The 121,896-nt window shown below is 42.0% G+C and overlaps 1 protein-coding gene across 3 annotated transcripts; it reads left to right on the forward strand.

The window, feature by feature from the left end:
• The first annotated feature begins 13,264 nt into the window (after positions 1-13,264).
• On the forward strand, positions 13,265-121,026 carry RBPMS (RNA binding protein, mRNA processing factor). 3 transcript variants are annotated; one of them, XR_009763988.1, is made up of 8 exons: positions 13,265-13,785; positions 63,810-63,887; positions 67,514-67,552; positions 68,071-68,133; positions 81,512-81,665; positions 106,479-106,548; positions 116,095-116,201; positions 118,193-121,026. XR_009763988.1 is itself a non-coding variant. In XM_061635609.1 (8 exons), exons 1-7 carry the CDS (start codon positions 13,723-13,725, stop codon positions 106,539-106,541), a joined length of 591 nt encoding a protein of 196 aa, XP_061491593.1. In that variant the 5' UTR covers positions 13,270-13,722; the 3' UTR covers positions 106,542-106,548; positions 116,095-116,184. The 3 variants fall into 3 exon arrangements, 2 of the variants coding, with proteins under 2 accessions (XP_061491601.1, XP_061491593.1); XM_061635609.1 differs by lacking the exon at positions 118,193-121,026 and adding an exon at positions 88,865-88,995 and having other exon boundaries at positions 13,270-13,785; positions 116,095-116,184; XM_061635617.1 differs by lacking the exons at positions 106,479-106,548; positions 118,193-121,026 and adding an exon at positions 88,865-88,995 and having other exon boundaries at positions 13,267-13,785; positions 116,095-116,195.
• The last annotated feature ends 870 nt before the right edge of the window (positions 121,027-121,896 follow it).

Raw genomic sequence — 121,896 nt, forward strand, 5'->3', positions numbered from 1 at the left:
CAAGCTGAATATGAGCCAACAGTGTGATGTGGCTGCAAAAAAGGCAAATGCTGTATTAGGCTGCATTAACAGAAGTATAGTTTCCGAATCGTGTGAAGTAATAGTTCCCCTCTATTCAGCACTGGTTAGGCCTCATCTTGAATACTGCACCCAGTTCTGATCTCCGCACTTCAAGAAGGATGCAAGCAAACTGGAACGGGTTCAGAGGAGGGCAACAAAGATGATCAGGGAACTGGAAACAAAGCCCTATGAGGAGAGACTGAAAGAACTGGGCATGTTTAGCCTGGAGAAGAGAAGACTGAAGGGAGATATGGTAGTACTCTTCAAGTACATGAAAGGTTGTCACATAGAGGAGGGCCGGGATCTCTTCTTGATCATCCCAGAGTGCAGGACACGGAATAATGGGCTCAAGTTGCAGGAAGCCAGATTTTGACTGGGCATCAGGAAAAACTTCCAAACTGTTAGAGCCATACGACAATGCAACCAATTACCTAGAGGTAGTGGGCTCTCCAACACTGGAGGCCTTCAAGAGGCAGCTGGACAGCCATCTGTTGGGAATGCTTTGATTTGGATTCCTGCATTGAGCAGGGGGTTGGACTCGATGGCCTTGTAGGCCCCTTCCAACTCTACTATTCTATGATTCTATGAAACCTGAAATGAGACTGTTTGTACAAGAGCTCATCCACCATCACTTATTCATAGGCATAGGAGAAGACTCCCTTTTACATGATAATACCTTGCAAAAAAAAATTTCACTGCAATAGAGACATTGTCCAGATAAATGCACGAAGTCTGACTCTCTGAAAGTACATGTTCACATCGCATGGGAAGCCAGCTACAGTTATTCCAGTTGTATATAAAGGGCCTTAGCTCAATGGCAGAGTGGCAGGTTTGCATGCAGAAAGTCCCAGGTTCACTCCTCAGCATCTACAGATAGAGAAACAGGCTAAGATAGGAACAATACAGTAGGACCCCATTTATACGGCAGGTTACGTTCTGGACCCCCGCTGAAAAGCGAAAACCACTGAAAAGCAGAACTCATTGAATAGAATGGTGCGCAACGCCCGAAAACCACCGTAAAAGTGGAACAAGCGCCGTATGAGTGGGGCTTTAGTCTAATTGCGTCTAATTGAGACTGCTGCATTAGCGAAGCGCCATAAAGTGAAGCACTGTAAAGCGGGGCCCTACTGTAGCAGCAATGTTAACAGTGGTGATTGATGCCCATTGAGACTGGTAGGGCAGAAGGAAAGGAGTCCAACAGAGGTGCAGAAGGAGCCAGTGACAAGGGAAACCAACTAGTGTTGGTTTTGTCCCCAGTCTCTTCCCTATTGAGTTGTTATTGTTGTTGCTGCTGCTATTATACTAAAGAAAACAAGTCTCAAAGTGACTTAAGAAAACAATATAGATAAAATCAATTAAAACCCATAACATTAAAAAAAATACAATACAAAATTCTCCAAAGGCAGCACAGACTAAGGAGGAAGAAGGTGACAGCCAGTGACATCCCCTGGACTGGATGTAAGTAAGAAGGTAGGCAGGATGTGGGAGCTGGCTGAGGGCACAGTGATATTGGTGGGGCAGTGCCCCATTTGCCCAAACCTCTAATACTTGTTCAGACCAGCCTTTGGGGCTCAGGGTAATGTCAGGAAAAAGTAAGACATGTCATCAATATAAAATTCAGATGAACTCTTGTTATCCTTTACTGATGTTTCCTTATGTTATCTGCTCCAAGCCTTAATTATGGAGGCAGGCCAGTGTTTTTCAACCTTGGGTCCCCAGATGTTGCTGGACTACAACTCCCATCATCCCCAGCCATCTTAACCAATGATCAAGGGTGATGGGAGTTGTAGTCCAGCAACTTCAGGGGACCCCATGTTGAAGAACACTGGGCTAGGCTATAAATAGGATGAAAGCGAAGTAGGGATTTCGAGAAATGGCAGTCAATACACAGAAGAGACTCAAGCCTCCGGTGACACAGCTGGATCCAGGAATATCCCCAAACTGTTACTTTTATTCCATGGGGGGTGCAGTCCAATTTAGTACAGGTTAAACATAGAAAGATCACCCACCATCTTGTCTGGACTGACCTTCAATGTATTGTCCCTCATCCAGTGCATTACTTAATCCCAGAAAGTAATTCAGCACACCCTGAATCAGAGGGAAAGAAGAAATAGAGTTGAGTATCATGGCATACTGATAATAGTTCACTTAAAAATCCCAGATGATCTCACTCGGAAGTTTAATGCACATGGAAGACAACATGGAATCCTGTGTGGCCCATAGAACAGATGCCATGTGGATGAGTACTAGTTCCCCATCACCACCTTCTGAAACGAGTCCTTCAAGCAGGAAAGGAACCACTGAAACATTGTGCCTCCAGTCTCCCGAGAGCCTAGTATTATAATAGGTTTTCTATATAACAATATCTATCTAGCCTAGTCCCACTAAAAAATGGTAGTCTGACCCCTTTGTTTCCTTCACAGAACCTAGATTATATCATCCTTAGTTGGGGTGAGGGCAGAAAGCTTAAGGGAAATATTAACAATTAGCTCCCATAGATACACAATACTAGGCTACCAAGAATCTGCCCAGGTATTGCCTCAGGGAAACTCATAGGAAAGTCCTATTAACAGACATATGACAGGAGACCTATACAACAGTATGAAGGTCTGCTAAGAAGTCCAGGAGAATTAGCAGTATTGCACTTCCCTCCTGGCTCTTGCTCTTGAGGATCTAGTGATCAAGGTAGCTTTTGGGCCTGAACAATTGTGGTTTGCCATGGTTTCGTTTTAATCTGAACAATGCTTTTCAGCAACCCCAGATGTTGTTGAACTACATCTCCCATTAGCCCCAGGGAGCCAGCATGGCCAATGGTCAGGAATGATGGGAATGGTAGTCTGGCAACATCTGGGGACCCAAAGCTTGGGAAAGGCTTGAGATGCCATTTTTTAGCAGATAATATGGTTAACAAATGCCTACATTTACTATGTATTTTGAGAAGTTGTTTGTTCGCTATACATTTGGACGCCTCTTTAGATATTGTAACCAAAATTTGCATGATGGTTCTTGAGATCAATAAACAGGTTTTTTTTGCCTCTGTTTGGATAGGGGACTGAACCTTTCAAAACTGCACTGATTTTAACCATTTAGTTAAAAATGCACCTTTTTTTGTTTCTTAGAATTCCTAATTCCCAAGCACCCCCAGGTACAAGGTTGCTAGTACACATATAAAACTGGGATTCGCTGCTGCACCACAAACTAGTCCCAACCCCTGTAAAAAAAAAAACAAATCTGGTGCATGCCTTGGTTCCATTGCTGTTTTCTATACAACTGTGATTTTGGGAGTCAGGGACTGGGTACCATTAGCTCTTAATCATGCAGCTATGTGGGAGGGAGAAGGAAAGTAGATTGTGTGGACATTTGTTCTGACAGAGCCTGGGAAGGATCTGAGCGTTTTAAAGGTAAATACCATAACTTACCAGACAAGTGTTTGGCAATTATATAAATATTGGCAATAGTCAAGAGAAGCTAAAAAGATTGAATGGAGAAGTTGCCTTACAGACACTAAGAAAATCTCCAGTCACTTTCTTGTTCTTGACTGCCTTATATGGGCTACTCAAAGACATTTCTGTATGCTTTCCAGTGCGGCACATTTCATCCCTGAAGAGAAAAACGATGTGTGTGTTGACAGAGATCTCCCTAATGAAGGGTAGAACCAGATGCTTTCCCCCACATCGTGCACCACATACCAAGAGGCACCTTGTCCTAATGCAATGTGCTTCTAATATAGTCAGAAAAAGGAACAGGGGGCCAATCAAACCATCAGGCAGAAACCTCTAGGCAGAATCCTTCTGTCTCAGCAAGTCAGGTGAGCAAGAGGAACAAATCATCTCCCACTTCCACTTGTATTATCCTCTGGGTCTGCTGTTGTTTTTCAGTCTGAGTAAAATGTTACTTAGGGAAGCTGCTTGGGTGCTCTTGAATGCTAGAAAGGGTCCCTCGGCTCACTTGAACACTCTCTGCTGCTGTGCCTTGTACTGGGGCTACAGCACTGAGCACCTAACAGGTGCAGTGATGCTTGGTATGTTTGCTGTGGAGTTTTATGTGAAACTGGTTTGTCCGAAGGAGCTCCCTCCTAATGGTTTTTACAATCTTGAGAAATCTTGCTGAAATTCATTTCACATGTTTGGCCTACTCAGTTTCAAGTTAATATATTTTCAAGTGAGTCTTTGGCCTATCCCTTAATCATAAGAAGAGCCCTACTGGATCAGGCCAGTGGCCCATCTAGTCCAGCATCCTGTTCTCACAGTGGCTAACCGGATGCTTATAAGAAGGTCTGAAGCCGGACCTGAGTGCAACAGCACTCTTCCTATCTGTGCATCTCAGCAACTGGTATTCAGAGCATAATACTGCCTCCCAACAGTGGAGTCCACATATTCAGCTGAATTGAAAGGTAAAAGCAGCTGATCCTTTTCCTTTCTTCTCTTCCCTTATTCCATAGTAAATATTTAGATTTCAAGGTCCTTGAGAGAGGGATCTATCTTTTTTTTTGCTTATGTTACTCTGCAAAGTTCCATATAGACTGAGGGTACTGTACAAATAATATTTATTTATTCATTTATCATTACATTTATTTCTCATCTTTCCTTCAAGGAGCTCAAGGCAGCATACATTACTACCACTACTACTAATTTCACTTATCAGTCTTTTTTTTACAAACAAAACGTGTCAAAGCAACTTGTCAAAAAATAAAACACAACACAAAAATTTAAAACATAAGATTAAAAAAAACCCTGATAGCACAAAATGCATAAAATGCTCATCCAATAATATTTTTTAATAAAGAGCAAGTCCTATCCACCCCACTAAAAGATGAGCACCACCTTCTTATAAGCACCATAGGAGGCAACATTAATTAACTGAAGGCATGGGTAAACAAAAAGGTCTTAGCCTGGATCCTAACAACTGAAGACATGATGCTAGGTGTGTCTCCCAGGGGAGAGCATTCCACATATGGGGGCCCACCACTGAAAAGGCCTGTTCTCATGTGGCCACCCTCCATACTTCCCTCTGGTGGCACACATTGACAAGGACATCTGATGAAGATAGCAAGGTCCCAGCTGGTTCATACAGGGAGAGGCGCTTCTTCAGGTATTATGGTCCTGAGCCATATAGGGCTTTAAAAGTCAAAAACAGCACTTTGAATTGAACCCAGAAACTAATCGGTAGCCAGTGCAGGTGGGCCAGAATCGGTGTAATATGTTAAAAACCTTCTGGTCCCAGTCAACAATCTGCCTGTTGAATTCTGCACTAGCTATAGTTTCTTAACTGTCTTCAGAGGCAGCCCCCATATATAACATATTGCAGTAATCTAATATAGAGGTTAGATACATAGTTCTCTCTCACCACATTTAGTTCTCACAACAACCCTGTGAGGTTAGGCAGAAAGATTGCGACTGACCTTCATGGCTGAGTGGAAATTTTAACCCTGGTCTCTCAGGTCCTAGTCCAGTACTCTAACTGCTATACCATATTGGCTCTCAAGCCTTCAGCTGCCTCTTAAGCATTTTCCCCATAATATCAACAATGAAGTGGTGCCTGTAAAGTTTTAGTTTGAATAAACACTTTCTGTGAACCCCTGAGCATCCACTGTGGATTTTGTGCACACTGCCTATGGTTCAGGGTTATGTTTAGAGCTGGGATGAGCAAATTTTGCCCCACAGGGCCATATGCAAAAGTGGGTGGACAATTGAGTGCCACATGTCCTTGGGTATGGCTAGGAGTGGATATGGATGACACTGGTGATGTGTGGGGCAATGAACACACACACACACACAACATAATCCCTTTTACTCTTTCTCTCACACACGCAGACTCTCTCTCTCTCTCTCTTTTTACCCTGCTGTCCACCTGATCAGCTATCAGCTGGAAGTCGGGAAAAGATAACTGTCCCTGTGGTACCATTAGGAGTGTAGCGTGACAGAGTTTTTGGCTGTGTTGGGAGCATCAGGGAGGAGGTTAAAGGCTCTTCCCAGTGCTCTACTCTGTTCAAAGATGACTGTCTCCATCGAATTATGAATATGTTTAGGTTGTTTCCCTGTTTCTAAGCCTTGACTTGGATTTTTATGAATTGCTGCTTCTTTCTTGATTTGGGAAGGTTTTGATTCTTATCATGTTGGTATTTTTTGGTGATTTAATGTATTTTGTGGATTTGGATTTATTGTATGTATATTTGGTTGATGTAAGTAGCTTTGAGGTTTTTTTTCTTGGAAAACATGGGATGTAAGTTTTAAAAATAAAACAAATAAAAATCAAATCTGCACAGTCAAGGAAAGAGGTGTGGTGGTGGACAAGCTGCCTTTCAGGGAAATGTATCTGCCAGAAGTTACCTATGTGAGGAAGCCCTTATGAAGTTCCAAGGAACCTCAGGAACAGTCTGAAAACCACTACCTAGGACAGGGGTGGGCAACCTATGGCAATGGACTGCATGAGGCTTTCGGCTTAATTTCAAAAGTCTTCGCAAGCTGTTTAGTTCAGGCCTCATCTGAGGCAATCTGTCCCTCCCCTGGCAGCCTACGAGGGAGGGACGGGGGAGGGGGAGAAGGAGTTTCAGAAAGTTATATAGAAAAAGAGGGTGGCAGGAAGAGAGAACAGAAAGGGGGTGGCTCTGCCCTCTTTTCACTCCGGCCGTTGACGGATAAAAGGTTGCCCACCTCTGTCCTAAGGTAGTTGCATGTACCGTATCTTCTGACTTGATGGTTCTAGAAAAAGAAGCAGAGAGGTGATAGACACTGAGTGCTTCACTAGTACCTCAGAATCCTACATTACCACAACCAGCCTCCCCCACAAAATAGCCTAAGGGTCAAACTAGATGTGACTTGGGAGTTTTGTGATTGGAAATCCCACATCATTTTCCTTTATAGAAAGCAGACATAGGGGGACCCTGATCTAGAATGTGGGCATGACACAGGAGGGCAGGATTTTAAGCTTTCCCCCCATGCATCATTTCCCTGCTGAAAATCCCAACCCCCTCTGCAATGCTATTTACCCTCACTGAAAAAACTTGCAAGCTCAATCCTGTGTGCCCATACGTCTTTCAAATCAGGGCAAATAACAGCTTTGGGTTTCAGTGGGAAAACTGTGGAGGGAAAGGGTTAAAAACTCCCCACTTCAGAAGTCCAGATCTGGATTGTGTCCCTCCCTCCTGGGGCTGTTTTTTGTAAAAGAAAAAGACATTGGAAATTCCTATCACAGAACTCCCACATTGCATCTAGTTTGACCCTAAAAGAGCTTACTTTAGCACTCTTTTGAGTCCATAATGTCAAAATATTGTGGGATGTTTGTGTGTGTGTTTAAAATTAACATAGATATCCCAATGATTACATCTGGAATGTGATTCTTTTAACTGCTGTTATAAAAAGAAAAGTCAAATAATATTAAGACACAGCCTTCACACAGACACACTGAATCAACAGACTGCAGCAGCAGCGTCTTCAAAGGGGCCACTTGTGCGCTGTGCTGTCAGCAGTGAGCCATGCTTTAGGGGAGTCCCAAAGAAATGAAGAACCAAGATAAATCCTTTCTGATCTTCTGACTTATTTTTTGTGATGAGAGGCATGTATCACGTTGATCAACCTCAGCATGAAAACTACCTAGATCTTTTTGATTTGATGCAAGCTGATGGGGTAATTTATTTGTGTTTTTATAAATTATAATGCTAATAACTGATATGGAAAATCCTATACATAAACAAATAAGACACGGTTAGATCAGTGTTTTCCAAACTTCAAAACACACTTTTCCTCTGAATTGAATTGGAAGGTACACTTCATTCTTACATCTGAAACGTTTACATTCAGAACATGTTTGAGTAAAGACTTACCCATTCTTGGAGGAGCCTACCCCTCTGCTTCTGCATGAGCCATTGACTTGGGCATGCCTGCTTATTGGACGGGGGCATGCTCAAAGCAGGGGCTCATGCAGAGATTCAGTGGGCAGCCAGCTCTGAGAATGGCCAATTATGCTACATGTTATAATCACACCTAACCTCAGAAAAATTACATCACTTCTCACCTCAAAGCTGATTAGAAGGAGGCATGGTCAGAGCAGTGAATTATGTAGAGATGCAGTAGGCAGCCTCAGCTGTGGTTATGGATAATAAATAACTGCAGTGTCATGAAGATGTCACAGATCATGATATTGTTATGCCAGTATGTGAGACAGATATCAGCCATGCTGTTTAGGAAATAATTAATTTTTCTGTCAGACTTGAAATTAAGTCCACAAAAGTTATTAACCCATACAAATTTTACTAGCCCATTTATCTATGTATACCTGTCTTAGGCTGCCATCCTATGCACACATCAAGGTACACATTAGCATAGTCTACCCTACATACTGGCATATTCTCACAAGAGAACACACAGTGATTAATACTAGAAGTATTTCTGAGTCAAGCAAGTCTCAGATAAGGAGGGAGTACTAACAGTGGCAGTCAAGAAAGGTGCCCCTCAATCTCATCAATCAACTTTGAGGAATGACCAACACATAGGTAAATACCTTAAACAGAGGGCAACATAGTAGAACAAGATTCAGGAATAGAAATGTGCATCAATGAGTGCAGAATGCGAGTTGGATGTACTAGTAGTAAATACATGAACCTACTAATGTGTCATAAGAACACCCCCCCTTTAGGATGCACACCTTAACGTGGTGAGGGGGTTTGACAGTGTTGAAGAAGCTGAGAGCAATGCCGTCAGGAGTCTAGAGCAAGAGGCTAGACTCCTAGCAGGGGCACACAAGGCGGAATGGTCAAAGCTGAGACACCAGACTAAGATGCATCCAAACTCAGAGGAAGGCAATGGTAAACCACCTCTGAATACCTCTTACCACAAAAACCCTATGAACAGAGTATCCAAAATGCAACACAAGATAGTGCTGGAAGATGAGACCCCCAGGTTAGAAGGCACTCACTGAGCTACTAGGGAACAACAAAGGACAAGTACGAGTAGCGCTGTGACTAATGACGCAACTGGGTAAAAGCTGAAAGGAAGCCCAGAGGCTGATGTGCACAGATGCGAAAGGAGAGTCCGGAGTTGTATGATGCACACAATAGGAACATGGAATGTGAGAAGCATGAACCAGCGAAAGTTAAAATTGTCAAGCAAGAAATGGAACGCATCAACATTACAATTACAATACTTGGCATGAGTGAATTAAAATGCACGGGAAAGGGACGTTTTAAATCACGCAACTACAAAATATTTTATGCAAGAAATGAGAAATTAAGAAGAAATGGCATTGCTTTAATAGCGAGAAGTGATGTAGCAAAAGCAATTAGGAGCTACAACACAAGGTCTGAGCAAGCAATATCAATGAGATTAAATGGGAAACCTAATAACATAACAATCATCCAAGTCTATGCTCCAAAGGCAAACGCTGAAGAAGAGGAATTGGAGAGATTTTACACAGAAATACAGGAAGACATTGATCACACACCAAAACAAGATGTGCTGATAATCATGGGAGGCTGGAATGCAAAAGTAGGGAACAGAGAAGAACCAGGAATTGTGGGGAAATGGGGCTTAAGACACAGAAATGAAGGAGAAAGACTTATTGAATTCTGTGAAGCCAATAATTTGTTTCCAGCAAACATATTTTTTTGAGTAACTGAAAAGACAACTGTACATGTGGACATCACCATATGGTCAATATAGGAATCATACTGATTATATAATTGGTAGCAGAAGATGGAGAAGTTCCATACTTTCTGTGAAAACAAGACCACTGCAGTACAGATCATGAACTGGTCGTATCGAAAATCAGAGTAAAGCTAAAGAAGAACAACAAAGCAATCATAATGCCAAAATACAATTTAAATAACATTCCAGAAGAATATAAAGATCAAATAAGGAACAGATTTGAGGCTTTAAACTTAGTTGACAGAGAATCAGAAGAACTATGGATTGAAGTCAGAGACATTATCAGGAAAAAATGCAAAAAGACAATACCTCTAGTTAAAAAGACAGAAAGCCCTCAGTAGATGACTGAAGAAACTCTTAAAATGGTTAAAGAGAGAAGGAAAGCAAAAGCAAAAGGAGATAGAAACACAGTCAGAACCCTAAATGCAACTATACAATGACTAATATGTAGGGACAAAGAAAACTATCACAATAGTATTGTATAGAAATAGAAGAGGACAACAGAAAGGGAAGAACAAGAGCCCTATTCCAAAAGATCAGAGAAATGAAAGGGAAATTTAAACCAACAGTAGGGATGTTGAATAATCAACAGGAGAACACACTGACTGACTGAGATGAAATAAAAGGAAGATGGAAGCAATACACTGAAGAACTCTATAAAAGAAATGCAAGGATGACAGATTCATTCATGGAGGAACCATATGATGAAGAATCAGAAATTTTAGAATGTGAGGTGAAAGCTGCTCTTAAAATACGTGGAAGAAACAAATCACCAGGAATAGATGGCATACCAATAGAATTACTACAAGCTACTGAGACTGAATCAGTCCAAATTTTGACAAACATTTGTCAAGAAATATGGAAAACTAAACAATGGCCCACAGACTGGAAGCATTCAATATACATCCCGAACCAGAGCCAAAGCTGAACATATACCTCTGGAGGAGGATGGTGTAATTTCCTTGCCTTACTCAAAGCCAACGATTGCCGTTAAACCAATGATGATAAACGTGGATGTTGCTGACGTGTGGGCAGATGAGAACCTGAGTACAGATATCCCACAGGTAATGATCAACAAGGGGTGTGGTGTATTCTATAAGGTTACTTCTGTTCTAAAATTTGCATTTGCCTCAGAGCAGTCCTGGTATTTGTTATTGCAGGATTCCTGTAAAAAAAATTCTGTTAGTTTTGTGAAGGAGCAACGGGAGGTTCTGTAGTGTAGTCAACAGCTCAGGATTCTACTGCTTGTCAGTAACAAAGGAAACACTTGCACTGGCTGGGTCTTGATGGGAGATATCCAGCAACATCTGGAGGACCACAGATTAGCCATCCCTGCTGGCTTACTTCCACGATCATTTTTTTGTAAACCGCCCAGAGAGCTTTGGCTATGGGGCAGTATAGAAATGATTGATTGATTGATTGATTGGATGTAGGTGATCCCCAGTGCTGCTCACTGACATGAGCGAGCTTTCATTTGCCGCCTTCCTGGCATCAGAACTTTCTGACCTCAGCTGCTCTGAGATTCATACAAGCTCCTCCCAGGTGACTTCACCTGGGCTTGAGGAAACACAGGGCTTATCCAAACAGAGCGAAATAATCCACGGTTTCCATATTCAGTTTGTCATCTGATAGTCCTCACTTTGCCTTTTAGTTCGCTCTTTCCCAATTAAAAAAAACGCTTTTTTGCACCCACACACGCAGTGGTAAGACCCCTACATTCTTTTTGCTTTTTCCAAGCTCCGCCTCTAAAACCTCCCCCTATCAACCAATTGGTCAGCAAAAAAATTACGTATGCTCCTCTCCCCCTTTGCAACGAAGCACAATATGGCTGTAAAGGAGTTCTCACCTGGGAAGGAAAGGCTGCTGGTCAGTTTCATGCCTGCCTTCACAGGGAGAATGAAATTGACATAGCTGAAGTCAAAAAGACTAAAGTAATAACAACAGAAGATTTATGTAACTTTAAAGTTGACAATGAGGACATTGAACTTGTCAAGGATTATCAATACCTTGGCACAATCATTAACCAAAATGGAGACAATAGTCAAGAAATTAGAAGAAGGCTAGGACTGGGGAGGGCAGCTGTGAGAGAACTAGAAAAGGTCCTCAGATGTAAAGATGTATAACTGAACAGTAAAGTCGGGATCATTCAGACCATGGTATTCCCGATCTCTGTATGGATGTGAAAGTTTTATTTATTTATTGTTTAATTTATATCCGGCCCTTCCTCCCAGCAGGAGCCCAGTTGGACAGTGATTCATTAGAAAAGATAATAATGCTTGGAAAAACAGAAGGAAGTAGAAAAAGAGGAAGGCCAAACAAGAGATGGATTGATTCCATCGAGGAAGCCACAGACCTGAACTTACAAGATCGGAACAGGGTGGTTCATGACAGATGCTCTTGGAGGTCACTGATTCATAGGGTCGCCATAAGTCGTAATCGACTTGAAGGCACATAACAACAACAATATAACAAAAGAACAGTTTGAAGCTAATGGGCTTCAAGGGCTCTCAAACCTGCCCATGATTTTTAAAAATGTTTCATTGGGAAAGGGTTAAGTATCTTCTCTCTCCCTCTCTCTCTCTCTTCTTCATTGCAAAAATGGCCCTTCCCAAAATTGCATTTATTTACAACTGGCCATCAGGGTTAACTACACTTGTTTGCATATAGCTTGTTCTTAAGACAACTGGTTTACCAAGTTGTACTTTAATGATAAAGATTACCTAAAGAAATGATAAAGATTACCTAAAGATAACACCCTAGACCAGCTTTCCCCAACCTGGGGGGTCTCCAGATATCTTATACTACAACTTCCATAATCTCTGACTATTGACCCTGCTGGCTGGGGCTAATGAAAGTTGTAGTCCAAAACATCTGGATGGCACCAGTCTGGTGAAGTCTATCCTAGATTAAAAATAATTGATCAGAAAGCAACTACAGCCTATAACTAGAATGTTGGGGTCACAGACAGCAGCTACTGAAACTCAACCGATTTACACTAGGGTAAACTGAATGGTACAAAAAGGTAAGATATGGAGAATGGCCGTAGCTCAGTGGTAGCACATCTGCCTTGCATGCAGAAGGCCCCAAGTTCAACCCTGGTGTTTCCAGGTAGGAGAGACTCCTGCCTGAAATCCTGGAGAGCCACTGCCAGTCAGAGTGGACAGCACTGAGCTAATGGACCACTTGCATGATTCAGTATAAAGCAGTTTTCTGTGTTCCTTGCCTGGCCGAAGAAAGGTTGCCACTTTCCCCCCATGACAGAATGAAGATGTAGTAAGAATGGATTACACCAAATATCCATCTGCTCCAGCGCTCGGTGTCCAAACATTGTCTGATTGAGGAAGCCTTTCAGAGATACACTGCCTTTATACATGGAAGATCCCTTAGCAATCGTTGGTGTTGAAAGACTTGTTAAAGGCACATACTGCCTGTAAGGGAAACATAAGGGCAGGTGGCAAAACAAGATACACCACAACCACTTGTACTGTACTGTGGCATTAGGCTTCAGAGTTCTCACCCTTTCAAGCTCCTCCTCCCTTTCTTTTCAGAGCCTTGATGCTTGCTTTCTGTCCCGCCTCTATTCACGTGCTCTGGCTAGCGGGTTTCGGAGGGGCGTCCTTTCCTCTCCCTCACGATTACTCGTCTCTCTCCCCCCACCCCGCTCCCTCCTACGTCGTCCCAGGGAGTGGGCGCCGGACGAGAGAGTCGCCTTCCCCGCCAACCAGAGCAAGGCGCGCAGGCAAGGCTTTGGACTCTCCCTCACTTCCTTCCACGGCAAGAAGGCGCCGCCGTTGCTCTCCGTCCCTCGGCTTGTTCGGGGTCTCGCTCCGCCACTCCGAGAGAAGCCCCTGCATGCTGCAGAAGTAGGTGGTGGCGGCCAGGGCGACTGCCCCGCTGCTTTCCCTTCGTCTCCTTGCCTCGCCGCACACCTCCTTGGCGCGCTTGCCTGCCGGCAACCACAGCCCAGACGCGCAGCGGAGGGGAGAGGCGAGGCGCGCACCCCGGACCCTCGGAGGAAACAATGAACAGCGCGAAAAACGAGCAGGAGCACAGCCCGCCCGAGCCAAACCTGCAGGAGGAAGAGGTACCTGCCTGAGGGGAGGAGGCGGAGAGACGACTTAGCTGCCTCCCGGGCTTTCCCTTCTGAGCGCAGTGCCGTGCGTCATAGACTTATTGGGGAGCCCATGAAAAAGTTTTTGGGGAGGGGGAGAGCAGCCCCAAGCAAGGCAGCCTTAGAGCTACAGGTTTTTGGACCTCCCCGTCCACCCGTCTCTTAAGATGCATTGACACTTGGCTCCGTCCGCTTTGGGGGCTGGAGAGTTTGCGCAACGCGTGGAAAACGAAAGCAGTGTCGAGTGTTCCAAACAGCATCGCTTAAGTTTGACCTTAGTTTGAATTGTAAAAGAGAGAGGTGGGGATGGTGGGAACTCTTGAAGGCAAAACTGAACACGGGGTTTTCTTTCTTTCTTTTCTCTTGTTGCCGTACACTTCTTCCCCAAACTATTTGGTGTCCCCTAGTGAAACCACGCATTAAAAGCTACGTACTCCTTTAAAAAGCCAGGCGTTCAGATTAATAGATAAATGTATCGAGCGCATTCTTTCGCGATGAGTCAAGATCCAGAGAACTTATACAATAAAACTTGGGTAAATCTTAATTCAGAGCCACCTTGGAGAAAAGTCGTAGTGAAAAAAAGATCGTAGCAAATTAAGTTGTCGATGCGGTTTAGCAAAATCTTTAAAGGTTTAAGACAGTAATAATTTCCAGCGTTCGAGATTACTTTATTAAGTTCCCCTCTTAAAATACTACCCTGTATATTCCTACTCAGAAGTAAATTCATATAATACAGTGGTAGTTGTATGTAGGACTGTATAAATAATGTCGTTGAGGTACTTGAGAGTTCTTGTAACTTTGAGATGCTAAGGAATGCTGTATGGCTTTCACACACCCCTTTAAAACTGTCTAGTTTAAAGCTTCCCTCTGTGTGTGAATTTTGGATGCCACAACCCAGGGTACAATAGTGTCTAAAGTATTTCTGTTCAAGAAATAGTGCTTTTTTATTTTGCAGGGTGATAAATGTTCAAAACTCAGTGTAGTAGGACTGAAGACAGTTTGTGAGAGAAACTTGTTTTTTTCCTGAAGCAGACACAAGTCCACAAAAGCTTATTGCCATAGTAGAATTGTGAGTTTTTAAGGTGCCACAAGACTCTTCGTTGCCTTTGCTGTGCAGCTACTCCTTTGAAAAAAGAACTATATGGTTAATCTTGGTGTTGGGAATGCATCTGGGAAATCGTTAAGGCTGTAATAACTACCCAGATTAACACTATGAGCACATTATGAAGTGCTGCTGATTTACAGATCCTACCAGGATGAAAGGTAGTTGAATGGAACAAAAAATCATTCTGCCTGGCTGTGGGAATGATATTCTTGGGTGCTTTTTTAGAAAAAATGATCTGTAGGCTCCCTCCATAAAAATAAATGACCTTTCATCAGCCTGTTTAAAGTGATAGCTAACAAGTTTAGGTAAAAATGAAGCATTAATGTTTGCATTTTTTTCAGATTGCTGTAAGTACTAACCAGATTGTACTTGCAATCCATGATATAAATCACTATAAAATATTCAGGCGTATAAAAAAATTTAACCTCCAGCTAAAAAAAAAAAGATTTTAGCCATAAGTTGGAAATTTTTGTATTAGTAGCAAATAAGAGCGTTGGGCACAACAGAGAATTACATTAACTTCAGACCCCTTTCCAGCCTATAATTTATGGTTCATTTACATAAGCTTGACTTGAATCTTGGCAACTTCATGTCTCCGTTAACAGAGCTGTATGTACTACCACAGATCCCAATGGAAGGAGGAAGTCGAATCTCTGGTAAAAGGGGTCGAGGTCCACTCAGCCTTCCATCCATCCGTGGTTAGTAAGATGAGTACCCGGCATATGCTGGGGGGTAAAGAAAGGCCGGGGACGGAACTGGCAATCCCACCCCATATATAAGGTCTGCCTAGCAAATGTCGCAAGACATCACCCTAAGAGTTGGAAACGACTCACACTACAAGTGCAGGGACACCTTTACCTTTTACTTCCACAGATCAGTGCAATAGCGATAGTAACATCTGTGTGCATGGCTGTTCACAGCAGAAGTCTAAAAAACAAACACACAACTCATTGTTTCAGGGCGCTTCCAATCTAATGTTTAATGGCGACAATGCAGAAATTTAGCAGCGCTTCTGAAGCAGGTAACTATTGTTCAGTGCCCTGTATCAGCTCTTTCATGAGTTTTAAACTCTAATGTTTTGAATTTATTTGTAAAATGAAGCATCACTTAATATTTTAACTTTACAGACGAATCTGTTGTTAGTTCATGGTAAATGGGGAGTATGGAAATGTAGTTAATGAAAATGAAAATTGGGTGTAGAGTGAATGAAGGACTGTATTCCCAGTAACACATTATTGAGTTGTACAAGCCAGCTTGTTTCATTTATATACTTTCATCCATGCTCCCACTGATCTGTACAGCAACGTCCATACATTTAGTACTTTTAATCTATTGATGCTTATTTTATTCACAGTTTAATCAGTTTATTGCCTGGGGCTAGGGAAATGTGAAAGTATGTGAGCTGGATCACTACTCCCATTTAATGGATGGGGAATGGAATTTGAGGACCAAAGTCCGTGTGATCAGATATCCCAATATCTTTTTCTTTATCTAGCTAGGGTGTGTGTGTTTCCAGTTTGATCAGGGGAATTCGTACTGGGAGTGTTTTAACTATTTCTCCAGTACCATTTTGTCAAGCTAACTCCTTCCTCAAGGCTATTAGCCATATGGGAATGGGGGAAGACACATACTCTGTCTGCCTGTTTTTCCCCAGTAGGGTAATAACTTTTGTGTTGTTGTTATGTGCCTTTAAGTCGATTACTACTTATGGTGACCCTATGAACCAGTGACCTCCAATAGCATCTGTCATGAACTACCCTGTTCCGATCTTGTAAGTTCAGGTCTGTGGTTTCCTTTATGGAATCAATCCATCTCTTGTTTGGCCTTCCTCTTTTTCTACTCCCTTCTGTTTTCCCCAGCATTATTGCCTTTTCTAGTGAATCATGTCATCTCGTTATATGTCCAAAGTATGATAAACTCAGTTTCATCATTTTAGCTTCCAGTGATAGTTCTGGTTTAATTTGTTCTAACTCCCAATGATTTGTCTTTTTCGCAGTCCATGGTATGTACAAAGCTCTCCTCCAACACAACATTTCAAATGAGTTGGTTTTTTTCTTACCCGCTTATTTCACTGTCCAGCTTTCATATCCATACACGGAGATCGGGAATACCATGGTCTGAATGATCCAGACTTTAGTGTTCAATGATACATCTTTGCATTTGAGGACCTTTTCTAGTTCTCTTATAGGTGCCCACCCCCAGTCCTAGCCTTCCTCTGATTTCTTGACTATTGTCTCCATTTTGGTTAATGACTGTGCCGAGGTATTGATAATCCTTGACAGGTACAATGTCCTCACTGTCAATTTTAGAGTTACATAGATCTTCTGTTGTCATTACTTTAGTCTTCTTGACATTCAGCTGTAGTCCTGGTTTTGTGCTTTCTTCTTTAACTTTCATCAGCATTCGTTTGAAATCATTGCTGATTTCTGCTAGTAGTATGGTATCGTCTGCATATCTTAAATTATTTATATTTCTCCCTCCAGTTTTCACACCTCCTTCATCTTGGTCCAATCCTGCTTTCCGTATGATATGTTCTGCATATAGATTAAACAGATAGGATGATAAAACACACCCCTGTCTCATACCCTTTCCTATTGGGAACCAATCGGTTTCTCCATATTCTGTCCTTACAGTAGCCTTTTGTGCAGAGTATAGGTTGCGCATCAGGACAATCGGATGCTGTGGCACCCCCATTTCTTTTAAAGCATGCCATAGTTTTTCATCATCTATTGATATTTATTATATTCACAGTTTAATCAGTTTATTTTTTCATGAGCTTTTGTGTATGTGAGATTAAATTTAAGAGCTTAAATTGAATCACATCTTTCCCTAGAACCATTGCCCTGATCAAATGAAGAGCCCTTCCAAATAAGGAACAGCTACTTTGAAGTACAGAAAAATATAGCAAATCTTCCTAATCTCTTCTAGTTTCGTTTTGAGGTGCAGTAGCTGAGCATGTTCGCGGCTAAGATGTAAATCCAGGTTTCCAACTCCACATCCTGTCTCTTTGTTCAGCAAAACATCCCCCGTAACCTCCAGCATCATTTACAAACTGAGGAGCTTTCAAGGTGGTTATTGGCATCTCTCTTGGTCATGTCTTGTAGCTGATCTAATAAATTGTATGCAGAATTGTCAGAAGAGATGTGCAATCAGAACAGCACACATTGAGGAGAAAAGGGGGCTGGTGTTACGAGAATGGTTCATGAAACCTTCTAAATTAGAATAGATGCACTTCAGATATTGTGTTCTAAATATCTGTGGCTATTCCAACATCTTAAAAAGAGACTTCTCATTTCTAGTAACTGTGCTAAGAAATGGAGAGTTTGCCTGAAACAAATGTGTAATCTGGTTACTGTCTGGATTAACATTGTGATGGACTGTCTCATTCAGTGCAAACTGAACTCCTAGTAGAACAACCGGGTCTCAGTGTGATAAAACTGGTTCCTTTGATACCCTCTTTTTCTAATATGACTCAGCCAGTATAGATGACCATCTTTACCACATCAATTCTTTTAATTGCTTGGTTATCTGAATTACCATACTTGTGGTATAAATGTTTACTACCACATTTTGTCCTCTGCACTGACTCTAAGGTGGTCTGCCCGATGGTAAGGCTTTCTACATGGTGAGATGGTTGTCTGTACTACCAAGCCATGGTTAGTGATGTTAGGCAGTAATGAACCATGGTATTTTTAGGTATTGCCAGCCTTCCGTATCTTCTTGGTGGTGTATCTGTATTTGTTGTTTCAAGTTCTGTTACTACTACAGTATTGAAGCGACTTAAATACTTGTAAGCTTTTGAGTTGTAGTTTTAGATAATTTTGTGTGTGCACATGCCTGTGTGTACATCTCCCCCCCCCGATAGCACAGTCTTAATATGTCTGAAGTTGTGATTTTTGCAGGTGTGGATGTGCATGCCATAGTGTTCATATTTCGGCAGTACTGTTTGTATTCGTTTATAAATAGTGGTAGTTTTCAGTTTGATCTGCCTTTAAAAATGCTAGCACTAGTTTACACATGGGCATGAGCAATCCAACTGATTCCAAATTGTGAATCATTTATAATTATGCAGCATGGTAAGGAAAGATTTTGAAACCAAGTCCAGCTAGAGAGATACATATTGAAATCTCCTTGCCTGGATCAGAAAGCACTGGCATAAAGTGAGTGCACGTTTCAGATACCACAGCTGTTTTTTAAAAAGGACATAATTAGAGATGTGAAAGCCTGCAAAAAACCTGGAAAAATTCTGAAATCCCCCCCCCATTTTCCCCAGATTTCTCAGGAAAAAAAGTGGAACCCCTCCTGGGCTTTCCCAGTTTTTCAATTTTTTCCCCAGGCATTCACATCTCTACTTACAATGCATTGATACCCATCATTGTTGTTGTTATGTGCCTCCAAGTCAATTATGACTTATGGCGACCCTATGAATCAGTGACCTCCAAGAGCATCTGTCATGAACCACCCTGTTCAGAACTTGTAAGTTCAGGTCTGTGGCTTCCTTTATGGAATCAGTCCATCTCTTGTTTGGCCTTCCTCTTTTTCTACTTCCTTCTGTTTTTCCAAGCATTATTATCTTTTCTAATGAACCATGTCTTCTCATTATGATACCCATCAGCACACAGTAAATGCAACTTAAGTACACTCTCACTAAACAGGTGAAGCACACTGTAGATAACCCCCCCAAATTATTATCTTTTATACAAATTGTATTACAACAAACCTACAAACTTACTATACAAAATTAAAAAGAGACAAAACTATTCAAAAATTAAATTTTAAAATGGACTGTTAAAAAACAAAAAAAAATTACTTGAATATATATATACAACATATTCTTGAAACTCATGCATATATTAATGATGTGGGGCAGGAAAATACACATAGTGATAATGTCTACTGTATTAGATTATTTTTTCCTGAAAAGTTAAAAATGGTTTATAATTTAATTTTTTAATAAACAACAATAATATTAATATTATAACAACATAGAAACAGTCGCAGGAAACCATATTGGCATGAAAATGACCACCAAAAGTCTGATGGAAACAATGTGATTTACCCCCGTTCCAAAAAGCCATCAAAAGGGTAGTTTTCCTCACCCTTCAGAAGAGGTTCCACAAATGCAGGAAAACTGCAGAGGCCCAACTGTTGCTGTTCAACTCCTCTGTAAAGATGGCATAGACAGAAAGACCTACTGAGTATACCTCAACTGCTTAGTGGACTCATATGGGGGAGAGACATTCAAAAAGCTATGAGGGTCCCAGGCTGTGCAAAATTGTAAAGATTAAAGCTAGAACCTTGAATTGAGCTTTGAAATAAATTGGCAGTGTGCAACAGATGTAAAACAGGTTGAATATGCGCTTGCCTCCCAACATTTGTTAAGATATGTGCAGCAGTATTCTGCTCCTGTTGAAACGTCTAAGTCACCTTCAAGGGCAGCCCCATATAGAGCACATTGTAGAAATCAGGCCTGGACTTTACAGAAGCATAGATCAGTGTCAGGGCCGGTTCTAAAGGGCAGCCAGGTTGGGCACTGGCCTGATGGCCTCTGGAGCTACAGGGGCCCCCACAGCTGCCCCTCCGTTCCCCTTCCACGATCTGCAGGCCCCCCACACCCACACCTACCTTTCTGCTATCTTTTACCATTGCCCTTAACGAAGATGGCGGCCACGGTTTCCCTAAGGTACTGAAGCCCCTGCCGCCATCTTAGTTGATGGCAGAGATTCGCGTGCATAGCACACACGCGTGCCATCAACGATGGTGGTGTCGGCGTCATCCCGTTAGGGAAACTGCGGCCGCCATCTTCGTTAAGGGCAATGGTAAAAGACAGCAGAAAGGTAGGTGGGGGCATGGGGGGCACGTGCATGTGTGCGTAATGCACGCACGCGCGCACACACGCCAGGGGCCAGGGCAAGCTGATACCCAAGAGCCCCGGCATCCCTGGAGCCGGCCCTGATCAGTGTGACAAGAACTGACCTGTTCAGAACAGGAACAAGCTTTCTTCTTAGCTACAGCTTGTAGGAACAACTCCAGTCTCTTTTCAGGAAGCAGCACATGATTGCGGAGTACCCCCAAGCTTTTTGCCAGATCATATCGGGTCACAGAAACCCTACTAGTCACAACAAAGCTAGTCCCCTCTAGACCACTGCTGTTCCTTACCAGCATCACATCTCTTCTATTCTAGATACTACCAGGAAGAGGGAGATATAGAGTGACAACAGGTCTGCTTTCCTTGTAGTGGCCAGTTCTGACTGACTGCAGCCCTGTAGTGTGGTGGTAGGCAAATTGGGTGAAGACTTTATTACCACCATAGCTCTATTTGGGATTAAATCTGGCAAAAGTGCGAACAAACCCCAAAGAAAGACATTCTTCAAAGGGAAAGAGTAGAAGTAAGATAGTAATATGTGTAAATACTATAGTATTTAAGCTAGAACATGCTTTCATCTTAATTCTGCATTAACAAAAGTTATTAACAAGTGAATGGGACAATGAAAGAGGAGAGGGGACTGTGAGGAAGTTAGAGCTCCTTTATGCAACTATAGAATTGTAGAGCTGCAAAGTGGACCCTATTGGCTGAAGTCTTTCTGGACAGGAAATACAGGGTTAGGGGTAACTGTACCTAAGCCACCTCTTCTGGATGTCTGTTTTTTTGCTTGAAAGCAGCCACATTGGAAGGAGAATCTACAGCCTCCCTCACAACTTGTTCTAATGCTGAACCACTCTTAAAATCTAACAGCTTTTTTCTTCTAACGTTTAACCTATATCTGCCTCCATGTAGTTCAGCCTCTGTGCAGTTCAGATATTACTAGCAGACAAATTTCTAGTCCATTTGTGCTGCACGTAGCTGTGTAACTATCCAATTCTATGAATTTATTCAGAAGTCCTGCTGTTTTTAACGAGACTTACTCCCTGGTAAGCATGCATAGCATTGAAGCTTTAGACTGTGATTCTAACCCCACTTACTTGGGAGCAAGCCCCACTGAATTCTGTAGGACTTACTTCTGAGTAGACATGGTTAGGATTGCGCAGTTGGTCATTTGTAACCTTAAAGAACCAACTTCGTAAAAGTTGCTTTCCTTTGCCTATTCTTACTCTCCACACATAACTAATTGGCTGATATAGTCCAGAACCATTGCTGCTTCCTATCTTGTTTCCTCTTCTGTGAGATCTCTCTCAAATATTTGAAATGTTAGTATATCTGCTTTTTATCTAGGTTAAAGGAATCTATTTCTTTCAGTCTGTCATTGAACACTTTGCATTCAGGACCTTAGTGTTCTCTGTAGGTCTTATTGACATTGTTTTTAAATTGGACTTCCTAGAGCTGCAATGTGGACTTGACAGTGCTTCAGCTGCTACAATCTAAAATGGCATCAGCAGTAATTGATGATAATAGAATAATTGGTGGTAACGCAATCATCCTATCTCTGCTGTGTTAATTAACACCTTCCCATGGGACATGAAACCATTGTCTTGAATCAAGCCTAAACAAATAGAATCACATTTCTTAATAAGTTCTAGATAATTGTGTTTATCCTCAATTATTGCTGTTGTGAAAGTCATTGTGTGTACCTTGTATATATTTTAGCTGTACATAGAGTTGTCGCAGATTGTACTAGTTGCATTTCATAGCCATTTGGCTCCCCTGATTTACACTTCACCCCATACCTGTGTGTCTTATATATATGTACGTGTACACACACACACCCTGCCAGTGAGGATTATCTTTTTTGCATCTGATGAAATGGACTTGGTTCCTGAGTGCTTATATTCTTAGATTCTTCCTCGCCTTTTAGATGCCTTCTTTTCAGCTCATTGCTTAACAATAGTATCTCTGTGAAAGTACATGTCAGGATTTATTTACTAATTATTAAAAATATTTATAGCCTGCCCTTCATCTGTGCCAGTGGTTCTCAAACTACTTTCCTCACAGACCACTTAAAAAATGCTGAGGGTCTTGGTGGACCACTCAGTGATTTTTCTGCCTGTTACAGGTATTGTAATTCCATAGAATTCAAATTCAAATACAATATAAACAGTAAAAGAATAAAAATACAATTCAATGCAATGGATGTGTTGTCTGCCATCTTCATCCACAGATCTACAGGTATGCCATGTACCACCTGAATGAAGCTTGAGTACCACTGGTGGTCCATGGATCACAGTTTAGGAACCCTTGATCTATACGAGGCAAGGTACAGAACATAAATCAAATTATAAAATTCACAATAATCCCCATCATTCAAAATACACAAAGGCAGCTAAAAACAACAGAGCAGGCTGAAAAACTGTTAAAATAAGTTTTAACAGGAATGATAACGAAGTTGGCACCATTAGTAGCTGTGATTGGGAGGGCATTCCACATTTGTGGTGCCACCACAGAGAAGACTATTCCATGTCATGAGCTTCCCCCAAGAGTAGAACACAAAGAAAAGCCTACTCGGAGATCTCAAAATATGGGCAGGCTAGGAAAAGGCACTTCTTCAGGTAGTTGGGTCCCAAGCCTTTTAGAGGTTGAAACTTAAACACTAGCACTTTGAATTGGGCTTGGAACTGAATAGGCAACCAGTTTAATTCCTTTTAGAATCAGTGCAATGATTCCATCCAGCTGTACCAGTAAAAATTCTGGCAATAGCATTCTGCACTTTTGAAGCTTCCAAGTAGAGTTGAGTGGCAGCCCCGTGTACACTAACTCATTTGGGAGGTTACTAGAGTGTGGGTCACTCTGACCAAACTATTACCTGTTCAGGAATACTTGTACTGTAGCTGGAAAAGCAGCCAAATCTGGAAAAGGCATTCTTTGTCACTGAGGCACCTGTGCCACTGGTGACAATGCTGGATCCAGGAACACCTGCAGACTATATACCTGTTCCTTCAAGGTGAGTGCAAGCCTATCTGGAACAGCCTGTACACCTAATTCCCAGACATGAGAACCACTTACCAAAGCAACTCCTTCTTGCTAGGATTCAGCTTCAGTTTATAGGCCTTCATGCAGAGACAGACATGGAGATGAGTGTCATCAGTGGCATTAGTGCTCTTGTTCAGGATTCCAGAAGCCTGGAACAGAAACTTTGGTACTAGCAGGGGACACCTTTGTTTCTTTTCCTGCTGTCCTGAAATCTTTCTCAATTGTGCTGCTTGGTGCTAAACGAGTGAGGATTGGTGCTGGCTGACAGCCCCTGAATCTATGGGGAAGAGAAATTGTTTTTCAGAGGCAGCATAATTCTGAAAACCAGTTGCCGGAAGCCTCAGGAAGGGAGAGTGTTCTTGCACTCGGGTCCAGCTTGCGGGCTTCCCGCAGGCACCTGGTTGGCCACTGTGAGAACAGGATGCTGGAGTAGATGGGCCACTGGCCTGATCCAGCAGGCTCTTCTTATGTTCTTATGATGCAAGTCCCTATCCCTATCTTCCTTTCCCTGCAGCTGAGAATTTCAGTATTCTGTGTGGCTCAGCTACTGTCAACCATGTTTGCTCAGAAATATGTTCAAGTTCTCCTGACTTCAGTGGGACTTAATTGGTCAGTTGGCTTTCATGTGGAACTCAGAAGCAAGAGGATTCCCAAGTTTGGATCCTGCTGTTGGGTATGGATGGATTAACTTGTTTCTGTTCCACATTGGCTTCGTGTGTGAATAAAACTGGTTCCATCTTGTCCCGCTTGTGGGTTGATTTTTTTAGGGGAAATCCTTAAAAACCTGCTCCCCCCTTTTTTTTAACAAAAGAAGCAGTTATGAGCTGCTCTGAGGGCTGTTTTCTTTTTCTTTAACATTTACTGCCATGTAGAGCAGCAAATACTTCTTATGTGGCCGTGTGGTAAAAACGTGTTTTAAAATGCTTCTAGGAACAATTTTTTTTAGTAAAAATGTATTTTTAAAAAATGCTCCAAGGAAGCAGTTGCGTGCCATATAACCTGCAGTCTTTCAGGGGAACTGAATGGAGAAGAGTAGTTATGGGGGCAGCCATCTTTTTCCTTGTACAATGATGTTGTAATCGGAGTCTGATCCTATCCCGGTAAGCCTAGCTCTGACCTCGCTGCACATCATCATTCTCTGTAAGCAGTGCTTACCAATTTGGAAGTGAAATGGGGCAACTCAAAAAGCCAGGTAATGATTTCTACTGAGTTGAAGACTCTGCTGTTGAATGTTAGGTTAGAACCTTATCTGCTGTGGCTTTAGCACATTAAAATGAGATCTCCCTAGCAATTGGCATAGTTAAAGAGTTTGAAAAATTGGTATGCAAAACAAAGGGATGGTTCAGGCGATGTACTTTTGGGGGCAGGGTGATGTTAACAAAGATGAGTAGGTAACATTGTAGCAAAGTACTGGTCATCTGTTTACCTGCTATATATATATTTTTGTGTGTGTATGTTTTGCTGCATGCATAATAGATTATTATTGTCACTATTATGATCATGTATATAAACATATTTATATTGCAAAATTGGCTTCATTTCTTTAATGGTGGTTAATACATAAACGACTGAGTAATAGTGGCCTATATGACTCCTATATTCTGAAAGATGAGAAATAATGTATGGCTATGAAGAAATTATTCCCTAATCCAAGTTTGAACACTTTTCTTTTCAACTAGCCCTGCTACCTTAAATTCAGCAAAAGCCTGTAAAAATGCTGTTTGCCTCTGGCAAGTATCAGTTCTTTCTGAATGAGAAACGATTTGATAAATTGGAAGAATGTCAATCCTCCCCCCATCTTTTAACATGCAAAAAACTGCTAATGTGATCTGAGTGGGCAATTTACAGAAGTGATTTCTTTTAGGAAGCCCAGTAATGTTTGTGTACTTATTTGCAATGCTGCAGCAGTCTAAAACAGTGGTTCCCAACCTGGGGGCCGGGACCTCCAGGGGGCCCGCGAAGTAATCCAGAGGGGGCCGTGAACAGTAAAGAAACGAATTATTTATTAATTTTTTTAAAAAGTCTTCACTCCTTCTACACTGTCTGCTTTCCACTGCCACTGCAGAATGACACCTCCCCCTTGCTCCAAACAAGAGGGGAGGCCTTTTGCTGAAGCGCCAGAGCGTCTTTCAGGCTCACTAAGGGCAGGCATCTGCCTCTAAAATACATGGCAGATGCCAAAGGAGGCTGAGGGTGGAGTTACCAGGAAGAAGAGGGGATTACTATCACTGATTCCCGTCTCCTTGCACTGCCGCTACTGGCAACACTCTTACTTAGAATGAGAGGAGAGGGCTTTTTGTGAAGCAAAAAGAAGCAAGCCTGCAAAGAAAGACTGCTTTCCCACTTCCTTCCTGGCAGCCAGCCAGCCTCCCTGGGGGGAGGGGGTCACAAAAATTTTCAGCTTATAAAGGGGGTCCCGTGCTCATAAAAGTTGGGAACCACTGGTCTAAAACATAGACATTAAGCAGGTGAAGGCATTCCAGACATGAAGTGAAGGCTACTAAAAAGCAGATGAAATAGCAATCCTACTTTAACCTGCTTTACTATATATAATTGTTAACAAGCATGGTTGGTTGCCGTTGAGTTAAGTGTTGTAGTGCAGTAGCACTTTATAGTGTTATTATTTTTTTGAGACCTGTGGCTGCAATAAATATTTGTTGAGCCAGCCTTCTGGTAAGGAATGTAGTGCGAAGATGTCTTGAGTTAACACTTTTAGGCTGAAAATGCTTAACTGCAACCCCAGTGACATTTTAATGATTATGCAGCTGCCTTATCTAGTAATTTTATAGTACAGTCTTGTGCGTCTAATCGAAAGCAAGGCCCACTGCCTTGCTCTAGAGCAGCCTTTCCCAACCAGTGTGCCTCCAGATGTTGTTGGACCACAACTCCCATCTTTCCTGACCATGGGCAATGCTAGCTGAGGCTGATGGGAGTTGTGGTCCAACAACATCTGGAGGCACACTGGTTGGGAAAGGCTGCTCTAGAGTAAGTATAGGACTGCAGTCTTAAATGACTTTGGGACCCCATTCAAAACCCTTCCATGGTCGGAACCTGTTTTTCACTGCATATGTATGTGTTTTGTGACAGTGATAGCTAATAGATCCCATGTCAGTGGGGCAGTGGAGTCTGCTCCAGGTTTTAGTCTGAACTTTCAAGGGCAGCTCCTTGGAATTTCAGACTAAAAGCTGGAGTGGATTCCACTGCCCCACTGGCATGGGAGCCACCAGCCTGTGCTTAGTTTAATATGGGGCAGAGAGGAACTTGAATGAAGGCTCCAATCCCCTGTTTCTTTTCCCCTATGAAGGGAGATAGACTAGAGGAGGGTGGGAAGTGGTAAAGCCCATGTTTTATATGGATACGGTCCCAATATTAAGTCCCAGCTTCTCCATGTCACTGGCCTGAGGAAGACATCTGCCTGAGGCCATGAATTGCTGCTGCCAGGCAATAACAGCCTAGTTGTTTTTATTCATATGCTGTGTTTCAACCACACAATTCTCAGAGTAGATAACAAAAAATAAGAACATAAATAGCAGATGAAACACATGGGGTTGCAGGTCATTCCATCAGTGCAAGTATTTCACTTTGTGCAAGGGAACAATCTCTCCGTCTCCTTCCCCTCTACCCCCCGCCCCCAATTTTGTTCTGAGGGTTCTCCCGACCCTCCTGAGCAGATTTGGGCATGGTGGGGGGAGGAGGGAGGAAATCCCCTTGTGCCAGTGCAAAAATGTAATTGAATACTGCCCATAATAACAACGTTCAAAAGTCCTGGGAAAACAAAGAACTGATCTTTTGAAAGGGATAGTACCGTAGATCTGGAAAACTTCACCAGTAGCCTGTTTGCATTTCACAATGAGCCACACAATTTGTCTGAAACCATGGTTGAATCATGAACATGCCTCGACTTCCGGGAAGGGTGACTTAGCCTGTGCCTGCTTTTGAGACGGGCTCCTGCCTCAAAAGAAGCTTATTCAGATATATCAGTCAGTTTTTTCTTTTTTTTTTGACTGATTAAACTTCTCCCGGGTAGGGAGAAACGAAGAGATTAACCTCAAAGCCTATTTTTGTTGGGACGACCAGATCTCATTAATTTATGGGACGAGGTCCAGCCGACGAAGGTGGGACGGATTTTTAACAGCAAGCTCTATCTGTTAAAGCGAACGTTCATCTTATCTTCTAAGAGAGAACGCACTAACAGGCAAGCACCCTTCTTTCTATATTTTTCTTTTACTTGACTTAAATTGTTGCTGTTTAAAAGAGATTTGCCAGATTGATCAGTTTTTGACATCTCACTGGGGAGCCATAACTTCTCTCTGCTACGCACTAATTAATAGCTTATCTCTGTTTTTGTTGCAAAAAGCTGTCCTGGATTTGCATTCTAAAGATATACACAGAAGAGGGATTTCTATTCCAGATTTTTATTTTGAAAAATATTATACTGTTTTGAGACTACTCTCTTTTTGGTCTATTTTATTTTGACGAATCTGTTTCTTGACGATTGCCATTAATTGTTTCGATCCTGGGAACTGCATTTTGTTTACTTAACTATTGGAGAGATAAGGCTGTCTGCTCTGTTTATACTGTGATGTCACCAAGTTTGGAGAATTAACCCAATTGTTGCTGAAATAAGAAGTGGTTTTCCTATATTTTTCTTTTAAAATGGCAATTAAGAAAGTGGCTGAAAATCTGGAAATAACTATGTTTCAGAAAATAATGGATGAGATTGAGATAACGAAAATTGAATTGAGTAAAATGAAGCAGGAGATTAAAGATATAAGGGTCCCTGTGAGAGAGGTGACCCTGGAAGGGGTCCCTGTGAGAGAGGAGACCCCGGAGATTGGAACAGGGGTCCCTGTGAGAGAGGAGACCCTGGAGACTGGAATAGGGGTCCCTGTGAGAGAGGAGATCCCGGAGATTGGAACCAACGTGGAACAGGAACAAGATTTGGAGTCTATGGACTTTAGAAATAAAATCTATTGTTTGGAACTCAATGTTATCTCTGAAGAAATGAATGAAGATTCTAGAGATAAAGTTATCAATGGCATGGATAATCTTCTGGACTGGAATGATGTGATGGAGCCCAATATAGAGAAAATCTATGGAATTAACTGCAGCCATGTGACAATGGAAAAACTTTTAAGAGATGACCCAGTGTATTTTGAAAAAAAGAACAGAGATATGATTTTACAGCAGTATTTCAGCAACCTATTCAGAATGGATGGCAAGAAAATATTTGGGATAGAGGTAATTCCCATCAGACTCTTACTATATGACTATGGCTTTGACAGCAAGATTATTATGGAATACTGATAATGGAAGATTGGATATTGAAATTACTGGACTTAACAAGACTATTGAAGATGGAAGATGGAAAATGGAACTAATAGAGATAATAGAACAATGGCTACTGAAATTATTGAACCTAACAGATTCTGATGTGATGGATTAATTGAAATGTTTATTTTGACTATGGTTATGACAATAAGATTATCATAATTAGTAATGAGATGGATTAATCGATATGCTTATCTGGAAAAAAAAATTGATAGATATATTTCTTAAAGAATTGAAACCTCTCTTTGACTTTTTGTGGAAAGAATAAAGTAATGTTTATGAGATTTGATGATTAAGTAAGATAACTACTGGAGGAAAGTGATTTTATAATATGACTTAAGAGACAGGATTGTTATATATTATAGACTTATAACTGATTTGATCTTTGACAAATGGGAAGTCAATATTTTACTCTTTATTTTTTATTTTTGTTTTTTTTTTCTTTTTTTCTTTTTGTTTAACTATTTTTGATTTTGTTTTTTGTCTTTGAATGTTTTATGATTTTGTCTTGTATGTTTTATGAAAATCTGAATAAAAATTATTGAAAAAAAAAAAAAAAAGAATCATGAACATGCCTCTTCCCTGCAGCACAGGTCCCCACGCAGCCCCCCCCCCAGCATCACTGCTAGTTCTTGGTTTATTTCTGGCTTACTGCTCATGGTTTGTGTGAAACAAACCAACCACAGTCCAAGTTCAGACGACATGAGAAGTCATAGTATGAGTTGTGTAGTCACTGAGCAGAGATCAGTGCAGTGGGGGGAAGACACATTCGCGAGTAAACCATAGTTTTAAGATAAACTGTGGCTTGTTATGAGGTGTGAATGAGGGCAGTATAAGGCAACTTCATACATGCATTTGAATGGGGTATCAGAGGTATACTTGTACCTCCCATCAGGACAATGGCTAAGCAAGGAAGAGTAGAACTCCACTGGTTCTGTTCATGTAGTAGCTGTAAAATAGGCATAAAACTATTGCATGATCATTGCAGCCTGCAGAAGCAGTCCAACTTTTAAAGCAAGGTGAAGTGGCCACCAGCTGCCTTGGGTTCCAGGTCTTGGATACTGTTAAGGAAGACAGAGTAGAAGACTGACAGACATGGCTCATGTGATATAATCTGCAATCTGCATTGAAATGAATGGGAGCAGCACAAAATCTCAGCTGTTAACAAGAATAGTATTTGCCCTGTGGCTGTCAGATATAGCTTGATCATGTGGATGTGACTGTGCAGTGCCGAATGCCCAAACTAGAAAACTAACAAGACTATTTGTATTACGTAATAGAACTGCATTTAAAAATACAATTCTTAAGGTGTCTTAATGACTTTTGTCTTTGGCAGAGCTGGAAATCTGAATGCTCAAAATGAAATGTGTGCTTTATTAGCAAAAGTAATTAATTATTATCCTGTGGTTATCTTTTTAATGACAAGTCAGTAAATTCCATGTCCTTTTGAGGTAATTGCTGGGTAGCTGGGAAAACGCATGATTTCATTTTTGTAGAACTCTACTCAGCTAGCTGTTGGGAAAATGCATTTATAAGATTTGCAATTATTGTAATGCCTTAAAATTACCTTGACTGTTTGGGTATACACTTCACATGGAAAACTTACAGAGTGGTGTGGGAAGACCACTCCTGTTTCTCGTGCATCCTTGTTTCAAAGTGTAGATGCTTTTCTTGATAAAATTTAAAACTTACAGATGGAAGGGGTTCAGTTCATTAAAAAAAAAGAACTTGATTGGTTAGTAGTAGTCTGGGCTCTAGATGGCATTAGATTTCTTCTGTGCTTGATATATAGTGCTGTTGACCGTTACACTAATATTGCAGGATAACAAAATTCCAGAGATAAAATGTAAGGTTCCCCGGCAAACCCAAAGAAATCTGAAAGTATGTGTGTTGAAGTTTTAATTTGCTTTGGATGATTGTAGGGGAAACAGGTGCCTAGGAATCCCAAATCAGATTTATATCTTTTCTATACTAAATTGTCACATGCTGTCAAGACAGGAACCAGATAAAAGGCCCGTAACTGTCCACAAATTGCCTTTATTTATATTTCCCTCAATTTTTCATGGAGTATGAAGACATTTCTTTTAAAGATTTTTCTAAAATGGGGCTGTTTTGCCACTGAATATTTAATTTTTTGTTAGTCAATGATAAATATTAATGTATTATAATAATAATGTATCATTATAATAATGATAGCTTATTATTATTATTATAAAGCACGTCAGAATTTTTTTCTCGGTAACCCTTACAAAAGCCCTGTGAAGTACATCAGTATAATTTCCATATTACAGGTAGAGGGGCTCAGTCTGAACGAACTGCAGCTTGACTCTCAAGAGTACCTAGCAAGTTTATGGTTGAGGTGAGATTCAAACTGGAGGCTTATTGGCTCACACCCTTAGGCTACAATCTACTCCAGTCTTTCCTGGGAGCAGATCCCGTTGAACTCAATGGGGCTTACTTCTGAGCAGACATCAGTAGGATTGTACTGCACGTCGCAACACCACTGTGAACAAAATGTAGGTGGCAGTGTGATCTCTTAGCAGAACTTCAATTGTAATGTAATTTTTAAAATAAGAGCAGCTAGGAAAATATTTCTAAAATAAATATCCCTTGTTCAGAAAAGCGGAGCCAGCTCCAAGTTTCCAAAGGCTTGTCATACATTCTAAAAAGGTGTGCTAATCCACAGCAAAAACAAGAGAGAGAAATATGAAGGTGTAAGTTTAGAAGACTGAAGATAAAACCCAAAAATGTCTTGATCTGTTCAGAGTTTGGGAGAAATTGCATGAAAAAACCTCCTTTTAAAGAATTAAACTGGAAAATATTATTGAGAAACATCTATAAAACTCAAAATGCAGCAGGCAAGAATACTTCCTGTCTTCATTGTCTTTTGGGTATTTCCCTCTTTATTCTGTTTTTATATTCTCCTATGCTAGACATTTAGTATGACCTTTCTACTGGTATAAACTGTTCCCTGATTGCACTGCCCCCCCTCCCGCAGCACTGCAATTTTCACTGACTTCTTTACTGGAATGTTTGTTTCCGATACATTTTTAAACTGTGGTCCTAAAGCCTTTCATACAGGCATTTGGGAGAACTAATAAATAAATCAACTAAATAAAAAAAAATTGACAAGCAAAAGGCATTCTTTCAGTTTAAGAACTCATTCCCACAAGGCAAAAGCATGAGGAAGGCCTGGGGGAGGGAGTTTGACCTGGGGAGACTCCTGAGGGCTAAATAGAAAGGCCTGTGCTATTAAGATGAATTGGGGATGGGGGCAAGTATTGGAAAGGAATAGGTCTAATGTGGTACAACTGGAGGGCTCTGATAGGAATTTTTGGAGGCAGTGTGGATCTACTCCACAACGATGTGCTCTTAACAGCTCAAGGACATCTACAACATAAACATTTACAAACCTGTTTCTTTAGCGGTTGTGTTTTTTAGTGTGCTAGGACAGCAGAGTGGCATGCCCAGTGCTTTTCGCTATTGACATTTTGTCTTAAGCCATACTTAAGAATCTTTTACATTCTCTATCCAGTCCCACTTAAATATATTTATCTTGTACATTTTCTAGAAACAAGTTACAAAAACGGAACATGAGCGCAAACTTTCAACCGAGACCCTAAAGCACAGGCTAAAGCCTTGCAAGGTTCTGTTCATTTATTTGAGAGAAAATTCCCTGCTTGAAGAAATTTAGAACTTGCCAGATATGTTCACCATCACTATATTTCTGGCCGCTTTAGTTTATAAGCTGCATTTAAAGTTGAACGGAGCCCAAGCTTCAAATGAAGTCTAAGCCTGTTTGTTTATAAATGGACTTTCCTCCTAGCTAAGTAACCCTTGTCAGTGTAGAAATATTGGTTAGTTTTTACCTCTTTTCTAAAATTGGGTTTAGGCTATAATCCTATGTATACTCAAACACAGTGGGGCTTGCTTCTGAAGAGGTGTGCATATGGTTGCACTTTCAGTCTACGTTTCTGGCTGTGGTTTAATGCAGCCACTCAGGGCTTCACTGCTAAACCAGAAGTTGAAAAACCAAGTTTCTTACAGGATTATCCCCCTGGAATTTTGTTGCTGACATACAGTGTCCTTGCTGTGGCTTTCTTTCAGCTTAAATGATGATAAATGGAATGGCTGGCAGGTGGATGGGTGGGAGCTGTAATCCTATACCACATCTGTGAGTAAGCGCCATTGAACTTTTTGGGATGGACTTCTGAGTAGACACGTATAAGACTGTGCTGTTAATCTTCCATTTCCTTCCCCCCCCCGGCCATATGTTGGCAAATTTATTGGAAGCTAGTTAAATACGCAGGAGGTGTAAAAGAAGCTTAAACATGGTTGGACATCTGGTCTCTTATGGTAGCATTTGGAAAGTCACTTCAGTTGTGTCTGACCTTCCTAAAATCTACTAAAATTGTGCTGTTGATTATGCCATCCATTCACCAAGTTTGAATATGAAGGACACTGTATGGCTGGGATTCCAAAAGTTATACCTAGAGGCCCAGGTGACCTCAGTGGCTAGGAGTCCCTTTTACCGGCTTCAGCTAGTAAGACAGTTGTGGCAGTTTCTGGACCGGGGTGGCCTGACCGCTGTTGTCCATGCACTGGTAACCTCCAGGCTGGATTACTGTAATGCACTCTATGTGGGGTGGCCCTTGAGGTTGGTCTGGAAGCTGCAGCTGGTGCAAAATGCAGCAGCACGACTGCTCACTGGGGCAGGGTATTGCCAACATGTCACCCCACTGTTGAAAGAATTGCAGTGGATGCCCATTAGCTACTAGGCCAAGCTCAAGGTTCTGGTTTTTGTGTACAAAGCCTATACAGCTTGGCACCAGGATAACTGAAAGATTGTCTTACCCCTTATATACTCAGTCGATCACTGCGCTCTGCAGGTGAGGGCCTCCTGTTCATATCTTATCAGGAGGTTCATTCTGCACAACATAGAAAGCAGACCTTTAGTGTTGTGGCACCTACCCTTTGGAATTCCCTCCCCTTAAATATTAGACAGGCACCATCTCTGCCTGCTACAGTGCCTACTGAAGACCTTCCTCTTTCAACAAGCCTATTAAGTAGAGACCTTATCCCAGTCTGCATCTGTGTTGGAATTGCTTTTTAAGATGTTTTTAAAAGCTTTTAAAAGGATGTCTTTAAAGATGTTTTGTTTTAATGTATTTTAAAGTCTGTTTTTAAGATGTTTTAGAGGGGTTTTAGTGTTCTCTTTGCCGCCCTGGGCTCCTTCTGGAAGGGTAGGATATAAATTTAATAATAACAATAATAACAATAATAATTAGGTGTGTCTTAAAGCTACGTTAGGTGTGTGTGGCATGCATGCAGGTATTTTTAAAATTTTGACCAGCAGATCTCCATGCCGTATCAGTCTGTTCATAAAGGTTCCCTCCAACTTGAAAGAGGTTTGACCTGTGGTGATAGGGACTCCAAACTTGCTTTAGGTGCACTGTTCTTTGGATCCAGGCTATAGAAAGGTGTAGGTGGTGCCACTCAGCCATAGTACTCCATGGTTTTCATTGGTCTTCTCAAGTTCAAGCCTGAGCACTTCATCCAGAAGTGATGTCTTCCCTGTTTAAAATGAAACAAACAGGACACACTTAATACTAAATTATATTTTACATCTTACCAATAAAATAGTTTGATAAAACTTAACCCAAAGCAACCTAATCGTATCAATAACATATCACCTGCTTTGAATTCTATAAATTGAAATTAATCTGTAGATGTGGAAACTGGTACTTGCCCTTCTCTTCCTGTTCCTCCCTCAATACTGACTCAAGTTAGGAATAAAAAAATGCCATCCCTCTTCTTTTTAAAATTTCCAAACCCTACAAAGGCAGAAACTAGGAAGAATTGTTTTTAAAACTTGGATGAGTGTTTGGGTACCACACATCTGTGGCCATGGTGATGAGATGGTAGAGGCCCAGAAATGAGGCTTGTGATGATGACATTTTGTTAGAAGGCCTGTTAAGGCCCTTGGCTGAAAGTATTTGTTTGCTTCAAGTAGGTTTGTGGGATTCTAGCAAGCATAAACAGAGTGTTATAATCTAAACAAAGAGGAGGGGGGGAAAGCCCTCCATTAATGGAGTTCATTTTTATGTGGACGTATTCCAAGAGAGACAGAACGTACCCTACTTAAGGAAAGCAATGGCATACAAATGACTATTTGCGTCCTTGTGCCCTTTTATGTTGTATGTTGTTTGGCTGTTGTGGTAAAAAAAACCCATTTTTCTCAAGGAGAAGCAAGTCTGTGGATGTCGCTTGCCAGCATTTCTTTTTTAAATTTTGCATCCTTGGTGCCATTCATCTTTCACTCCCCTCAACCGCAGCATACATTTTCTAAATGTTTAAGCCATTCTGTCGTCTTCTAGGCCTGTAGTTCTTCCCACTTCTGTTTATAAACTTGTTTTGTTGGCAGGACATGCCATCTATGCATCCCATGTTTTTTCCTGTCTTTGCAATGCTGCTTGGAAAGGTTTGGTGCTAGGTGAGGGAGAAAAAGTATGGGAGAGGTAAGGAAAGAACCGAATGAACATGAAAAAATGTGGTTAGGCTTTGGTTGAAGATGAGAAATAGTGTTGTTCATTGTAGTAGAAAAATAGGTACAGTTTATATTGATGAAATGCCAAGTCAAGTAAATTCTGTTTCTATGTGTTCTGCAGACACTATTCCAATGTTCTGATAACATGACGACTGTTCTTAGGTTGTAGTCATGGAAGTCCTCAGGGATCCACAGATACCTTCACTACAGTTGACCCATGCTTGCATTTATGGTGACCAGTACAGAAAACCTCCATTGTACTCTGGCACAGAAATAACATGTTTTTAAAAAGCCACTGGCAGCACATTATAGCAGAAAGTCGCCTCTTTCAAAGTGTCATCAAGAGTTGTTTCTTCTGAGGGAACACAGGGTTATATTCAGTATCATGCTAAGGACATTGTTCTGTTCGTGCAAGCATTTCTGCTTACCCTATGGAACAATCTTCTCTCTCCTCCCCCCATGTGCTGTTCTGGGGTTTCTCCTGACCTACAAAGCATATTTGGGGGGTGGCGTGGTAGGAGGAGAGGGGGAAGTCCCCTTGCGCTAGCAGGAATCCTTGTGCTGACTTCTGCTAGCACAACAGTTTGGTTGAATATGGCCCACAGTGTCAGTGCCATAGGTTGGAGAAGAGTGGTTGCTTTTACACGCACGCACGCACGCACGCACGCACGCACGCACGCACACGCACACGCACACACGCACACGCACACACACACATACAACGTTATCTCCCTCTTCTTTCCTATCAAGCCTCTTTGCTGGGCAGTGGACACAGAAAAGAAGCACATTTGGTTCTGTGGAGCAGGAAGCAAAAAAGATTCTTTTTGCTGACTCTTAGAAATAAGGTTTGCTATCAAGCCCAGCCAAAATGAGTGGAGCTTGACAGTCTCCTTTTTAGTCTACCAATAGAAAATTAAGAAAACTCTGTTGAGCAGATGGGTGAGGTAAAAGTTTCTTTAAGTATGGACCCTGAATTATTTTGATAAAAAGCATCTGGTGAAAGAATCTTGGTCTTTCGCATGCTGTGTCTACGTGCTTTAATAATCGTTTTGTTGGGGAACATTGAGGAACAAGCAAGGCATCTTAATGATATATTTTTGTGTTGCAAGTTTTCTGAAAGTGATGGACTTGGAAAATCGTGATGAGAATGTGGAAATCAAACTGAAAACTTGAAGTACTCTCTTGGTTTCTGAAAATGCAGATTAGTCAGTGAAGAGGGGAGCTTTCATAGGGTCAATCAGGTGTCAAATGTTGTTTGCCAGGGCCACTAGAATTGCTGCCATTGCTTATTTTTGACTTGGAATGTGCTGAGGAAAGCTTTGACAAGGAGACCTGGTGCTTGCAACAGCAGAACTTCATTGAGGCCCGAGGTGTAAAACTGCAGCTTTAAAAAAAAAACTTAAAAAAAAAATCCCAGTAATGTCTATGAACTTTAATAAGAGACCACACATAGTTCCTGTTTCATGTTCCACTGTAACTAGGGGTTGATTCACTCACACATACACATCCATCACCTGGTGATAGCAACATCAAGTGATAACTTGCATATGTAAAACAGCCATTGTAAAACTTATTATACAGCCACAAGAGTGGCTGTATACTATAATTAATCAGCATGGATTTTTCACATTCCACAAGGTTAAATTGTTTACCCCCATGCCATTCTGATGCTTCCCACAAGCTCATTGCAAAACAAAACGTTACAAAACTTATAGTCCTGAATTCAGAAACGCTTGCTTAACAACCCTCTCAATTTTCATGGAGATACACAAAAGTCAGACAGAATTGAGAGTTCAAAGTGTAAAAAGAGAGAGAAAAAAACCAGACCCCTTCTGGACTTTTCTGTCAAGTTCCCATAATCTGTTGAAATTAATTAAAAATCAGCCATGTTCACAGAGTGCCTGTAATCCTAATACTGACCTTTCCCCATACTCTGACCTTCATCTTCTGCAGTTTAAAAGTTAAAAATATGCTTGGCTGATTTTTAATTAATTTAATAAATTTTGGCTTGAACTGAATGATAGTGTCGGGCATGCTCAGTAAGAACCAACTGTCAATGTTCTAAAAGCCAGACTCACAGCTACTTGGCTTGGCTAATCAGGGGGCCACACCCACAGCTTTATCTCACTTTAGACATTCATGGCTTCCCCCAAAGAATCTTGACAGAGCTTCAGTGGCTAGAGTGGTTTAACAGTCAGCCACTCTGATTGAAGCTCTGTGAGGGGAACAGGACATCTCCTAGCAACTCTGAGCACCCTTCACTAACTACACTTCCCAGGATTCTTTGGGAGAAGCCATGACTGTCTAAAGGTCTGCTGTGGATGCAGCCACGGACAGTGTTGGTTAAATTTGGGTTGGAGGCTACATGTGCCTTCTGTAGAATAAAAAGGTGGGGAGGGGGAACCCTGAAAAACAGTGATATTGTTCACAATGTTTTCCTTTTGGAAAGTGGCTTTCCCTCTGCCCAGTGCCAACCCACCCAAAATCCTACCCTCCCCCTCCTCCTACCCTCCCTGCCCTTCCCACAGGTCTGTGTTGGACTATGACCTGGGAGACCAGAGTTCTAATCCCCACACAGCCATGAAGCTCACTGGGTGACCTTGGGCCAGTCACTGCCTCTCAGCCTCAGAGGGAGGCAATGGTAAAACCACCTCTGAATACTGTTTACCATGAAAACCGTATTCATAGGGTTACCATAAGTCGGGATCGACTTGAAGGCAGTCCATTTCCATTGTCAAACATGATTGCAGAGAAATAAATCCCATTGAACTCAAATAGTATGCAACTGATCAAACCCACCCTCCCTTCTCCTTCCTATCTCCTCCCTCTTGCCCCTTCCTTCTCCTCCAATCCCCTCCCCCTCCCCATGGTCAGTTTCACCAATCCTAAGCATGATTGCACAAGAGTAAATCCCACTGAGCTCAAAAAGCATGCAACTGATCAAACCCACCCTCCCTTCTCCTTCCTATCTCCTCCCTCTTGCCCCTTCCTTCCCCTTCCTTCCCCTCCCCCATCCCTTCTAATCCCTTCCCCCACCTCCCCTTTGCCCTCCCCCTCCCCCATGGTCAGTTTTACCTATCCTAAGCATGATTGCACAGGGATAAATCCCATTGAACTCAATAAGCATGCAAATGATCAAACCTACCATCCCTCCTTCTCCCTCCCATTACCTCCTTTTTACCCCTTCCCTCCCCTTCCTTCACACCTCCCCCCTCCCCTTCCAGTCCCCTCCTTCCCCCTCCCCCTCCTTCCGTCTACTTTTCCCTCTCCTTCCTCCTCCCCTATGGTCAGTTTTACCTATTCTAGCCGTGATTGAACACAAGTAAATACCACTAAACTTAGTAAGCATGCAAATGATCAGACCGTCCTTCCCCTCTCCTCTCCCTTCCTCCTCCCTTCTTTCCTCCCCTGCCCACTCCAGGCCTCCCTCCCTATGGTCAGTTTTACCTATCTTAAGCATGATTGCAGGGAGTAAATCCCACTGAACTCAATAAGCATGCAAATGATCAGTCCATTCACTGCAAAATTGCACAGGATCCCATTTCTTATCTCCCGGATTAAAAAGCAAAGAAATTCACTAACAGGCAAAAAACCTTGCGGTTTAAGGACATACCTATAGCCAACAGATATTTCTGTCAAACTTTAAAAAGCAGGGAAATTGGGCAGCTATAGTTAATGCACCATGGGAGCAGGAGACCTTACCTCCTTTCTGAGATACTGTGCAGCCCTACAAATGTGTAAAAATGCAAACACAGTTTGGGTTGATCTTTCACAGTCCAATCCACTTCCTGTGTAGCTTGGAAGAATTTGGTAACATATGCCTCTGAGCATATGGCTTTAAAAGAATTAGACAAATTCATGGAGGACAGGGCTATCAATGGCTACTAGCCATGATGGCTGTGCTCTGCCACCCTAGTCAGAGGCAGTATGTTTCTGAAAACCATTTGCCGGAAGCCTCAGGAGGGAAGAGTGTTCATGCACTCAGGTCCCGCTTGCGGGCTTCCCCCAGGCACCTGGTTGGCCACTGTGAGAACAGGATGCTGGCCTAGATGGGCCACTGGCCTGATCCAGCAGGCTCTTCTTATGTTCTTATGTGAGTGGTTCATCTCCCACTGTTTTATGTTGTGCAAACTGAGACACTCTTCATGTACACTGGAAACTATTCTGCGGAACAGTCAGTGCCATTATTCCACAATTGTTTTTAGAGCTTTTTTTAGTGTTGCGAAGTGTTGGTGTACTTCACATATTCACAGAAGCAGAAGAGAATGATTTACTATAGGAAACTTCACTAAAATTGCAAAGTAAATCAAACAACTATATCAACTGTTTTAATATTGTTGCTTCCTTCCTGCTAAAACAAGATCAGCACAGCACATGTCTTGTTTCTGTTATTTGGGCTGATTGCAGGTGTTGCCACCACTCACCATATGCTCTGAGGCACATGTTACCAAATTGTTCCAAGCTACACAGGAAGTGGATTGGACTGTGAAACACCAACCCAAATTGTGTTTGCATTTTTACACATTTGTAGGCAGCACAATATCTCAGAGAGGAGGTCAGGTCTTCTGCTCCCCTGGTGCATTCACTATAGCTCCCCAATTTCCCTGCTTTTTAAAGTTTGACAGAAATATCTGTTGGTTATAGGTATGTTCTTAAACTGCAAGTTTTTTTGCCTATTAATGTATATGTTACCTCAAACCAGAATGCTTTTCAATGGAGTCATTTCACACATTTGGTTTACCACTGACTGAACATGCGTGAATCAGGCCTGTTTCTAAATATATGGATGCCGTTAACTCAATCCAATCCACCCTCATGCTTGTGTGTGATTGTGCTAAGATATTCTGAATAAATATATTTAAGCAGAGCAGAGATGGTTCATCATGGAGGCCATGGGGTGGGGGAGTCCACCACTACTCATCAAACACTGTATTCTCTTCTGATGTGTATTTTGTGTTTGTGTTTTTTTTTTTTTTTGTGAGCCGCCTTGAGGGCCTTTTGGCCAAAAGGCAGCATAGATATAGAATAAATAAATAAATAAGTAGGTATAGGGGAGCGTTGGGTGTGTGCTATCTTGGAAGGGTTCTTTGGTCATGAGCATCTAGTCATTTGACTTCCATAATAGTTTATTGCCTGAGTTCTGGACATAGGGCAATGTCATGAACATTTTTCCTCTTCTAGAAAGCTCTGCTCATGGCTGGAGTTCGATTCCAGTAAAAGGGGTCGAGATCCACTCAGCCTTCCATCCATCTGTGGTCGGTAAAATGAGTATCCAGCATATGCTGGGGGGTACAGAAAGGCCGGGGAAGGAACTGGCAATCCCACCCCATATATACGGTCTGCCTAGTAAACGTCGCAAGACGTCACCCTAAGAGTCGGGAAACGACTTGCACTACAAGTGCGGGGACACCTTTACGTTTAGTATGCTGCTGTTTCACTTCTAGAGAAACGTAATCCCTGCTTTGATTCCCACATTAACATGCCTCATCCAGGTATTCAGCAGAGGAATAGCAGATAAACAGGAGTGCATTGGTATCTTGGAATAATGGGGAATCTTGTGTTGTAAAAAGTCCTTGAGCAAAGCTTAGAGACTTTTGATGCTATGTGCATGCTAATGTCCTTAAAAAGTAGTTAGACTGTTTTGTTTGGATGCGGTTTGAAACAAACCAGCACCAGGCTTTACACATTTGATTCATTTTTATTGTATTGACTGTACACACCAGTGGATAGAGCAGGGCAGTGATGACCAAACAATTTTGAGACCAACAAGACAGCCCATTTATTTATCTCACCCCCTCTCTTGCAGTTGGTCACATGTGTCATTTGTGGATGTCCCTTGATCTCGCTTTTAGGCGAAGGGAGAAGAGCAACGCTCTGTTGCTTTGTAGCTCCAAATATTTTACAGTAAAGAAGGTGGCAGCTGAGTAGTGAGATGGTTTTGGAGCCTCTGAGGGAAACAGAAGGCAAACAGGAGCCTCCATGAGAGGACCCCACATTCCCTGCTGTGTGATGACAAGGTGGCCCCCACGGCTCCCTCTGCCCCCTTCCTGTTTGGCAGGAGCTGTGGGGAAAGTGTGAGGCGCCTGCAAGCCCCAGTCTCTTTCCTCCCACCATCTCCTTTCCTTAGGGCCTGGAGCACCCTTTCCCAACCAGTGTGCCTCCAGATGTTGTTGGACCACAATTCCCATCTTTCCTGACCATTGGCAATGCTAGCTGAGACTGATGGGAGTTGTGGTCCAACAACATCTGGAGGCACACTGGTTGGGAAAGGCTGGCCTGGAGGAAGCTGCTCGCCTCCCACCTATACCCAAACAGTTTTGAAGTCTTTGTGAAGCTGGTTTAAAGGGAAAGCTAACCCGATATCTAAAATCCCAGATTTTGAGTAAAAGGGTGGAGTTTGATTGACGTCGTGTGTGCTCTTATTCACAATACAGAGGTGGAGATGTCCTGAAACAGTGTACAGTAGGGCCCCGCTTTACAGCGATTCGCTAATACAGCAGTCTCATTTAGATGCAATGAGACTAAAGCCCCACTCATACAGTGCTTGTTCCGCTTTTACAGTGGTTTTCGGGCATCGCGCACCATTCTATTCAATGAGTTCTGCTTTACAGCGGTTTTCGCTTTACAACGGGGGTCTAGAATGTAACCCGCTGTATGAGTGGGGCCCTACTGTAACTGCAAGTGCGTCTCTGCCGTAATGGAGGCACCTTGCTGCAAGATGTTCCAGGAATGAGGATCTTCAATGAGGATGCATATAGAGGTGCTGTATGAACTCCAGAGTAATTGAGTAGTTACTTTGGAGGAAGTATATCAACTCTAATTAAGCATGTTAATTGATTCTGGTGCTCTGCTATGTACTTCTTTTGTTTCTGACTGTGAGACAGAAAAAATGTGTGGAATGTCGATTTAAGGCCTTTAAGACAGAGTTGCTGGTTTTTAATTATATACAACAGGGGTGGGGAATATTGCCCACCCACAGCAATTAGGGTTTTTAAAAGCTTCCATTGATGCCAATGGGAGCTTTTTAAAAGCCTAATTGCTTCATGGGAGGGGTCAATTCTGAGGGAGTTGCATTTCGGGAGGGAAGGCCTGACATGCAGCTCCCTCCAAATTGTGCAGCAGTCAGGCTTTTTTTAAAAAGCTCTTATTTGCACCAGTGGAAGCTTTTTTTAAAAAAAAGCCTAATTGTTCTCTGGGGGGGGTAGGCAGTGCTGAGGAAGGGAGGCAACTGGAGAGAGAAAGTTGTGGGAAAGACCGGAAATATACTGAGAGAAGAGATGCTGGTGAGAGCTGGGAGAAAGACAAGTGAGCGCTGCGGTTGCCATCTAATGTGTATGAGTTAAATATGGTGAACCTTTGTGGAATGGAGATCTCTTTGTCCTTGTAGATTACTATTTTTATTTCTGTATTGTTTTATTTTAATTTAGTTTTAGGCTAGCTTTTTTGTATTTTTCTATACAATGTTTTATACATATATTTATTACGGTTTATTCTACATTTCCCCAAAGCCCCTGCTGTGACCTGCATCTCTGACACAGCCATGAAGCTGACTGGGTGACCTTGGGCCAGTCACTGCCTCAGCCTCAGAGGAAGGCAATGGAAAAACTACCTCTGAATACCGTTTACTATGAAAACCCTATTCATAGGGTCAATGTAAGTCGGGATTGACTTGAAGGCAGTCCATTTCCATTTTCAAACATCATTGCACAGAGATAAATCCCATTGAACTCAAAAAGTATGCAAATGATCAAACCCACCCTCCCTTCTACTTCCTCCTAACCCCCTCTTGCCCCTTCCCTCTTCCTTTCTTTGCCCCTCCCTACCCATCCCCATCCCCTTCCAATCCCCTCCTTCCCCCTCCTCCCGGTCCCCTTCCTCATTCCCATTATCAGTTTTACCTATCTTAAGCATGATTGCACAGAAGTAAATGCCATTGAACTCTATAAGCATGCAAATGATCAAACCTGCCCACCCCTCCTCCTTCCTTTGTCCCCCTCCAATACGCTCCTTCCCCCTCTCCCTCCTCCTCCCCCATGGTCAGTTTTTCCTATCCTAACCATGATTGCACGGGAGTAAATAGCACTGAATTCAATAGACATGCTAATGATCAAACCTGTCCTTCTCCTCCCGTTCCTCAACTGCCTGCTCCCATCCCAGTCCTCCCCTCTGCATTTCCTCCCGTCCCTCCTCCTCCCCTCCCCATCCCCTGTGGTCAGTTTCACTGATCCTAACCATGATTGCAGGGGAGTAAATCCCACTGAACTCAATAAGCATGCAAATGATCAATCCACTCTTAGCAAACTTGCACAGGATCCCATTTCTTACCTCCCGGATTAAAAAGCAGGGAAGTTCACTAAGAGGCAAAAAACCTTGCGGTTTAAGAACATACCTATAGCCAACAGATATTTCTATCAAGCTTTAAAAAGCAGGGAAATTGGACTGCTCTACAAATTTGTCAAAATGCAAACACAGTTTGGGTTGGTCTTTCACAGTCCAATCCACTTCCTGTGTAGCTTGGAAGAATTTGGTAACATGTGCCTCAGAGCATATGGTGAGTGGTGGCAACACCTGCAACCAGCCCAAATAATAGAAAGAAGACGTGCTGTGCTGATCTTGTTTTAGCATGGAGGAAGCAACATTATTAAGACAGTTGACATAGTTCAGATGGTCACTTTAAATATATCTGATTTACTTTGCAATTTTAATGAAGTTTCCTATAGTAAATCATTTTCTTTTGTTTCTGTTTCTGTGAAGATCTGAAGTACAGCAACACTTTGTAAAATTTACACTAAAAAAACTCAAAACGTAACTGTGGAATTATTTATTTATTACATTTGTATACCGCCCCATAGCTGAGGCTCTCTAGGCGGTTTACAACAAATAATGGCACTGACTTGTGCAGAATAGTCTCCAGTGGACCTCAGGAGTGTCTCAATTTGCACAAGATAAAACAGTGGGAGGTGAAATATATTCTAGCGAATTTCTAGGTGTGCTCTATGTTTTTAATTGACTGTGCCCACCTTGCCTTAAATAAAGTGGTTTAAACATAGCAGGCTGAAAACATGCACCCTCTTTTTTCCAACAGCTAGAGTGATTGCTGAAGTAGCAACATATTGTAATCGGTCTGATTTTACATCAAACTGCAATTTCAGATTCAACTGTTACTGCACCCAAAATAGAAATAGAGCATAACCTCCAGTTTGAAACACAAAAGGCTGTCTTCACCATCATGACATTGACCAATAAAAAGGCTTTGAAATTAATAAAAATAAATTTGACACAGATTTCTAGGATGAATAATGAGGGAAATAAATTTTTTTAGTTTAGATTCTCTAGAAACATTAGTAACACAGGAAAGAAGCAAAGTAAGAAGAACACCAACATACATACAAAAATATAATTCTCTATCTTTGGATGCTGATCAGGGATGCTGGGCCATGTGGTAATTGAGGGTTGAGAGAGCAGTATGTTGTAGGTCCAGGTGGTGCCTGCTCCTGAATGTGGGGTTTGTGTAAAAATGTCTCACTCCAGTGGGGAATAAGGGCCCCCCTTACCCATGCAATTGCGTGACCCCATTAAAAAGGTAGGCTGCTACTCACTAAAGGGAATTCTTGTGCCCAGCGCTCACTCAGTAAACCTATGTCAGGGCTGTTTCAGTTCAGAGTGGAGATAGGATCTCTTGTGCCTGAAAGCCTCTCAATCCAGAACAAGCAAAGCTTTTGCATGCACAATGCAAGCGTGCAGGGGGAGTGCCAAAACTCTTCTCTCTAATGTCAAGGTATATGCAGCTTGTGACCTGCCAAGCCAGACATAGCCTAGTAGCCATGTATTGTGGCCTGCTACATACTAGGACTCCCCTCCACCTCATTTTTATTTTTAGTCCAAGCCAGGCAGGAAAAATCTTAGTAGGCTGCTGTATATGGCTGGCTAGCTAGCTGTGTCACAAGCTTGATGGGTCACAAGTTTTTGCACATTTTTTTTAAAGCAGCACGGGAAGAGACTTGTGTGGCTTTGGCCCATTTTTCTCCACTGCTGTTCAGTCTATGTGGCAATTCCTGCAATAGTTGGCAGGAGTGTGGGGAAAGTGGAAACTGGCTTCAAGATTGGGATTGGTGATTTTTGTGTTTAGTTCTGGGTTACTTGGATCTGTGAGCTAGGGAAAAACTGTTATCTTTAGAAATGCTTTTTAACCTCTTATTTCAGTGTCACTGTACTGTATTTCCTCCTTTTTAGTATCATAGAATACTCCTTGGCCACCAATAATCTGCTCATGGCAAGCAAAAGTTATATTTAGCTCCTTGCACATTTTTTATTCCTTTTGTTTTGTTTCTGTATCTTGAATGCATCATAAAATACAGACAGGCTTATTTTAGTCTTTAGTTTTGGCCGGAGGAAACATTGAGATCTTTATTAAAACCAGGAATTATAGTTGGTTCTTGTCTCCTCCTGTGCAATGCTCCTTAGTACTGAACTAAAAATAGAGCTTTTCTTTCAGTATAGAAGCCAAATAGAGGATCCTTGGGGGAAGAAAAAATAGGATGACCCCTCCCCAGCTAATGCCCAAACTCACTCTTGACTTGATAAAAAGGGCAATAATGTTTTATGGTTTGAAAGTTGGCTGACCTGAGATTCAACTTTAAAGAAAACAAGCATAATTGCTAAAGAGGTGACAGTTCTCTTTGAGGCCTGCTTTCAGCTTGCTCTTCAGAGCACTTATGTTCAGTACCTGTGATATCATTGTCAAACACACTCATTTCTCCCCTCCTTGCTTTTAATTGTTATTATTTATTATTTAAACTTGTTTTTTGAGTTTCAGAATAGAACATACACTTGTAGGGCTTTTTGTCCTCATACTTGGCAATTGTAACTAAAAAGCATGGCTGTGTTTTGCAGTTTGGAAATAAGGTGCATGTGTCTTAGAGCTGAGCTGCATGTTCAGCAGAATAGTGTAGCACATCACTTCAGGCTTCAGGAAGTAGCATTTTTATGACTTCTACCTCCAAACAAGTTTCCCTACATGTGGAAAATTATCATGTGAGGTAGAAGGCTAAGCTTAGAACCCTTCTGTTTATATTCACTCTACGTTTATCACCCCCTCCCCGGCAAATCCTTAGAAGGCCAATAGACTGGGTTGGGCCATTGCTACAAGAGCTCAGACTTCCTTTTCATTACTGGATACCTCCTCTGGGCCTGTCTTTTATACAGCTTCCCATCCCTACTTGGACCTATCTCTTGTTACAGACTCGCCACTAGGACTTTTTGTCACAGACCCTGACTCCAATACCTCTATTTCTTGTTGTCATCTTATTTGCTCAAAGGCTTCCCCCCTTCAAATCCCTTTTCTCTTCTCACTTTCCTTTGGACGCTGCTTTAGAGGGCTCCACACTCTGTTTCCCCAAACTTCTCAGTCTACAAGTGGAATGGAATGTGTCCTGATGATTCCTTTCCTGCTTTCCTCTTTCTGATTCTTCATGACTTCCCTTCTGTATTTTTGCTTTATCTCTGCATGCTGAGAGGAAAGGTGTGCCCTCCAGTTTGGCCTGATTTATTGCTTGTGGGGCATTCTGCAAAGACTTGCATGGATATAGCAGCATTGGTGCTTCCTCCTCACATCTTCCTTACAGCATATTATGGTCCAAACTACACATTACATTAAATGGGTCACATGTGTGAATCTTCTTAAATCAATAAATAGCAGCTACAAGAGGGCCTAATCAAGACCATGTAGGATAAAGACCTATTGCAGTTTTCCTGTCAGGGCTATTAGCAGCTTGGGTGTATGCTTGATTTTGGGACAACCTCATGGGAGGAAAGGGTTAATCCCACTCATCACACCTGTGATTCTGATCAGGCCCTCCATCCATTGTTCATGGTTTTCAAAAGATCCTTGCCACAGTTTCAACCGATGTACTGTAGCTGTAGCTCTCTCTGTGCAGAGTTCTTTTAAAATGTTTTTAGATGGTTCTTAGTTATTTTCAAAGGTTTTAGATGGTTTTAATTGTTTTAAATATGTTTTATTTTATTTTAAGTGGTATTGTTTTAACATTTTGATGTTTTCCCCGGGCTCTTTGAGTGGAAGGGTAGAAGACAAATGTATTTAATAAATAATAAAATAATAATATAAAGGAGAGCATTCAAGCATGCAGTTCTCCCATTTGCAGTCTAAAATGGCTCAGAGAGGAGCAAATAGCAAGAAAAAAAATAACAGGTTGTAGAAAGAGACCATATTGTAGTAGTCTAACCTGGATTTTGCCAGGGCATGGATCATACTGACTTGGTCAGGAGTAGCCAAGTGGTGCCCTCCAGATAATGTTGGACCCCAACCAGCACGGCCAGTGGCCAGGGATGGTGGGAATTTTTGTCAAGCAATGTCTGGAGGGTAGCTCATTGGCTACCCTGGACTAGGCTTTCTCTGTCCAGAAGGGTTCAAATTTGTGGAAGGATCTTTGTGCCATTGAGGCCATTTTGGTATTCAAGTTGTGAACCTGATTCTTTTAGGGGAAGTGTAACCCCATTGAGAACAGATTGCATGCCCCCTCCCAGTTCATTGCATCGTCCACCAGCATGTTCTCTTTCTTGCCCGAATTGAATTTCAGTTTCAGTTTGTAACCTCTTGTAGTCTATTACTAATTCAGATACCAATTCAGCATGTCCACAGCCTCACTTGATCCAATGAAAAGGAGCCATAAGACTGGATGTTACCAGATTATATAATTCAGCAGTTTCCTACAGATGTTAAACAGAATGGGAAATGAAACAGAGCCATATGGAATACCATAGTACACGTTTGTGGGGCAGAGTAGTAGCATCCTAGCACCACTTTCTGGAAAAGGCCATTGAGGCAGGAATGGATCCATTGTAGCACAGTGCTCCTAATTCCCATCCCAAACAGTTGAGCCAGAAAGATACCATGGTCACTGGTATTGAAAGCCTCTGAGAAATACAGGCGAACTTGCAGGGTGCACTTCCACTGTATTTCTCCCTGAACTGGTCATCTATTAGGGTGACCAAGGCTGTTTCAGTGCCCAAATCAGGTCTGAAATAATACTGACAGATTCCAATAATCATTGTCCTCCAAGAATGTCTGGATTTGTACAGCTGACAGAAGCAGACACGGTCTTGCTCTGTGGGAATCTTGTTGTGCTTTCCACAGATGTCTTTGGACAGTGGTAGCAGCTTTCCTCAGATACTTTTTGCTGTGATTGTGCTATGGTAGTAGTTTTCAAACCCACCTTCTGGGACCCCTTTGCAAACCTACCCGTTTGAACCTACCCGTTCGCTTCGTTCGTCATCGAAGGCCCTCCTCCGGGTACCAACTCATTGTGAAGCCCAGAGGGTGGTTACTAGATCTAGGGCCTTTTCCGTGGTGGCCCCTGAGTTGTGGAATAGCCTCCCCGAAGAGGTACGCCTGGCGCCTACACTATTATCTTTTCGGCGCCAGGTAAAGACCTTTTTATGCTCCCAGGCATTTTAATCACTCTAATCTTTTTAGCTTTTTAATCTTGTATACTAAGTCTTTATTTTTATTTTCTGTTTAACTGTATTTGTTTTTATGTCATATATGTTTTTGTGATTTTATTATTGCCATGTATGTATTTTACCCTATGCTGTTTACCGCCCTGAGAGCTATTTGCTAAGGGCGGTATATAAATGTAACCAAATAAATAAAAAAATAAAAATATTTCCTTGCTGGGGAGCCCCTGTACATCTTTGTATTTCTGTACAGCAGGGATGGGGAACCCATGGCCTTCCAGATGTTTTTGGATGTCAACTCCGATCCCTGACCATTGGTCTTGCTGGCTGGGGCTGATGGGAGATGGAGTACAACAATATCTAGAAGGTAGAAATCCCCCATCCCTGCTTTTCAGGACTCCAGGGTGTACTCTCAGTACCTGTGGACCCAGTAACTAGGCCTGAAGCCTCACTGCTGCCCTGGGTGTACTGAATTACTTTTAGAATGCATTTACCCCCTTGTGGCTGCATATTTTGCAGGGAAAGAGCAGAAATGATGGTCAAGCTGTCTTCCAAGTAGCTTGTCTACCATTATTGATCTCATTGAGGAATCTTTATCAGTTTCTGAGGAACCCCTGGGGTCTTAGAATACTGTTTGAAAACCATTGAACCAGGCATGTGGAAAGCTGGCTGGCCTGTTTTCACCTCAAGTGAATGGTTGACTAAAACACAGGTTATTAAAAGCTCTCCGTTTCTTGCAAATAGAGTGAGTGAGTGAGTGAGCGAAAGTAGCAGTTAGAACAAAATTCAGAGTCAACCGAATGCTTTTGTTAGCTCTAGCCAATGTGCAAACTACAATGTGTGAATTGAGACGAAGGGCAGAAGTAGACATTATAGTGGTAGTCACATGTCCAAGCTGTTTGGGGTCTATAAAGTGGTTGGCAGGAGAGGGAGTTTCAGAGCTGGGAAACATGGGCAGGCAGGGGACATGAACCTTCCTTTGCCCCTGCTTATCTTGCAGATCCTCCCTATAGCCATTCCCCTCCCCACTTCACTTCTGATTGCTAAGCCTAGCTAGGAGAAAAGCAGCAAGGGGGAGGAGGTTGTAGGGGAAATGCTGTAGATGCAGGAGAAATTCAGCATTCCCAGCAACCACTTCCTTGCTTGAAGTTCCTCTCCTTCTGTCCACCCATTGAGAACAGTAATATTGTATTTTGCAAAGATATAATGTGGTCTCAAATGTTCTCACACAAATAAATAGGAAAACAAAAATTAAGATATTTTCTTCTTGAACTGGGTATAATCTGAAATGGGTAGGAATTCTGTTGGGCAATACGATAGATGAGCTATTTACAAAGTACTGCCATACAAGAGAAAAATGAGTACCTTAGAATAACGGGGGGGGGGGGTTGGCTTGTTGTAAGAGATTTATTTGTTATGTGATGAAGCAGTCAGATTTAGACAATCATTTGGGGTACAAAATTAGTGAAGGCAGTGTTTTTAATATTAAAGATGTATGATGCAACAGCTGCTTGTGAACTCTGAGCAATTGATGGATGATTCTTGAACAATGCATGAATTCAAACCTGTGAAATCTCATTCTGTTGCTGTAATCACATCTACATATGCGAGTATTTATGTATCTGCTCTTTGAGTTGTGCCCATAAAAGAGTCTTGTCATGCAATGTGGCATGAATTTTGGGAAGAGAGCTTAAGTATAGTAGCAAAGATTGAAAGTAGATGAGAACCCAACACTGGGTTACCGCAAAAAATGGCAATCCTGTCTCTTAATTCCCCCTCCTAACAACTAACACAAATATGTTACGTTGAGACTATATTTCTGCAGTAGTCAATGATTTTAAATGTTACATGGGTTTACTGTGTGTGTATATACTGTATATATGTACATGATGGTTGTAAACTGCTTTGGGTTTTTTTATGAATAGCAGTATAGAAATATTTTTATAAAAAAATATGTCCCATTTGAAATAATCATGCGTACCTTGTGGATTTTTAAGACATCTGATATGTAATTGACAGATGTTGGATCTATATCCAATATAATATGCTGTAACTTTTTTATTATTATTATTTATAAATGCCAGTTTTTCTAATTCAGATTTAGTTCTATTATATTTACATCAGACATAAACATTAATGGCCTTTCAGCAAGCTGTTATCTCTTTATCTTAAGACTGTAACCAACTGTAGACTTCTGAGCTTTTCCATCTTGTGTCCCTCTGTTTTTTGGGAGAGGGGTGCTATTGATATCCAGCCTAAGGAAGAGTTCAGGAGAACTCAAAAGCTTGTTCGTTAGTTTGTGGCATTTTGTTTTCCTATTGTGGCTTTTGGACCATCTCTCTGAAAAATGAAATGGGCTGCCTTCAAGTTGATTCCAACTTATGGCGACCCTATGAATAGGGTTTTCATGGTAAGTGGTATTCAGAGGGAGTTTACCATTGCCTTCCTCTGAGGCTTGAGAGGCAGTGACTGGCCCAAGGTCACCCAGTGAGCTTCATGGCTGCGTGGGGATTCGAACCCTGCTCTCCCAGGTCGTAGTTCAACATCTTAACCGCTACACCACACTGGCTCACTTTATAGGGCTGTTGTAAATTTGCTTTTTCTTGGGAGAACTTGTGCTACAGAACTGTAAACGGGCAAATTTACAATTCTTGCTTAGCCTTCCATTTCCTTTCATCAGCAAACATTTTTCCTGTGTTTCAAGTGGCAAGCCTGGGCAGAGCAACCATTGGGGTTGCTGTGTTGCACCGGCAGTGACTTTGACCCCACCACTGTATCCCTTGTGGGCCCTCTCTGAAAGAGTAGCTATATGGTGGATTTATGGTATTCTATTTCATAGGATAACCAGCATGGTACCCTCAGGATGTTGTTGGACTACAACTCCTGTCAGCCCCAGCCTTCATGGCCAGTGGTCAGGGATGATGGGAGTTGTAGCCCATGACATCTTTTTGAGAACATGATGTTGGCTGCCCCCTTGCAGTGTGACAAGCAACATCTTAAAATTGGCTTGTGACTAGGCATAGTTTGCTTGTGATGGAGTCCACAAATGGGTATGTGTGGGTAGCCAGTCTATAAAACCTTTTTGTATCTAATAATTTGTGTGAACGTTTCTTTCTAAGGCAATCCTGCAAACATTCATTAAACAGAAGGGAGGGTTAGTGTTCTGCTTGCATACTGATCACAGGTATGTGAAACTATGTCCCGTACACCGAGTCCTTAGTTAGTAGCTATTTCTCTGGTTTTATGCACACAAGTGGCTGGTTTTCCGTTTGGAAGCTCGCAACACAAGGCTTTCTGTCAAATATTGTTTGGAAACCATTAAGGAAATTGTTTGCAAAGAACTTTTCATGTCCATAGAGCATGAGTGGAAATAGAAACCACATCTAAATATTGCAAATAAACAGAGGCCCCAGCAATTGCATGTCATGGTGTTGGATATCTGAGGGGTGGAATGCAGGTTAAAACGACTTGGCCCTGTCCTCATAACCCTTGGAAATTCAACATCTCAGATTAGCACTGATATACAGATGCACAGGCATCGGCTCCTTTCTCCATTTAAGGGGATTTTGACATCTTGTCCTACAGTTCTGGTACCTGGCCAAAGAAATTATAAGAGATTGCACGGCTCCAGCTTCCCTTAGTCCCAGGAATCTCTCTGCTAGGGGTTTGTTTCCACTGTCCCCTGGTGAACTTTAATAGACATCTTTGCAACCAGCTCATTCTGGCAGCATGTGGGACAGATTCTGCTGTGTGCTAGCACAAGCGGTTTCGCAGTTTAGTCTTTCTTTCATGTAATGCATTTGACTAGACTTTACAAAGTGAACAGTGCCCAGTGTTTCTGGGAAAGCTAATATATGTAAGTCATATCATCATCATCACTATAATTATAATTAATTAATTAATTAAATTTATAACCCTCCCTTCCTCCCAGGAGGAGCCCAGGGTGGCAAACAAAAAAACACTAAAAAGACTATAAACCATAATAAAAACAGACATTAAAATATATTACAACAAAACACCTTTAAAAACATCTTTTTTAAAAAAAGCTTTAAAAACATCTTAAAAAGCAGTTCCAACACAGACACAAACAGGGATAAGGACTCTACTTAAAAGACTTGTTGAAGGATAAGGTCTCTACTTAAAAGACTTGTTCTTGCCTTGTGGACATGTACCGGTATATACAAGTATTTAAAGTAACACTTGCCCAATAATTTGCTTTTAATAATGTTATTTGTTATTTAATTTTGAGAATTATATTATTTTATTGGTGTATTATGTTCTATTGCTGTATTGTTATATTCATGTTTATTTTGTAAGCCGCCTTGAGGACCTTTTGGCCATAAGGCAGGGTATAAATTTAATTAATTAATTAATAATAATAATGAGGAGGAGGAGGAGGATCTTCTATAGGTGCTGAACAGATAACGAGATGGTGCCTGTCTAATGTTTAAGGGGAGGGAATTCTAAAGGGTAGGTGCCACAACACGAAAGGTCCGTTTCCTATGTTGTGCAGAACGGACCTCCTGATAAGACGTTATCTGCAGGAGGCCTTCACCTGCAGAGCGCAGTGATCGACTGAGTATATAAGGGGTAAGACGGTTTTTCAGGTATCCTGGTCCCAAGATGTATAGGGCTTTGTACACCAAAACCAGAACCTTGAACTTTGCCTAGTAGCTAATGGGCATATTTACACTATGAACGTGGGTTTAATATTACTATAATAAATATTTTGCATCTACATAGCACTTTAGAGTATTCAAAGCACACACTTTTATGAATGTTGGTAGAGTAGATGGCAGGGATTTTCCCTGCAAAGAGTTTAAGGCAGTTAGAATGACAAACAGTTGCTCAGAGGGTTTATGCTCATCCAACATTTCCCTGTGGTAAATGGCTTTGGGTACACAAGGTGTAATGGGCAGCAAACAATCTCAAACCTCTTTGTGCTCCCTTTTATCCATTCATACGGGAGCTTGATAATCCTTATAAGAATTGTGTTGTTAAAAATCATTATTCTCTTTCACCCTGTCAAAGTGTTTATAGGATTCCTTGTGAGGGGATGCCTGCTCAGTCAGTTTAAGTTTTTAGCATAAATGTGCCCGTTTGCATTGGACTGTTGAAACAAATGTGTGCAAATAAGAATTTCCATTATTGCTTAAAGAGTGTGGATGGTGATAGAATCCATTTGCGTGCATATGTGCAATACATTGTTGCCAGTTGCTCCTAAGGTATTTTGAGATGTTCTCCATTGTTGGCAATGAGAAAGCAGAAGGAAGCATTTAAACATAGCCACCTCTTAGGCTTCTTGTGTGAGACAGGCCCAGTATGTCGGTGGTCTGCCTGCTGAGGATTTTAAAGATTCTCCCTCCAGCAGGCAGAAGAAAGTTGATGGGGATAGAAATATCTATCTCTCTATTTCCCACCCTTCCTCCCAGTAGGACCCAGGGCGGCACCCAATAGCAGTAGCATACACATACCAGAGGAGAGGAACCAGTGGTAGCATTTCTGTATTCTCAGTGATACTGGGTAATTTTTCCTGTTCCTCCCCTTCCACACTCTGAAGGAAAATGGGCTATTAAGAGGAGAGATACGTGAAGAGAATGGTTACTTTTCCCTTCTGTGTGTGATTTCAGATTGCCTCTAACTTTGCCTGTGGTTGTTGGAGTCTTCAGAATTCTCAACAGGTGGCCTTGTCACGATTCAATCACCATTAATTTCAGTTTTATATCATCCTCAATTTGATATGTCTAAGATGCAGATTTTTCTTCTGGGGAAGAAAAGGAATTCCTCTTATGACCTAGTAGATAGATAACATGTAATCTCATCTGCGCCCAGCCCACAGATTGTACCGTTGAATGTATTAACCAGTAGACACACAGAGAGAGTAATATTGTATTATTGGGTTATAGTTGAATTGTGCATGTGCTGCCCAGAATGACAGTCTGGGTTGTCATGTTTTTGTATGCTTCAAAGATGCCCAATATCAATCAGTATGAGAAAGTGACCTGGTATTGAGGATGGCCCTACATGGGTGAGAGACAGGGAGGGAGTGGTTGCATTGGATGCTATGTATTTTTGTAGGCTAAGTATTTGTTCCTTATGGTGATTTAGCTGGATATAAGTTATCTGTATGATTTCTGGGAATGAATCAGAGCGGGATTTAGACATGGAGGACTGTTAAGGACATATTTGGGAGGGATTATTGTGTGTGTGTAGCTCCTAGTATAGTCGTTTTAATTAATTAACTAATGATGCTGTTTTGGGAGTTTGTATTTTGTATTTGATTCTTAATTCATAATGTTTATGTTTAAGAGAATACTGTTATTTTTCGGTTAATTATGCTGTTTTGAATGTGTTTTTTATATTTGGCTTGAATTTGTAACGTTTTCTTTTAATATTTTGTGATGTTTTGTTCAGTGTTTTAATCTAGGTTGTAAACCACTTTGAGATTTGTTTCCCAAATAATATAAAGCGGTATAGAAATGACATAAATAATTTTCAAGATGCTATAACAGAAACAAATGGAAGACATTCTATCCTATAACATTCAAAATGAACACCCTTTATTATAGATGCAATTTTGCATGATTTCCATATTTCTTGTCTTTAGCTCAATTTTTTTTTAATCTTGAAAGGCTAATTAAAATATATGTAAGATTTTGAGGAAACTCTCTTTCAGAATGACAAATACAAAGTAGAGCAGGGATGGTGAGCCTGTGGCCCTCCACGTGCTGTTAAACTCCAGTTCCCATCAGCCCAAAACATATGTCCAGTGGTCACAGCTGTTCTCACGGTGGCCAGCCAAATTCCTATGGGAAGTCCACAAGCAGGACATAAGAGCAATAGCACTTTCTCACTCATGATCTCCAGCAGCTGTCTCTGAATGCTAGATCTAGATGCGCAGGAAACTACTTATATTAGAGGCTCAGCAGTCTCAGGCTGTTGTACCACAAGAGGCATTTCAATCTCTTCATCTCCTTAAGACTTTTTTTATTTGCTTAGACATTTTACGTGGTTATGTTTCCTCTGTCTGCCTTAGAGTTTTGCTGCTCTCCAATTAGGGATTTGAAAATGGTTTTTATGATGGCAATATCTGATAACGATTAATTTTATTTATGTCTATTGTTTAGAAATATATTAAATATATACATTTCCCAATTTTCCTCATTCCCCTGCAAATCCTTCTGGGCCTCCAACCTGTAATGTCAACTTTTAACATATATGTTGCTGTTGTTATGTGCCTTCAAGTCGATTACGACCTATGGCGACCCTATAAATCAGTGACCTCCAGTAGCATCTGCCGTGAACCAGCCTGTTCAGATTTTGTAAGTTCAAATTTGTGGCTTCCTTTATGGAATCAATCCACCTCTTGGTTGGCCTTTCTCTTTTTCTACTCCCTTCTGTTTTTCCCAATTGGTTTCTCCATATTATGTCCTTACAGTAGCCTCTTGTCCAGAGTATAGGTTGCGCATCAGGACAATCAGATGCGGTGGCACTCCCATTTCTTTTAAAGTCGGGATCATTCAGACCATGGTATTCCCAATCTCTATGTATGGATGTGAAAGTTGGACAGTGAAAAAAGCGGGTAAGAGAAAAATCAACTCATTTGAAATGTGGTGTTGGAGGAGAGATTTGCGCATACCATGGACTGTCTTTTAAAACATTCCATAGTTTTTCATCATCTATGCAATCAAAGGCTTTGCTGTAATCTATAAAGTGCAGGTTGATTTCCTTCTAAAATTCCTTGATCCGTTCCATTATATGTTTGCAATATGATTTCTGGTGCGTTTTCCTTTCTAAATCCAGCTTGGACATCTGGCATTTCTTGCTCCATATATGGTAAGAGCCTTTGTTGTAGAATCTTGAGAATTACTTTACTTGCAATGGATATTAAGGGAATAGTTCGATAATTACTGCATTCCCTGGGATCCCCTTTTTTGGAAACGGGATGTATATTGAATGCTTCCAGTCTGTGGGCCATTGTTTAGTTTTCCATATTTCTTGACAAATGTTTGTCAAAATTTGGACTGATTCAGTCTCAGTAGCTTGTAGTAATTCTATTGGTATGCCATCTTTTCCTGGTGATTTGTTTCTTCCATGTATTTTAAGAACAGCTTTCACCTCACATTCTAAAATTTCTGGTTCTTCATCATACGGTTCCTCCATGAATGAATCTGTCTTCCTTGCATTTCTTTTATAGAGTTCTTCAGTGTATTGCTTCCATCTTCCTTTTATGTCGTCTTGGTCGGTGTTCCCCTGTTGATTATTCAACATCCCTACTCTTGGTTTAAATTTCCCTTTAATTTCTGTAATCTTTTGGAATAGGGCTCTTGTTCTACCCTTTTTGTTCTCTTCTATTTCTGTACAGTAACTGTTGCAATAGTTCTCTTTGTCCCTACATACTAGTCACTGTATTGTTGCATTTAGGGTTCTGACTGTGTTTCTATCTCCTTTTGCTTTTGCTTTCCTTCTCTCTTTAACAATTTTAAGAGTTTCTTCAGTCATCCATTGAAGTCTTTCTCTTTTTTTAACTAGAGGTATTGTCTTTTTGCATTCTGCCCTGATAATACCTCTGACTTCAATCCATAGTTCTTCTGGTTCTCTATTCTCTAAGTTTAAAACCTCAAATCTGTTCCTTATTTGATCTTTATATTCTTCTGGGATGTTATTTAAATTGTATTTTGGCATTATGATTGCTTTGTTGTTCTTCTTTAGCTTTACTCTGATTTTTGATATTACCAGTTCATGATCTGTATCGCAGTCTGCTCCTGACCTTGTTTTTGCAGAAAGTATGGAACTTCTGCATCTTCTGCTACCAATTATATAATCAATTTGATTCCTGTATTGACCATTTGGTGATGTCCTTGTGTACCATCGTCTTTTCAGTTGCTCAAAAAATGTGTTTGCTAGAAACAAAGTATTGGCTTCACAGAATTCATTAAGTCTTCCTTCTGCTTCATTTCGATCTCTTAAGCCCCATTTCCCCACAATTCCTAATTCGTCTGTGTTCCCTACTTTTGCATTACAGTCTCCCATGGTTATCAGCACATCTTGTTTTGGTGTGTGATAAATGTCTTCCTGTACTTCTGTGTAAAATCTCTCCAATTCCTCTTCGTCTGCATTTGCCGTTGGAGCGTAGACTTTGATGATGGTTATATTAATAGGTTTCCCGTTTAATTTCATTGATATAACTCACTCAGACCTTATGTTATAGCTCTAATTGCTTTTGCTACATCACTTCTCACTATTAAAGCAACCGTTTCTTCTTAATTTCTCATTTTCTACATAAAATATTTTGTATTTGTGTGATTAAAATGTCCCATTTCCGTCCATTTTAATTCACTCACGCCAAGTACTGTAATGTTGATACGTTCCATTTCTTGCTTGACAATTTCTAACTTTCCCTGGTTCATGCTTCTCACATTCCATGTTCCTATTGTGTGCGTTGTACAACTCCGGACTCTCCTTCCACATTTGTGCGCATCAGCCTCTGGGCTTCCTTTCGGCTTTGACCTAGCTGCGTCATTAGTCACAGCGCTACTCGTCCTTTGTTCTTCCCCAGTAGCTTGGTGAGTGCCTTCTGACCTGCGGGTCTCATCTTCCAGCACTATCTCGTGTTGCATTTTGGATACTCTGTTCATAGGGTTTTCGTGGTATTCAGAGGTGGCATACCGTTGCCTTCCTCTGAGTTTGGATGCATCTTAGTCTGGTGTCTCAGCTTTGACCATTCTGCCTTGTGTGCTCCTGTTAGGAGTCTAACCTCTTGCTCTAGACTCCTGACGGCATTGCTCTCAGCTTCTTCAACACTCTCAACCCCCTTACCACATTAAGGTGTGCATCCTAGAGGGGGAACACATATGCGACACTGTTTTAAAATTTAGCCTTATTGGGGAAAAGTGATAATAGCCAGCTAATGTACGGGATATATAATTTATTTGTTTTAATTAAATTGTGCTAAAAAAAGACTCCCTTCTTTAATAAACATTTTGCCTGATTTTGAAAAAATAATTTTTAATTTTAACAGTATTTTCTAATGCTGAGGGAAGAGATAAAAACATTCTTGCTTATGGTATGGTCTTCCAGAGGAAGAGTGTGTGTGACACATTGCATGGCCTTCATGGTTGCTCAAATTATGGCCCCTATTTTATGGGAGAAAAAGTCTGCGGGTAATGAGAGAACAAGTTTACTAGTACTGGAGTTTGTGCATGTGGAAAGTTATATAATTGGAACTAGCTGCTTACAGGTTTTCATTTGGCTTTTGTATGGACTTCAGCAGAATATATTTTCTTAAAGAGGTTTGGCTCAGTTGTGATAAGGACATATCAGATCCCCTCTGAAGAGGATCAGACAGAGAGGGAGCCTTTGAGTCTTTTGCTCATGTAGAGTTATTTAGACTTGCTGACAGCTGTTAATTATTTATAAGGGTTTAGAGGTTAGCTGCCTTGTTCTAAATCAGAGTAAATCATTGAACTGAAGAGAGTTTTCTAATAAGCTTCCAAGACCCACATTATTTACCAACATTATCTTATTCCACCAAATCGTGTTCGTTTCTCATTTTGATTTTATTCTTGGGTATAATTTATTACATTTTTACATTTGTTGGAGTCATAAAGTTGAATAAGTGGCTTCTTGATGCTGTAGTGAACAGAGGCCTGGGAAACATCTGAAATCATCAGTCATATAAAGTAGGCCAGTCAAAAGGCAAATTCTTAATCTTTCAGTTAATTAAAAATCTATTGGAAAACAAGAACTTACTTTTTATTTTTTTATTAAAAAGAAGACGTCATTGCAAACAGCCAAACATCTTTGTTTTGTTCTCTGTTGTACTTTTGGCAGATGTCTAAGGACAGGGGAACCTTATGCTTTGCTTTCTGGAAAACAATACATGGCTGGAGAAGTCTTGCAGAATTTCATGGTGCTTGGTTTGGGGGTAGTGTTGCCCTTGGCCAGAATGCTACGTTAATACCAGAAAGAATAATATGAGATAAAGGTGGGTAAAGAGAGAACAAAAATGCACTTTTAGGAGGTTTTGAAATTCCTTCACGAAGTTGAGAAGGTCTGACGGGCTCAAGCACTGCGAAATGAACGGAGAAGAAAAGCAGTTCATGTGTTAGGTTTCAGTTCTTGGCATACCTTTGATTGCAGTTTGAAATGACATGCCTGTGTGACCCAAGAATCAGGAAGACAGGCCAATGCCTGTGAGGGACATTTTAGGTTGCAGAAGGAGACTTCTGCTCCATGTATCTTGCTTTGATCCTGCAGCAATGGTTCCCAAACTTTTTTTCCCTATGGACCACTTGGAAATTGCTGCTGGTTTTGGCAGATCGTGATTGTTCTGCCTCTTCTAGCAATTGTAATGCACTTTGCTAGATTCTGTGTAACTTTTAATCGTATTTTTATTGCTTTTATGTCTTATACTGTATTTTTTTATATTACCATTTCATTCCATAGAATTCAAATTGTGATAAATAAAATAAAATATAAGAAAGAGAAGAAGCAATAAACAGACAATTAAAAGTCAATATGAATATTTAATGTGAACATGCCATGGATCACCTGAATGAAACTTATGGACCACTGATGGTCCACGGACCATAGGTTGGCAATCCTGATCTATTGTATGGTGGAAATTGGAATTCAGAATTATAAACCTTGCAAGCCCACATGAATGAGATACTCTTCCACATGATGCATAATTAACTTATGGAATTCACTCGTCCAAGATGTAATGGCCACTAGATGTGAGATGACTTGCAAGGGGGAATGTTACGACAAAATCATGGAGGAAACTATAAGAATGCTTGCACAATTATAGCAGTTGTAGTGAGGGAGTGCAGTTTTTTTTTTTAGTGAAAGGTTCTTAATTGCTGATCTCATCTCTCTTTGGTGTTCCTCCATTGAACACTCGACTAGACTTTTGCTTTTAAAGTGCAGCGGAGCTTGAATTTCACCTTTGCACTGTACAGTTTATGTACAGAGAAGAGAATTTAGGTCACTTTTTTGGACTATAAGAGACCCTTTGTTACTCAGTTTAAGTGTTCTGCATAATCGTTGACTTGAATGTGGGCTTAAGTTAAATGTAAATATCCTGTTTAACTAGCGTAGAAAAGGGAGAAGATAAGGCTCCCAGTTGAAAACAAAGTCCTTACCCTCTGTTGGAGTTTCCCTCCTTTGAGTAAACCTGTTTTGATCTATTGTTTGCATATTTTGGTTATTCTGACTTGAAGGAATTGTGTTAATTCCATGTGGCATGAGACTGGATAGTCTTCTCTTGTTGCTGGTCAAACAAGGCGTTAAAAAATTATACAAATACCACACCTGTCTTACCATAGGCAAAAATGGGATGAGTATACACACCACAAGCAACAATTTCTTTTTCCAACTGCCTTCAGGTCTCTGGGATAGTGATGACAAACTCCTTTGCCTCAGCCACCAAGCTGGCTTTCTGTGAAGTTTCTTTGGTGCTCTACTGAATCCTTATAAATCCTACTGAATCTTTATCATTGGGAAAAGAGAGCTGGTGAAGTCTATTTAGGGTTGTGAGTATGTGTTAGAGAGAGAAAGTTCTATTGAGGTCAGAGTCTAGGTAGTACCCTAGTCAGGAAACTTTCTCTAGGCAACTTTAGATAGGGAAGAGGGAGTAGAAAGCAGAGTCTCTTTCTTCCTTGGAATCCCTCTGCTTTTATGAGATGTGGAATACGGAAGAATGGGGTGGAAGGCTGGCAGGGGGAAGCACTTGATTCATGTTGGCTGACTCAAAAGCAGTGCACGGCTTTGGGCCTGACTGGTGGTGGTTCTCTTGTAAAGCTGAAGGAAACGCATACCTCTAATGGGAAGTGGCACTAGCCAGGCCAAAACATTCTGCATAATGTGCAGATCAGCACCTCCCTAATCCCTTAGGATCTCTGGCATGCTGCGAAAAAATAATGTTTGGTTTGGTGAAGCATAGGGTGAACAAACAACATTTGGGCACTTTATCTAGCATAGTCAGATATGAGCAGCCCTTTATGAGTCTGAAATAAACGTGCATTCTTAATTTAAGGGAGATTATAATGTAGATTTCAAACATCAATTATAAACTGTGGAAATAATAACACTAGGAAACAAGCTGGGAGTACTTTGTGATGACAGAGTCCTAAACAGAGGACTTATTTGACAGTCAGCTTCTTTAACAACAGCAGATCTTTTGTGCAGGTGATAGGGTAGAAACATTGCAAAATACTGTGGCTTGGCATAGGAAGTTCTCAATTTATAAAATGTACACGTCCCCTGTAACTAAAGTAGAGCTCAAGGTGACGCGCAACAAAAAATGATCATAATATTAAATTCAAGTTTAAAATACTTTCTGAATATTTCCGCAGCCAGAGGAAATCTAGTAATTCATCCTTACAAATAAGTCCAAAAGAAGTTACAAGGGGTGGATTGGGGGGGTGGGGGAGAAAAGAAAACATGAGACTTCTAGGGTTGATGGGAATCTGTTCATTAGGGCCCAGCATGAGTTAAGAGACTCTGACCTAATTGTGCCTGAAAAGATTCTTCAGAGGAGCTGGTTGCACATCTTATGGGCCTAAAGTAACTTACACATTTAAAGCCTGATTGAATAGGTAGGTTTTCACAAACCATCTGAATGCTAAGAAGGGTAACCTTGGAAGTCTCCCTGAAGAGAACATGTAGTAATTCTGGCATCACAGCTAAGAGCCCTATCTGAGGAGCCCATAAACCTGACATCATAATGAGCCATATGCAGAATGGGGCCTCCCAGATGTTCTTTGACTGCAGGATGGTTTATATGGAAGATGTTCCCAAAGATACTTGGAGCTAAAGCTATTTCTGAATAGAGTGCATTTGCACATGATTGCAGCATGCTTTCTTCTTGTACAGCTTTATTAAGTAACTTTGAATGAACTTACAGACATTGGTAAAACAATTCACATTGCTTTGAGAATATATTTTCTGGATTTGCAGAAGTCTGCATTACTTCATGTGCAAGTTGCCAAGAAGACAACACTTGGCAATAGTTTTGAAGTCATTTGCCTGAAGCTGGAAAGTTAATGCTGCTTTAATTGGTAAACATTTCTTTATCTCTGGCCAGTGCCTGTTGCGAAATGCTTGAATTCATGGCTGCAGTGAAATATGATTGTGATCCTAACTGTTTTTACCAGCGTTATCTCTTTCCAGTGCAAGAGAAACTGCTTCAGCATTAGCATGTTGCCATAGGTTTGTGATGTTGCTCAGCAATTATTATATCAAAATTAGGGTATAGTATATTGGAATCAGCCCTTATAACATCATGTGAAATAAAATGTTGACATGCAATTATTTTAAGCCATTTTTGTAATGTGTGTGTTTATAAAGGAACTTAGACCATCCTGGTCACCTATGGTGTGTAAGAATTATTTGCAGTCAGACAGGCAAAGCTTTTGTAAGTTAGAATTCACATCTCACTCTCTTCCCTAAGCCTCCATCTTTAAGCTGTTGGTTTGTCATAAATGGCTAACACAAATAAGTTTGAACAGGTGTGCTAGTAACTTTTGTGGACCTCTTGCAAGGCTGAAGAAACTACTGCTAGGGGCTTTTTTAAAAGTAGTGCTAAGTTGCCCTTCATTTTCTTGACAGGTGGCTTTTTTGTTTTCTTGAAGGTACGGACACTCTTTGTCAGCGGTCTGCCTCTGGACATCAAACCCCGGGAGCTCTACCTGTTGTTCAGACCATTCAAGGTACTCTGCTTCTACTATCAGCTCCTAAAAAAAATCCTTGGACTGAAATGCCAATCTGCTTATTTACGTGAATGCTTGTGGTTCATGGTTATAAATGGCAAATTACCATAGTAATGTGTAATTGCCTCTTCTATAGAGAAGCAGACAGAAATTCAGATGATGTTCCCAGTATCTGTATTTTAAAAACAATGAGATGCAGTCTATCATGATATCTTATTTCAAATAAAAATTTGGCCAAGATGACTTTCCCATGAACTGAGAGCTGGCCAGGAGCCCAAGAAGAGAGTGATTATAAATAGCATAATGGTGTGATCAGAGGTTTTAAGTTACAAATACCAACCTCTAATGATGATGATATAGATATGGAGTAGGATACAGATTGGGTGATATGTAGCATCTTACACAACCATGCAATACGGTCTGCAAGCATGCATTCATATTCCTGGTTATTACTTGAAATCTGCCATCTCTCAGTCCTGGGCACAGAATTTCTACAGCCCAGCATTCCTTCTGATGAGCAGCTTGCTATATTCTGTGCTGAAGTGCTGGTCTCTCCTAGGAGATAAACCAAAGTGCCCCAAGTTTTAATTAACTACTAGATGTAAGAATGTCCCATCTCTAGACTTCCCTAGTAGACATTAGGTGTCTTGGCCTATGTATGTGTCAAACTAAATCTTCCTAGCTAATTTTGAAGTACATTAACCACCTTCATGGCCCTGAGATAGTGGAATATAAATGTTCCCTTCTCATACTTCTTCGTAGTTGGGGTTTCTTTGGGTGCATATTGTATCCTTGTCATGAAAGCAATACGTGCACATGTTCCATTTCAGATTCTTACTATAAATGTACCATATCTGAGCTTTCTGGGTCTTGTAGACATATATCCTGTAAATATTTTTGTTTTTACTTCCTGAGAGCCTCTCGCTGCAAAATTGCAGACAGGAATAACATTGCTTCCCACTGCTTTAAGAAAGCAATTGGTTGTTTTGGGACATATCACTCCAATCCCCACCCTTCTGTCAGACCTGTTTGCATGCCTAGGAAACACACCTCATATTAAGGAAAGGGGCAAAGCCTGTCATGTTCAACAGGCCTGGAAGCAACAGGTCAAGACTGATTTTGAGCAATAACCAGCACAACTACTGTCTGAAAATAAAACCGAATGACAGCATGGGACTTTGGAAAGCAGGGACAGAAGATTCTTTTCCCTCTGTCCCTGCTTTAGAAGGAGGTAGAGCCCAAGGGGAGGAAAGGTGAGACAAAGTCACCTGGGTAAGGCATTTGGGACTGGAACTTGTCCCACCCATATAGCTATAGTCCATCCTTATGGTTAATTTCCCTACACACACATCCCCTATTTGGTGGGCATCTCATTAGCTGGTTAAAATCTACATCATTAGCCAATAGATTTATTTTCAATAACCTGAAGTGACTTTATTTATTTGGTTAATTGGGAAGATGGTGAGACACAAGTCCAATATCTGTATATACCTGGCTGGGACTCATAAAAGGTTCTTTCAAATTTGGTAACTGGAGTCCAGAGTTGAGAGATGACTCTTTTAAGGATAGTCCCCAAGATGACCTACATAGCAATCCATCTTGTTGGAGGCTGGCGGGAGCGGAGCCTGCGGAGACAGAGCTGACAGAAGGGGTCGTCACATCCGGAATGCTTTCAGGAGCCTCTAGAAGGGGAAGTGGCTGGCTGTGCTGGGAGGGCACAGTGGAAGGAAATGAAATAACGTGTTTCCTTCTGTCACCACTTTTCCTGGCATATCGGCTGCTGAGACGGAGGGCCACGAGAGCAAGCTGAACAGGACCAGGATGTAGCATAACCCCCCCTCCCCCGATACCCCCCTGAATGCTCCTTCAGGCCTTCTGCTGGCTTTTGCCGGTTCCCCTTATGACAGGTTGGGCATCTCTGGAGGCCGCAGCTCACCTGGGATGAGGGACTTATACCGGTGTAGCCTGGCAGAGCTGGGCGCAGCCAGAGATCCACCATATCCTACTCCCCTCAGCCTGGCATAAATAGCAGTTGGACTGCACCCCAAATGTCCGAGAAATGCAAAAATATAATATAGAAATCTTTTTCCCCATCTGCACCTGGGATTTGATGTTATCATGCTTTGTTATATATGACTATACTCTTTGGATGTGTTTATGATGTATATGTTATTTTGGAATATAGTTTCTTATAATAAGTTTTAAAATATTTTTGTACATCGTTAACTTTCCCTGTAATACTATATGAAGTTTCTCTCTGCTACAAAAAAACCCTATTGTTCCTTGCATGTTTTATATCATATCTTTTGGCATCCATATTTAATAGCGGGGATTAGACATCCTGTTCTCTTAGACCCCTGGGTGGCTAACCTTTTTTGGCCCTGTGGGGGCTGCATGCCAATGGTGGATGTGGCCATTCCTCCCTCCCATGCATGCATGTGCGCGTGTGGTGCGCGCACACATACACACACAGAGCTCCTTCTTCCCTGATCTGAGCAGATCAGCTGAGAAGAGGAGTAGTTATTGCTCCCTCCCTGTTCATCAAATGACAGATCTGATGAGAGGGGAGAAAACAGTTTGGGGGTTTAAACCTCTCCTGCCAGTCCAGTACTGTGTCTGCTTATTTTCCCCCTTTTTATCCCTGCTGCCAAAATTGGGGTATTGGGCCCACCCAGAAAAAATTACCTGGAGACAGGATTGATAAGGTCAGGGGTTAACTTCCCGTTTTACTCCATTCCAGATTCTGTATGGCACTTTAAATCCACAAGAACACTGTCTTAAATATTAGTTCTCTTTTTAAAGACCGTTTTTAAATCAAAGAACCTCTCTACACATCCAGTATAGTCATGTAGAGAAACTGGATTTAAGATTGCATGTTGGCGATATTATGTTTGAATGCTCCACCTACAGTATAAAAAAACCTCTTTGCACTTTAGGAAACTAGCATGTGATGTTAGGGCAAAGTGTTCTAGGCTCAGGCTTTCTGCCTTGTGTGCAAATTTTTCATATTCATATGTTCCCTGAGATATCTGGCTGGTCACTGTTTATAGTAGAGGGGAGGCAATGGAATGTGCGATTATCCCACCTGCTGTGGAAAAGTTTGTCCCAAAGCCGCAAAACCACAGCCATACTGAATTACTACTACTATAAAATTCAAGATATTCTAATCCTTCCCAGCCTGAATGAGTTTTACAATGCAAATCAATGCATGGTTACTTAGAGGCAAGTCCTACTGTGCTCAAGCAGGCTTACTTCTAGGTGCTTGAATAGCTTTTCAGGCTTGCTATTTTTGTTTAATGTTTCTCTCTCAAACTAGAAAATCAGGTTACATATTTCTAGTAATAATGAGTACCTTTAAACTGTGCTGTTAATCCCACACTTAGGAATTGGAATAGAGAGAGCAGCTCCTAACCTTAATAATTCTTCTGCCTTGATGCCAAATGAAATATCTTGCATCTTTCACACAAATCTCACTTTTAAAATTTGCTGTTTCTAAATATAGCCAGATAATAAGTCACTCAAGGAAAAATGTCCCATATAATATTTTTATATATTCACGTTTATTTATCTGCCATTGATCTTAAATTTTATCCTGGCCAGATTGTAATTTTTATTTCTTTCTGCAGGGTTATGAAGGCTCTCTTATTAAACTCACATCTAAGCAGGTAAGCCTAATGCACAATGAAATCCTTAGTATAAACCTCAGCAGTGTATAGTTAATGTGAGAAATTCTAAACAATGGAGATGGTATGAAATTTTGGCACTACCTTTCAAACACCAGCAATCATTTCAACTAGCTTGTGGGCCATTATACATTATTTGGGTTTATATGGAGTTCAGCAAACATTTTCAAAAGCATCATATAGTAATACTGTGAACAGATTAAAGGCAATAGATAGTCTGTTTTTTAACCGATTGAAGGAAAACCAAGCTTTAATGCGTTCTTTGCCGTTTAACACAAAATAGCCTTAAAAATAAGCAAGTGAACCTTGTACTTCCCAGCCTTCCCCTTAAAATTGGTTATCATCAATGCTTTATTTGATTAATCTGTTGAGTTGATGGATTAAAGTAGCTGCTGTAGCAATATTTTTTTTTGTAACTGAAGTGTGAATATCCCTATCCTTGAATTCTGTTGTAACCCTCCCAACAACCCCCAAACCTTTCTTTTTCTCTTTTCTTCCAGCCTGTGGGTTTTGTTAGTTTTGACAGTCGCTCAGAAGCAGAAGCTGCTAAGAATGCTTTGAATGTAAGTAATGGTGCCATATGGAAAGGTATTGGATTGTGCTAGAGTAGAGCTTCAGTAGCAGCAGAACCAGGCAGCGGAGCTCTTGCTGGCCCTCCGCCACTTGGGTTTGGGGGGTCATCTCTTCAGACGCTCACACATATAAAGACGTCCCTGAACATAGAAAGTTAGAGCTTCAGGGACAGCAAACCCAAGGTGGGGCTGTGCAAACTATTATTTTATTATTTATAGACCACACTTTTCCATCACAAACCAGTCAAACATCATAAAATAATAATAATAAAATAATAATAAAATTGCACTATATATTAAAACCGAAAACACCATTGAGATCATCAAAAATTTACATCAGCAGCAACAACTATAGTGCTGGCAGATGTAAAACCCAGAGCAAGCTTAAGTAAGACCTTCGAAAGTCTAGAAGAACAGATGTGTTTTAATGTGGTGATGGAAGCCCATCAGTGATGTGGCCACCTGTACTTCCAGGATCAGGGAGTCCCGTATTCTGTGTCCCTGTACAGCAAGCAACAGTCATTGTTGGAGACCAAGAAGCCCCTCCCCTGCCAATCTCAGAGCTGAGCTGGCTAATACGGAGAAAGGCACTTCATCATGTACCTAGGTCTCAAGTACTTTCAGGACTTTATACATTAGCATCACCACTAGAATTGGGTCTAGTAATTTATAGGCAGCCCATGCAGATCCCACAAGATATGTGTTACGATCGTCCTGATGTACCTGTCAGTACTTGAATGCCAGCATTCTTCACTAACTGCAGTTTCTGGACCATCCTCAAGGGTAACTCTATGTAGAACACATTCCTGTAATCAATATGGGAGGTTACTGGAGCATTGAGAGCTGTGACAAGGCTGTTTCAGTTCAGGAACAGCCATAGCTGGCAAACCAGCTGTAGCTAGAAATAGGTATTCCTTGCCATTGAAGACACCTGGACCTCCAGTGAGAGAGATGGATCCAGGAGCACTCCCATACTATGTACCTGCTCTTTCAGGGGGAGTGCAACTCCATCCAGAAGAGGCTGAGCACCCAATTCCCATTTCTGAGAACCACCCACCAGTGCCTCTATCTTGTCAGAATTCAGCTTCAGTTAAGAGCCCTTTCTTAGCTCCAGTCAACAGTTCAGCACCAACACATCTGCAACTAGTTCAGATACTATGGAGAAATAGGGCTGGGTGTCACTTGCATAGTGATGACACTGAGCCCCAAACTCCCTGATGACAGCACTCAGCAGCTGCATATAGATGCCAAACATCTATGTGGGAACAAGATGGGACTCCAAAGCTGTATTGCCATGAGGCTGAGCAGAAGCTACCCAACGCTACTGTCTGGAAACAGCCCTGCAGGTTAGAATGGGACTACAGTGGCCCCAAGCCCAACCCACAGAGCCACTCAGGAGGATTTTGTGGCTGATGGTATAAAAAACTGACGAGAGTTCAGGGGGAACCGACAGTATGGTGCTGCGTCTCATCTCTCTCCCAAAGCATGTCATCACTGAGAGGGACCAAAGCTATCTCAGTGCCGAAGCCAGGCCTGAAGCCTATTGGAATGGTCAAGATATTGAGGAAATGCTGTGTGTAGGGGGGCTGTCTCAGTTTTCAGCAGCTCCCATTGAGTTCTGTGGAATAAACCAAATAGGCTGTAGTCATGAGACCCAGTTGAGAAGGGGTGAAACATCACCTCACACACTGTGTTGCCAAACAGGGGAGGGAGCAGTATCTCTGAGTCCAGATTTTTACTTTCGCCGATGTAAATGGGGGGAGAGAAAATGCTGCAATAGAGGCAAAACATGTTCTTTGCCCCTTTTGCTTAATAGCCTGGCCCCAGTGAGAGGGATCTTGCAAGAAAGTGCAATGTTTCCTGCAGCGTATGCAGCCTTTTCTTCTACTGTTGTTTGTCCATCATAATGATGGGCATTTTCCTGTTACTAGTAATGGATTAAATAAGGCAGGAAATAGCCCTTCCATGCTAGAATATTCCTCTCTACCCATCTTCAGTTTAGGCTTCTGTGTGGTGTTCAGGTTTTTCTAAATTCCTTAGTCTTCCTTCAGGTGGAGCAGATGTTCCCTTTTGTGTTCTGCCAGTAAGATTGCTCAGATATTGTTGAGTGCAAACATAGTTCAGCCAAGTTTAATGTACGTTAAAAAAAATGTTGGAAAGACAGGTTTGTTGGGGGTTTTTTGCTCTCAGTGCAAGAGGATAGAGAGGTTAACCTAGTTTAAGAAATGAAATTATTCTACCTGTAGTGATGAATTATCTCACTTTATCAGAAATTTGACTGGATATTTTGCTCTCATACCTTTAAGTATAGGATCCTAGTAAATTGTCTTGGAGTCTTGTTTGCCTGTCCGTATGCAAAATGCTAAGTCATGCCTCTAATTCCTGGAGGTATTTTGCCTGAAACCTCTTGTCTTTTGACTGAGTATGCAGCCCTAGGCTATTTCACCACATTTTTCTAGAGTGGTTCCTGAGCAAGCAGGCAGGGATATGTTGATCTTGCTTTCAGAGGTCCCTGAATTGGTCAAGATTTGTCTGTCTGCAGGTTTGCAGGTGTGTGCCTTGTGCACTGAACAAAAACAAATACTGTACAAAAGTGACATGAATTTTGCAGTCTGTATACATCGTGCAAGCTAAGTAAACTTCCATATAGTTCCTTTTTTTTTGCAATTAATTCTATCTCTGCTAGTCATGTGATAGTGGTACATAATTCTGCAAGGCAGAAGAACCCCAACCCCTATCCTGGAGCTATGGTGGTTAAGAGTGTTGGACTAAGGCCTCTAAGACTTGGGTTCAGATCTCCACTCAGCCATGAAGCTGACTGGATGACCTTGGGCCAGTCACCTTCTCTTAGCCTAACCTATCTCACAGAGTTGTTGTGAGGATGAAATGGGGAGGGAGAGAACCATGCATGCCACCTTGAGCTCATTGGGGGGAAAGCGGGATAAATAAAATGCTGTTTAGCACTTTCCCTTTCAAGCCCATCTGTGCAATCTTAAGGGCCAGAAGCTTGCTTTGCATGCACACCCACCCACCCTTCCTTCCCCCATAACAGTTGGCACCCCATGGCTACTGAACACACTCCCATCTCTTGGCTGGTGTGTGTGTGAGAGAGAGAGTGTGAGTGAGCGAGAGCGAGAGCGCCTTGGGGTATCCTCAAGCCTGCTGATGCATCCTTCTTGTGTGTCACTGGTACTGTTTTGGCTGCATAGGATTGGTACTCACACCAGAAATAGAAGAAATGACACTAGACAATTAAATATATTGGTCAGTTTTACTTCAGAGATGCTAAACAGCCACTTCCTCAATTGCTCTGAGGGTGGCGAAGCTTTACAAATGTTGGTTCTGTTTTGTTCTCCTCTCTTTTATATAACAAATGACTGACATAAGGCTACCAGGCTTATGTAACGGTTTATTGACTAGTCATTTTTGTGGACTTATTTCCATTATGTATTTTTTCAAATGTACAAAACTGGGGTGGAAAAACGGGGAAGTGATGGCCCTCATCTAGAGAGAGTTGATCACAGTTAAGTCCAAAAGAAATAAACTAGGGGTCTGCAGTCAACATTTGGACAAGTAAATGCCAATGCACGGCACCCTTCCCCTCAGTCAATTAGCTCGCTCTGATGCATGCCCTCCATGTTGCCTGCAATTCTGTAGTCTCTTTCCGTCCATCATATGAGCACTTTTCCTTCGCTTCCTCTCACTCTCTCTCTTCCCCACTCCTAGGCTGATACTTAACACTGTTCATGGTGAGCAAGAATTCACAACCCCGAGCATAGTACTATCTTACCCACGCTCTTAAGATTTGATGAAGGGGGCCTACTCTGTGTCCCAGCTATGGTGGAGGCTAGATGACGGGGACAAGAGAAAGGGCCTTCCCTGTAGCTGCGCCTAAATTCTCTTTGTTCAGTATGGTTTGGTTGGCCCCCTCTTACGGTCTTTCCACTGTTTCAACATTTGGCAAAAACCTTTTTGTTTAGGGTGGCATTTTCAGATAAGTAATGTTGTTTATCGTATGCATTTATCTGTTGTACCTGTCTCAGCAGAAAGCAGAGAGTAGGAATAAACGGACAGTTCTACCAATGGAGGGCTGTAGAAAGTGGAGTCCCTCAAGGATCGGTATTGGGACCTGTACTTTTCAACTTGTTCATTAATGACCTAGAATTAGGAGTGAGCAGTGAAGTGGCCAAGTTTGCTGACGACACTAAATTGTTCAAGGTTGTTAAAACAAAAAGGGATTGCGAAGAGCTCCAAAAAGACCTCTCTAAACTGAGTGAATGGGCAGAAAATGGCAAATGCAATTCAATATAAACAAGTGTAAAATTATGCATATTGGAGCAAACAATCTTAATTTCACATATACGCTCATGGGGTCTGAACTGGCGGTGACCGACCAGGAGAGAGACCTCGGGGTTGTAGTGGACAGCACGATGAAAATGTTGACCCAGTGCGCAGCAGCTGTGAAAAAGGCAAATTCCATGCTAGCGATAATTAGGAAAGGTATTGAAAATGAAACAGCCAATATCATAATGCCATTGTATAAATCTATGGTGCGGCTGCATTTGGAATACTGTGTACAGTTCTGGTCGCCTCATCTCAAAAAGGATATGATAGAGTTGGAAAAGGTTCAGAAGAGGGCAACCAGAATGATCAAGGGGATGGAGCGACTCCCTTACGAGGAAAGGTTGCAGCATTTGGGGCTTTTTAGTTTAGAGAAAAGGCGGGTCAGAGGAGACATGATAGAAGTGTATAAAATTATGCATGGCATTGAGAAAGTTGATAGAGAAAAGTTTTTCTCCCTCTCTCATAATACTAGAACTCGTGGACATTCAAAGAAGCTGAATGTTGGAAGATTCAGGACAGACAAAAGGAAGTACTTCTTTACTCAGCACATAGTTAAACTATGGAATTTGCTCCCACAAGACACAGTAATGGCCACCAGCTTGGATGGCTTTAAAAGAAGATTAGACAAATTCATGGAGGACAGGGCTATCAATGGCTACTAGCCATGATGGCTGTGCTCTGCCAGCCTAGTCAGAGGCAGCATGCTTCTGAAAACCAGTTGCCGGAAGCCTCAGGAGGGGAGAGTGTTCTTGTACTTGGGTCCTGCTTGCAGGCTTCCCCCAGGCACCTGGTTGGCCACTGTGAGAACAGGATGCTGGACGAGATGGGCCACTGGCCTGATCCAGCAGGCTCTTCTTATGTTCTTATGTTCTTATGATTGTTTTATAGTTTATTTTAACTGTTAGATGCCTTTAGTAATGCATAAGCAATAGAAGAATGAGTTGTCAGTACTGGTATGAATAGATTAAATTCAGTACCAGATAGGATAGATTTGCTGTGTGACCAACTTCAGACCCATTGATTTCAATAGGCCTTATACATGACCAGCTACCTCTGGCTCAGGGTCATTGAATTTCACATGAAAAGCACAGATGGCTTTAGGTTTGTGAACTGTTCCAAGCTATTCTTTAAGTGTTTCTGTGTAGGCTACCATGCAGAAATTCTGCCAGATACGGAAGTGACAAGATGCACCTCATTGATCTTGTCGACATCAGGTTATGGATGAATGCAGACAGGTATCTAAGATATAGTTGCTTTACACTGGGAAAAAAACTATGCTGGATGTGTGAAAATAATCGCAGGTGTCACGTGAAAATCATTACTGCCCTGGGCACTTTTTTTGGAGGAAGAGTTGGGATATAAATTTAAATAGATAATCTCTTGATGTTTTGAAAATCTTCTCTTGATGTTGTTGCTATCAAGCAATGGTGATATATGTGTTTGTTCTCCCTCTGATTGGAAGAAATATAGATATTGGTAATTCATACTTTAAATTGCACCAGGACTCAGTAAAGAGGTAATAAAGAAGAGTGTCTCTAAGCATATGAAGAATGAATTTATCTCAAAACTGATTACCTTCAGCACCCCTCTGGAGTTAGACAGAGCATTTCTAAAGAGGAACATGCTTTAGCTCTGATACTTTTCAAAAAAGTTATTATTAATTTGACTTGTGGGGGGTGGGAGAGGGTGTTAGCTGCCAGAATATATAATGTGTACAGAGTTAACCTCATTATTGATGACTTTCAAAGTAAAAATCTCTTGGAGTGCAGGGAACAATTTTTCAGGCTAGGATAAAAAGCATGCAGTAAGTACTTTGGTTTCTCAGTCTGTTTTTCTGTCTTCATTTTTATGTACAATGTCTTTTTGGCTCTGCTGATCTCCAGGGATAAGAGTGGAGCAGAGCAGGATACAGACTACCTTATATGGTGCTGATACTAAAGATGTTTTAGGAATGTGACTTGCTCTAAAGCCCATGGCCCCAGTTTTTGCTGCCAAACAAATTAGGTCATTTAAACTTCTTAGGTTTTAAAAGGATGTTGGAACTTTAATTTGGAACAAGAAACTAATGTTGTTTTTTGTTGAATGGTTCAGATTCCCAGGGAGTTTAGGTTTGTAGTATTTTGGGCCTTCAACCCTATTTGCTGGTTTCTGGGTGCAGTCTTTTTGTGGTTTGATATTAACAGGGAAACTTTAAGGCCTACTAAATACCACATCTTTACTTCAATTTTGGGGACTTGCTTAAAAATAATCTTGGTCCTAGGATATACAGTACATGTGACCCTTAAAATACACCTCGAGGGAGGGAGAAGCTTTATACCATGAAAGGTTAATTTTCCAACACAGTTGGCTCAAGCATCTTTATCCATGACTGAAGGCCACTCACATTCAGCAGAATCAAGAAAATGAAAGCTTTCCTCCCGTACTGTACCATGTCATGTTGCATGTATGGATGCTTCTTGGTGGTAGGTGGTAGTGGAGAACTCTCTCCATCCAGAAAATGAACTTGTCAGGCTGGGCTGTGATAATCACTGGAGGGGGAGGCGAGAAAGCAATGCCCTCTGCACCAGCCTGGTGGGGACATACTGCCACTGGGCTCCTCCTTCCCAGACCTCCATTAGCGGCCATTCCATCTGTCTGTGTAACTTGGCCTTTAATTTACTTGTCATTGTGTTCTTCCTACTGTGGCATCAGCAGTCTTGAATCTTTTCAGAACCAGGACCCAGAATCCTCTGAACTGTGGTGACACTAGATGAGGGTTTAATCAAGGTCCACCTTCAATCCCAACTGCAATATGGGACACATTTCCAGACACATGTTCCTGTTGTAAACATGGCCTGGAACCCCTGCCTGCGGGAGGGGAAGCAGTTGTCAGGAGACAGTTCCAGGGCGAAAGTGGTATGGGGAGCAGAACGTTAACCACCCCTTCTCTCTCATCTGTGCCTTCTGCCCTCCTGATGCTGCTTTTCAATACTCTTTAGACCAGAGCTGATGGCAATCTGTGTTGTATAATTAATTGGTTACTGTGCCTTGTCATTTGCATGCTTAACTAGCAGAGTGCTGAGAGAGCTGAGTGATTGGTTGCTAGATTTTGCCTCATTATAGCTAATTGAAGGGTTTCAATAGGATAATCCTTTTCATGGGAAATGCATGCTTGGGTTTTAGACAGGGCTGTGGAGTCGGTACGTCAAACCTTCAACTCCGACTCCTCTATTTTTCTACTCTCTGACTCTGACTCCTTCATAAATGGCAAATGTATATTAATTTATTAATATTAATAAAGTAATATTAGTATTAATATTAAAATATTAATTTTATTTTGAAGTCAGAGTCGGTACATTTCTTCTGACTCCACCCAAAATTGCTTCCGACTCCACAGCCCTGGTTTTAGATGCAATTTCAAATCTGTCTAGCAGTATAAATACAAAAGGGAGTTCTGTCGTTGGACTTGCGCATCTCATGGTCCTCATATGCATTGTCTGCTAGTAGGTAACCATAATGCCAGAAATGCTGAAATCTTTAACAAGAAACTACCTTATGCCAGGTAGCTATTTGTCCATTTAGCTCAGCATTGTCTAGTCTGACTGGGAGCATCTCTCTCATCACCTGCTAACTGGAGGTGCCAGGGATTGACCCTGGGAACTTCTGCATGCAAAGTACGTGTCTTGCCATGGAGCTATGACCCCTCCCCATGTTGCCTGCCTTGTCACTCTTTGGAAGCATCCCTTGCAGGGACAGTTGACTTGCAAATCTATTTATTGTAAGGCTAGTTCTCTCTCAGATGGATATACTTGTATCTGGCATGTACTACTTCAGACTGCAGGTGGGGAATCGCACGATAGAATTCTCTACCATACAAAAGATTGCCTTGGGTGGGTGTGGGGTGGGGTTGTATTTTAAATCACACTAAAGGTGTATCTCACTATTGTACCTATAATTTATTCACCAGGGTTCTTTTTAACATGTATTACTACAATGTACAGATTGGATTCAGAGTTTTCCAGAATCGGGGGGGGAGGGGGGCAGCTCTGTGTGGATTTCTAGACTAGGCCTTGGTAGTTTTCCTGCTTCTCTTTCCATGTTTAGTATCGTGGAACTCCAAAGCTTACAACTGCTGTTCTTTCCACAACTTTAATGAACTCTGATTTTTGTCTCTAGCTTATTTCAAGAATTTCCAAACCCAGTTGACATAATTGTGTGTGCTTTTAATTAAAAATGAGAGTGAAGAATTCAACTTTAATTTATTGCCTCATCCCACGAGTTTTCTCTAAATATTTAATTTCCCAGACTCCCTCCCCGTAAAGATTCACATTTCCATAGGTCTTGTTTATCTTCCTCCCCTCTCTTGGTGTTAATTGAATTCATGGCATCAATCTGAGCTCCTCTCCTTATCCACCCACATCATATTCCAGTGTCCCATTGGCAACGCTGTAGTGACACACAGAAAAGGTAGATCCAAACAGTAGTATCCTGTTGCTAGGACCAACATAAATAACTTTCTGAAAGCATAGGAGTGTATCATTTCCTTCTGAATTTATGTTTGGGGACTCTTATATAGACAGCAGCTTGACACTCTGATTCCATCCCAGACTGCACACCAGATGGAGGTGTAGTGTCAACAAACTAACTATTAGTTCATCTCCAGTTTTAATAAACACAAATATCTTCCATATGGGAATTTGCTACTGAAGAACAGGTACAGAATTTATCAAGTTGAGTGGAGTCTTAGAACTGGAAAATGCATTGTGGGCCATCTTGTTCACACCACAAATTGGTTTAACAGTCATGTCTATTTTCTAGAACCTAGTTCTGTGAGGTGGCCTGCAATTTCTAGGATACTTAATGGGAGGAAGCCTTAATAGTTATAGGTATGGATAGGACTATAACAGGTGTGGGGAACCTTTGACCCTCCAGCTGTTGCTGGACACCAACTCCTATCAGCCCCAGCAATCATGACCAAGGGATGATGGGAGTTGTAGGTTCCCCATACTTGAACGATAAGAATCTGAGCTGTGATTAAGAAACTTGCTGGTTCAAATCATATTGACCATAAACTCACCACGGTGTCCCAAACTCCTGAAATAATGTATCTAAATTGTTATCTTGTTCAAGCCTTCTTCACCAAAAGGCTTCATGGCAAGTGTCTGTCCCCAATATTTTAAGAGAAGGAGGTTGTGCGCCCTTATTACAGATCTTTATATCTTTACTCAATGTTTAATATAAATATTATACAGCCACGAGAGTGGCTGTATACTATAGGCAGCATGGAGTTTTCACATTCTGCAATGTTAAATTGAACATACCCCCTTCCCATTCTGATGCTTCCCATAAGCTCATTTCAAAACAAAACCTATAGTCCTGCACTCAGAACCGCTTGCTTAACAACCCTGTACATTTTCATGGCGATACACAAAACAGTCAGAAAGAATTGAGAGTTCAAAGTCTAAAGAGAGAGAGGAAAAAACAAGACCCCTTTTGGACTTCTTTTCTCTCAGAGTTCTCGTACTCTGTTGAAATTCATTAAAAATCAGCCATGGTCACAGAGTACCTGTAATCCAGTTACTGACCTTGCCCCGTACGCTGACCTTCATCTTCTGCAGTTTAAAAGATAAAAAAAATGTCTGGCTGATTTTTAATTAATTTAATAAATTTTGGCTTGAACTCAATGATAATGTCGGGCATGCTCAGTAAGAACCAACTGTCAGTGTTCTAAAAGCCAGACTCACAGCTGCTTGGCTTGGCTAATCAGGGGGCCACACCCACACCAGGCTTTGATTTCACTTGAGACAGTCATGGCTTCCCCCAAAGAATCCTGGGAAGTGTAGCTTGTGAAGGGTGCTGAGAGGAGACTCCTATTCACCTGACAGAGCTCCAGTAGCCAGAGTGGCTTAACAGTCAGCAACTCTGATTAAAGGTCTGTGAGGGGAACAGGGCATCTCCTAGCAACTCTGAGCACCCTTCACTAACTACACTTCCCAGGATTCTTTGAGAGAAGCCATGACTGTCTAAAGTGAACTAAAGGCCTGATGTGGATGTCGCCAGGGACAGCTTTGGTTTAAATTTGGGTTGGAGGCTACATGTGCCTGCTGTAGAATAAAAAGGAGGAGGAAACGCTGAAAAGCAATGATACTGCTCACAATCTTTTCCTTTTGGAAAGGAGAGGGTCTTCCCCTCTGCCCAGTGCCCACCCACCCAATCTCCTCCCCTCCCCTTCCTCCTACCCTCCCTCCCCCCGGTCAGTGTTGGACTACGACCTGGGAGACCAGGGTTTGAAAACCCACACAGCCATGAAACTCACTGGGTAACCTTGGGCCAGTCACTGCCTCTCAGCCTCAGAGGAAGGCAATGGTAAAACCACCTCTGAATACTGCTTACCTTGAAAACCCTGTTCATAGGGTCACCAGAAGTCGGGATCAACTTGGAGGCAGTCCATTTCCATTTTCAAACATGATTGCACAGAAATAAATCCCATTGAACTCACAAAGTATGCAACTGATCAAACCCACCCTCCCTTCTATTTCCTGTCTCCTCCCTCTTGTCCCTTACTTCCCCTCCAATCCCCTCCCCCTCCAATCCCATCCTTACCCCTCCCCCTCTCCCTGGTCAGTTTTACCTATCTTAAGCATGATTGCACGGGAGTAAATACCATTGAACTCAATAAGCATGCAAATGATCAAACCTGCCCTCCCCTGCCCCTTCCTTTGTCCCTCCCCCTCCAATCCCCTCCTTCTGCTCCCCTCTCCCCTCCCTTTCTCTTTCCCTCTTCTCTCCCCTCCCTCTGCTCCTCCCCCATGGTCAGTTTTACCTATCCTAACCATGATTACATAGGAGTAAATCCCATTGAACTCAATAAGCATGCAAATGATCAGACCTGGCTTTCCACTCCTTCCCCCTCCTCCCTTCCCCTCCTCCTTCTTCCTCATGATTGCACGGGAGTAAATCCCACTGAACTCAATAAACATGCAAATAATCAAACCTGTCCTCATCCCCTCCCCCTCCTTCCTGCTCCCCTCCGCCCCTCCTCCTCTCCCTCCTCCTCCCCTCCTCCCCATCCCCTGTGGTCAGTATCACCTATCCTAAGCATGATTGCAGGAGAGTAAATCCCACTGAACTCAATAAGCATACAAATGATCAATCCACTCTCAGCAAACTTGCACAGGATCCCATTTCTTACCTCCCGGATTAAAAAGCAGAGTAGCTGTGTAGCTTGGATGAATTTGGTAACATGTGCCTCTGATCATATGGTGAGTGGTGGCAACACCTGCAGTCAGCCCAAATAACAGAAACAAGACATGTGCTGTGCTGATCTTGTTTTAACAGGGAAGAAGCAACATTATTAAGACAGTTGACATAGTTCAGATAGTCCCTTTAAATATGTATGATTTACTTTGCAATTTCAGTGAAGTTTCCTATAGGAAATCATTTTCTTTTGCTTCTGTTTCTGTGAATATGTGAAGTACAGCAACACTTTGCAAAATTTACACTAAAAAAACTCAAAATAATTATGGAATAATGGCACTGACTATTCTGCAGAATAGTCTCTAGTGGACATGAAGAGTGTCTCAGTTTGCACAAGAAAAAACAGTGGGAGGTGAAATATATTTTAGGTGTGCTCTATGCTTTTAATTGACCGTGCCCACCTTGCCTTAAATGAAGTGGTTTAAACATAGCAGGCTGAAAATATGCATCTTGGGCAGGCTACGTTTGTTTTTTCCAACAGCTGGAGTCATTCCTGAAGGAGCAACTTACTGCAATCAGTGTGATTTTCATCAAACGTCAGTTTCAGATTCAACTGTTAATGCACCCAAAATTGAAATAGAACATAAGCTCCAATATGAAACACAAAAGACTGTCTTCACCATCATATGACACTGACCAATAAAAAGGCTTTGAAATTAATAAAAATAAATTTGACACAGGTTTCTAGGATGAATAATGAGAGAAATAAATTTTCTAGATTAGATTCTCTGTAGAAACAATAGTAACACAAGAATGAAGCAAAGTAAGAACACCAACAAACATACAAAAATGTAATTCTCCATGTTTGGAGATGGCAGGTGTTGCCACTACTCACCATATGCTGAGAGGCACATGTTACCAAAGTCTTCCAAGCTACACAGGAAGTGGATTGGACTGTGAAAGACCAACCCAAATTGTGTTGCATTTTGACAAATGTGTAGGGCAGTCCAATATCTCAGACAGGAGTTCAGGTCTCCTGCTCCCCTGGTGCATTCACTATAGCTGCCCAATTTCCCTGCTTTTTAAAGTTGGATAGAAATATCTGTGGGCTATAGGTACATTCTTAAACCTCAAGTTTTTTTGCCTATTAGTGAATATATGTCTGTGTATTTGTTTTTGTAAGCCTTTTAGACAGGGAGGACAGTTGGTCTAGATCTCTTGTATGCTGACATGCCTAATTTATTTCTTTCTTTCTTAGGCCACCTATACCTGTAAAGTTTCTCTGAATCCATTAGTTTGAATCCTCCTTGAACTGTGGTGGGTTCAGCTCAGGAATTGCTACTTCTTTAGTAGCAGTTCATTTTAATTGGTGAAGATTGTCCTGTGGAGCCTTTGAACACATTCCCTCATATCCAGTTGTTTGTCTATTTAAGGCAGTTCCTTTTAGTTTGTATTTTTCAGGAGGATGTTATGTAGGCTTGGCACCATGTGTGAGCATACCCTGGTCTTTCCCCTCTTCCCCTTTCCCCCGTAAGCTTATTGGGTGCTGGCAGGCCAGAGGTCCCTTTTCTTGCTTTTTAAAAAGTTTTTTTTTTTTACTAGAGGACACTGTGGAGTTACATGCCAAGTGTGGCTGCCTGTCATCTTTGTTTCCCCTGGATCCTTCCTGGGCCCTGCTGTGCCATGCTTGGGTGCTGCTTTCTGACCTGATCTTTCTGGATTACTTTGTCTTGTATGATGCTGTGACACTGTGTGCAGTCTTGTCAATTATGATTTGTGCAACTTGCCTACCTTTATTCTGCAGCACAAAGAACTGACTCTTGTTTTTTTTCTTTTCTTTCTGCAAAAGGGAATCCGCTTTGACCCAGAAATCCCTCAGACGCTCCGACTAGAGTTCGCCAAGGCCAACACGAAGATGGCCAAGAGCAAATTAGTGGGAACACCAAATCCAAGCACTCCTGCAACCCCCAATACTTTACCTCAGTTCATTACCAGGGAGTCATGTAAGTGTGTCTGTGTGTGCTTCACTGTGATTGAGTCAGCAAAGGTATGTGCCTTGGATAGGAAAGCTTGAGTTATTTGCAAATTCCTATATAAACTTGCCTGATCCACCCCTCCTGAACTGTGTGAGTTGGAACATAGTTATTCATCAGAGGTTGTACTGCTCTGAGTTTTGGGGAACATTCACTATAATATTTAGAGTGCATTTCTAAGGGTTGAACTGCATTTTATGGGAGCAATCTGTGTCTTAGAACATGAGTTACACCGAGCAAATATAAAATGGATATTGAGGAAAACGTCAAGCAGTGCAAAAGCTATGGATAGGGGTGTTTTCTGAGCCCTTTCTCCCCAACTAATGTTTTCCTCTTTTCCCCAAGTTGTTTTCCCCCTAGCCAGGCTCAAAGGCTGGAAATAAGGCCTCCAGAGGGATGATCTGGTAGACAGCACATATTTGATGTTCCAAAAAAGCTTTTGATAAAATTCCTTGCCTTGAACTCCTGAGAACACTTAGCAGTCATGGAATAAGAGGACAGATCCACTTAATGGAAAAGTAACTGGTAAAAACACAAGGAGCAGAGGGTAAAATTTAATGGATGGTTGTCATTGTGGAAGGAATTAAGCAGTGGGATCCTCCAAGCATCTCAACTGGGACTGGAACTATTTAATTTGTTCCTGAATGAGCTGGAGTCTGGGTGATCAGTGAAGTGAGCAAATGGACAGCAAATTATTGATGATTCTGGAAGCCCAATTGCATCTTAGAACTGGGTGAATGGGCAGCAAGATGGCAAATGAGTTTTAATGAAAGAAGTGATGCATATTGCAAAACAGCAACTTTTTTTGTCTGAAATCTGTTTTTCAGTTGAGGGCAGAAGGTTTCTACCTTTCTTTTTTAACCAGGAGGAAGAGCTTTACTGCCCCTTCAAGCAGCAGCAGAGTTGCATTCAGTGTAGCCCAGTGATGTTCCCATTTTCTGGTAAATGGCCTAATGGGAATCCCATTGCATTCCCCGATTTGGAGGAAATAAATCATGAGCCCAGGTTTGGACAACGTCATAAGCCAGACTCTGCCTGGGTTATAGCAGCAGTAGGAGAGGCAGAGGAGTGCCGTGGGAACTTTTGAGCACCAGCAAGCTGCTTATTCACATTAAACCATAGTTTGTTGTAAACTATGGTTTGATGTGACATGTGCACCAGGCCAGTGTATCTCAGAGATGTGGTGAATTGTTTTTTCTATAATGCCAGAGTCAGAAAATGTTCTTTGCTCATGATGTATATACTTAGAGGCTTTGTGTTTGTTTTTTGGCCACGGTATTATTCCTAATCAAACAAGGTTTTTGCAAGGTTTAGCACTTGGAAAATCTGCAAAATCATTCTTACTGGAGACAGTGGTAGGGCGAAAGAAAACAAGCATTCACATCATAAGTAATACTGGTTCAGTTATGCTATCTTTCCGTCTCCCAGAGTATTCACGCGGCATGACATTATAACATGGGATGTGCTTCTTGATCGTGAAGTGTTGATTTTGTGGCAGAACCAGTGGGACTTTTCCAGAGCAAGCGTGCTGTTTTGCCTGTGTGAACCCTTTGTTTCCCTTTTGCCTACATGTTGGGAAATTGCCCTTGGGAAGCCTGGGAAACATTGATAGTATTTCATCTATGTACATGACACTTTACAGTCCCTGCCCCCAAGGAGCTTACATTCTCAATGTCAACAACAGGGACAGGATGAATGCCAGAGGCAAAGGGAGCTGAAGAATATGTGGGATTGCAAGGGCATTGTTGCAAGTACTGGCAGAGCAGCTTCCCAGAAGAGGGAACCAGGATACATGGAGAAATCCATTAGCATTGCATTCTTACTAAACTCCTCCTGACTTATTGGGGGAGGTTAGGGAGTTCTGTGTGTATTTATAGGCTTGTTGCTCTTTCCTCAAGAATGACCACAAGCCTTAGGAATGAATGGCGGAAGGGAACATTGTTTGCATTAGCTCTTGCCAATTTCTTACTGTTTATCTTACTTTAAAATCAACAGGACAAACACTTAATCTCTGCTGCAATTAAAATGCGTCTCTGTCAGCTTCGCGGAGATGTAACTCTTGGGGCTTTTCTTGAATGTGTTCTGCTATTGTGCTTTGGAAAGGTGGGAGGAGAAGATTTCTCTAAACCTGAGGAAAGTGCAGTGAAATAGAGCCAGCTCCAATCAGTGGGCTTCCAGCCTTCCCTGATGCAATGCCTGCTTCCCCTCGTACTTGGGGCTCATTCACCCATCAGTGAATGTTGAAGCTGTGACAGCGAGGAGGATCAGTCACTTGGTCATAGCCAGTCCTGTTAGGTAGGAGGAGCAGCCACAGGCTGACCCTTGCCTGCCCTACTCTTGGGTCGCTGTTGTCAAGGCAGCCCTAGCAGAGGATCAGCTTCTCTTGTTGCTTCCTCCGGCTGCCCTTGTGTGGGAGCGAAGGGAAAATAACCAGCTAGTTCTGCCTGACAAGTGTGGCACCAGCGGATTATTTTCTGGGGGCTTTGTTTGGCAGTGGCACCCCAGCCAGAGTGTGTTTGGGGTTCTACCAAAAGAGGCCCAGCGTGATGTTGGGTTTATAATGAAGGCTGGTCTAGCTGTATTGGAAAGAAATGGATATGGACTAAACCACTTCTAGCTCAGAAACCTAAATAGGTTTGAGATTAAGCTAATTAAAGATTGAGATGCATCTTTCCCCCTCGCTATCCAATAGATTAAGAAGAGCTGTATGTTTACCAGCTCTCAGAGAAGTTAGAAAGCTGCGCTCATGTGCACCAGCGTGACACTCGGAGCAGGTTGTTAGGAGCTTTGCACACTAACTTCACATACAGAAGGGTGGAGTCTTAACCTGTCAATTGCTCACTAGGGAACAGATCTTTGGGGCTCAGCGGGTAGCTCAATGGAAATGTCAGCTCCAGTGTGTGCTGATGCTTGTGAAAAAGGCAGGCTCCATGCAAGGGATTATAAGACTGAAAACAAACGCTGCCTATATCATAATTGCCATTACGGCGGGATTGCATTTGAAATGTGGTGTACAGTTCAGTTACCCTACCAAAAAGGGAATTATAAGAGTTGGGAAAGGTGTGGAAAAGGGCAACCAAAATGTTCAATAGGTCACAGCACCTTTATTTACAAGGCGAGGGTAAAGCTGACATTATGAGTAGCAATTCTGCCTGGCCTGGATTTATCTCTACTCATCAGAGACAGGTGAGTAGTGGAGGTAGGGAGAAGCCCTGGATAGGAAGCCCTGGTGTGTGGTGTCAGGGCACAGGAAGGAGAAGAATTGTGTTTGTATTGTAACCCCCCATAAGGTGCTTGGACCCCTGATATGCTGGTGTACATGAGGTCTTAGGAACTGCTGCAAAAGCAAAAGGGTAGAAGATAACCTTCAGTATCCTATAAACTATTTTATTTTAAGTGTGCCATGCTCCCTCCCCCACATTCTTAAAATGGCAGATCGAGGGAGCAAAATGTGCGGTGGCTGAGACTGAGCTCTGAATTAGGAAGTCCCTAGTTCAAATCTTGGCTCTGCCGTGAATTCCCTAAGAGGCCTTAGTGCCTCTCTCTCAATCCCAGCCCTACATCTGAAGTGTTGGGATAGTAATTCTGGCCATATTCTGCATAAGGTTGTTGCAAAGATAATTTATGTGAAACGTTTTGTATACTCTGAGGCACTCAGCATTGTAGTTTTAAATCTTTTGAGTGGGATGTCTCCTGGCAATTTTCTGCCTTCCATGAATATTGTATGTGGCTGAACCAGTTCATCTTACATTCATGTGTCAAATTCTTTTTTTTGGTAATAGCTTGATTTTTGATTTTTCGAAGCGTATAGTAAAGCAAACACACAGCATCACTGTTTACGTTCTCAAATGGTTTGCATTACTTGCCAATGCAAATCCAACACTTATTGTCCCTCTTCCATCCAAAAAGGCCAAATGGAAGGGTAGCATAAATAATTTTAGTATATAACTGTTTTATAATCTAATAAATAAAAAATGTCTCTGTTCATACATCATGGCAAACCATCCTTAGTGGTTTACCATGCAGAACATGCATGTGGCTTCTGTTAAACTTTTCACCTAGTATGGGCAGCAGCAACAAATTATCCTGTGAACCAGGGTAATGGTGGTGTTTTGCTCAAACAAACCATGTTTGATAGGCCAAGACCAACCTGGGCTTCACATTGTGGTTTGAAGTGAAACAACTCCCTGGTTAAGTGTAATGCTAAACTAGCTATTGAAGTTTGTTGCTCATGCTCACACTAGGAGTTTTCTGGGCTATCCAATTCCACAGAGAATCTTTAGAATTGATTGAATAATGCAGGTAAACTATCAAATTTTCTGGCTTGCAGGATGGGACACAATGTGGAATTTTTAAAACAGGAACCTCTGGTGGCTGATAATATGATCATAGTGATGAATCTGGGCATTAACCAACATTTTCTGTCTTACTTTAGTAACAGAATTAGAAAATCCAAAGTCACGAATGTGAGGAGAAAGGGAAGGCAAGGGTTGTGTGATATGGTTGATGGGTGTTTGGTATGAATTAAGCCAAAAAAGAAGAGCCTGACAAAGGTCTGTCTAGTCCAGCATCTCATTTCCCACAGTGGTCAATGAGGCGCCTATTGGGATCCCACAAAGCATGGCATTAGCCACTCCCACTTGTGATCCCCAGCAACTGATAACCATAGACATGCTGTCTTTGCTGCTAGAGGTAATATATGGCATCGTAGCTACTGATAATTTTATCCTCAGTGATGGAGAAATCGGGGTTCGTATCTCTGTCTCCCCCTCCACAAACTTTATGTATGGCCTTAGTTTGAGAGAGAGTTGCCCATCTTATCTCAAAGGGTTGTTAAGGATAAAGGAACACACCCTTGTTAACACTGCTTGGAGGTCCTTGGAGGAAAAGCAGAATATAAATTGTGATGGGGACGCCACTTGCAGGCTGAAAGTTGCAGGGGGGTGGGATCTGTAATAAATTATGAGCAATGTGCAATAAATAAATACCTATGGATAGAGCAAGCCTGGCACAGCACCTGTCTTGCGCACAGCACCTGTCTTGCGCACAGCACCTGTCTGGTGCCCCAGATAAACTTGAGATAGACCATAGAACATGCCTCAGAATCCTTTGCAAAATATGAAGGGTAAATTTGCAGATGACTTGATGTAACAAGTATTCCTTGGTAGGTATGGAAAGTCACCATTTAGGATGGATTGCTTGTATTTAATTGATTTTTATACTGCCCTTCAAGAAATGCTTCCACTGTGGTTTTACAAAATTCTAATTTTTCTTCATATGATCATTTTAATGGTATATTAGTAGGCACGCTACTTATCTATATTGGGAAATTTCTACCCCATTCTTTAGCTCTTGTGGTGGGCTTCCAGATTAAAACTCAGAAATACAAATTAAAAATAACAGAAAATAATAACACATACTGCACTACAATCACATAATTAAAACAGCAGCAAGAGAGGAGCATAGACCAACAGGATCAGTTTAAGAACAGAGTGTCACAGAAGGAGGCTAAAAGCTCAAAACAGGTATAAAAGAACAGTGAAATTAAAGTCTTTGCTGCCTTCCTAAAACTCAAAAGAGAGGGGGGCTTTCTTTAAGGAAGGAGTTCCACAATCTGGGTGTCACTACTGAGAAGGCCCTTCCCTCTTTGTCCTGCACTCCCAAAGGTAGTGAAACAAGGAGAACATGTGTGCTTAAAAAGGTTTCATGGGTCGTATTCTTCCAGCGGCACCAACTGTGGTTTTAAATTGTTTTTAAATTTTTTAAAATTGTGTTTTCAAATTGTTTTTTGTGTTTTAAAATGTGTATATATGTTTTTAATTGCTGTAAACCGCCCAGAGAGCTTCGGCTATGGGGCAGTATATAAATGTAATAAATAAATAAACTAACTCAATACCTCCCGAACCTCTATGTGCGAACTCAGTTTGTGGCTACTACTGGGAAGCCCTGGAATTTTTGCCACTTTGATTGAAACAGAATTGTCAGTCTTGAGAACTGTTGTCACAGCTTGCTATTTCTGCAAGGGATTGGAAGCTGGGACTGAAGGCTGAGGTGCCAGGGGCGCAAGTCGGGTGAGGAGCTTGGGAAAGCAGTTGGCTCTCTGCAGCGGAGGCTGCAGGTTTGCTGGCCGTGATCATCAACACAGTGGCCAGACCTGGTTAAACCACCCTGGAAAGCTTACATAACCCTCCCAGCTAACTGTTAGGCCAGCCTGGGAGTAACCAGAAGAAGTTGGGGAAAATTCAGTACCCGTCAGATATTCTAGACCAGTAGTTTAATCATTCCCCCCAGGGGAGTTCTTGCCACATGAACATGCCTGCCAGGTAACGCCCTGCAGATCTGTCAGAGAACACTTCTGTGTTACAGAGGCTCCTGGGGAATGTTCTAGGCTGCGTGCTTCAATGAGGTGAGGTAGCATCCAGGCTGGTTATGTCTCTCAGTGGCTCTTGAGTTGTGTGTCCCACCCAGTGACAGCTGAAGGTGCAGATTCATTGTCCAGTGACAGAGGGTAGTGATGCATATGAGGAATGTGGGTTGCTTTGGCAGGTGGAATGCAGCCTAAATAGGGACAGGCTTCACAACCTTGTTTATCAGGGTATTATTTTGGGAGGACAAATAACCCCTCCCTAATTCTCAACCGTATTTAATTTTTCTTTAGGAGCATGTATATAACTGGCTATTATGTAATAACCCCAAGAACTATTTTTAAAATATGTTGGGTATTTTTTCCAATTTCATACAACAAAGTTGAGAGCTTTGAGCTTTGCTGTGGACTTTTTCCTCCCATCCCTCCCACATTGAAACCTGAAATACTGTTTGTTTTCAGCTGTGTACACTCATGCAGAATCTGTATTAGTTCTTTTATCAGAGGACTGTTGGTGGCTCACTTTCATACACTTAACAACTGCTGTAGACTGCTTCCCCCCCCCCCGGTTTCCTTTTTGGAAAATCACCCTGTTCTTTAATGTAAGTTGTAAACCTTTGCTTTCTTACTCTACTTCAGAGCTGAATTTTTGTACTCTTCTGATTTTGTTTTCTAATGAAATGGTGGAGTGAGTCGAAGGGACCATCTTAACTTGGCTTTGAAGAAGGTCCTCTTGTGTTTGCCTTTTAGTTTTCTGCATTTGCTGTTTTTATAACCATGAACTTTCCTTATTCTTCTCTTGCAGATGAGCTCACAGTGCCTGCACTTTACCCCAGTAGCCCTGAAGTGTGGGCGCCGTACCCTCTCTACCCAGCGGAGTTAGCACCTGCTCTACCTCCGCCTGCTTTCACCTACCCTGCTTCATTGCATGCCCAGGTAATTTATACCAATCAGTCACACCTTCACCCACGTTATCACCTGATCCTCTCCAGTGCACACCATACGACTAACACCTGTCTGGCTAACAGGCACACCAGAGAGAAATTAATGATCACTCCTCGATCAAGCGGACACCTCCTCCTGGGACTACTGGGGAACAGACTTAGGAAAAATGAGAGCACCACACTGCCTGATAGGACCCTAAACACCTTTCTCTTCTTGAGTAATTTCACTTCCATTCACATGAGGCAATCAGAGAAATCTGCTGGGTCTTTGTGCACATATATACCCCCTTGTATATATGGACTCTGCTTCCCGGGCTTGCCTTTGCAACATTTTTTGCTTTGACATTCCAAGGCTAAACGATTTTCAGATGGATAAGGGCAAGGTGTGCAAGAGTGTTGTTTGTGGGCACGTGTGTTCTTGAAGCCAGAGAAAAGAGAGGTCAACAAAACAATATTCTATAGGAGGACACAAGCAAAGCCTGAAATGCTCTAGGAGGGGAGCCATGGGGAACTGTACCATGGGTGGCTGCTTCATGTGCATTCTGAGCTGCAATGAGGTAAATACTGCTAGCCATTTACCAAGTGAAAACGTACTGCTAAGCCAGTTGCCTGAATTATTCTTAGTTCCCAGTGAGTTGTGGTGGTGGGACTACATAAGAGCTAATGAGCTGGCACTTAATCCAGATAATATGAGATGTTGGCAGTGGGCCTGTTGGGTCTTCAGCCTGTCTTGAGATTTGGGTCACACTGCAGCTGAAAGAGCGGGTTTGTAGCTTGTTCCCTTTCATCTTACTTTTGCTATTTGATTCTCAGAGGACAGTGGTGGCAAGGAGTGCCTTCTTCCAACTCTGTGTGCACCACCTGTTCTGTTTTGTAGGGCATAGAGACCTGGCCACCTTGAAGAAATCTGCCATGGGGTGCCATTTGGTAAATGACTGAAAGTTACAGCTGGCCCAGAATGCAGCAGATAGGCTTTTGTCCAGAAAGTGAGGCTGTTAAACCTAAGGAGCCACATTGGTTGTCAGTCTGTGGCCCATATCAAGAATGCTGGTATTGACCTTTTTAAAGCTCTTAAGATCTGAGAGGGAAACATGTAGGTCATCTTGCTCTGTGAACCTTGGTAGTGGAGGCATGGGCAATGGCAGTAAGATTTAATATCTTCCCTGGGAGGCCTACCTGGCTGACACGTCTTTCTCTCTCAGCATTTAGAAAACTTGTTGAGGTCTTCCTATTTGGGTGGCCCTTTTGGTTTTTCTGGAGTTGGAGGAAGAATGGCTTTTGTTTCTCTGCAGGTTTGATCTGATTTGTTTGTTTTAGAATCTCTTGTTGCTATGTATTGTTCTGTGTGCATTGAAGCAGTGATTTCACTGCCGCTTGAAGAGCCTGATAGGGCTTGTTTTGCACAGTATACATTTGTAAATAAGTTACTGTACCAAGTGGTTAGAAGTTCATTGCACGGCTACACCAATCAGAAATCTAGAAGAAAAACCTTCTTCCCACTTGGTAAGCCAATTTTTGTAATATCCCGTTGAGGGGATTGCATGTATACTTCAGTAAATTATCTAGCTATTGCAGAGCAATTCAGAAACCCCATTTATTTACTTATTTATGCAAGCAAGCAAGCAAATGCTGGAACCAGTTGTATATTTGCATAACTGGGGAAAAATGTAACACATGATCAATTGACACATGGATCAGACATGTTATAGTGGTGGTATATGGGTCAGTTGAAAGTTTGTCTGTGAGTGCATGTAAGGAGATCCATTTTCCCACCTGTAATCCAACAGCTTTGAATTGTAGTATTGAGATGCTTAGCTAATTTAGTGGGAATTGAGAATAATATAACTACTGGGATAGTTTCCAGGGAGCAGCTTGTCATGCTGAGATGAAATGCAGTTTTGAAACAGAGATCTCAAGTAAATACCTCATTCCCTATATCCAGTCTAGGTGCTTTGTTTCTTCTGGTCTCAAGAGTTATGATCCATTCCTAGTACTTACAGTTTGATGAGATTTCTGTCTTCTGTGGCACCTGGATTCATGGACCTTTGCATTTTATGTCTATCCACGCCATAATTAAGATCTCTTTCTGTATTGGCAAGCATGAAAATATCAACTGGTGCTTCCTTTATCCAGAGCATAATTCATCCAAGGTTCATCATTGTCAAACAGTCTGAAAGCACCCAAGGCTATAATACTGAAACTGTGGCCTGAGTGGGAGGCCATCATAAGCTGATCTGAGCTCTCAAAAGGAAATATGCAATAACTTAGAAGCCTAGGAGTAGAGGTTTTGCCAGGCTGGCCTGTGCTAATGAACCACGTGATTGTCTGGTGGTGTCATGTGCATATTCTGGCCATATCTATATAGAATTGTTGTAAGGATTACAAGAAGATAATTTATGTGAAATGTTTTGTATACTCTGAGACCACAGAGCATTTATGCCTGTGATTTTAAACCTTTTGAATAGAATGTCTCCTGGCAATTTTCTGTCTTCCGTGAATATTTTCTGTGACTAAATCAGATCATCCTACAAGAGTTCAAAAGCGCAGGTCGCTACCAAGAAAGCTTGCAATCTGTAAATTGACTCAAGAAAACAACAGTGGAAGGGGAGAAAAGTGAAGGCAGGGGTTCACTGGGGAAGAATGTGTGTTATTTTAGTGACAAATAAGCTTAGTTGCAGTGGTGTGTGGGGACTAGGGGACTGTGGTTTCTGGAGGTAGCTCTGGAGCAGTGGGCTTGAACTAAGGCCTGTAGGGAAGGGCTTAGTTTCAAAGGCAAATCCTTTGCTGTTAGGCACATGAAACTATAGATAACCAGGTGTGTGTTTGTGTGTGTAAATTCTTACAGCAGTAATAAAACACCTGAAGTTGAGGACTGTCATTCTGGTTTTTTTAGTTCCTCCTAGATCACTGCACTTTCACACTTTAATAGATATCTTGTGGAAGACATGATGCCTGAAATGTCCTTTTCCTAAATGCTTTCCAATCCGAAACCTGATTCTCTCTTCTTGGTTCCAAGTTATCATCCTTTTTATTTTTGATAGTCACAGTGTTGCTGAAGAGGCAACCATCTAGAAGAGCGTTGGGATTCTTCTGGTGGTCCTTGCACCATCGTTTGTAAGAACAGCTGACCTACAATATGCAAACAATGAAGTTGGCATTGTATTAATTGCACGCATTAGAGAGGTCAGGTTCCCATTTAAGCTGGATGGGCCAGAAGTGGCAAGAGGTAAAACCATCATTTTCAGGATTGGTGTCAGTGGCCACAGGTGTCGCAGAGGACAAAATGGTGTGTATTCTTTAAAATTTTCTGGCCGGGTTGTGATAATGTAACATACAGAGCTGAACATGGAGAATGGATCATGATGGGATTCTTGAGCAAATGAAACATTGCCAAGCCATGGCTTTCCTCCTCTTAAAAGAAACAAAATTTACAGCCTGAAAACTTGGGAAAGAATAAATAAGAACATAACCAGAGCTTGAAGAAAACAGTTTTTGATATGGAGGAAAAGGAAAATTAGCTTCAGATGGAACACTACCTTTTATTCACGACTTACAGTGGGGTGGACCGCAAGCACCAGGCTGAAAATAATCCCCCAAAGCTCCACACCCCTCTGGCAAAGTGGGAGGCAGGAATGCTAAGTAATGTATGTTCTGTCACAAGCACTTTTTCTGCTCACTGAACCGTGCTGCCTGAGATTCCTAATGGCCCCGAGAGCTGGCGTACTCTAGTTAAAAATTAACAAACGGGGGGGGGGGGAAGTAATTAAATATGGATGGCAGTAATCGCTGAGGAGTATGTCTGGCCTGAACTGCTGCTTGCTTGAGCGCTCCCGTACCGCTCAGTACATCTTGCAAGTTTAGATGAACCCTGCAGTGAGCTTCTCTGAAAGAGTTGCCCATTAAATCTTTGGGGCAGGGACAGCTGCCTTGCTGCTGCTGTTAGCAGTAGGGATGGGTAAGGGCAGGATGGCTAAACTTTCAGACTGACACAAGGGAGGAGGCCTGTGGCACAGACTGCGCAGTGATGGAATGCTGGTTGGGTGTCATGGATGCCAAGTAGGGATTTAAAAGGCAGACCCTTCTTTGCGTCATCCTTGCATAAAACAAAAGGCTCTCTGTGATGTATTGCAGAACCCTAGCATTACGTTGGAAGGGCTGCAAAACCTTTATATGCCTATATTGATTCCTTTAGTGATTTCTGTAGCTCTTTGTAACATCCATTGTATTTTTATTGGGGATTGCCGTGCTGCTTTCTTGCCTTTTTCTTGTTTCGTTTGTTTCATCTTCCTGGAAGTATTCACTTTTTGAAGGCTAGCTTCATCCCAAGCTTACCACTTTCCAGTCCAGTTCTCTTTTTATTCTTCCCCTCTTGCATTTCCCCCTTATTTCATGTGCATGCATGGACCCCAGGTCCCTAAGCCACAATCTCTAGGCAGAGAAACAACTACTCCAGATCATACCTTGCACTCATTATCCAGATACGGAGGAGTATGCTTCTGATTTTTATTATTATTATTATTTACATTTGTATACCGCCCCATAGCCGAAGCTCTCTGGGCGGTTTACAATTAAAAACATTAAAAACAAGTATACAAATTTAAAAACACGTATCAGGCATATTAGGGTACTTGGGCTGTGATTTTCCTTCACCACAGGTTCATACTGATGACAAGATTCTAGCTGTGTGTGTTCCTGCCTATGAGAATAGGAGGGTGGGATTCCTTGGGAGGGGAGGAGTTTTCACATCCTGGGTAGTCAGCAGTTTTAACACCCAACACACTTTTTTCCTGTAAATTTTACCAGGTACCTGCAGGTCATCTACATGCTAACGTCACCCTCTTGTGATGAACAGGTTAGCACTGTAGCTTTTTACTGTTAGGCTTCCATCCAAGACATTGGCTGCTTGGCGTAAAACACATCAAATGGAAGATGCATTAACATCTGTGCTGTCTTTGTGCTTAGACCTGGCCTGGGTATGAAACAGAATCCGCACTAAGGGCTAAGCCAGAAATACGTTGTAACATAATTTGCATGTTGCTGGTAGATATAAAAGAACATATTGTGGACACGTTTCACTTACTAAGATTTTTTCATAGAGGTAAAACCAGAATAATAAAATCCAAAGTACAACATAACATTGGATATGTTCATGCTTCCATTTATTTTGTCATCTTATTTTTTAGCCACACCTCATTTTCTGTGACGCCATTCCAAACTCTGTTTCATACAGCACCATCATATCTGGATAGCCTGCTCTTCAGTCCACCAGAACTCCCAGAACAGCATACGCTTTTTAAAAAACATTAAAGTGCAAGGACCAAATGAAAATAGTGCAAAATTAAAACCAAAAATATGAAAGCTTCATGAAGGCTTCAGCAAATAAAAACATTTTATGGGCACTGAAAAGGCATCCAGCTCAGTACAGGGTAGCCTTCCAATCTCAGGGTGCCACAACTAAAAAGGCCTTATATGCTTTTTCTTATGCATCCTTACTAAATGTTGTGTGATATGTCACTGCTGTTCCTACTTGACAATTGGGGATCGAGGCTGGGAAATATATGGCTTTCCATATGAAGGGCCTGATAAGGGTGCAAATGCTTTCTCCTCCAACACTAGCATGTGAAAGAACTCTTGACATTGAAGATGCTCTGTGATGCACCGTGATAGTCCCTATCCCAACTGTTATTATTGTGGTGCATACTCTATATACACTTCAGGTGTGACATGCAGTAACTCAGTGATAGTATACTAAAGATGATGTCGGTATTGTAAAATATTGTTCTAGAAGGTCATATTATGTGGGAATTTGCACAAAATAGGATAGCAGGAAGTCTTCTAATTGTGAACTGGCTTCTCCACTCCATGTGCCAATACGTATAGGCCAAGTAGGTTTTTGTAGATAAAATGCACAATCTGCCCATACTTGAAGCTCATTATATATTTCTAGGACTAAGCCAAGGCCATTCAAATTTGGAAAAGATGCAGCAGTTGCCCGTTCAAGAGCAATTGGGCCGTGATAGATGGTTGATGTCAGATTGGGCAGGCCACGTGTCTCTAATCCAAGTGCTGGAAATTTCCGTCTTAAAAGTGTGCTGAGTTTGTCTCCTAGTGCTCCAAGCTACTTGAGTCTTAATCTGCTTTAGCGCATCTGACCTAAGATGAGAGCATTAAACTCAAAGAAGAGGTACTTTATATTTAAAAGGTTTAAGAACCTTGGGCACAACAATGGCAATGTTGGCTATGCTAATCCTTCTGACGTGCCTGGATTAGCAGTAGTTGGCATCCTGAATGTGGTAGCCACTGGCATATAAGGATGGGATTCGCTGCATGGTTCTGATCTGCCTGCATTCTGATAGTCCGTTGTTTGATCCCAATCTGCCCTTTTTTTGTTCCTGCTTGCTCTCACATTTGCCGATTTGATTTGTTGTGCATGTTTTTGGATTATTCAATCTACACTTTGTTTTTTGTTGCCAAAATATCGTAGCTTTCAATGTAGATACTTATGTGAATGATGACAGTATTTGACGTGGTTTTTTTGGCGGTGGGAAACATCACGTAATTTTTAGGTAGCTTACATGAATGATCACAGTGTTCTCCTTGTCTTTTTGGCAGTGGGGAAAACATTGCATAATTTTTAGGTAGCTAACGTGAATCATCACAGTGTTCCACGTGGTTTTTTGGCGGCATTAACTCAATGTAAAATATGGGGGGAAGTTCAAAAGAATAAATTCTTGCAGATTTGCAGCTGCAACCGCAAAATCCGTGCTGATTACAGCCACGTCCATCCCCACTGGCAACCCACATTCTCATCCATGGTACCAGTTAACCCCCAAAACATTTGTATGTGGTTCTCAGCTGTAGAAACTGTTGACAAATGATGGGACAGCTAGTAAATGGTGGGCCATAAGGAAGGCCCTCATGAATACATGACAACTCTCTGAAGGGCCTGATCCTGGCAAACTTGTTGCTACCTGCCAACCCACCTCCTCCCCTGACCACAGCAAGCCACTCACTGGCCATCATAAACTCTGGTGGGGCCCAGGTACCTGCCTGCTGCTACCGACTGTGCTATGGAGTAGTGCAAGTGCTGTTTTGTAGCAGCTGTGCACACAACAGCATCTGATTGGAAGATGGGGAGGAAGAGGAGGAACAGGGAGCGTGCCCGTCTCTGAGCTTGAGAGCTGCTGGCCCCCTTGCTGCCCAGCCAAGCTGCTTCGTTAGTTCACTAGGAACTCCCAGGGTCAGACTGCGCCATAGTAGGAGGAGAGGAATCGGGAGGGGAAGCGAAGGGCAGGCACATGCAGCAGCACCGGACCTGGGTGGGTGCCACATGGCAGGCAGGCAGGAAGTCTGCACTGTGTGCACTTCTGCTGCCTGCTTTGGGGCGAGGGGGAACGACCATAGCATTGGAGCAAATGGTTTTAACAAAAATAAAACATACTGCTGTTTTTGATATTTAAACTTGGCAGGGAGTGGCAGAGGGGGAGCATTTGGGATGAGAGAGGAGGAAAGTAGGGGTGAGGGGGGAAGAAGGAAGAGTTTCAACTTTTCTGCACATTTCTTTCTGTTTTCTTTTTCTTTGCTTTGTCTGGTTTTTAAGCTGGGGCTTCTTATCTCTTTCTAACTACTTAGCTTTTTATTTCTCCTATTTCTGGTTTCTTGTCTCTCTTCCCCCCCCCACTGTTTTCTCCTCATTCCCCACCCCCCACCCTCTTTCTCCTCCTCTTCCTCTCTTGCTTCTAGTCTTTCTCTTCCTTTCTATTTTTTTCTCACATCCCCAAGTCTTAGGGCTCCCCCACCATCCTGCCCTCCAACTGAAGCAAGTATAACCAGGTGTGAGTGGGGGACATGCAGAGCAATTCTGCTCAGAAGCCCTAAAGATTTCAGTGGGACTTAATCCAGGTAGCTTGTTGTTGTTATGTGCCTTCAAGTCGATTACAACGTATGGCGACCCTATGAATCAGCGACCTCCAAGAGCATCTGTCATGAACCACCCTGCTCAGATCTTGTAAGTTCAGGTCTGTGGCTTCCTTGATGGAATCAATCCATCTCTTGTTTGGCCTTCCTCTTTTTCTACTCCCTTCTGTTTTCCCCAGCATGATTGTCTTTTCTAATGAATCATGTCTTCTCATTATGTGTCCAAAGTATGATAACCTCAGTTTCATCATTTTAGCTTCTAGTGACAGCTCTGGTTTAATTTGTTCTAACACCCAATTATTTGTCTTTTTTGCAGTCCATGGTATCCGCAAAGCTCTCCTCCAACACCACATTTCAAATGAGTTGATTTTTCTCTTATCTGCTTTTTTCACTGTCCAACTTTCACATCCATACATAGAAATCGGGAATACCATGGTCTGAATGATCCTGACTTTAGTGTTCAGTGATACAGGTAGCTACGCATAGGATTTCAGCCTGTGAAAGGAAAGAAAGGGGATGGGAGATTAATGAAGGCAGGAAATTGGTTGGCAGTAAATAGTGCAAAAAGACTTTTTTAAAGTGTAGGTGAGTGGGGCAGAGGGCCCAATCTCCTTACACCATACAAGGCCAGAGCGCTTGTTGTCTTTCTGACCAAGTTGTCTTTCTGATCAAGGTTGCACTCTCGGTTGGACTGAGAGCTGCTTTGGGGCAGTTAGAACCTTTGATCAAAGTTCTATTGTGTTTGGATCATGTTTTCCTTCCTCACTCGATTCAGGGTCCAATTGCAGCTCGTGTCTTACCTGGGGAAGGTGGCATAGCGAGATAGCCATTGAGATCTCGCCCATCAGTATGTTCTTTTAAGGAAATCCAAATTCTGCAACAAAAAACCTGATTCCTGCAACTTGTATAAAATACACAGATTGAGCAAATTGCATGGTTTCTATTTTGCACGATTATGATTTTGCTAGTGATGGGGAAGGGCACAAAGTGATCTGAAACCTCTGTATCTTCTGAAATTCTACCTGGCATAGCCTCTACACCTATCCAAGCATATATTTTCAACTGTGAGTGCCAGAAATTGGCTTTCTTGTATTTGAATGTGAAGACCTGTGGACTGTTAATAAACTTGAATGTTTTTTTGTAATGAAAGCTGAGGTTTATAGAGCCTAATGCTTGTGTCCAGTGTCACATTCTGTGTTTTGCTTGCTTCTGCAGTATCAGGGAATGCATACGGCCCTGTTTATCAGAGGAAGCTTGCTATAGCTGAAAGAGGTTCTCCTTGCCTGCCTCAAGTGGCAGATGCATTTGCTTTCTATCCTGTAAGCCCTCTCCGAAGAGCAAGCTATTAATCACTGTTGTATGTACAATGTGTGAACATTGTTAGAATTGTGCAGTTCCAAAGTTGCCTTAGGCGAGTTCACACATACAAGAGGTTTCTCTTCACCTGATGGCTGGCAGCTGAATATGTGTCCTTTTGCATTTGAGGTGAAGTAAATGTTTTTCTTGGGTATTACACCTTTGGATTCACACATGCAAGTAATCACTTGACAGACATGCAAGTGTGAACCAGCCTTTCACAGCAAGCCTGGTGCTCTTCATTGTTTTTTTTAATCAGTGAAGAGGTGGAGAATATCCTTATCAAATTTACAGGTGACAGAAAATAGGTAAGGGTAGCTAACTCCTCAGAAGACTGGAATAGGTCTCTATAGAATGGAAAACAGGGCCAAAATATGCAAAATGAAATTCAACAGAGACAAATGCAAAGTTCTGTATTTATGGGAAATAAAATGCAAAGGCAAGTGTGGTGTAGTGGTTAAGGTGTTGGACTACAGCCTGGGAGACCAGGGTTCGAATCCCCACATAGCCATGAAGCTCATTGGGTGACCTTGGGCCAGTCACTGCCTCTCAGCCTCAGGAAAACCCTATTCATAGGGTCACCATAAGTCGGAATCGACTTGAAGGCAGTATATTTACATTTAGGCTTGGCAGTAGCTCATGTAAAAATGATCTCAGGATTGTATTTGATTACAAGCATAACATAAGTGACCAGAGTGATGCAGCTGGAAAAAAGGCTAATGAGATTTAAGCTGCATCGGTAGAACCATAGATTCTAAGGTGGGGCAGGGAACCTCTGGCCTGCAGGTCAGATTTGTCATAGGTGACATCAGGTGTGGGGTAAGTAGATACACAGCTGGATTGGCAGCTCCTGTAGCCAATCCCTGCTAGGATTGAACTCCTAACACATCAGCTGATGGGCAGGGAGTTCAATCCTGCTTGGCTTGGGTGTGCAAGAAGGTTCTGCATGTACCCGAGCCCTGCAGAAAGCAGGATTAAACTCCTTGTGCATCAGCTGATATACAAGGAGTTCAATTCTGCTTGGTCGCTATCTCCCCCCCCCCCTCCATGGTCCACCTTTGACTGGCGGGTGAGATCACCCACCTGTCAATCACTCGATGTCATAATGTTGAATGATTGAGAGGGGATGGTTCCGCCCACCTGTCAAAGTTGGCTCGCATGATGGGGGGAGGGAATAAAAATGAAAGGTTCCCCACCCCTCTTCGAAGTCATGGAAAGTAATCGTTCCCTTTGATTCTGCAGTAGTCACATTTCATCAGGAGTACTGTGTCCAGTTCTGGCACCTCATTTTGAGGCAAATTGGAACAGTTTCAAAGGAGGGCTGTGAAGATGGTCTTGGGGCATAGAAAAGAAATCCTATGCGGAAAGGTTGAAGGAACTGGGTATGTTAAGCGTAAAGGAGAGACAATTGAGGAGGGACTTGATAGCGCTCTTCAAAATACTTGAAGGGCTCTCACATTGAAGAAGGCAATGTGTTGCTGAGGGGGCAAGGCTGGATTTAATGGGCTTAATTTATAAGGGGGTAGATCATTAGGAAGAAACTTCTCGATGCTAAGACGAGTTCAATGAAGGAACCAGTAACCTAGAAGTGTGTGTAGGCTCTCCCTTGCCGGTGATCTTAAAACAAGCTGGATGGCCATTGGTTGGGGATACTCCATCTCTGGATGTCTTGCATGTAGCAAGCAGTCAGAGTAGAAGACCCGCAAGCCCTTCCCCCCCCAACTCCTTTTATTCATCTTATGTACTGAATAGGACCTTGTTTCTCTATGCAGTATTGAGCCTAAGGTGAAGAGTAACGTGTTTGGAAAAAGTGAGGATGGAGAAGCCTGTTCAAGTGTAGTTCCAGTGTGTTTGTAAAGATTGATGAGAAATGAGCATGCAGATTTACTCCTGTTTCAAGGGCACAGCCTCAACAGACATGTGTCTTCTGCCTCTTTGCCTTTCCATCCTTCTCTCTCGGATATTAGGGTTGTAATGTTCAGTTAATCAGATACATTAATCTATTTAAAAGCCTGACCAACTAAAAAGGTGCCCTGAATAACCAGGTAACTTTTCTTTAACAAAAAAAAGGGCAAACAAACAAGACACATCTATAAAAATCTTAAAAACAAAACATCTTTTAAAAAACCTTTAAAAAATCTTAAAAAACAATTCCAGCACAGATGCAGGCTGGGATAAGGTTTCTACTTAGAAGACTGTTTGAAAGAGGAAGGTCTTCAGTAGGCACCGAAAAGATAACAGAGATGGCGGCTGTCTAATATTTAAGGGGAGGGAATTCCAAAAGGTACATGCCACAACACTAAAGGTCCGCTTCCTATGTTGTGCGAAATGGACCTCCTGAGGAGATGGTATCTGCAGGAGGCCCTCACCTGCGTATATAAAGGGTAAGACTATCTTTCAAAGGATTTTTTTTAATTTAACATTTATATACTGCTTGATTGTAAGAAAAAATCACCTCTAAATGGTTTACAAGAAACATTAAAATTATCAATAAAAACAGTTACAGACATATAATTAAAAAAATTAAAAAGACATTTAAAACAGTGGTAAATTAAAAGAGATTAAAATACAACAACATCTATGTCTCTGGGTAGATATGCCCTGAACAGAAATGTTTTAAGCAGGTGTCAAAAAGAATATAGCAAAGCCCCCTGCCAGATGTCAATAGGAAGGGATGCCTCTTTAATTTAAAATTATGGGTGCTTCTTTAATTAAGGATGGTGTCTGTTGCATCATTTAAAATCAAAGTGTGTGATCAAGCATGGAAAACTTAGGATAATTTGAACACTTCCTTTTGGTATAAGAATACTTGGAACATTGCCATTTTGGGAAAAACTATATTTTCTTTATGATCGATTCAAGGCAGAGCTAAACCAGACACATTTCATGTAGTATGGTGGGACTTTATTTTGTATACCTCTGAACATAAAATGCAGCAGCACCTGTCATTGGACTTTCAAGAAATCTGGAACTCATAATTTGCTTTTGGATTGTTTGTCATGTTACTTTGACGCCATCCATCTCTGATTACGGTATTTATTTTTGCTTTTATTTTTTTTAATAAATAAAAAAGAGCCATCAAGGTTGACCTTAAAAAAACAAACACCCACCTGATCAAATAAAATAAAAGTGTGTGTTGGTCTTCAGAACTATTTTTTTCATATGTTCATTTGTGCAAGTTTAAGTCTCAAAAAAGGTAAAGGTGTCCCCGCACTTATAGTGCGAGTCGTTTCCAACTCTTAGGGTGACGTCTTGCGACATTTACTAGGCAGACCGTATATATGGGGTGGGATTGCCAGTTCCTTTCCTGGCCTTTCTTTACCCCCCAGCATATGCCGGGTACTCATTTTACCGACCACGGATGGATGGAAGGCTGAGTGGACCTCGACCCCTTTTACTGGAGATTCGACTTCCTCCTTCCGTTGGAATCGAACTCCGGCCGTGAGCAGACCTTCGGCTGCATTACCGCCGCTTACCACTCTGCGCCACGGAGGGTCTTCTGAATTCTCATAGGATTCCTTTAATTGGTGACAGCCCTATCAGATATACAGATCATGTGAGATAGTACTGATCACATAATCTGATGCACAGGAAGCGCCTGTTCCAACTGTTGCAGCCACATTATGCCGATTGACCATGCGCTTTCTAAGGTCTCCTTTGACCCAGTCTCCTTCTGAAGCCATGCCCCTCCTCCTCTCCTTCATTGCCTAGCGTCAGAAGGCAGGCAGCATCACCACTACTCTTTTTACCATGACCTGATGGACTGAGAGGTGTAGAGCTGTAAGCAAAGGTTAAGTGTCTCATTTTAATAGGCCTTTTCTTTGCATTTCTGCATTGAGTGGGAAGGGGTCAGCTGATGGTTTGGGGGGCTTAGCTTCTGCTAGGACACCACACTTTTGTGTTTACCCTTTAAGACGTCTAAAGCATGAATGAGACAAGTGTTTTGAAAGGTCCATTAATGTTGCATGGTTCCCTGTGCAATGTACATGTACTGGCAAATGTGGATTTATTCCTATATATAGTCTAAGGAATTATGGGAGTTAGTTGGGTTCCACATAACCTCTTGACCCAGACATTCTGGGGATAAGATTGCGTTAAGGAAAGAAGCCCTCTGTTTTATCAGTTCATTTGTGGGCATGATTTTCCCCCTATACAGAATTAGATATGTGGCTCTTTTATAACTAGTCTGCTGCAGGTCTTGTCATGTTAAGCATCAAACCTGTGGCAGGTAGTCATGGTAATTTAAAGAATGTTTTTAAACGTTTCTGTTTTTCAGGTTACCCACTGCATCTTTCTGCTGCCGTCTGGCCTTTGGCTGCTATGCTTGCCTGCTATGTTGAGGGCCCATCAGAAGTGATGTCTGAGAGGAAGGGGAGGGATGTCGATATAGGTGGTGGTGCTGCTATACTGTCTTCCTTCTCATGAGTTTGGCTGCCAGAGGAAGAAGGCTGTGTGGGTGGTAGGAGGGGTACCATGTTCAGAACTCTTTCCCTGGGCATGTGCGCCTGGCACCATTGGTAGGTTTTTTAGGCCTCAGGTGAATCCCTGCTGTTCATCTCAGCTTCTTAGTGAGAATCCTTGTTGTGTTTTGCTTTTTGTGTGCTCTGTCTCTGTGTGTGTGTCTTTCATTTGCTTGTTAAATTTGATTTTAAATTTGTTGGATTTTTGTTATGGGTTTTTTTTGTTAATTTTGGGATGCTTTTGCCAAAAAGGTTTATTAAGTTGGAATGGGGAGATAGAAATACCTTGGATATTGACTTGTCCTTCATTTTTATATTTGACCTTTATACCCTTAAGATATGAACCATCTGCACATGTTTATTAGGTTGCAGTCCTATACGCACCTGGGAGTAAATTCCATTGAACTCAGTGAGGCTTACCTCTGAGTAGAAGACACATCTAGGATTTCATTGTGAGTGTGATTGAAATCCACAGTGTGGATTTTGATTAATTAATGCCTGCATTGCTGTTTCAGAGCAAGAAATGGTTGCTCCCACATCAGCAGTAAAGAAGGGGATGGAAGGGCGTGGCTGAGAGAGCTGCTGGTAGTGAACTGAATTCTGTCCTTTTATTCTATGGCCGTAGATCATGGAGGATTTGAGATTACAGCAGTGTTTCTCAAAATGTGTTGAACTTACTGTATGTTCCACTACATGTTTAACTGTATGGTGTGCAATGGTATTCACGCATCTCACTGTTGCACATGAGGATCTGTGGACTGAAGTAAAGGGATAATAAAAGATCATCTTAGTGGCAGACCCTGGCTCTGCCTTGCCCCTGCTCTCTGGCCTGGCTTCAGGCCGCTCATCTGCCCACTGAGCTCAGGCCAGGCCAGCTGCTCTGTCTAAATGGGAGGGGTGGCTCCAAGGGGTCAGGAAAGAGATGATACAAGAAGGTCTGCAATCTGGGCATTGACCTGTAGGGCAGGAACTGAGTAGCTCTTTCTTACCCTGCCGCCTGCAGTTTCTCTGTTTTGGGGTCTTGTAGGTTATGTTTCCAGCAACACATTCCCCTCCTCTGCGTATAGTTTACTTTATGAAAGCAGCAAATCATTCTGAGAATCATACCACTCATGACTTCTCCCTCCCCCCGCCCTTTGGCGGCAGCAGTGTCTTGTATGGAAGCTGAGACTTCAGAGCACACCGTTGAAAGATTAGTTCTAGTCCGATGGAATGTTTAAGTGCATGTAACCCTTTAGATAGGGTGGAAATTATTGTACCTGAAATGGACAGATCAACATATACAATAAGGAAAGAAGAATGCTTTATATGATCTAGATGAAATTGTCAATAATTGGACTCATGCAAATTAAAATTATAATGTCAGTTTGTGTGTATATCAGTAGGCAAGGCTTTTTGTATATGTGCATGCTAAAAAGATTTTAAAATGAGTATTTGTTCAAAAAATTCCTTGTTGTGGGGAACAGGCTTGCGTGTGCACATGTAAGAGAGAGAGAATTGCTGCCCTGGGCTCCTGCTGGGAGGAGTGTGTGTGTGTGTGTGAGAGAGAGAGAGAGAGTGAGTGAGTGAGTGAGTGAGTAACCAGCACACTTTGAAATTAGCATAGGCACACTGACACCACAAGTGTAACTTGAAGGCTTTGATTCGCTTTGGCTGGTTTCTCAGTTAATGCAACTATTGATGGGATGGTTGGCTTCAGTTGCAGGGAAATGTCTAAATGTAGAAGTATTGTTGGGGTCAGGAAGGGGTAGGTATAGCATCTGAGGAATGGAGTGCTTGGATTAGTTCAGCTCTCAAGGGTCACTCTAATTTCCTGATAGTGGCCGAGAAACTAGAGGTGTGTGGCTGCAAAGACTGACCTTTTTGCTAGTGGTGTGGTCAGTCTTTGCAGCAACACACCTCTCTTTCCTCGGTCGCTCCCAGGAAATTAGAGTGGCCCTTGAAAGCTGAACATTATGCATATGATGCATCTTTCTTTTTGGATTTTGTATACATAAGTGTGGAAAATCTCTCCTACAAAACTTAAAACTATTTTGTTTTATGAGTGAAACAGTGGGCCTCTTTTGTACCATGCCTTGATTTAACAACTTGTTTAGGAAGTCTCCAGGGGCACTTTATAGGCCTGTGATTGTTGTCTCTTAAAATGTCAAAGGGGCATGTTCTTGTGGTGTGCTCAATGAGCTCAACTGGGGAGTGCAAACTGCATATGCAGGACTGCAGTTGCTCTTCTGGAATTTTCAGTAATTGTGAACGTCCCTATCAATTATAGAGCAGTAACCTCCAAGTTAAGTCAAGCTGGACAAGTTCTTCTGTCTCTGTTTGCTAGCAACAAGCCGCTTTTACTTTTAGTTCTGCTCACAGCAGATTCACTCGGAAGGCAGTTGTTATATGTCTTCTTGTCTGAGAGCTGATGGTAGTAAAGTCTTGCTTCTTCTAAAATCAAAATCTTACAGAGGCCTATGGGCTTGCTGGTACTACTCATAAAGTAACTTCTATACAGCATATAATGTTTGGAGGTTTAGGGAGGCAAGATTTCTCACAAGGAATGTCCACATCAATTAAGATGCTGCAGGTTCCCTCACAGGTGATGGGAGAGGGAAGCGAATTACATAAGAAGAAAAACAGTAATATTTTGGAAGGGTTTTTTTCCCCCATAAGAAGAGAAAAGCCCTGCTAGATCACATCAAAGACCCATATAGTTTTTTCTCATGAAAAGTACTAGTTCCTGCACCATTTGAGGTACCGCCCATTCCTCTCCTCAGCTCTGACTCTGAAGTAGTGCTCATAATAGTGTATTTACCTTAAATAGTTAGGTAGAAGAGGGAATTTCAGCACCCCTGCATAGGAAGCTGCACCTGTCAAAATGCCCTGTGCGGCACAACGATGATTAAGTGAACAGGGGAGCCCAGTCTTCTTTTGACATCTGGTCCCACTAGAATAGCCTTCCCCAACCTGATGCCTTCAGATGTTATCATAGAATCATGGAATAGCAGCGTTGGAAGGACCTTACAAGGCCGCTGAATCCAACCCCCTGCTCAGTGTAGGAATCCATGTTGTTGGATGGCAGCTCCAGTCAGCCCCAGCCGACACATCCAGTGGTCAGGGATGATGGGAGTTAATAGTCCAACAACATCCGGAGGACATTGGTTGGGAAAAGCTGCTCTAGAAAGAGGCACAGAGAGGTGGCCATAATTTATTTATTTATTTAATTTCATTTATAAACCGCCCATAGCCAATGGCTCCCTGGGCGGTGTACAACATACAATAATACAATAAATGAACAAAATCACAGATAAAAATACAAATTCATAATAACACTAAATGATATTAGCATAGCTAAAACATTAAAACAGTAAAATACATAGAAATATATTAAAATGTATTAATGGGACAAACATGAACATTTTCCCTTGAGCTTTTAATAGCACTGGATTGACCTTTTTGTATCTATTTACGTTTGAAAGCTTTTATTTACCGACTCATTCTTACTGTTGTTTTTATCTGCCGCTTTGTTGTGTATGGTTGGTTGTTAATTTTATTGGTTTTGTTAGCTGCCTTCATCCATCCTCACAAGAAAGTGGAATGTACGTTTCTAATTAATTTTAAATAAACAGTTAAGTGGGTCCCCTCTTGCTTGAGATCCTACAATGAATCCTGCATCCAAAGAGGCTGAAGGCCAGTGCTCTACAGGGCTTTGGTGCCTTCCAAGGCTTATCTCTCATTTCTCTCTCTCTCTCCCCAGATGCGCTGGCTCCCACCCTCAGAGGCTACTTCTCAGGGCTGGAAGTCCCGTCAGTTCTGCTGAATACTGTGTAAGTGGCTGGGGAAACACCCTTCGTAAAAATGTCCCTGATTACCACTAGGGGGAGTGTTAGGGCTATTGCTTTTGGCATCTTTGCTTTCTCTGTGTATGGAAGGCCTGTGACTGCTGTCATTCTCTGCTTGTCATGTGGTCCTTCAGAACTGGTTGCTAAACAGCCGCTTCCCCCACCCTGTCTCCTTTCTGAGAGAAACTGCCTTCCAACCTTTTTATACGGAAAGAGCGTTCTATCAGCAGCCCTGGTGCATGTTGTTGATGGAGCTCCGTAGTTTTCTACTGAAAACTATACCTCTTTCACCAAATGCATATTTAAAATAGGCAGTGTGTTCCTTTTGGGAGTTGAATGCCTTTTTGGGGAGAGCGGAATGACTGCAGAACTGGATTTTCAAATTCAGTTCTTCAGCCCATTTGGATTGTTAGAATAAACTCTTTGTTGAATCCAATACAGAACTGCCAAAGCTTGTTGCACACATGCACACAAATGGTCTCTAGCAAATCCAGTAGTATGGAATCCAGTTCCATCTGGTGGTGGGGAGAATGAAATGGCACTGAAGCTGCATTTAGCAAGTTGACATTATAAGGATCATTTCTGCTCAGGGAAATCTGAAGTTTATCCTAGGTCAGCCTTCCCCAGCCTGGTGTCCTTCAGGCGTTGTGGACTAGAACTCACATCAGCCCCAGCTACTTCAAAAAGGGATCCAGAGGGGATCCCGGAAATTACAGGCCAGTTAGCTTAACTTCTGTCCCTGGAAAACTGGTAGAAAGTATGATTAAAGCTAGATTAACTAAGCACATAGAAGAACAAGCCTTGCTGAAGCAGAGCCAGCATGGCTTCTGCAAGGGAAAGTCCTGTCTCAGTAACCTATTAGAATTCTTTGAGAGTGTCAACAAGCATATAGATAGAGGTGATCCAGTGGACATAGTGTACTTAGACTTTCAAAAAGCGTTTGACAAGGTACCTCACCAAAGGCTTCTGAGGAAGCTTAGCAGTCATGGAATAAGAGGAGAGGTCCTCTTGTGGATAAGGAATTGGTTAAGAAGCAGAAAGCAGAGAGTAGGAATAAACGGACAGTTCTCCCAATGGAGGGTTGTAGAAAGTGGAGTCCCTCAAGGATCGGTATTGGGACCTGTAATTTTCAACTTGTTCATTAATGACCTAGAATTAGGAGTGAGCAGTGAAGTGGCCAAGTTTGCTGACGACACTAAATTGTTCAAGGTTGTTAAAACAAAAAGGGATTGCGAAGAGCTCCAAAAAGACCTCTCCAAACTGAGTGAATGGGCGGAAAAATGGCAAATGCAATTCAATATAAACAAGTGTAAAATTATGCATATTGGAGCAAACAATCTTAATTTCACATATACGCTCATGGGGTCTGAACTGGCGGTGACCGACCAGGAGAGAGACCTCGGGGTTGTAGTGGACAGCACGATGAAAATGTCGACCCAGTGTGCGGCAGCTGTGAAAAAGGCAAATTCCATGCTAGCAATAATTAGGAAAGGTATTGAAAATAAAACAGCCGATATCATAATGCCGTTGTATAAATCTATGGTGCGGCCGCATTTGGAATACTGTGTACAGTTCTGGTCGCCTCATCTCAAAAAGGATATGATAGAGTTGGAAAAGGTTCAGAAGAGGGCAACCAGAATGATCAAGGGGATGGAGCGACTCCCTTACGGGGAAAGGTTGCAGCATTTGGGGCTTTTTAGTTTAGAGAAAAGGCGGGTCAGAGGAGACATGATAGAAGTGTATAAAATTATGCATGGCATTGAGAAAGTGGATAGAGAAAAGTTTTTCTCCCTCTCTCATAATACTAGAACTCGTGGACATTCAAAGAAGCTGAATGTTGGAAGATTCAGGACAGACAAAAGGAAGTACTTCTTTACTCAGCGCATAGTTAAACTATGGAATTTGCTCCCACAAGATGCAGTAATGGCCACCAGCTTGGATGGCTTTAAAAGAAGATTAGACAAATTCATGGAGGACAGGGCTATCAATGGCTATTAGCCATGATGGCTGTGCTCTGCCAGCCTAGTCAGAGGCAGCATGCTTCTGAAAACCAATTGCCGGAAGCCTCAGGAGGGGAGAGTGTTCTTGCACTCGGGTCCTGCTTGCGGGCTTCCCCCAGGCACCTGGTTGGCCACTGTGAGAACAGGATGCTGGCCTAGATGGGCCACTGGCCGGATCCAGCAGGCTCTTCTTATGTTCTTATGTACCGTGAAATGTGTTGCCTGTGGCTGAAGGGAGCTGTAGTCCAAAATATCTGGAGGGCACCAGGTTGGGGAACGTTGTCCTAGATTGTGTCAATGTGTATCTGCATGGTTCCTCATTTGAGATTCCAGGCCCACTCACTGTCTATGCTGTGGTAGCTTTTAGCTTGCCCTAAACTGCATTGATAGGAGTCCCAATAATCTGCCCATCTGTGTGTGTTTTTTTTCTCCTTTGTAAGGGTTGTTCAGTGCTAAGTCCAATGTGTTTGGGCTGTGGTGAAGTTTAGATTGACTCAGTGTTGCCGTTCAATGTTGCCTTGGCTTTGTTTGCCAGCTTGATGACCCAGAAAGGTGGAAAAAGCAGTTAAGGCATACTTAGGTTATATGCCTTAAAAATTTAGCTGTCCTGAGGCCCCTTCCTTTTCTTCCAAATTGTAGCTTTGTGAGAAGTCACTAAGGTGCTTCTTTACATTTCTGGTAATGTTTACGTTAACGTTTTACCACTAGCTTCGCTGAGAACCAGGCAATAGTTAAGCAGTGTTTTTAAGGAAACTGTTACTGTAAACAAGGGGCCTGTTCAGGCATTTCATACTGGATTGAGAGAACTCCTCAGAACATGTCTTGGATGCACATATTCTTCCCCATGGGAAGAAAACTGGGGAATTATGTTGCTTAGCTATTTATATTTATACCCTAACAATTAGAAATGTGGGGGTAGGAGAGCTGTAGCTCAGTGGTAGATCAGATGCTTTGGCATGGAAAAGATCCCAGGTTCAAACACTTGCCTGAAACTCTGGGGAGCCGCTGCCGGTCAGTGTTGACAATACTGAGCTAGATGGACCAATGGTATAAGGCAGCTTCCAATGTTCCTATAACCTGAGAGGAATCATGTTAAGATTAAACAATGAAACCATACATCAGTAGTCATCTAGCCAACAGTCACCAGAGAATTTTAAAAGAATCTTTCTAAATAGGTTTCAACTTAGAAGTCTGTCATGAACTGGCCAGAGTCCTTCCTCTCAAGAGCGTTCCTCAGGGAGGGTAGTACAACCTTGTTATAGCTCTCCACCTTACCTTGGCTGGCAGCACCTTGAGTGGGGCATCATTTTAAGATTGCATTCAAATACTGTTCCCCACATGTTAGTGGTGTATCACCCATCAACCCCCCCCCCAATAATTTCAGGGGAGTAAATAATACCTTGGCTGTAGAGCCAGATTTATTTGTTGCTTTCCCCCTACAATATGTGGGAGGGATGTGCAAGAGCCTGAAACTAGCCCAGCATCTGATTGGATAGTTCAGTGAGTGGTAAAAATATGTTGCCAGGGGTTCAATGTCCAAAACACAAGCAACTTCTTTGACCCTCTGAAGATAAAAGCAGCCTCTCTGTCTCTATGGCTTTTCTCTACAGCAGTGGAGAGCAATAGACCAATCATCTTCCCTCCCTGTTTTTGGTCCTTTTTAGCCAAACAAAACAATCTGCTGTTTTTAAAAATTAATGAAAACTTCACTGGCTGCACATCAAGGCTGGAGAGCTGTAAATCAAACATGTGCGCACATGGGGTTATTAAAGGACAGGGATTGTAAAGGTGAAAGGGGAGGAAAGATGCATGCTGGGCTCAGTGCTGCAAATGAATTGGCAAAATGTAAAGATGAAACCAGCAAGGACAGATGTAGTGTGGCTGCTCTGATAATAATAATAATAATAATAATAAAAAATTATTTTTAAGTCGCCTATCTGGCCGAATTAACGGCCACTCTAGGCGACGTACATAATAGAATAAAATGCAACATATAAGCCAAAAAGCCCAATCTAGAATTAATCTAAAACCACCCACTTCTATAACAGATAAAACTAATCCGCCCCTGAAATCCTGTAGGCCTGCCTGAATAGCCAGGTCTTCAAGGCTCTATGAAAACTTGCCAGGGAGTGGGCATGGCGAAGGTCATAGGGCAAGGAATTCCAGAGGGTGGGAGCCACAATCGAAAATGCCCTCTCTCTGGTCCGCACCAGCCTAGCTGTTTTAACTGGTGGGACCGAGAGAAGGTCTTGTGAGGCTGATCTCGTCATGCGGCCTAACTGGTGCTGCTGGAGGCGCTCCTTCAGATAAACTGGGCCGAAACCGTATAGGGCTTTAAAGGTTAACACCAACACCTTGAATTGGGCCCGGTAAACAACTGGTAGCCAGTGGAGATCTCCTAACACTGGAGTGATATGATCACGGCGACGGCTGTTCTTAATCAAACGTGCCGCCGCATTGTTTCATTGCAGAATGCGGGTCCCAGAACCTCAGGCATCAATCATTTCAAGCCCCAAGGTTCCAGTTGCCCTCGAACTGGTCTTCAAACCTTATATGGGTAGGGAACACTTTCCATATCAGCCAGGTCTCCTTGTGCATTGCAGGAAAGATTCTGGAGCGTGTCCTCAGGCACAGTGTTCCTTCGGCCAGGGAACTAGCTATGTCTGTCAGGTTTCGTTGTCGCAAAATGGCCACAACCATGCATCAGAGGGAGTGCCGCAGCTCAGGGCTAGAGCCATCGGCTTTGCATGCAGAAGGTCTCTGGTTCAGCTTCTGCATCTTCAAGTGTGGTTGGGAATGTCTGCAATCTGAAGCCCTGGAGAGCTGCCACCAGTACTGAACTATACAGATCAGTGGTCTGATTCCGTATAAGGCAGCTGTCTGTGTTCCTGAGAGGGAGGCATTACAGACCCAGGATAACCCTGAGGTTTGCAAAACTACAAAACACCAGCGAGGACTGAATGTGCCCAGGCCTACGAGCTGCTGATTATTGTTGACAGAGAAAAATAGGAAACTGGGTGGGAGCGGAATGGAATGGACTAGCTGGAAGAGGAGGGTGGAGAAAGAGATATATAGATATAAAAAGGGTAAAGAGAACTATTTTGTTGTCTGTAGAGGTCATTTTCTTCATTTGCACTGAAAAGCTGTTTTTAAATGTTCCCAGGGACAGAACAGAAAGCTGACTGTAGAAATTAGTGGAGAAATCCAAGATTTTAAAGTAGCTGGAATTAAGTAATGTGGCGTCTCTAACACCCACCCACCCACCAAACCCCATGCTAGATACACACTGCTTACTGAGTGGGGGGTCGGGAAGGATTGGGAATAGAATGGAGCTGCTGGAACCCTGAACCAAAAGCATTGCACACTGCAGCAATTGGTTGCAGAGTCCACTGGTATAAACAGCACACGCAGGTGCTGAGTTATGATGTAAACAGAGCTACTGAGAAATGAGAGGTTGGTACTGGTACGCTTGGGGTAATCCTAAAGTTTGCAGAAGTAGGAAAAAAACTTTACGGGGAAAAAATCTAAGGGATTTTTTTTTAAAAAACCAAGTAGTCTAATGAGCTCTGAGCGTTTGTGGTGACCAAAAATTGAGTATTGGGGGGAAGTGGAATGGAGTGTCTTGAAAGAAGGCATATCTGGCTGGAATAGGAGCACTGTACATTGCAACATTTTGTTGCAGGTCCACTTTTTGTGCACTTAGCTCTGATAAGCTTCCAAAGAACCCTAAGATTACTTTCTGAAAAGGTTGAAAACCCCTGTTCCAGAGCGTATCATGTGTAGCTTGTGCCTAGCCACAAGCTGAAAGTTATACCTCACCTTCTCTATGAGTGGCTCCAACTGGCCAAGTCAGGTTTGCAGGGAAGAATCATCAACATCCCAGAGATCTGTGAAGTCTAGGGTCACACACTTTGTGTGTGCTAAGCCATAGGATGATTCAGTGTCAACCTGGTCAGTTTGGGTGATTGCAGGTTCCTAGGATGACTCTGCAGATGTGATTATGGAGCTTACAGTTTTAAAGGTACAGAGTCGTCGTTGCTGGGTACATTAACACAGTTTAAAATATCTTATTTACATGCAGTATTCTCCTGAGAACAATTAAACAAAAGCTCATGTGACAGTTATAAAAGCAGGAATGGAGAAAATCGGGGAAGATCTAGAACCTCTGCAGGAATGTTTTTAAAAAAGAATCCCATAAAACTTGAGCAAGGATTAGCAAAAGCACAGAGAAGATGACTGTAGAGCCCAGTTGCACAGGGAAAATAAGGACAGTTGGTATGCTGACGAAATAGCCCGTACATTCTGTGCCACCCTCTGCCATTCACTGAAAAAAATGATAAACAGGAAAAGGAAAATGCATCGACAAGTGGTGCTCCCCTGAGCCAAATTCAGCAACTTGAGGGTACTGCATGCCCTCTCTTGTAAATTTGACTGTTAAAGTGGGATGTGGGAGGGAGCCACAGTTGCAGCAATGTGACACTTGCCAGCAAGCCTCTTGAGAAGATTGGGAGGGGGCTCCCTTGGCCCATGACTCCTTGCTCCTTTTGGTAAAGCATGTGTTTGGATTAGAATTCTGGGGGATTCTTTTCTTTCTCAGCTTTCGGGGGGGACGGGGGGGAATGAGCATACTAAATGACCCTCTTTTCCCATACTATTCTAGCTGTCTGCTGGGGAGGCCTATCCTGTGGCTCCTTCCCATCCAAGGTGCACCAAGCCAGTTTGTATCACCTTGTGGGATTTTGAAAGAAGTTCAGGACAGAGTATGAGCTGCATTACACAGGCCCTGATACGGAATTCTAAGAACCCAAAATATCTGTGCAGTTTTGAAAGGTTCAGTCCACCGTCTTGATTCAGAATGGCATCCAGTTGTATCCAAACATAGATAAAAACCTGGTCCTTGATCTCAGGAACCATCATGCAAAATTTGGTTACCACATCTTAAGAGGCATCCAAATGCGTAGCAAACGAACAACTTTCCAAAATATATAGTAGATTAGATGAGCTGATCCAGCCTGCCGTGCCTGACATTATATTTAATTCTAAGCCTGAGCAATAACAGAACCTCTACACATTCATAGAATCATAGAATAGTAGAGTTGGAAGGGGCCTACAAGGCCATCAAGTCCAACCCCCTGCTCAATGCAGGAATCCAAATCAAAGCATTCCCGACAGATGGCTGTCCAGCTGCCTCTTGAAGGCCTCCAGTGTCGGAGAGCCCACTACCTCTCTAGGCAATTGGTTCCATCCCCACCCCTGAATGTTTTGAAATTGCTCAGGTTCATAGGATAATAGGAGGTGTCTGTGTTAAAGTAGGCACATGAGGCATTATAATGGGGACAGCAAGACCCCCACTCCCATATCCATTTAGGTTAATCTTCTCTCATCTTAAAATCAAGACTTCATTGTGCACGCTTACAGTAGAATGTAATAGATTGCGCTCCTGTTTTCCTTTAAAGATAAACTCTGTGAATAGTCTTTTCCTAATACAGTAATATTATCTTCCAGAGCCCAACATTCATTTATGATTATTAGATGGTGGTGGTTATTTTTTTTTTACATAGAGAGAGGGAGTTATTTTCATACCAGTATATTAGCATAGTGGGGAGGTGAGCCAGGAGTCCAGAGTCTGTGAGTTCAAATCCCTGCTCGTGTCTCCTGGGTGTCAAGTGCCAGCTAAAGATCACCCCCAAAGTGAGTGGCTCAGGGGTTACATGCTCTGCCACCTGTGCAGCCGTGGGCAAGCTGCATAGTTGCCCCCCAGCTGGCAGTTGCGGACAAGGAAGGGGCTGGCTTGTGCAGCTGTGGCAAGCTGAACAGGCCCTAGCCAGCTGGGGAGGACTAGCTTGAGAGGGAGGCAGTGGTAAACCCCCTCTGAATACCGCTTACCATGAGATCCCTATTCACTGGGTCACCATAAGTTGGGATCGACTTGAAGGCAGTCCATTTCCATTTCATATTAGCAAGAGAGGGAGATACATGCAAAAATGAGGTTGGAGTACTTGTGGATTCCTCTCCCCCCTCCAAAATAAGGAGTGTTCCCAAGAGAAGAGCCCAGATGCACACACAGCCATATTTGGGAACAGTTCCCTCAGTAACATGCTGGCCGCTGCAACGGGAAAACCACAGTGCAGAAAGAAACATCGCTCCACTAAGTTCACCTCCCGTTATTTCGTTTTGATACTTGAGGGATAGAGAAGGCAAGTGGGAGTACATTGTAATAATAGCAGAGACTAATGTGTCCAGTTAAGCACCTGCCTATGTTAAGAATTCTTTACATGCCGGCGTCAACATGTACACATGATGCACATGCCACACGAGTTGGTCCATTTGTGTGTAGCATTAGCACACGTGGCATGGCCACCTGGCTGCATGGGCAAGCGCCATCCCTTTGGCCACTTCCCATCTGTTACTCCCCATTTGACCTGCAGGGATTCACTCTTTTTTCTTGGTAGGGTAAGGAAAGGCCAGGGATGACCCTGTGCTTCAAGCTGGCCTTCCCTAGCCAGCTGACATAGTTGTAGGAGGTGGAACATTTGGGATTCTCCATAGTCAGAACTAGCTACATCCCATTTAAGTAGTCATTAAGTGTAGTCAAGCTCAGAGGTATCTTGTATTAGCCATAAAACTCACTGGATGCCTGTCCAGGTGTTTGTGAGAATAAAAATGGGGTTGCCTTCTTGTGTGCCTTCCTGCAGTTGAAGAAAAAAGGGTGAAACACGTTTGTTTAATAAAAATGGGCACAATTAAACTACAGTTCAGCATTTCAGTTGATTTTTTTAAAAAAAAATTTCAGCTTTCTGGTTGAAATAAATGGGATATAAACAAGCTTAATTGGAAGATATACATGCAACTGAAATTAATACCTTGCCCCCACCTAGCAACATGCATCCAGGACAAACTTCTGCTTATATTCCTGACATGTAATTAGTTCAGCTATAGCTGTTGTGGTATAGCAGATTTGTGTGTTGACCTTGTACTTGGAATATCTCTCCAGTCTCCTGCACAATCATACATAACATTTTGCATGGAGGTAATCTTCAAATACATGGTCTCAAATGTGAGATATTGCGTGAAGAGTTCATTTCACTGCAGTTACACAGATTGGACAAGCTTAGCTTATGTGTTTCTCAGTTGTCCAGTGCAGTCAGTGTACTCGGGGGAGGAAATATGCCACAGGACCTTGAAAAGAATTTATCAGCTTTTTCCTATAAGGAGATTTTCTCCATGGTAAGAAAAATATGTATGAAGCTGCCCTTACTGGGTAGACTTTGACAATTCACTGTATCTTGGTATCCATTATGGAGAGTAATACTGACATTCCCACAGATAAATACAAATGTTGAAAGCTTCACACTTGTCACCGTAAGATTGTGGTAGTATTTCCGGTAATGTAAATCTTCTTGGGTTGTGCATCTGCCCTGTTGCCGTCTGAAGAGATGTTTTTGTATCTACTCATGATATCCGTGGAGTTGATACTTGTCATACTACCCATTTCATTCTAAAAAAGCATTCGTGTATCTTCCTGTAACAGGTACCAGGTGTGTGATGGCGGCTACAATCTGTCTTGTGGGTATTAATGTGTTCTTCCTACATCGCTACTGGTATCTTACCTCCATCTTCAGAATTGCAGTGTGGTGGGTAAGTCAAGACCTGGTCATGAAAATATGCCGAATAGATGCTGTTTACGTGCCTCTTCTTTGGCAATAATCAAGCTGGCAGCGCTAGTTGGAAACACTTTTCATTGAGAAATTACACCAGAGGCTGTGCACCACCAGTTTACTACTATTGGGTGTTCAGCATGGGTGTTCATAGCTTCAGATAGCTTTCCTTGCACAGTGCTGAGCTGAAGCCCATTGAATTAGCTACTTGATGTTACTTCTCCTTCTAGAATTGGTTTAGAAGCATGCCTGTCACTACCAAGGAATGAGAAATGCATTCACAGGAAAAAATGCCCCAGGAAGCCCATGTATACAGTGGCTGTTCTGAAAGTGAAAGCATCAAGTGCATCAAGCCACTGCTTTAAGGCAGCACTGACAAGCATCTTAAAGCCACAAATTTAAGAAGCCCATCATGAATGCACAAGCTCTGTGTTATGTGTCACTGAACGCTGGGTTTTGCTGCACTCATTCAGAAGAGGCCTATAGTTGCTATGGCTTGGCTGGCTGACTTTCTCTTGTCTTGAGCTCTACCCTCTAGAATTTTCATATTCTCTGTAGTTTAAAAAATGACTATATGAAGTACAGCTCCATTATTTATCAGATTTGCTGGATGGGGAAAGGTGATGTATTTATTTAAAACATTTACATACTGACCTCCACCCATTCAGGTTTTAAGATTTATATCACAATGCAGCAATAATAAATCAGCAATTAAACAAATTTGAGCAATCGTGTCCAATTTGATACTGAAAACAAAATAGTGTAAAAATGGAGGAAAGGTCTATCAATGATGTCCACCATTTTCAGAAATTCTTTCCAGTGTCTAGAACTGAGAGGCATACAATAAGGAAGGCTGGTGCCTAATGCTTCCCAGAGACCTTGATTGGCTGCTGTTGGAGAGAGAATGCTGGCCTTGATGGATACTTGATGTGACCCAGCAGATTTCTTCTTATATTCCCCATGGCAATGTGCAGGGAAGGGTTGTTAGACAAGCAACACTAACAGAGCCTATCCACTAACAGAGCCTCTTCCCCTGTTCCATTATCCCATGTATTCATACTTTGGGTTGGAATACACAGTACAGTTGCAATTGCGTGCAAAAGAAGTTGTAATTTGGAAGCCTTTACATTCCCTTTCTTACACAGAATGGTCTGCAAAGAACAGGCGAATCCAAACAGAGGTTCACAATATAACAAAGTTTAAGAATCCTTGTCATGGACTAAACATTATACATAACGTAATTCACCCTGCCACTTTATGTCTATTCTGTTGTGCCATGTGCTCACACTTTTCTTTCTTTCTTTCTTTCTTTCTTTCTTTCTTTCTTTCTTTCTTTCTTTCTTTCTTTCTTTCTTTCTTTCTTTCTTTCTTTCTTTCTTTCTTTCTTTCTTTCTTTCTTTCTTTCTTTCTTCCTTTCTTCCTTTCTTCCTTTCTTCCTTCCTTCCTTCCTTCCTTCCTTCCTTCCTTCCTTCCTTCCTTCCTTCCTTCCTTCCTTCCTTCTTTCTTTCTTTCTTTCTTTCTTTCTTTCTTTCTTTCTTTCTTTCTTTCTTTCTTTCTTTCTTTCTTTCTTTCTTTCTTTCTTTGATTGATTGATTGATTGATTTCCCGCCTTTCCTCCCAGCAGGAGCCCAAGTTCTTTGGCTTTTAAAGGTTCTGCCCTGTTCTTGGAGATAGCCTGGAGCAGGGCTGTCAGTTTCTCCTTGAGCAGATTCCACAGTGGGGAGGGGTACGCCACTTTTCAGCATTTTCAGCAAGACGGTCCCTGTTGTTTTTGAGGGCTCTGTGCCTTATGCTTGAAACCCCGTGTCACAGAGGGTTAAGAGTGTATGTGTATAAACGTGTGTGTGTTACACATAGCCACAGGCACCTAAGCTGTGTGGTCATGAGCGTTCATAGGCTCTTGTACCTTCTCCCCCTTCCAAGATCTTGGTAGTTGTTTTCTAACTGGTGCATCTTCCCTCTTTCTAATAGGCTTGAAAAACCTCACACAAGCTTGGATTCCTTCAAGACTTTGCCACAGCCTCTATCACACATCTGCTCTTTTAGAAATAAAATACAAATATTGAGTAGTAATAATGTTTTCCTCTTCTACACTGTATAAAATTGTAAGGAAGAGTGTGGATTCCAAAAAGCACGGGTAAACATCTGTCTTGAAAAAAAGGTATCTTCAAACAGAGCAACAAAGACAATAAGTATTTTTATACCAAGCATTTTAAGCAGGATGCTGTGTTGGATCTCTGACTATGTGCTTGACTTTTTGGATGTGTGTAATTGAGATTTCTCTTTCCCTATCCTTTTAAGCTGCATGTTCAAGGCATGTTTTTAAATCTTGTTCAGATTTTTTTTAAAGTGTATTGTTAAATTGGATAGACACCTTGGTTATCCTGGCTGGGAGCCTGAGATGATGTGTGTTGAAACATATAAAGTATTCCTGTGGTACATGTACATGTTTCTCCCAATTGTGCCAAATTATATCAAGCAAGACAATCAAAAATGCAAATGTCTTTATAACTTTGGGATCTATTACAGTGTGCTGAACTGTATAGGGGCAATCTGACAGCGGGTCACACGCTATTTTCTCTGTGGTCATATATTTGGATATACAACTGCATGGTGGGTGGGGTGGCAGGGGAATTTCTTTTCCATGGGTTTCTAGTTTGTAGTAAGTCCCTTCCCTTAATTATCACTGCTGATTATGAATATGGTTGCAACTGCCTCTGTTCCTTTCTTTCAGACATTTCCCAACATGCAGTTGTGTAACCTGTATGATTCTTTAGCAGAAAAGAGAAGAAAAAGCAGCTACTTGGCTGTGAGAATCAGTCTTCAGTGGCAGAGCTATGCAGGAAATGGCTTCTGTAAAGCAGGTCCTTACAATCTACTTGCTTAAAAATAAATAAAGAGTACATATGTACATCTTTTGCATGGCTTAGCTCCATGTACAGGACCTTGTTGGTGGTTGTTAGGGGCATTGACTGAAGCCCATGAGGATGGCTAAAGCATTGATTAGCAAAGCTGAAGTTCAGTTGATGCTAATCAATATGCATGTAGAAAAACCAAAGGCTTTCGCTGAATCCAGATCTCTGATGAAAGGATCACCTTCTGTCCAATGGCTTGCTCTGTACTGTTTTCCATAGGAAGTACTGAACTCAGATACAACAGTTGCCTTTAAAAAGTCTCCAATAGCCTCCCCCATGTGTATGCAAGGCTGCCATCTGTGGATCTGCAAGAGGCAATCTCACATAAAGAACCAACTTGGTGCCATTGTTGTCTTGGTTTGATGCCTGCCTTCTGTGTATACCAAATATTTGTGGGATTCTGGAACTCAGCAGTCTTAGTGTGCTTATTTTTGTATATAAGATGGCAGTGGGCTGGAAGAACAGTTCAAGCTTGCACTGGACTAGCCCAAGGCATTTAACTGACCTCAACTCAAGTCCTGCCCTGTCAGTGCTGAGATGTGTGCCAGGATCCCTTGAGGTATTGGGAGAGAGTACCAACTTGAAACTCTTGATTTTGCATGTAATCTGCTCTCTTGTTGGACAATTGCTAAGCAACTACTTGGATTGCTGAAGGCAATGGGTTGGATTATTCACCCACCTTCTCTAGCCTGATTCATGCCACCCTTTTCAGATGTGAGGTGTACGTTGAGTGAATGCAGCCTGAACATTCTGTCCTCTGACCTGGTAATGAAGTTGGTTATATGATATTGCCACCATTGGTCAACCTGCTTGGCAATGATACTGTAAATCAAGATGGGGGTCTATAGTGATGCAACAAGACATTTGTTTCACAAAAATCACAGAAGTAAAGAATTTGAATTGAATTCAACTTGTCACCAAAAGATGATTATGTAAGCCCTGGTAGAGCTTTGTAGCTCTCGTCATCTTCTGGGGAGCTGAATGAATGTGAGAGAAGTCAAATGATCATGTGGGAACTAAAATGTAGCCGCCTGAGCCCTGCTTCATTACTAGCAATTGCATTGGTAATATAATCATAGCTTTGAGGTAGCATTGCTGCTTATTAGATAACTTATTTTCCAAAGCCAGATTTTCTCCACAGACGAAATTACTTACCCTAATACAGTTTGACTGAAAACAGGCTCTAAGAATCAACCTGCACTTCCAGGTGACAAAATGGGCACTACCTTAGTCATTTAGACAGCTAAGCTGATCATGTGGAGGGAAGAGCAGGGCTCCTGTATAATTATTCATAGCTGTAGAAGATGAAATCTCAACAGATGAGTTTTCCTCTCTCCTGAATGATAAGCTCCAAGTGCCAGAATCTCGGTTCTTACCAGTATCCTCCTTTGCATCTGGTCATAGTACAGCTATCCTATCACTTCCATAACAATATTGGTAGGTTTGACTATACTGGCTTGCTCAACAGGGAGACTTTTAATACAGTGAAATGTTTCTGATTGGGTTTCCCCACCAAATATAGTTTAATACCTTGTCCTGAGGATAAGTGGCTTCAGTGTCTTAATAAGAATGCATTATTTTGCAGGGAGTATAAGTGCTAGCAGAGTATAAGTGCAAAGCAGAGGCTTTGAAATTGCAGAAAAAATGGGGTAGAAAAAAACCTATCTTTAAACAAAAATAAATTGAAGACTTGAGAACAAAATTAAAATGTGACAGCAGGCGACTGAGTAAAGTAACTGTTGGTCTTTTTCAGCAAAAAAACTTGATTTTTCTGTATCTCCTGATGGCAGTAGCAGAAACAAGATGCTTCCAAATTTTTTTGTTTTTAAAAAATGTTAAAAGGTACTTTTCTATTGTAATTTTTTAAAAATAAAGAATGATTACAATTTACACCCAAATAGTAGTACACTCTGTTACTGTCTGGTTATCTGACTATATCTTGAGGAAATACAAGTTGCCTATAAGAATAAATTGTTTTTTAGGGTGGTGGTTCTTGCTAGGGAGCTCTACGTGAGGTCAGGATATGAATCCTCTCAACATTATACATAGAAATGGGATTTAAAACTTTTTGACAAAAAGAATGAACATCTTTGGCCTGGATCACATAGGCATGTGCATCACATCACATCCCATCACTTGGTAGTTTGCACATTTTGCAGGGTTGAGCAAACAGCATTAAAAACTAATTATTTGAGTAGACACCAGGTGAGAATCATCCTAATTCCCAGGTCTGTGGTGAATGGTCTGTGAAGGCTTACACTTGCAAGAGTATCTAGAATGCTCATAACAAACTTTTCCTCCCACAGTGGTACAAGAGGCTCCTGTTGTACAGAAACCAGGACTATACATCTAGCTGGTAAGGTTATCAACCACCCTAGCAAGATTCAGCTACTGTCTCCCAAACCCCACATGCTTTCTGGCCACAAATAGTTTTTCCTAGACTAAGATTGCAATCCTGTACTTACCTAGATGTAAGCCCCATTGCACTTACTGGGACTTGCACACCTATAGATGTCTACACAAAAGTATTTGGGCAATCTCTTTTAGTCTCACTGCTTATGGCAAGGGCTCTTTGGTGTTAATTGAATGCAAATTGAACTCAGACATACACGAAGCTCCCACTAAGAATGAAGGAGCCAAGATCATGCCTTGCAATATCATACCATTAAAACATCTGTGTGTCCACTGATGGACAAAGCAAAATGTTTGGATTGCATTGCATGTAAATAAATTGGTGAAAACTTCATCACAAACAACAAG

This window comes from Rhineura floridana, chromosome 1, assembly GCF_030035675.1.
Source record: "Rhineura floridana isolate rRhiFlo1 chromosome 1, rRhiFlo1.hap2, whole genome shotgun sequence".
Lineage (NCBI taxonomy): Eukaryota > Metazoa > Chordata > Lepidosauria > Squamata > Rhineuridae > Rhineura > Rhineura floridana.

Coding starts and splice junctions, on each gene's coding strand:
- RBPMS (XM_061635609.1), top strand. CDS start 13,723: ATGAACAGCGCGAAAAACGAGCAGGAGCACAGCCCGCCCGAGCCAAAC. Junction 13,786..63,809: donor CAAACCTGCAGGAGGAAGAG/GTACCTGCCTGA, acceptor GTTTTCTTGAAG/GTACGGACACTCTTTGTCAG. Junction 67,553..68,070: donor TTAAACTCACATCTAAGCAG/GTAAGCCTAATG, acceptor CTTTTCTTCCAG/CCTGTGGGTTTTGTTAGTTT.